Source organism: Rhinoraja longicauda, chromosome 16, assembly GCF_053455715.1.
Source record: "Rhinoraja longicauda isolate Sanriku21f chromosome 16, sRhiLon1.1, whole genome shotgun sequence".
Taxonomy (NCBI): domain Eukaryota; kingdom Metazoa; phylum Chordata; class Chondrichthyes; order Rajiformes; family Arhynchobatidae; genus Rhinoraja; species Rhinoraja longicauda.
The window spans coordinates 7,158,715-7,265,647 of NC_135968.1; the positions used below are offsets into that span (position 1 = coordinate 7,158,715).

Below are 106,933 nucleotides of genomic sequence, written 5' to 3' on the forward strand. Positions count from 1 at the left end.
GAATGATATTCATTCCCTTGCAAGGGGTGACATAGAATCAGGAGATGTTGAATCAGTATGGATAGAAATGAGAAATTGTAAGGGTAAAAAGACCCTAATGGGAGTTATCTATAGGCCCCCAAACAGTAGCCTCGACATAGGGTGCAAGTTGAATCAGGAGATAAAATTGGCGTGTCAAAAATGTAATGCTACGGTGGTTATGGGAGATTTCAACATGCAGGTAGACTGGGAAAATCAGGTTGGAAATGGACCCCAGGAAAGAGAGTTTGTAGAGTGCCTTCGAGATGGATTCTTAGAACAGCTTGTACTGGAGCCTACCAGGGAGAAGGCAATTCTGGATTTAGTGTTGTGTAATGATCCTGATCTGATAAGGGGACTAGAGGTAAAAGAGCCATTAGGAGGCAGTGATCACAACATGATAAGTTTTACTCTGCAAATGGAGAGGCAGAAGGGAAAATCGGAAGTGTCGGTATTACAGTATAGCAAAGGGGATTACAGAGGCATGAGGCGGGAGCTGGCCAAAATTGATTGGAAGGAGGCCCTAGCAGGGAAGACGGTAGAACAGCAATGGCAGGTATTCCTGGGAATAATGCAGAGGTTGCAGGTTCAATTTATTCCAAAGAGGGGGAAAGACTCTAAGGGGAGTAAGAAACACCTGTGGCTGACAAGGGAAGTCAGGGACAGCATAAAAATTAAGGAGAGGAAGTATAACATAGCAAAGAAGAGTGGGAAGACAGAGGATTGGGACTCTTTTAAAGAGCAACAAAAGTTAACTAAAAAGGCAATACGGGGAGAAAAGATGAGGTACGAGGGTAAACTAGCCAATAATATAAAGGAGGATAGCAAAAGTTTTTTTAGGTACGTGAAGAGGAAAAAAATAGTCAAGGCAAATGTGGGTCCCTTGAAGACAGAAGCAGGGGAATTTATTATGGGGAACAAAGAAATGGCAGACGAGTTAAACCGTTACTTTGGATCTGTCTTCACTGAGGAAGATACACACAATCTCCCAAATGTTCTAGGGGCCGGAGAAACTAGGGTGATGGAGGAACTGAAGGAAATCCACATTAGGCAGGAAATGGTTTTGGGTAGACTGATGGGACTGAAGGCTGATAAATCCCCAGGGCCTGATGGTCTGCATCCCAGAGTACTTAAGGAGGTGGCTCTAGAAATAGTGGAAGCATTGGAGATCATTTTTCAATGTTCTATAGATTCAGGATCAGTTCCTGTGGATTGGAGGATAGCAAATGTTATCCCACTTTTTAAGAAAGGATGGAGAGAGAAAACGGGTAATTATAGACCAGTTAGTCTGACATCAGTGGTGGGGAAGATGCTGGAGTCAATTATAAAAGACGAAATTGCTGAGCATTTGGATAGCAGTAACGGGATCATTCCGAGTCAGCATGGATTTACGAAGGGGAAATCATGCTTGACAAATCTACTGGAATTTTTTGAGGATGTAACTAGGAAAATTGACAAGGGAGAGTCAGTGGATGTGGTGTACCTCGACTTTCAGAAAGCCTTCGACAAGGTCCCACATAGGAGATTAGTGGGCAAAATTAGGGCACATGGTATTGGGGGTAGGGTACTGACATGGATAGAAAATTGGTTGACAGACAGAAAGCAAAGAGTGGGGATAAATGGGTCCCTTTCGGAATGGCAGGCAGTGACCAGTGGGGTACCGCAAGGTTCGGTGCTGGGACTCCAGCTATTTACGATATACATTAATGACTTAGACGAAGGGATTAAAAGTACCATTAGCAAATTTGCAGATGATACTAAGTTGGGGGGTAGTGTGAATTGTGAGGAAGATGCAATAAGGCTGCAGGGTGACTTGGACAGGTTGTGTGAGTGGGCGGATACATGGCAGATGCAGTTTAATGTAGATAAGTGTGAGGTTATTCACTTTGGAAGTAAGAATAGAAAGGCAGATTATTATCTGAATGGTGTCAAGTTAGGAGGAGGGGTAGTTCAACGAGATCTGGGTGTCCTAGTGCATCAGTCAATGAAAGGAAGCATGCAGGTACAGCAGGCAGTGAAGAAAGCCAATGGAATGTTGGCCTTCGTAACAAGAGGAGTTGAGTATAGGAGCAAAGAGGTCCTTCTACAGTTGTACCGGGCCCTGGTGAGACCGCACCTGGAGTACTGTGTGCAGTTTTGGTCTCCAAATTTGAGGAAGGATATTCTTGCCATGGAGGGCGTGCAGCGTAGGTTCACTAGGTTAATTCCCGGAATGGCGGGACTGTCGTATGTTGAAAGGCTGGAGCGATTGGGCTTGTATACACTGGAATTTAGAAGGATGAGGGGGGATCTTATTGAAACATATAAGATAATTAGGGGATTGGACACATTAGAGGCAGATAACATGTTCCCAATGTTGGGGGAGTCCAGAACAAGGGGCCACAGTTTAAGAATAAGGGGTAGGCCATTTAGAACGGAGATGAGGAAGAACTTTTTCAGTCAGAGGGTGGTGAAGGTGTGGAATTCTCTGCCTCAGAAGGCAGTGGAGGCCAGTTCGTTGGATGCTTTCAAGAGAGAGCTGGATAGAGCTCTTAAGGATAGCGGAGTGAGGGGGTGTGGGGAGAAGGCAGGAACGGGGTACTGATTGAGAGTGATCAGCCATGATCGCATTGAATGGCGGTGCTGGCTCGAAGGGCTGAATGGCCTACTCCTGCACCTATTGTCTATTGTCTATCATTAACGAGTCACAGTCACATTAATATATCTAGTCATATCTAGCGATGCTGTCATGTTTCGGGGCAGCAATGGCAAGTTCTAGGAAGCAGAATTTGGCCCATCAGGTCTACTCCGCCATTCAATCATGGCTAATCATTAGCCATGGTCCGCATTAACAAAACTGATCTCCCGGTGGCCGAGCACTTCAACTCCCCCTCCCATTCCCAGTCTGACCTTTCTGTCATGGGCCTCCTCCAGTGCCATAGTGAGGCCCACCGGAAGTTGGAGGAACAGCACCTCATATTTCGCCTGGGCAGTTTGCAGCCCAGTGGTATGAACGTCGACTTCTCCAACTTTAGATAGTTCCTCTGTCCCTCTCTTCCCCTTCTCCTTCCCAGATCTCCCTCTATCTTCCTGTCTCCACCTAGATCCTTCCTTTGTCCTGCCCCCCTGACATCAGTCTGAAGAAGGGTCTCGACCCGAAACGTCACCCATTCCTTCTCTCCCGAGGTGCTGCCTGACCCGCTGAGTTACTCCAGCATTTTGTGAATAAATCGATTTGTACCAGCATCTGCAGTTATTTCCTTATGGCTAATCATTCTTTCCCTCTCAATCCCATTCTCCTGCCTTCTCCCCATAACCCTTGACATCCGTACTAATTAAAAATCTGTCAATCTCCGCCTTAAAAATATCCATTGATATGACCTCCCCAGCGTTCTGGCAATGAATTCCACAGATTCATCACCCTCTAACTTTAAAAAAAAATCCCTCCTCGTCTCCTTTCTAAAGTTACGTATGTCCTTTTAGTCTGAGGTTATGGCCTCTGGTCCTAGACTCCCACAAGTGGAAACATTGTCTCCACATCCACTCTATCCAGGCCATCGTTGAGTTGGTCATAGAACATAGAAGGGTGCAGCTCAGGAATGGGCCCTTTGGGGCATGTTGGTGCTGAACATGATCCCAAGTTAGACTGGTCGCATCTGCTTGTATTGGATCCCTATCCCTCGATTCCCTGCACTTGTATGCGTCTGTCTAAAAGCCACTTAAATAACACCATCATATCTGCACCACTGCCACCCCCTTCTCTGTGTGGGGGAAAAACAACTTGCCCCCCACATCTCCTTTAAACTTTCCCCCTCCCACCTTATGCCCTGAAGATTCTGACTACCCTATTTATGCCCCATAATTTTATGTATTTCTAGCAACTTCCTCTCAACTCCTGATGTTCCAGACCAAACAATCCATGTCTATCCAACCACTCCCTGTAACTGAAACACTCTAACCCAGGCAGTGTTCTAGTAATGTTAACGATGAAAAGATTCAGTCTGAAGAAGGGTCTCGACCCGAAACGTCACCGATTCCGTCACCCTCCCGAGATGCTGCCTGACCCGCTGAGTTACTCCAGCATTTTGTGTCCACCAGTGTTCTGGTAAACTTCCTCTCCGCCCTCTCCAAAGCCACCACACTCTTATATTGTGACCAGAACTGCACACAATGCTCCCAATGCAGCCCAACCAAACCAAACCAAAGTCCTATAGAGCTTTCGGGCAGCACAGTGGGACATCGTTAGTCGCTGCCAAACAGCAGCGGAGACCCAGGTTCAATCCTGACTCCGGGTGCTGTCTATACGGAGTTTGTAAGTTCTCCCTGTGACCGCGTGGGTTTTCTCTGGGTGCTCCGGTTTCCTCCCACACTCCTAAGACGTGCAGGTTTGTAGGTTAATTGGCTTTGGTTAAAAATAGTAAATTGTCCCCAGTGTGGATAGTGCTTGTGTACTGGGTGATTGCTGGTCGGTGTGGACTCGATGGGCCGAAGGGCCTGTTCCCATGCTGTATCTCTAAAGTCTATAAAACTACATAGAAAATAGGTGCAGGAGGAGGCCATTCGGCACTTCGAGCCAGCACCGCCATTCATTGTGATCATGGCTGATCGACCACAATCAATAACCCGTGCCTGCCTTCTCCTCATATCCCTTGATTCCACAAGCCCCTAGAGCTCTATCTAACTCTTTCTTAAATCCATCCAGTGATTTGGCTTCCACTGCCCTCTGTGGCAGAGAATTCCACAAATTCACAACTCTGGGTGAAAATGTTCCTTCTCACTGGCTCCCCTTCATCCATTTTACTTGTCACATCCTTAAAAAATTCCAGAAGATTAGTCAAGATGATTTCCCTTTCATAAATCCATGCTGGCTTAGACTTATCCTTTTACTGCTATCCAAATGCACCGTTATTAGCTCTTTAATAATTGACTCCAGCATCTTTCCCACCGAAGTCAGGCTAACTGGTCTGTAATTCCCGGTTTTCTCTCTCGCTCCTTTCTTGAAAAGTGGGATAACATTAGCTATCCTCCAATCCATAGGAACTGATCCTGAATCAATTGAACATTGGAAAATGATACTCTTGTACTCAATGCCCCTAGCAATGAAGGCAAGAATACCAGGCACGGCCTTTACTATCATATCGACATGCTGCCATCTTAATGTGCCACGTTGCTGAATTGCTGCAATCCTTGGTGCTCGTACTTTCTCAGTGTGATTATATTGGGAATTGTGGGGTTTCAAGCCACTTTTGGCTTCCATGTACCCACTGCTCATCCTTGTTGGTAAGAATACCAGGTTTGGGAGAGCACGATGGAGTAGTCTGATTGAGTAACCTCAGTGCAGTCTGCAGATGGTAAACACCATGGCCATTGTGCGTTGGAGGGCCTGAATGTTTTGGGTGGTTGATTAAATAGATGCCTGATCCACATTGTGGCACATTCTTTGTGGATAGGCAAGGAATGGAGGGATTATGGATCATATGCAGGCAGAGATTAGTGTAGCATTAAGTTCGGCACAGAGACATTGTGGGCCTGTTACTGTGCAGTTTAGAGATGCAGCACGGAAACAGCCCACTGAGTCCGCACCGACCAGCGATCCCCGCGCATTAACACTATCCACCACACACACGAGGGACAAATTACAATTCTTACCAAAGCCAATTGACCTACAAACCTGTATGTCTTTGGAGTGTGGGAGGAAACCGAAGATGTCGGAGAAAACCCACGCAGGTCACGGGGAGAACGTACAGACAAGTACCTGTAGTCAGGATTGAACCTAGGTCTCTGGCGTTGCAAGACAGTAACATTACGGCTGCGCCTGACTCATTATCCATTCGCAGGGTGTGGCTGACTGTTGAAAGTCCAATCCGCATGACCTTGAGAAGGCATTAAGGTGAAGTAACCAGGAAGTTGGTGCAATATCAATATTTGTGTCTTGGTGGGTGGTTGATGGGGAAGTGATAATGATTGACTGGAATTTGCAGATGCTGGTATTTCCATACACTGGGCGTACAAAGAACATACTTATCTCTAAGTATTTGAGGTGTTTTAAATGTACCTTTATAGGTTACAAAATGAGACAGAGTGCTGGAGTAGCTCAGCAGGTCAGGCAGCATCTCTGGCGAAGAGAGAGAGGGGCGGCATTTTGCATCAGGACCCTTTTTCATGTCAGTTCCACATTGGAAAGAGCTTCTTAACCGTGACGTTTATAGTTTTAGAGGCACAGCGTGTAAACAGGCCCTTTGGCCCACCAAGTCTGCACCAACCAGAAAATGTTGCCCCTTACACTGGCACTACCCTACACACGAGGGACAATTTACAATTCTTACCCACGCCAATTTACCTACAAACCCGTACGTCTTTGGGACATGGGTGAAAACCAGGCCTCACGGGGAGAACGTACAAACTCCGTACAGACAGCACCCATAGTCAGGATCGAACCCGGGTCTCTGGCGCTCTAAGGCAGCAACTCTACCGTTGAGCCACCATAGTCAATGTTAAACCATAGACTAGCTCATTCTTGGCAGTACAACTCTCCTAGTTTTGAGTGTATCGGAGTGACTTTGACAGCAGCACACACAAACCAACACAAATGTACTGACACACTGGTGATTTCAAGTAGTGACGGCTTTGCCTCTTCGCCACATCCAGCACCCAGCTCAATCTTTCCTGCCCTTAATTCCCAGCCTCCTCTAGATTGTCAGCACTCCCAAGCCAGTGTAATTACATCTGACATCTGCGATGGACAGGCCCCACTTCAGCAACAGAAGGTTCCCAAAATAGACATCTTACTGAGCTCCGCCAAGAGATTAGCAGGCTCATATTTAGCAGCCCCACCATAATCCACCATGGAGCTTGACTAATATCAAATTGAACAAACCGAGCAAGAGTGAATATTTATTTATTCGGCGCCACGCTTTATAATTATCTAAAGTGTATTCTATCCTTCACAGATGTACATTTAGTAGTAGTCTTCGCTTATCCCCTTCTTCGAACCTGCTGGCGAATGAACCGCAGAGTAGCAGCAGGGATTTGGACGACAACAGCCACGACCAAGTACCTCGCTCAGTTCTCCTTCCCGTACCACCACTTGTCCACTGCAGGGAGAAACACAAAGGGAAAATAAACGCCATCACGTGCAAATGTAGCTTCTCGTGTCAAAAAGGCATTATGAAACCACGCTCTGGAGCACGTGGCACGGTCTGTCAAGGTAGTGCAGGGGATTGGGCTTCAGGCTGGGTCTGCCTTGGAGAAAGTCCAGAGTCGATTCCCTCATAACTTAGTGGTCGGCACCTAGTCAGTTTGACCACTTGTCCAGGTTTGTGGGGTTAATTGGCTCGGTATCAATGTAAAATTGTCCCTAGTGTGCGCAGGATAGTGTTGATGTGCGGGGATCGCTGGTCGGTGCGGACACGGGCCGAATGGCCTATTTCTGTGCCGTATCTCCAAACTAAACAAAACATTATCTAGGCGACAAGCTGAAGGCTGCATTTTGCAACTGGCTTCTGGCCAAGCTGTTCCAGTACAACAGTAGAGCTGAGGTTCAAAAAGGCGCTGGTCAAGCCGCATTTGGAGTATTGTGGGCAATTTTGGGCACCATATCTGAGGAAGGATGTGCTGGCTCTGTAGAGGGTCCAGAGGAGATTGACAAGAATGATCCCAGGAATGAGTGGGTTAACGTATGATGAGTACTTGACAGCACTGGGCCTGTACTCGCTGGAGTTTAGAAGGATGAGGGGGGACCTCATTGAAATGTACCGAATAGTGAGAGGTTCGGATAGAGTGGATGTGGAGAGGATGTTTCCACTGGTGGGAGAGTCTAAGACTGGAGGTCATATCCTCAGAATTAAAGGACGTTCCTTTAGGAAGATGAGGAGGAATTTCTTTAGTCAGAGGGTGGTGAATCTGTGGAATTCATTGCCACAAAAGGCTGTGGAGGCCAAATCAGTGGATATTTTTACGGCAGAGATAGATAGATTCTTGATTAGTGCAGGTGTCAGGGGCTGTGGGGAGAATGGGGCTAGGAGGGAGAGATAGATCAGCCATGATTCAATGGCGGAGTAGATGGGCCATGACTCTGCTCCTATCACTTATGACAACTACAATACTGGGACCAATCTACCAAAACCTTGTTTAATGTGTTGTGGGCGTTTTGCTTCACGAGGGACATGTATTGGGCCTGAGCTATAGGGAGAGGTTGAGTAAGCTGGGACTCTTCCTTGGAACGCATGAGGATGAGGAGTAATCTTATAGAGTTGGACAAATCATGGGAGAAGCAGACCGGGTATACGCAGACTCTTGCCCAGAGTAGGGTCATTTTCGTAACGTTTCCTGTCTGACGAGGTCTTAACAACAATTAACGGGTGCTGTACCAACATGATGAAAAGGCATCGTGCAGACATGGGGAATATTACAAAAGATACAAGAGCAAAATACTGGAAATTAAACCAAAAAACGAAGTTCTGAACAGACTTTAACAGTAATTTATCATCTGTGCATACGGCAGCACGTTTCAATTGCGCTAGAACTGAATTTTTAAGTGCTTCGCTTGCCACAGATGATACCGTGTCTTTTGAAGTGATGTGAATCCATGTTTGATTGTTTAGAGACACAGCACGGAAACAGGCCCTTCGGCTAACCGAGTCCGCGCCGACCAGCGATCCCCGCACACTAACATTATCCTGCACACACGAGGGACTATCAATTTTACCAAAGCCAATTAATCTACAAACCTGTGCGTCTTTGGAGTGTGGGAGGAAACCGGAGCACCCGGAGAAAGCCCACGCAGGTCACGGGTACAGACTCCGTACAGGATCAAACCTGGGTCTCTGGCCCTGTAAGGCAGCAACTGTACCTCTGCGCCACCCTGCCCACACAGTGACCATACCCCAGCTTATTCTTCACCTGCCAAATGTGCAATACCTGGGATTGACATTGACATTTGGTCTTTACGATCCAATGCAATTAGATTGCACAATGAATTCACCCACGGGTGAACTGTGGAAAGGGTAGGATACGCAGATGATCGCATCTCTTAGTTATAATCGAGTATTGTAAAAGAGTTCAGTAACAGTGCTGGGGAGCTGCCACTGACTAATGGAACAACGAGAGAGTGCAGAAACCACTCACCATTTGCTACCGTTGAGTCGCCCATTCCAAATTCTGGCAACTGCACAAAAAAAGATAAAGGTTTAGAAATAGGTTTAACCATAACATTTAATGGAACAAAAGCAACAAGAGGGGAACTATCCATCAGAACTACTCCCACAGTCAGGCCCAAACTAACTGCTGGAGTAACTCAGTGGGTCAGGCAGCATCTCTGGAGGAAAAGGATGGGTGATGTTTCGGGTCGGGACCCTTTTTTTTCTCCAGACTCTCACATTCTTCCACCCGAATCAAAGATTCTTTTTTATACGGCACGATAGAACTTTATTTATCCCAGGAGGGAAATTGATCTGCCAACAGATCCATAAAAAACACAAAATACATGAAACGGACGATGGACTGTTGGCGGGCTGCCGCGTGCACAGCGCTGGAACCGGAAACTTTTAAAAATTGTGCCCCCCGGCCTAAATTGCCCACCTGGCCCCCCTCCACTAGTCTCACCTGCCTGCGTTTGGCCCATATCCCTCGAAACCTGTCCTATCCATTATTCATGTGTAGGAAAGAACTGCAGATGCTGGTTTAAATCGAAGGTAGGCACAAAATGCTGGCGTAACTCAGTGGGACAGGCAGCATCTCTGGAGAGAAGGAATGGGTGACGTTTCTTCCGACTTCAGTCTGAAGAAGGGTCCCCCCCCCTCCCCCGAAACGTCACCCATTCCGTTTCTCCAGAGATGCTGCTCCAACTTTTTGGGTCCATCTTCGGTTTAAATCAGCATCTGCAGTTCCTTCCTACACATTTAGACAGGTAGATGGATAGGACAGGTTTCAAGGGATATGGGCCAGATGCAGGCAGGTGAGGCAGGTGTTGGTCAGCATGGGCAATTTGGGTCGAAGGGCCTGTTTCCACACTGTTTGAGATATCCAAGGATGCTGGGAAACTAGAGAAGAAATTGCAGGAATGCTGGCTGAGATATATGAATCACAGTTGGACATGGGAGAGATGCGGGAAGACTGGAAGACATCTCTAGTTAAGAAGGGATACAAAGTAAAACCTGGGATTATGAACTCTGTCTCCGCCCACGGACTCTTCCAATACTTAGCCTTATTTCCCAGAATTCAAAATTCATGAAATTTTTTAATGAGAAATTTTAAGTTGCAGGGTTAGTAACCCTGTGTGCGATAAGTATTTGGCAAGACAGCAAGTGGGAAGGGAGGTAGGGTGCGAGTATGGTTATATTTGCAGCTGCAACAATCTGCAATCTACCCAATGAAAGGTTAATGGGACCAAATTTAATAATGTTCACAGGAGAACTGAATAATGGATAGAAGGTAGAGTAGACCCAAAAAGCTGGAGTAACTCAGCGGGACAGGGCAGCATCTCTGGAGAGAAGGGATGGGTGACGTTTCGGGACGAGACCCTTCTTCAGACTGAAGTCGGAAGAAACGTCACCCATTCCTTCTCTCCAGAGATGCTGCCCGTTCCGCTGAGTTGCTCCAGCTTTTTGTCTCTACCTATCTAAATGTTTCTTAAACGTTGCGATAGTCCCAGCCTCAGCTACCTCCTCCAGCTGCTTGTTCCATACACCCACCTCCCTTTGTGTGGAAAAAGTTACCCCCCCAGATTCCTATTAAATCATTCCCCCCTCACCATAAACCTATGTCCTCTGGTTCTTGATTCCCCTACTCTGGGCCAGAGACTCGACCTACTCTGTATAATAGTCCAGCCGATCTATTCCTCTCGTGATTTTGTACATAAATCTGATACACGATATCTGATCTGCTTGGGAGATTTACCTCCCTTCATACATCGTAGGACATCCTGCACCTGCTCGCAATAAAACAGACTGTCATCAAGACATTTCCAGTACATTTCCCTCTAAACCTTTCAGATCCATGTCCCCGCGGACATTTCACCGTCCGGCGCGGCCTGAAATAGGCCGCGGGATTTTTCTCTGCTCGGCGGGGGTTTCAATGTCGGGAGCCACGACCGCCCCGACGTGCAGCGGCAGCGTGTTCGCCCGCCCCGGATCGTGGGGCTGGGGTCGGCCCGCTGCGGACCTTTCACCGTCCGGCGCGGCCTGGAACGTGGCAACGACACCAGCCTGACCGCGGGAGAAGACGGCAGGGGAAGAGAAAATATATTCTGGCCTTCCATCACAGTGAGGAGGGGACTGGAGGAGACTCACTGTGATGGATGTTTCTTTTTTTGTGTTGGTTGGGGTTGTGTAATTTGCTTATTTTACTGTTTTTATTGTTGGACTGTGGGTGACTAAATGTCGTCCAAAAAAAATTGTTTTTTGGATGACAAATAAAGATATCCTGAATCCTGTCTCTCAAATATTGTTTTCGTACCAGCCTCAACTACCTCCTCCGGCAGCTCGTTCCATACACAGACATCAGCCAAGTCAGTGGATATTTTTACGGCAGAGATAGACAAATTCTCGACTGCAACGGGTGCCAAGGGTCATGGGGAGAAGGCAGGAAAATGGGATTAGGAAGGAGAGATCAGCCGTGATTGAATGGCGGAGTTGACCCGATGGGCCGAATGGCCTAATTTACTCCCATAATTTGTGAAGTTGTGTCCAAATATCAGACAATTGTCTCCTGTGTTGCTCTAGGTAGATGAAGGTATTTCAAATGTATGACACAACTAACATAAAGTAGAAACCACAAAGAGACACAAAGTGCTGGAGTAACTCAGTGGGCCGGACAAGGTTTCCGGAGAAATAGGATGGGCGATGATTCAGACCAGGACCCTTAAGTCTGAAGAAGGGTCCCGACTGAACCGTCACCAGCTCTGAAAAAGGACCCCGACTCAAAATGTCACCAAGTGTGAATCAGGGACCCGACTCAAAACGTCACCCATCCTTTTTCTCCAGAGACGCTGCCTGACCCGCTGCGTTACTCCGCCGCCTTGCGTCTATCGTTGGCATAAACCAGCACCAACACAAAGTAGCATTTACAAGGGACCCGTCGCCAGCTCGCATACGAGACCAAACAGCAAACTATTGCTGTTGAAATGGGTGTCCTTTTGATCAGCGTACTCACTTTATTCAAAAGGGTAGCAGCATAAGGTTCAGAGCAAAAGGACGGGCTGTCACACACGGTGGTGTTTGTACTGAGAAAATAAATGAACATTTGGTAAACAGGCCAAAGTCGAGAGCAGTTAGATATGTCAGAGTGGGATCAAAAACAACAAGGCCACCAGCATAACCAAGGACAAGTCTCACCCCGGTCACTCCCTCTTCTCCCCTCTCCCCTCAGGCAAAAGGTACAGAATTGAGAAAACACACACTTCCAGATTCAGGGACAGTTTCTTCCCAGTTGTTATCAGGCAACTGAACCATCCTCTCACCAACTAGAGAGCGGTCCTGAGCTACTATCTACCTCATTGAAGACCCTCGGTCTATCTTTTATCGGACTTTACTGGACTTTATGCACTAAACGTTATTCCCTTTATCCAGTATCTGTACACTGTGGATGGCTTGATTATAATCGTGTATAATTTTAGTTTAGTTTCGAGATAGAGCACGGAAACAGGCCCTTCAGTACACCGAGACCGTCCCACACTGCGATCCCTGTACACTCACACTATCCCACACACAAGGCCCTTCAGTACACCGAGACCGTGCCACACTGCGATCCCTGTACACTCACACTATCCCACACACAAGGCCCTTCAGTGCACCGAGACCGTGCCACACTGCGATCCCTGTACACTCACACTATCCCACACACATGGGACAATTTACAATTCTTACAGAAGCCAATTAACCTGCAAACCTGCACGTTTTTGGAACATGGGAGGAAACCGGAGCATCCGGAGAAAACCCACGCGGTGACAGGGAGAATGTATACACTCCGTACAGACAGTAACCATAGTCAGGATGGAACCCGGGTCTCTGGCGCTGTGAGGCAGCAACTCTACCTCTGTGCCACTGTGCCAGATGTTGATGGCAGATACAGAATACCCAAGATTCAACCCTTTCACTGCCAGTGCACAGACTCTTCAATATGTCCCCACATAACTATGCCCAAACAGCAATTAACAACAGGTTACGCTAAGGTCATTCATGACAACACAGTGTACTATTCCCTTTAGATTAGCCAGTGTTATCTTCATTTCATCAGTCATTGCAACACTCACCAGTTGATTCCTTCAGGTGGGGATTTTTTCATTATTAGAGCTTTCCAAAAAGCATGTGTGCTTTTGATCACGTTAATAGCAAAGTCCTGAAAGCAAATACGTTGCATGTGAGAGTCATAGAGTGACACAGTGTGGAAACAGGCCCTTCGGCCCAACTTGCCCACGCCGGCCAACAACGTTCCAGCTACACTAGTCCCACCTGCCTGCGTTTGGTCCATATCCCTCTGAACCTGTCCTATCCATGTACCTGTCGAACTGTTTCTTAAACTGCTTATCTGTGTTAATAAACTTCAACACACCTGCTCAACGAGCAATTCCAACGGCAATCGATCCACAGGCCGGTGGTCGAGCAGACAGCTCAAGGTGGTACGTGCAGAGTGGGAGATTGTTGCGGGAAGCACGAGCAAAGAATGCAAGCTACATGGCCATTCAGATCATCGTGGAACAGTGCAGCACAGGAGTGTCACACACTGAGTTACTCCAGCAGTGCAGCACAGGAGTATCACCCACCCCACTCCTCTCCAGAGAAGCCGCCTGTCCCGCTGGGTTGCTCCAGCATTTTGAGTCTATCTTCAGTTTAAACCGGCATCTGCAGTTCCTTCCTGCAGCACAGGAAGAGGCCCTTCGGCCCACAATGTCTGTGCTAAACACAATGACAAGACCAACTCTATTACTCTAATTTACTCCCATAATTTGTGAAGTTGTGTCCAAATATCAGACAATTGTCTCCTGTTATGCTCTAGGTACATGAAGGTATTTCAAATGTCTGACACAACTAACATAAAGTAGAAACCACAAAGAGACACAAAGTGCTGGAGTAACTCAGTGGGCCGGACAAGGTTTCCGGAGAAATAGGATGGGCGATGTTTCGGACCAGGACCGTTAAGTCTGAAGAAGGGTCCCGACTGAAACGTCACCAGCTCTGAAAAAGGACCCCGACTCAAAACATCACCCATATGCCTGCGTATAATCCATATTCCTCTGCTTCCTGCATGTGCAGAAGCTTATCTAATAGTATCATTGGCTTCTGTACAAATGTAAATAATCCCGAGTGTATAGGACAGTGCGAGTGAACAGGGTGATCGACGGTCGGTACGGACTCAGTGGGCCGAAGGGCCCGTTTCCGTGCTGCATCTCCAAAGTCGGCGTCTCTCTGAAGAGTCCGCACCGACCAACGATCACCCACTCGTTCTAACCTACACACACCAGTGACAATGTACAGAAGCCAAGTAACCTATAAATCTACACGTCTGTGCGGTGTGGGAGGGAACCGGAGCACCAGGGGAAAACCGCAGGCGGTCACAGGCAGAACATGCACACTCAGTAAACAGGCCAAAGTCTACAGCAGTTAGATATGTCAGAGTGGGATCAAAAACAACACTTCACTGCCTTGGCACGGCCACCAGCATAACCAAGGACAAGTCTCACCCCGGTCACTCCCTCTTCTCCCCTCTCCCCTCAGGCAAAAGGTACCGAAGTGTGAAAACGCACACTTCCAGATTCAGGGACAGTTTCTTCCCAGTTGTTATCAGGCAACTGAACCATCCTCTCACCAACTAGAGAGCGGTCCTCAGCTACTATCTACCTCATTGAAGACCCTCGGTCTATCTTTTATCGGACTTTATGCAGTAAACGTTATTCCCTTCATCTAGTATCTGTACACTAGTATCATCTAGTATCTGTATAGTATTGTAATCATGTATAATTTTAGTTTAGTTTAGGGATAAAGCACGGATACAGTCCCTTCAGTGCACCGAGCCCGTGCCACACAGCAATCCCTGTACACTCACACTATCCCACACACAAGGCCCTTCAGTGCACCGAGCCCGTGCCACACAGCAATCCCTGTACACTCACACTATCCCACACACAAGGCCCTTCAGTGCACCGAGCCCGTGCCACACAGCAATCCCTGTACACTCACACTATCCCACACACAAGGCCCTTCAGTGCACCGAGCCCGTGCCACACAGCAATCCCTGTACACTCACACTATCCCACACACAAGGCCCTTCAGTGCACCGAGCCCGTGCCACACAGCAATCCCTGTACACTCACACTATCCCACACACAAGGCCCTTCAGTGCACCGAGCCCGTGCCACACAGCAATCCCTGTACACTCACACTATCCCACACACAAGGCCCTTCAGTGCACCGAGCCCGTGCCACACAGCAATCCCTGTACACTCACACTATCCCACACACAAGGCCCTTCAGTGCACCGAGCCCGTGCCACACAGCAATCCCTGTACACTCACACTATCCCACACACAAGGCCCTTCAGTGCACCGAGCCCGTGCCACACAGCAATCCCTGTACACTCACACTATCCCACACACAAGGCCCTTCAGTGCACCGAGCCCGTGCCACACAGCAATCCCTGTACACTCACACTATCCCACACACAAGGCCCTTCAGTGCACCGAGCCCGTGCCACACAGCAATCCCTGTACACTCACACTATCCCACACACAAGGCCCTTCAGTGCACCGAGCCCGTGCCACACAGCAATCCCTGTACACTCACACTATCCCACACACTAGGGACAATTTACAATTCTTACAGAAGCCAATTAACCTGCAAACCTGCACGTTTTTGGAATGTGGGAGGAAACCGGAGCACCACGCGGTCACAGGGAGAATGTATACACTCCGTACAGACAGCACCCGTAGTCAGGATCGAACCCGGGTCTCTGGTGCTGTGAGGCAGCAACTCTACTGCTGTGCCACCGTGTCATGATGAGACAGAGGTAAAATGGATCAGGATATATTTAGTTTAGAGATACGGCGTGGAAACAGGCCCTTCGGCCCACCGAGTCGTCGCCGATCAGCGATCATGGAAACATAGAAAATAGGTGCAGGAGTAGGCCATTCGGCCCTTCGAGCCTGCACTGCCATTCAATATGATCATGGCTGATCATCCAACTCAGTAACCTGTACCTGCCTTCTCTCCATACCCCTTGATCCCTTTAGCCACAAGGGCCACATCTAACTCCCTCTTAAATATAGCCAATGAACTGGCCTCAACTACCCTCTGTGGCAGAGAATTCCACAGATTCACCACTCTCTGTGTGAAAAAAAACGTTTTCATCTCGGTCCTAAAAGACTTCTCCCTTATCCTTAAACTGATCCCCGCACATTAACACCATCCTACACACACTGGGGACAATTTTTACACATACACCAAACCAATTAACCTACAAACCTGTACGTCTTTGGAGTGTGGGAGGAAACCGACGATCTCGGTGAAAACCCACGCAGGTCACGGGGAGAAGGTACAAACTCCGTACAGACAGCACCCGTAGTCGGGATGGAACCCGGGTCTCCGGCGCTGCAAGACAGCGACTCTACCGCTGCGCCACCGTGCCGCCCCTCATACATTTGCGAGGGGAGTATTTGGAAACTGAGTCCAAGGGCAATAGGAATCTGCACGACCTTAAAACAGCGTAGAGAACAAGAAGCCACAATACCTTGTCCTTGAATTCGCTGTTGAACGCAAATAGGTTTTCCGGTTTACCATCAGGCACCTTGTACCGCTTGAACCAGTCCACGGAGGCGGCGAGATATCCTGGCTTTAGCCTTTCCACATCATCGATATCTGGTTACGGAAAATCAAAAAGTGCCGTCATTCGGATCTTTCTCTGGGTGCCACCATCATCAGAGTTTACAATAAAAGATCTAACGTCTCCTGTAAAGATAACCAATGACCCCCATCACTGTAACCACCACGACGAAGACCATTTTCTAAACGGGGAGAGAATCCAGAAATCGGAGGTGCAAAGGGACTTGTGAGTGCTGGTGCAGGATTCCCAAAAAGTCAACTTGCAAGTGGAATCGGTAGTAAAGAAGGCAAACTCAATGCTCGCAATTATTTCAAGAGGACCAGAATACAAAAACAGGGAAGTAATGCTGAGGCTCTATAAGGCACTGCTAAGGGCACATATGGAGTATTGAGAGCAATTTTGGGCACCATATCTGAGGAAGGATGTGCTGACTCTGGGACTTCAGGACTTTGGAGATACAGCGTGGAAACACCGGGTCTGTGGTGACCGGCAATCACCCCGTACACTAACACTATCTTACACATATTAGGGATCATTTACCATTTTACCGAAGCCAATTAACTTGCAAAGCCGCACGTCTTTGGAGTGTGGGAGGAAACCAGAGCACCCGGAGAAAACCCACGCAGTCACGGGGAGAACGTACATACAGACAGCAGCCAGGGTCAGGATCGAACATAGAAAAAACAGGTGCAGGAGTAGGCCATTTGGCCCTTTGAGCTAGCACCGCCATTCAATATGACCATGGCTGATCTTCCAGAATCAGTACCAGAATCAGTATCCCTTGATTTCCTTAGCCCCACGAGCTAAATCAAACTTCTTGAATACATCCAGTGAATTGGCCTCCACTATCTTCTGAGGCAGAGATGGTAAAGAACCCAGTTCTCTGGCGCTGTGAGGCAGCAACTCTACCACAGCGCCAATGTGCCGCCCACCAAGTGCGCATGAGTTCGGCCTGCGTGCACTTACTATTAAATTGATCTGCCTCAGGATCTTTGATATCAATGGCAATAATTTTCCAGTCGGTTTCACCTTCGTCAATCAAAGCCAGAGTCCCCAGAACTTTAACCTGGATCACCTCACCTCTTGCACACACCTGAAAACAGGCAAATGAAACAAAACTAAAATCATTACATCGTCCCAGGCTGTGTCCAGGAGCCTACCTTTCCACTGTCAAGGAAAGCAGATCTCAAATGAAAGGCCTGGGTAGAGTGGAAGTGGAGAGGATGTTTCCAGTAGTGGGAGAGCCTAGGACCAGAGGGCACAGCCTCAGAATAAATAGACAATAGACAATAGGTGCAGGAGGCCATTCGGCCCTTCGAGCCAGCACCGCCATTCAATGTGATCATGGCTGATCAGTCTCAATCAGTACCCCGTTCCTGCCTTCTCCCCATACCCCCTGACTCCGCTATCCTTAAGAGCTCTATCTAGCTCTCTCTTGAATGCATTCAGAGAATTGGCCTCCACTGCCTTCTGAGGCAGAGAATTCTACAGAATAAAAGGACATACCTTTAGAAAGGGGAAGTTGAGGATTTCTTTTTAAGTCAAGAGGGTGGTGAATCTGTGGAATTCATTTCCACAGACGGCTGTGGAGGCCAAATCATTGGGCATTTTTTAAAGCAGATTGACAAATTCTTTATTAGTAAGGGTGTCAAAGATTATGGGCAATCTCCTCCCCCCCCCCTCTCACCTTAAACGTATGTCCTCTGGCTCTCGATTCCCCTACTCTGAGCAAAAGACTCTGTGCGTTTACCTGATCTATTCCTCTCATTCCTCTAAAGGGCAAGACTTTGCTGGAGGAAAACATCTTGTGGAATGTCTGATTTGCCAATCTTTCGCACTCATTTTAAGGAGATGACAGTAATAATTTACAGGAGAATTAAAAAAAAAACAATGATCAATGGACAAAGAGGATGGAGATCATGAAATATATAGGAGAGAACAGCAGGTGCTGGTTGACACCAAAGATAGACACAAAATGCTGGCGTGACTCAGCGGGACAGGTAGCATCTCTGGAGAGAAGGAATAGGTGATGTTTCGATGAAACTTCACCCATTCCTTCCCTCCAGAGGTGCTGCCTGTTTCCGCTGAGTTACGCCAGCATTTTGTGTCTGTGTTCGAGGACGGAGATCAAATCGAATCATGTCCGATGCGCAAAGTAAAACCGAGAGGTGAGGAAGAACTTTTTCTTAGAACGGAGATGAGGAAGAACTTTTTCAGTCAGAGAGTGGTGAAGGTGTGGAATTCTCTGCCTCAGAAGGCAGTGGAGGCCAGTTCGTTGGATGCTTTCAAGAGAGAGCTGGATAGAGCTCTTAAGGATAGCGGAGTGAGGGGGTATGGGGAGAGGGCAGGAACGGGGTACTGATTGAGAATGATCAGCCATGATCGCATTGAATGGCGGTGCTGGCTCGAAGGGCTGAATGGCCTACTCCTGCACCTATTGTCTATTGTCTATTGAGAGAAGGCAAGAAAGTGCTGGAGGAACTCAGAGGATCAGGCAGCATCTACGGAGGGAGAGGATGGGCGACATTTTGTGCCGGGACCCTTCTTCCCACCGTTTGTAATCACGGAAGGGGAGCGGTGAGAGAGAGAGAAAGCAAGATCTGACTGAAAGACGAAAGAAGAATATAAACAGTTAAAACCTTTTAATAAACATTTAACATTGTCTAGCTTCAGGACTGCAACTTCACATTTTCAATTATTCCTTTCCTGAGCTGATCAGGGGAAGTGTCATTTTATTATCAAGGAGATCAGGAAAAGATCTGCTCTGACCCTAATCCCATGTAGTTATTGGAGGTTAAATCAAAGATTCTAGAGGAGCAAGATAGACCACTCGACCCTAAAAACCGTAGTGTGCCATGGCGCCATTTTAGGAGGCAAAAACTTGCAGAAACATTTTTAAAGAAAATAACAAAAATCTGTGAATTGATAGATGAGATGTATTATCCTAAGTCGAAAATGCATTTAATACACCTAACCTACCAAACATCAGAGCCACCTAACCTACGGTTTCTACTGCATGTTTAGTTCAGTTTAGTTTAGTTTAGAGATACAGCGTGGAAACAGGCCCTTTCGGCCCACCGGGTCCGCTCCGACCAGCGATCCCCGCACATTAACACTATCCTACACTCACTAGGGACAATTGTTACATTTACCAAGCCAATTAACCTACAAACCTGCACATCTTTGGAGTGTGGGAGGAAACCGAAGATCTCGGAGAAAACCCAGGCAGGTCACGGGGAGAACGTGCAAACTCCGCACAGACAGCACCCGTAGTCGGGATCAAACCCGGGTCTCTGGCGCTGCATTCGAATGTGCTTCGCTCTTGCACCATCGTAAACTCGAAATATCGTGACTCGAAACATCGTAAGTCAAGGAGCATCCGTATCTCTAAACTAAGCTATAATGCCCTAGGATAGTCAGGGATACAGTTGGAATAGTAAGTTGCAAGTGATTACCTTTAAGTGGCTGAAACGGATAAGAGGAAAACGTCTACACAGGTCACAGTTCCTTCACACATATTTTCACAGAAGGTCGACACGAAATGTTGGAGTAACTCAGCGGGACAGGCAGCATTTCAGGAGAGAAGAAATGTTTCAGACGTTTCAGGTCGAGACCATTCTTCTCTCCAGAAATGCTGCCTGTCCCGCTGAGTTCCTCCGCCATCTTGTGCCTGTCTTCCTTCACGCACATTTTAACACAAGGCATTTTCTAAACACCAGCTGAAAGCTGCCGTACTTTGGTTCCGATTTCACAGACGTCAATAGGATCATTGTCTCCAACACATCTCGTCAATTCATCGGTGTGAGAGGGGTCTTCCCAAGTCTGGAGAGAGAAAAGCAAAGCAGGAGTTACAGGGAAAGGACTGGTTTAACTATTCGCAGTCTACAGTAATCACCGCAACTAAAGAGCAGTCCTGAACGACCATCCACCTCATTGGTAGACCCTCGGACTATCTTCGATCGGACTTTACTGGCTTTGTCTTGCACTAAAACGTTATTCATGTTATTATCATGTATCCCTGTACACTGTGGATGGGTCGAATGTCATCATGTGTTGGTTGTCCTTCCACAGACTGGATAACACACAACAAAAGCTTTTCACTGTACCTTGGTGCACGTGACGATAAGCTAAACTCAAACTGAAACCAAGACCCAAAGATCAGTTTTTTTTAAAGGTAGGTGTGAAAACATGCCCTTCGGCCCACCGAGTCCACACTGACTACGATCACCGTACACTAGTTCTATCCGACACACAGAAGACATTTTATAGAAGCCAATTAAACTGCAAGCCTGCACGTCTTTGGAATGGGACCCAGATTCAATCCTGACTACGGGTGCTGTTTGTACGGGATTTGCACGCTTTCCCCGTGACCACGTGGGTTTTCTCCGGGAGCTCCGGTTTTCCTCCCACACTCCAAAGACGTATATGTTTGTAGGCTAATTGGCTTGGTAAAATTGTAAATTGTTCCCGGTGTGTGTAGGATAGTGCTAGTGTAGGGGGATCTCTGGTCAAGTCAAGTCAATTTTATTTGTATAGCACATTTAAAAACAACCCACGTTGACCAAAGTGCTGTACATCTGATTAGGTACTAAGGAAAAAAATGAAACATACAGTAGCACGCAAACATAACAGCACATACAAAACAGTTCACAGCGCCTCCTCAATGAGCCTCAAACGCTAGGGAGTAGAAATAGGTTTTGAGCCTGGACTTAAAGGAGTCGATGGAGGGGGCAGTTCTGATGGGGAGAGGGATGCTGTTCCACAGTCTAGGAGCTGCAACCGCAAAAGCGCGGTCACCCCTGAGCTTAAGCCTAGACCGCGGGATAGTGAGTAGCCCCATGTCGGCCGACCTGAGGGACCTGGAGTTAGAGAGGTGGGTTAGAAGATTTTTGATGTGGGGGGGAGGGGGGGGAAATGTCCATTTAGGTCGACACGGACTTGGTGGGCCGAAGGGCCTGTTTCCGCGCCGCGTCACTACATTAGAACCAGAGGACTTAGGCTCCTATCACTTATGACCTTATGAGGTTTAAGGCGAAGGGGGGGGGGGGAGGAAAGATTTAATAGGAACCTGAGGGGCGCCATTTTTCACACAAAGGGTGGTTGGTGTATGGAACGAGCTGCCAGAGAAGGTCATAAGTAATAGGAGCAGAATTAGGCCATTCGGTCCATCAAATCTACTCCGCCATTCAATCCTGGCTGATCTATCTCTCCCTCCCAACCCCATTCTTCCTGCCTTCTCCCCATAACCCCTGACAATGAAGTTATGGTAGGTACTATCACAATGTTTAGAAAAGTTAGATTTAGCTCTTGGGGCTAAAGGAATCAAGGGATATGGGGGGAAAAAAGCAGGAAAGGGGTACTGATTTTAGATGATCAGCCATGATCATATTGAATGGAGGTGCTTGCTCTTAGTGCCGAATGGCCTACTCCTGCACCTATGTTTCTAAAACATTTGAATCGATATAAGGATAGGACAAGTTTAGTGGGATATGGGCCAAATGCAGGCAGGTAGGACATAGTGTGGGCAAGTTGGGCCGAAGGGCCTGTTTCCACACTGTATCACTCTGAACCATTGCAGTACCCACGTTAAAGGGGACTGATCTGCATGAAGTGAAACGTGGCTCTTAGCGCGAGGGAGAACATTGTTTCATCTCACTCACCTGTGGCAGAGCGCCGTAGTTCCAAATATATCCCTTATAAGGGAAGATGTTCGCCACAAATCGCAAGTTCCCCTTTTTGATGTCTTGCTTAATGGGATTCAAGGGTTCCTTCGTTGCAATCTGCAAACAGAAGTTTGGTGAAGTTTCATTGTCCTGTGTCCAACGGCAACAGCAGCTGACGCGCTGGTTAACATCCCACGTCAGCAGGCACCGGAGTCGAGGGGAACCCGGCACGTCCCCAATGGGCGCAGATGCACCATGGAGATAGAGCATCCTGTCGCAGCTTGCCATGGCAACAAACAGCAAACGCCTCGCAAACCTGCTTTAAACCTCTCCATTCCATCTCAATGCCATGCCCTCTTACACGGAGAAACAACGGAGTGCAGCTGCTGACTAATACACAAGAGGACACAAAGTGCTGATGTAACTCAGCGGGTCAGACAGCATCTCTGGAAAACACGGAGAGATGAAAAAAACAGGCATTATTTTTGTCTTTGGTGCGTATGTGTGTGTGTGTGTTGGAAGGAACTGCAGATGCTGGTTTAAACCGAAGATAGACACAAAAAGCTGGAGTAACTCAGCGGGACAGGCAGCATCTCTGGAGAGAAGGAATGGGTGACGTTTCAAGTCGAGTCAGGTCTGAAGAAGGGTCTCTAACCGAAACGTCACCCATTCCTTCTCTCCAGAGATGCTGCCTGTCCCACTGAGTTACTCCAGCTTTGTGTGTCTACACACACACATAAATACTCACACACGCACACGTATTTCCACATACACACATATATATATATACACAAACACGCATACACAAACACACACATATATGCACCAACACACATATGCACACACACACATTTATAAACGCACACACATATCTAAATAAACAAACATATATTTATATACCTACACACACAAATAATTCGAAAACTCTTGTTGTTTATTATGGTATTTATAGAATACTATGTTTATGTGTCAGTAGTGCTGTTGCAAGTAAGAATTTCATTGCTCCATTTCGGGACGTTTGACAGTGCAGCGTTCTTTGACTGAAATGAATCGGGGCGCCAGTTGCCACACACAGATTCCACTGGAAGGAGGGTCGGCCTCACAGGCTGCAAAGCTCAGGAGGCCCAAGTTCCCAGCTGTTCAGAAGTTTATAGCAGCAGAATTAGGCCATTCTCACGCCTTCTCCCCATAAGGTCATGTGATAGGAGCAGAATTAGGCCATTCGGCCCATCAAGTCTACTCCGCCATTCAATCATGGCTGATCTATCTCTCCCTCCTAACCCCATTCTCCTGCCTTCTCCCCATAACCTCCAACACCCGCACTAATCAAGAATCTATCTATCTTTAGTTTAGTTTGGAGATACAGTGCGGAAACAGGCCCTTCGGCCCACCGAGTCTGCACTGACCAGCGATCCCCGTATATTGACACTATCCTACGCACACCAGGGACAATTTACATTTATGCAAAGCAAATCAACCTACAAACCTGTAGGTCTTTGGCGTGTGGGAGTAAACCGAAGATCTCGGATAACCGTTGACACCCATACTAATCCCAAATCCGTCCATCTCCGCCTTGAAACTAACCATTGGCCTCCACAGCCGTCTGTGATAATGAATTCCACAGATTCACCACCCTCTGACTAAATAAATTATTTGAAGATAGACAGAAAAAGCTGGAATAACTCAGCGGGACAGGCAGCATCTCTGGAGAGAAGGAACGAGTGACGTTTCGGGCCGAGACCTTTCTTCAGTCTACAGAGATGCTGTCTGGCCGGCTGAGTTACTCCAGTTTTTTGTGTCCATCTTCAGTTTGGACCAGCATCTGCAGTTCCTTCCTACACATAAATAAATTCTTCCTCTCCTCCCTTCTAAAGGTGCACCCTTTTATTCTGTGGCTATGTCCTCTAGTCCTGCACGTTCCCACTAGACTCTCCTGCCCCAGGCAGGACTCTCTTGTCTGGCAAGGGTCCTGTTTCACTGGCATTGGAGCCATCCACCAATGCAAAGGGCAGGATATTTGAGTACAGGAGCAAAGAGGTCCTTCTGCAGTTGTACAGGGCCCTGGTGAGACCACACCTGGAGTATTGCCCTATCTTGGATCAAATCTTACCTCTCCGACAGGCACCAGTTCATCTCCATTAACAACTGTAAATCCCCCACCGCTCCCCTCCCCCAAGGTGTCCCCCAAGGCTCAGTCCTTGGCCCCCTCCTCTTCATCCTCTACCTGTTCCCCCTTGGTCAATTAATCCGCCGTCATGGTCTCAACTTCCACTGCTTCGCTGATGATATCCAGCTCCTCATCTCCATCAAGTCAATCTCCCCCACCACACACTCTACACTGACAAACTGCATCACTGAAATAAAATCTTGGCTTCAATCAAATTTCCTCAAACTCAACTGCAACAAATCCGAAATCATCATCATTGGTCCAAAAACGCTCACCAAATCCACCCAAAACTTCATCCTCAATATTGATGGTCTCCCAGTATCCACCTCCCCTCACATCCGGAATCTTGGAATCATCTTTGATCAAACCCTCTCCTTCGACAAACACATCAAACACATCACCAAGACAGCCTTCTTCCGCCTCAAAAACATCGCCCGTCTCCGTCCATCCCTCTCCTCCACAGCTGCAGAAACCCTCATCCACGCCTTCATCACCTCCCGTCTGGACTACTGCAACAGCCTCCTCAATGCTCACCCTCAAAAATCATCAGTAAACGTCAATACATTCAAAACTCCGCTGCCCGTCTACTCACCCACTCCCCGATCCGTGACCATATCACCCCCATCCTTTACAAGCTCCACTGGCTCCCCATCCCCCAGAGAATCCAGTACAAAATCCTCCTCATGACCTACAAAGCCCTCCATAACCTGACCCCATCCTACCTGACTGACCTCCTCCACAGACACACTCCCACCCGTACCCTCCGCTCGGCTGCTGCCAACCTCCTGTCCCCCCCCCCCATCCGGACCAAACTCAGATCCTGGGGGGACAGGGCTTTCTCCATCGCTGCTCCCACCCTCTGGAACTCACTACCCCAAACCGTCAGAGACTCCTCCTCACTCACCACATTCAAAAGATCACTGAAGTCTCACCTGTTCAGCACTGCCTTCAACCACTGACCGTCACCTCACCTTCTGTCTCCTTTTTCTGTTCGTTTACTTATTTATCTATTTATTTTCTTCTCTATGTTCTAGTAATCCCTGTAAAGCGTCTTTGAGTGTTTGAAAAGCGCTATATAAATGTAATGCATTATTATTATTATTATTGTGTGCAGTTTTGGTCTCCTAATTTGAGGAAGGACGTCCTTGCTATTGAGGCAGTGCAGTGTAGGTTCACGAGGTTAATCCCTGGGATGGAGGGACTGTCATATGAGGAAAGATTGGAAAGACTAGTCTTGTATTGACTGGAGCTTAGAAGGATGAGAGGGGATCTTATAGAGACGTATAAAATCATAAAAGGACTAGACAAGCTAGATGCGGGAAAAATGTTCCCAATGTTGGGGCAGTCCAGAACCAGGGGACACCGTCTAAGAATAAAGGGGAGGCCATTTAAAACTGAGGTGAGAAGAAACGTTTTCACCCAGAGAGTTGTGAATTTGTGGAATTCTCTGCCACAGAAGGCAGTGGAGGCAAATTCACTGGATGAATTTAAAAGAGAGTTAGATAGAGCTCTAGGGGCTAGTGGAATCAAGGGATATGGGGAGAAGACAGGCACAGGTTACTGATTGTGGATGATCAGCCATGATCACAATGAATGGCGGTGCTGGCTCAAAGGGCCAAATGGCCTCCTCCAGTACCTATTTTCTATGTTTCTATCATAGTTTAGTTTATTTAGTTTAGAGGTACAGCGCGGAAACAGGCCCTTTGGCCCGCCGATCTGCTATCCCCCTACACGAGGGATAATTTACAATCCTTAGCAAAGCCAATTAACTTACAAACCTGTACGTCTTTGGAGTGCGGGAGGGAACCGGAGCACCCCGGGAAAAGCCATGCGGGTCACAGAGAGACTGTACAAACTCCATACAGACAGCACCCGTAGTCAGGATTGAACCCGGGTCTCTGGTGCTGCTAGCGCTGTAAGGCAGCGACTCTACCGCTGCGCCACCGTGCCAACTGTTTGGCAAGGGTTCAGCTTCGTTGGCAAGCAGACAGGTGGGGATTGGCTGGCATGGCAAGTGACTCCACAATCAGAAACAATAGCAAACACCAGCAATCACGGTTGTTCGCTGTTGGCTGACTGCCTAGACATTCCAGCCCAAGGCAAAAGTTCACTTGCACCTCCTCCAACCTCATCTACTGTATCCGTTGCTCAAGATGTGGACTCTTATACATCGGCGACACCAAATGTAGACTTGGCAACCGTCTCGCTGAACACCATCGCTCAGTCCGCCTGGACCTACCTGATCTTCTGGTTGCTAAACACTTTAATTCCCCTTCCCACACCTTTCTGTTCTACGTCTCCTCCATTGTCAGAGTGAGGCTAAACGCAAATTGGAGAGAACAGCATCTCATATTTCGCTTGGGTAGCTTAGAGGTATGAATATTGATTTCTCTAACTTCAAGTAAGCATTCCCTCTCTCCTTCCCTCCCCCACCCAAGTCACACCAACTTCTCGTTTACACCCAACAGCTAACAATCGCCTGTTTCCTTTATCGTCGTAACTTTTTTGCACATCTTTCATTCATTGTTCTTTATCTCTCCAGATCATTGTCTATATCTCTCGTTTCCCCTCCCTGTAACTTTCAGTCTGAAGAAAGGTCTCGACCCGAAACGTCACCCATGCCTTCTCTCCAGAGATGCTCCCTGCCCAGCTGAGTTATTCCAGCATCTGCAGTTCCTTCCTGCGAGCTCTCATTAGTTTTCTCCAAAACTACTCATAGACCTACAAATCCTCCCCTCTCCTAAACCACAACCACCCTGCTGTAATGTGTGAAGAGCATCTCTGAGTAATCCATTAGTCCCAAATGTCAAGTCACGAAATTAGCTTAGATTATGAAGCCATGTGGGAGAAAAAGACATTGAGGAAAAGCTAAACTTCATCGACATCAGAGATTCTTGATCAGTACGGGTATCACAGGCTATGGGGAGAAGGCAGGAGAGTGGGGTTGAGAGGGAAAGATAGATCAGCCAGGATTGAATGGCGGAGCAGATTTGATGGGCCGAATGGCCTAATTCGGCTTTTATCGCGTATGAACTTATCAAACAGAAGGCGGTGAAAGCCAACCTGAACCATCAGCACTCAGACACCATTTTAAGTGCAAGTTTCCAGCACTTTGTCGTTCCTTTTCCCCTTCCTTCCAGCTCCCTCCACTGTCCCCACCCCCCAACTACAATCAGTCTGAAGAAGGGTCCCGTCCCGAAACGTCACCTGTCTGTTTTTCTCTGGAGATGCTGCCTGACCCGCTGAGTTACTCCAGCATTTTGAGTCTGTCTTCAGTATATGACAGCATCTGCAGTTCCTTTCTACATATACCCCTCAACAGACCTTTATGGCCAGCTGCACTTGTAGCAATTTGGACTTTGAAAATGCCGCCAATGCCCAGTGACTCTTGTATATTGTCTCAGTGGACTACTTCGGAACACTTTGTACTCAGTCTGAAGGAGAGTCCCGTCCTGAATCTTCACCCATTCCTTCTCTCCAGCGATGCTGCCTGTCCCGCCGAGTTACTCCAGCATTTTGTGTCTATCTTCGGTTTAAACCAGCATCTGCAGTTCCCTCCTATAATCTTGGTACTTCATTAAAGGCTTGGGCCTATACTTTGCTAAATTACTCCAGCATTATGTGTGTATCGTTTGTATTAAATCACGAGGCTCAAATATAACGATGCCCACCATCTTTTGCCCAGGGAAGGAGAATCAAAAACCGAAAGAGGACGTGCTTATGGTGAGCAGAGAACAAATGATTGGCAACCTGCGGGCCAACTTCTTCACAAAGAGGGTGGTGACTGTGTGGAACGAGCTGCCAGAAAAAGTGGTTGAGACATGTACAATTGCAACGTTCAAGATATTTGGATAGGGTACATGGAGAGGAAAGGTTTAAAGGGATAAGGTCCAAATGCAGGCAAATGGGACCGGCGTAGATGTGCATCTTAGTCGGCATGGAAGAGTTGGGCCAAAGGGTCTATTTATGTGCTGCGTTAATCTTCAGCTCCTTTGTCAATACAGGTCCACCACCTATTTTCCGGCCTACTGGTGGTTCGGTACCTCTGATCTGGACAGCCCCCCCCCCCCCCCACCCACCCCCCCGGAAGTTCCCCAGAAAATGTGGCGCCCAGGCCAGGTGAGGCTGGCCGATCTTGACCTCATCGGAACTTCAGTGCTGTTCGGCGGGTCGAATTTGCCAGCTGTGGCCGGGGCTCTGGAACTCTGGCACGGCCACAGCCGTCAGATCCGTTCCCATAGCCGACTTCCACGGCCGGTATCTCAGCCACCCCCCCCCCCCTCCCCCTCTCAAGACTGTGACCTCTGTTGGTCTGGCAAAACGGATAATGAATGGCAAAGCTCTGGAGCCAAGGGTGCCGGAAAATCAGTGGCGGACCTGTGATATACTCAATACAACTTCAGCGTGTTGAAGACTGATTTGAAATGAGAACAAATTACAAGTTATTTAGAAACGGAATGACGTATTAAGAGACAAAAATATAGAATTACCTCCATCTTTGCATTGGTCCAACGAGGAACTTCAACAACCACGTTAAACACATTCTGCAGGGGAATTCACAGTTAGGTTTTTAGTGAACACAATTTATTAGAGACCCAACATTTTGCCTGCTGGCACATGCACACACTTAAACAGGTACCAAAGGTCCGAGTAATCACAGCAATAAACGAATGGTGCTATTTGTTTAAGATTAGCTATGAAGGGATAAGGTCCAAATGCAATGAACTATTAAATACTAAAGCAACGTCTTTAGCTGGGAAGCAACACGATTCCCCATCTATACTACTCACATACGCACTTTTGGCCCGAATCCCTCCAAATCTTTCCTATCCGAAGCAGTCCTGACCGATTATCAACCTTATTGGAGACCCTCAAACTATCTTTAATAGGACGTTACGTTGCACTAAATGTGATTCCCTTTATCATGGATCTGTACACTGTGGACGGCACGATTGTAATCATGTACTGTCTTCGTAACAAGAGGAGTTGAGTATAGGAGCAAAGAGGTCCTTCTACAGTTGTACCGGGCCCTGGTGAGACCGCACCTGGAGTACTGTGTGCAGTTTTTGGTCTCCAAATTTGAGGAAGGATATTCTTGCTATGGAGGGCGTGCAGCGTAGGTTCACTAGGTTAATTCCCGGAATGGCGAGACTGTCGTATGTTGAAAGGCTGGAGCGATTGGGCTTGTATACACTGGAATTTAGAAGGATGAGGGGGGATCTTATTGAAACATATAAGATAATTAGGGGATTGGACACATTAGAGGCAGGAAACATGTTCCCAATGTTGGGGGAGTCCAGAACAAGGGGCCACAGTTTAAGAATAAGGGGTAGGCGATTTAGAACGGAGATGAGGAAGAACTTTTTCAGTCAGAGTGGTGAAGGTGTGGAATTCTCTGCCTCAGAAGGCAGTGGAGGCCAGTTCGTTGGATGCTTTCAAGAGAGAGCTGGATAGAGCTCTTAAGGATAGTGGAGTGAGGGGGTATGGGGAGAAGGCAGGAACGGGGTACTGATTGAGAGTGATCAGCCATGATCGCATTGAATGGCGGTGCTGGCTCGAAGGGCTGAATGGCCTACTCCTGCACCTATTGTCTATTGTCTTTCCGCTGACTGGTTAGCACACAACAAAAAAGCTTTTCACTGTACCTCAGTACAGGCGACTATAAACTAAACTAAAGATGCTGCCTGACCGCTGAGCTACTCAATCCTCAGCAATCAAGCATTTGCAGTCCTGTTTACTGATCTGTATACAGGTTGGATGTAACAAATCGGGGACGGGAACAAAGTAGTGGGGCCGTAGGTTCGATTCCAGCCTCCAGCCACATCTGTGGAGCCTGCCCACCTTTCCAGTCACTGCACGGTTTACCCGCGTGCTCAGGTTTCTTCTCACATGCCAAAGGCACGATGGCAGCTTCGTTAAAGGGCTAGATTATGCTGCTGTAAGTGGCTGGCGGGGAAAGGAAAAAGATCAGACGGTGCTAATGTGCACACGAGGGAGAGAAGGATACGGTGAATGAAGCACGCAATGGGATAGTTCAGGGACCCAGCACAGGCTGAATGACCTTCTGCCTTTCTTAGAGAAACAGATCAAATTCTTAAAGGATTGGACAGGTTAGATGCAGGAAAAAATGTTCCCGATGTTGGGCGAGTCCAGAACCAGGGGGGGTCACAGTTTAAGAATAAGGGGTCGGCCATTTAGGACTGAGAAGAGGAACAACCTCTTCAGCCAGAGTTGTGAATCTGTGGAATTCTCTGCCACAGAAGGCAGTGGAGGCCAATTCACTGGATGTTTTCAAGAGAGAGCTAGATTTAGCTCTGAGGGCTAAAGGAATCAAGGGATATGGGGGGGGGGGGGGGGGGGGGGGGGGGGGGAGGGGAAAGCAGGAACGGGGTACTGATTTTAGATGATCAGCCATGATCATATTGAATGGCGGTGCTGGCTCGAAGGGCCGAATGGCCGACTCCTGCACCCTTGTGTATCCTTGTGACATTTTTCTATGCATCGTAAAACTGCATCTCATCCCGGGATGTTTGGGTTAGTTTACAGATACGAGGCTGAAACCAATTAGCCTGCAATCCTCTACGCCTTTGGAGTGCGGGAGGAAACCGGAGCAAACCCACGTGGTCAGAGAGAGCGTACAAAAACACTTTGTAACTTTCTCGGCGCCCTCTACGTGGCGACTCTTTGCATACTTTGCGTGCGGCATTGCAAAACAAAGAATCTCACTGCAACATGTCACGTGCGATTACACAGTTTCATCCGTTCAACTCCGAAGAGATAGCGCCTGCAGTCAGGATCGAGCCCTGATCTCTACTGCGACGCCACTGCACCGGCCTATTATTACGTGTACCCAGGTACAGTATAAAGCTTTGTTTTACGCAATCAAGGGTTCTGGGGAGAAAGCAGGAACAGGGAACTGATTCTGGATGATCAGCCATGATCACACGAGTGCTGTCTGTACGGAGTTTGTATTTTCTCCCCCGTGACTATGGGGGTGTTCTCCAAGATATTCGGCTTCCTCCCACACTTCAAAGACGTACATGTATGTAGGTAAATTGGCTTGGTGTATTATCCCAAATAGTAGGATAGTGTTAATGTGCGGGGATCGATGGTCGGTGCGGACTCGGTGGGCCGAAAGGCCTGTTTCTGCCCTGTATCTCTAAAATAAACAAGAACCCATCAATCTCTGCTTTAAAATTATCCATTGACTTGGCCTCCACAGCCGTCTGTGGCAAAGAATTCCACAGATTCGCCCCCCTCTGACCGAAGAAATTCCTCCCCATCTCCTTTCTAAAGGTACGTCCGTTTACTCTGAGGCTGTGCCCTGCGGTCGTGGACTCTCCCACTGGATGCTGGGCAAAGGATGTGGATGGATGAAGGAAGAGGTGTCCTTTTATTACCTGTGACTCTGAAGCCCAAAGTGGGATGTCATGGAAAGGAGACACGATCTGACCCTGGGAATTCTCTGCAACAGACAACAATCAGACACAATTACAATGGAATCTCCAAAACCAAGCACGTACCACCCTCAAAACAACTTCCAACTCCTCCCCTTAATGTCAGTCTCCAACAAAACCTGTCCCTCTGCCATGCAGAGCACCCAACTCGTTTGCCTACACACCTCCCCACCCTCTCTACCTCCAACCAGCGCTTTCCTTTTCCTCTCTCCAAGTCAGCCTCACCCCTCTCTCCATCTACCGCTTATTTCCTTCCCACCCCCCCCCCCCCCCCCCCCACCCAGGCTCCTTCCACGTCCCTCAACTTCACACTGGTTTCCTCATCTCCCCCACCCATCCACCTCCCATTCCTTCTCATCCCTCTCCTCTCCCTTCCCCGCATGCCCCTGCCTCCTCTAAAACCCGTTACCCCTCTTCTCCATGTCCTCCTTCTACCTCCCCTCCCCATTTCTATCCCCCTCGCCTCCACCACCATCCTCTCAAACCCAGCACAGCCCCCTCCTGTCTCCCACTCCTCTCAAACTCACCAATCCACTAACCTTCCCTCCACCCCCTCCCCTCTACCCACACCCTTCTGCTGCAACCTTCCCCAACTCGTCCTCCACACCATCCCCTCTCCTCTTCCTCTCCCCTCCTCTAATCATTCCTCCACTTCTGTCCTCCACGCTGTCCCCTTTACCTCCCCCACCATCTACCCCCTCCACTCTACCCCATCCATCCTCCCATCTACCCCCTACATCCTCCTCTACCCTGTCCCCTCTACCTCCCCCACCCTCTACCCCCACCCTCTACCCCCTCCCCTACCTCCCCCACCCTCCCCTCGACCTCCTCCATCCTCCCTTCGACCTCCCCCACCCTCTACCTCCACCATCTTCCCCTCTACCCGCTACAACCAACCCTCCCGCCACCCTATCCCCCTCCAATCTCACCTCTACCCCCCTCCCTACACCCCTCTCCTCCACGTCGTCCATTTCATCCTCCTCCCTCCCCTCTCCTCCACCCTCCCCTTTCTACCACCTTCCTCCTCTCCATCCACCCTCTCCTCCATCCATCCACCCCGCTGCTGCTCTCTTCCCCCTCCCCGTGCTCCCTCCTGCCAGGCGGCCGCTCACTGAGGTAGAGGCGGTAAGAGGCGGTGTTGCTCTGCCCGCGTTCCTCCACCCGGTACATGGCGCCGACCCACGTCCCCACTCCGCTCCGCCGGCTCGCCCCGCACCGCGCCTGCGCCAGCCAGCCCGGCCCCCGCTGCGCCAGCCCAGCCCCCGTCTCTCCCTCGCACTTCCGCCCCGCACTGCGCCAGCCCAGCCCCCGCTGCGCCAGCCCGCCCCGCACTGCGCCAGCCCAGCCCCCGTCTCTCCCTCGCACTTCCGCCCCGCACCGGACCGCGCATCACATCACTTCCGCCCCGCACCGTTGCCGCGCCGCACCTGCGCTCTCCGGCCCGCCTCGTAGCGGGAAGGTTCTCGACCCGAAACGTCGCCCATTCCTCGCCTCCAGTGATGCTGCCTGACTGACCCGCTGAGTTACTCCAACATCTTGTGTCATTCTTTGGTCAAGAGGAAGGGGCAGGAGTCGCCATCCACCACCTCCTCCCTCATCTCCTCCATTTTCCCACCCCTGCTCCCCTCCAAATCCCCTTCCATCCCCATCCCATCTCCCCCCTCCCCATCTCCCCCCTCCCCATCCCATCTCCCCCCCATCTACCCCCCCTCCCCATCTCCCCCCTCCCCATCCCATCTCCCCCCTCCCCATCTCCCCCCTCCCCATCCCATCTCCCCCCTCCCCATCTCCCCCCTCCCCATCTCCCCCCTCCCCATCTCTCCCCCTCCCCATCTCCCCCCTCCCCATCTCCCCCCTCCCCATCTACCCCTCCTCCCCATCTCCCCCCTCCCCATCTCCCCCCTCCCCATCTCTCACCCTCCCCATCTACCATCTCCCCCCTCCCCATCTACCATCTCCCCCCTCCCCATCTACCATCTCCCCCCTCCCCATCTCCCCCCTCCCCATCTCCCCCCTCCCCATCTCCCCCCTCCCCATCTCACCCTCCCCATCTCACCCTCCCCATCTCACCCTCCCCATCTAACATCTCCCCCCTCCCCATCCCATCTCCCCCCTCCCCATCTCCCCCCTCCCCATCTCCCCCCTCCCCATCCCATCTCCCCCCTCTCCATCTCACCCTCCCCATCTCTCCCATCTCCATCTCACCCTTCCCATCTCACCCTCCCCATCTCCCCCCTCCCCATCTCCCCCCTCCCCATCTACCCCTCCTCCCCATCTCTCCTCTCCATCTCACCCTCCCCATCTACCTCCTCCCCATCTCCCCCTCCCCATCTACCCCTCCTCCCCATCTCTCCCCTCTTCCCCATCTCTCCCCTCTCCATCTCACCCTCCCCATCTCTCCCCTCCCCATCTCACCCTCCCCATCTCACCCTCCCCATCTCCCCCCTCCCCATCTCTCCTCTCCCCTCGCCATCTACCCCCCTCCCCATCTACCCCCTCCCCATCTACCCCCCCATCTACCCCCCCATCTACCCCCCCTCTCCATCTCCTCCCTCCCCATCTCCCCCCTCCCCATCTCCCCCTCCCCATCTCCCCCTCCCCATCTCCCCCCCTCCACATCTCCCCATCTCCCCCCACACATCTCTCCTCACACTTCACTCTCTCCATCTTCCCATCTCTTCCATCCCGACCCATCTCCCCCCCTCCCCTCACACATCTCTCCCCACACTTCTCCACCCTCACCATCTCTCCTCCCCAATTCTTCCATCTCCCCTTCCATTCACCCATCTCACCCCACACCTCCATTCTCACCATCTCTCCCCCTTCCATCTCTCCTCTCCCCATCTTTTCCTTGCATCTCCCCTCTTCCCATATCTCCCCTTCCCTTCACCCCTCCCTCCCCATACCATTTCTCCCCCTTTCATCTCTCCCCTCTCCACTCCCCATCTCCCTCTCCTCTCTGCACCCTTCCATCTCTCCCCCTCCACATCTCTCCCCCCTCCACATCTCCCCCCTCCACATCTCTCCCCATCCTTCCATCTCTCCCCTCCCCACATTTCCTTCCATCTCTCCCCTCCCCACATTTCCTTCCATCTCTCCCCTCTCCAAATCTCTCCCCGGTAATCTGGATGATTACAAAATAATCTGAGGGGAAGAAATAACTAAAATATGGGAAAAGATAGAGGTGTACTAAATTCTAGTGTTCTGTGTTCACAGAGGTCTTATAGAGGTGTAGAAAATCATGGGACAATAGATTGGGTAAATGCATAGAGTAAGGGGATCGTAAACCAGAGGAGATAGGTTTAAGGGGGGGGGGGGGGGGGGCGGGGAAGAGTTTATAAGAATCTGAGGGGTAACTTTGTTACACAAAGGGTGGGTGTATGGAACGGGCTGCCAGAGGAGGTTGCTGAGACAGGTACTATCGCAACGTTTAAGAGACATTTGGACAGGCACATGGATCGGACGGGTTTAGAGCGTTATGGGCCAAACATGGGAAGGTGGGACTAGTCATAGAGTGATACAGTGTGGAAACACTGGCCCTTCTGCCCAACTTGCCCACACCAGCCAACATGTCCCAGCTACACTAGTCCCACCTGCCTGCGCTTGGTCCATATCCCTCCAAACTTGTCCTATCCATGTACCAGAAGGAAGGACACCAATCTCAGTGGGTAAACCCTTTAGGATAGAGAAAATAGGTGCTGGAGGAGGCCATTTCATTGTGATCATGGCTGATCATCCACAATCTATACTTCCCAAAAGTAACTGGGCTTTTCCTTCCATAAATGCAGCTTCAGATTGTGGCTTTCTGTTGACATACATAACACTAGCCTTTATGTCAATACTTGCAAGAAGTTATTCCACCTCAGCTAATCGGGCACGTTTTCACCGAGATTTGTGAATCTGTGGAATTTTCTGCCACAGAAGGCAGCGGAGGCCAATTCACTGGATGTTTTCAACACAGAGTTAGATTTAGCTCTTAGGGCAAAGGGAATCAAGGGATATGGGGAAAAAGCAGGAAAGGGTTACTATTTTTGGATGATCAGCCACGATCATGTTGAATGGCGGTGCTGGATTGAAGGGCCGAATGGCCTACTCCACCTATTTTCTATGTTTCTATGAGGTGCTGTTCATCTATTTCCCTACAAGGGCCAGGTTTTGTTATCTGTTGCCAAATTTACTATTATTTCCATTTATGAGAAGAAGATTTGGATTAGGTATAAGCAGAAACTTTCATTTGGGGGGGCGTAGATACGGCACTCATGAACAGGTCAACACATGTTGCTTGAAGTTAGGACATTTCTTCAAAAGATGTATGTGCATGTGTATATATATATATATATATATACATATATGTGTACTTGTGAGTAAGTGTATATATACACCAAACTTTTTTTTCCTTGATTATTATATTGTTTACAGTGTACTATATTTACATATTCTGTTGTGCTGCAGTGAGTAAGAATTTCATTGTTCTATCTGGGACATATGACAATAAAACACTTGACTCTTACCCAACTCAGCAAATATCTTAATGTATTAAATTATATAATATATTAGTTCAATTATTGGAATAAAGCAGCCGAGTTTTAACAACAAGTACTAAATTCAGATTCAATCAACCTTATTCAGTTAATTACCTGAAACGTCACCTATCCATGTTCTCCAGAGTTGCTACCCTGATCTGCTGAGTTACTCCAGCACTTTTGTGTCCTTTTGTGTACACCACCATCTGCAGTGATACTGTGTGAAACAGGCCCTTCGGCCCAACTTGCCCACATCGGCCAAAATGTCCCAGCTACCCTAGTCCCACTTGCCTGCGCTTGGTCCATATCCCTTCAAACCTGTCCTATCCATGTACCTGTCTAACTGTTTCTTAAACGTCAGGATAGTCCCAGCCTCAACTACCTGATCTTCTACACACCCACCACCCTTTGTGTGAAAAAGTTACCCCTCGGATTCCTATGAAATCCTTTCCCCGTCAGCTGAACCTATGTCCTCTGGTCCTCGATTTCCCTACTCTGGGCAAGAGACTCTGTCACAGTAAGCAGACACAAAATGCTGGAGTAACTCAGCGGGTCGGGCAGCATCTCAGGAGAGAAGCAATGGGTGACATTTCGGGTCGAGACCCTTCTTCAAACTGATGCAGGGAGGGAGCGGGGCAAAGATGGGATGTAGAAGGAGACAGGAAGGCAGTGGGAGAACGGAAGGGGGAGGGGAAAGAGGGACAGAAGAACTATCTGAAGTTGGAGGTCAATGTTCATACCGCTGGGGTGTAAACTGCCCCAGCGAAATATGAGATGCTGTTCCTCCAAATTGCGCTGGGCCTCACTATGACAATGGAGGAGGCCCACGACAGAAAGGTCAGACTGGGAGTGGGAGGGGGAATTGAAGTGCTGAGCCACCGGGAGATCGGGTTGGTTAAGGCGGACTGAGGGAAGGTGTTGAGCGAAAACGATCGTCAAGCATGCTTTTGGTCTACTCCTGGACCTATTTTCTATGTTTCTAATAGAGCTGCTGCTTTGGGCTTCAGGGGAGGCGTGAGCAGGGAAGACCGTGAACTAAATTGGGAAGAGCTACAAGAAAATGTCAGCTTTGCAACAGGAGACGGAGCGCAAGGACTGGACGCGGCCCACAGCGGTGCAGCGGCGGTGGAGGACTCCTACAACTTCTCTTGGCCTGGCCCACCCTGCAACGTCCCCAGGACAACGGGCCTTAATGGCCAGCTGCACCTAAAGCAACTAGGACTCTCAAAATGGCATCAAAACCTCATGTTTATGGTCTCGGTGGACCTTTTCTATACACTTTGCACTTAATCCAGGATTGCAACTCTTCAACTTGATTAGTAAACGCGTCAAAGGACACGAGGGGAAGAGCAGGAGAATCGGTTTGAGAGGGAAAAATAGATCAGCCATGATCGAATAGCGAAGCAGACTCGATGGGCCGAATGGCCTAAGATGCTTCTATGATTTATGAACCTTGACAGGAAGACTGGAAATCTCTAGTCCTTCTACAATTTTCATAAGTCATAAGAGCAGCATTAGGCCATTTGGCCAATCTAGTCTACTCAACCATTCAATCATGGATGATCTCTCTTTCCCTCTCAACCCCATTCTCCTGCCATCTCCCCATAACCCGTGACATCTGTACGCATCAAGAATCGGTCCATCTATTGCCTTAAACATATCCATTGGCTTGGCCTCCACAGCCATCTGTGGCAAACAATTCCCCAGATTCAACACCCTCTGGCTGAAGAAATTCCTCCTCATCTCATTTCTAAAGGTACGTCCTTTTACTCTGAGTCTGTCCCCTCCATTCCTTGACATCATCATTATTATTATTATTTTATTATTAATCCTGATCTTAACGCTTGAGACTTAGTTGTAATTTGCACGTGTAAGGATTAAAAATTGCAGTGAATGTTTGCCCTCACTTGTCTGTAAATTGAACATCACTGGTTTTGGATTTGACCCAAGGTTTTTCAGTTTCACCACCAATTTGTACAGGGGAAAGGTAAGACTTGATTGTTTCAGTTTCTAGTTTCAGTTTCATTTCCACTTTCAGGGAATGAACTATCCGCCCATTCCAGAATCAGCCCATTCAGTAGACTATAAAAACACCGCACGCGACCTCTAGTCCACACAATTCCTGGAAGGACGACGGAATCCTGAACGGCAGCATGAGGTAAGGGATATCTTCACTTTACACAGTGATATCGGAGATCAGGACCTTCTCAGGCACTGATTCCGACATTAGTTGAATGAGTATAGAAGCTTCGTTTTTAGTCTTTCGAGATACAGCACGAAGACTGCTCACCGAGTCCGCACTGCCCTGCGATCCCCGCACATTAACACCATCCTACACACACTAGGGACAAATGACAATTATACCAAACCAATTAACCTACAAACCTGTTCGTCATTGGAGTGTGGGGGGAGGAAACCGAAGATCTCGGAGGAAACCCACGCAGGTCTCGGCGAGAATGTACAGACAAGCATCGGTAGCCAGGATCTAACCAGGGTCTCTGGTGCTGTAAGGCAATAGCTCTATTGCTGCACCACCGCACCACCCGTTAGGAGTTGAGTGGTCATGTTGCAATGAGATAAGACATTGGTTCAGCCACATTTAGAGTATCGTGTTCAATTTGGGGCACCATGTCATAAGAAAGATGTTGTCAAGCTGGAAAGGGTGCAGAGAAGATCTATGAGGATGTTGCCAGGACTCGAGGGTCTGAGCTGTAGGGAGAGGGTGAGCAGGCTGGGACTTTATCCCTTGGAGTGCAGGAGGATGAGGGGTGATTTTAGAGAGGTGTATGAAATCATGAGAGGAATATATAGGATTAATAGGATCTTTTGCCCAGAGTAGGTGAATCAAGAACCAGAGGGCATAGGTTTAAGGTGAGGGGGGAATTTAATAGGGACCTGAGGGACAACTTTTTTTACAGAAAGGCTGGTGGGTGCATGGGCGAGTGGCCGGAGGAGGTAGATGAAGCAGGTACTATCGTGACGTTTAAAAATCACGTGGACAGGTTTAGAGGGTTTACTAGACCAAGAGGACCCGTTGGGCTCAAACCACTCCCGTATTCGTGCAGCACCCTCTCCTCCCCCCCTCCCCTCGCCCCCTCCCCTCACTCACCCCCCCTTCCTTCCCCCCCTCCCCCTTAGGGTTGCCACTCCTGCATTGGTGCAGAACCCTCTCCCCCCAGTCTCCCCTCCTCCCTTTCCCCCCATTCCCTCTCCCCCCCATAGGATTGCCTCTCCTGCATTGGTGCAGCAACCTCTCCCCTCCACCCCCACCCCCACCCTTTCCCCCCGCTCCTCTCCCCCACACCCTCCCCCCGCTCCTCTCCCCCCCTCCCTTACCCCCGCTCCTCTCCCCCCTCCCTCCCCACTAGGGTTGCCTCTCCTGCATTGGTGCAGCACCCACTCCGCCCCTTTCCCTCTCCTCCTCCCTCCCCTCTCCCTCCCCCCTAATGTTGCCTCTGCATTGGTGCAGCACCCTCTCCTCCCCCACCCCCTCCCCCCTTTACCGTTTTGCCCTGGCGGCCATCTTATGTAAGTATAGGCGCGGATCCAGTGGCTATCTTACGTAAGTATCGGATCAACTGGCCCTGACTGCGCATGCGCAGTTTTTCTTAAACTTAACAATGTGAATATCTTGAAAAATATAACACCGATTTCAATGAAATTTCTTCCATTAGCACCAAACGGGACGACGGTGAGTAAGGTGGGCCTACAATTGTTGTGCTATTGTGTACCGTTTTGGCTGTAGTTCAAGAACAAACAAACAAATGTTTTGGTATGTAGATAGATATGGAAAAGACAGGAGAATGGCACTGAGGGGGAAAGGTAGATCAGACATGAGTGAATGGCGGAGTAGATTTGATGGGCCAAATTGCCTAATTCTGCACTATGATTTATGAACATACGATTAATTCTAGATTAGTTTAGTTTAGAGATACAGCGGGGAAACAGGCCCTTCAGCCCACCAAGTCCACGGCGACCAGTGATCACGCCGTACACTCGCACTGTCCTAAACAACCCAGGGACAATTTACAATTTTTACCGATGCGAAATCAAACTACAAACCTGTATGTCTTTGGAGAGTGGGAGGGGAAACCGGAGCACCCAGGGAAAAATCACGGGGAGAACGTACAGACTCCGTACAGACAAGCACCAAATTTCCTGAAGGATGATCTAAGTGACGGACGAACGTAAACTGAACCGTAATGACAAGGTGGGGTAGTGATCACGGGTGCATATGTGTTAATCTCTGGTTAAAGCACATCGGGAGCTCTGGTGTGAGTTCTGGTCACCGTGCCTCAGACAGGACGTGGGTCAGAGGGTGCGGTCACAGTAAACAGGAAAGTGTGATGAAAGATTATGTAACTGGACTGATATGGGTTGAGTGCAGGAGTTGAAGGAAGACCCTCCTCACCTCTCCCCTGACTCTCCTGTCTGAAGAAGGGTCTCGCCCCGAAACATAGAAAATAGGTGCAGGGGTAGGCCATTCGGCCCTTCGAGCCAGCACCACCATTCAATATGATCACAGCTGATCATCCAAAATCATTACCCCGTTCCTGCTTTTTCCCCATATCCCTTGATTCCGTTAGCCCTAAGAGCTAAATCTAACTCTCTCTTGAAAACATCCACTGAATTGGCCTCCGCTGCCTTCTGTGGCAGAGAATTCCACAGATTCACAACTCTCTGCGTGGAAACGTTTTTCCTCATCTCAGTCCTAAATGGCCTACCCCTTATTCTTCAACTGTGACCCCTGGTTCTGGACTCCCCCAATATGGGGAACATTTTTCCTGCGTCTAGCCTGTCCAATCCTTTAAGAATTTTATGTTTCTATAAGATCCCCTCTTATCCTTCTATATTCCAGCCAATACATGCCCAGTTGACTCATTCTTTCATCATATGTCAGTCCTGCCATCCCGAGAATTAACCTGGTGAACCTACGCTGCACTCCCTCAATAGCAAGAATGTCCTTCCTCAAATCAGGAGACCAAAATTGCACACAACACTCCATGTGGGGCCTCCATTTGCTTTCTTCACTGCCTGCTGTGCCTGATGTACAAGGACACCCAGGTCTCGTTGCACCTGACTTCTCCTAATCTGACATTCAGATAATAGACACAAAATGCTGGAGTAACTCAGCTGGACAGGCAGCATCTCTTGAGAGAAGGAATAGGTGACGTTTTGGGTCGAGACCCTTCTTAGTCAATAGTCAATTTATTTGTCACATACACATAAATGTGCAGTGAAATGAAAAATTACCCGCAGTTCAACAATAAGACCAATAAAAATAAGCAATAAAAATATGCAATAACACATACAATCATAAACCAACACCAAACAAAAGAAACATCCATCACAGTGAGTCTCCTCCAGTCACCTCCTCACTGTGACGAATTGTTAACTGCCACTGTTAGCACTTGTTAACAGCCAGTAGTTAACAGGTAGTAGTTATACAATGTGTCATCAATACATCAATCCACATTCCTCTGTAAATGTAATTGTGTTTTGACCATGTATTAATGACACCGCGTTCCTTTGAATAAAATTTAAGGGAGAATTTCTTAAACTCACTGTCAGGGCTACCGGACCGCGAGCATGGGCTCAGATAAAGTCACGTTATTTTATTATTCCAAGTTATTTTATTTCCCGCTCTGCTTCTGTGCCTCTCTGCCGCTGTGCCTCAGTTGTTTCAGTTAAATTAGAATGGATGGGGAGAAAATTAAATAAGTAGTACCAATAGTTTTTTCCAGCCTAAATCGTGAATGGTGAATATTTTATTGTAGGTGGTTTTATTTAGCAAAACAATAGTGCAAGCGGAAATATTTTATTATATATCACTATCAAATTTTATTATATATCGCTATCAAATCACTATCAAATATCTATAAATTTCAGATTTGTGTACCCCTGTGAAAATGAGCATACTGAGGTACTTTAAAAGACAGCGTCTTCAGATAGATGAAGAAATAAATGATAATGAAAACACTCAGCCAGAAAAGAAGGCAAAATTACTTGAAACTGTTGCAGCTGTTTCGCCTGATGCTGCATGTGAAGACATTTCAAAAGATATTGAAAAATGTGATCTTCCAGACTGTTGAACACAAGAAATGTACTTAAACAAAAAGAAAGAATATCCCTGGCTAATTATTAAAAACAGAAAACTAGGATGTTTCCCTAATGCAACTGTTTGGCACTGTGCCAGTCACAGGCTTGAACTCCATGTAGGTGATGCTATAAATGAAGTTGCAGGTTTGAATCATTTTCAGATATTTTGTGATAAATTGTATTCCTTATATCATAGGTCTCCTAAGAATCAGGATGAGTTAACTGCATGTGCTGAGGCTCTTCACTGTCAACTGTTGAAAATTGGTCGTGTTTTCAGTGTAAGATGGGTTGCTTCGTCTTACCGAACTGTAAAGGCAACGTGACAGTCTTATAAAGCTAACTGGGAGCATTTTGGAAAAGCACACTGTGATGCTTCAAGATCTAGTGCAGAGAGAGCAAAGTACGAGGGGCTGAAAAAAGTATTAGAGTCATCAGCTTTTGTAAATAATTTGGACTTGTTGATGGACAGTTTGCTAGAGTTGTCTGAACTGTCACTTGAACTGCAGAACCGAAATTGTACACTTAGTAAAGCACATGAGGAAATTAAACGAACTATCAAGGTTGTTGAATGTCAAATAGAGAAGCCAGGAAAATTTTATACTCAAGTGGAGAAAGCAACAAGCCAGATGATATTTAATGGAATAGATTTGAGAGCTGATAAAGTACCTACTATACATAGACAACAGTTTTTGAGGAGTTTGGTCAATAATATGAAATCCAGGCTGCTTGAATCTACAACAGCGTCCAATGATAAATGTAAAAAGTTAATTAACAAGTCGAAATATTTAGATATTAATAATATTCCAGAATACTCACTTTTTACCTTTGGGGATAATGATGTAGAAGAAATGGCAGAACAATTTGGCTTAAATGGTCGGCATTGTGTCAGAGCCTTCAGAAAATTCAAGGAATCTAAAGGGAAGATAGTTTCTGCAGATTTTAAGCAGCTGGTAACGGCTGTAAATACAATTCCGGTATCAACAACAGAATGTGAAAGAAGCTTCAGTGGCATGAATTTCCGCATGTCACCACAACGTGCAAGACTTCAAACTGATCATCTCTCAACTCTTCTATTTATTAAGTTGGTGGGACCTCCTCTGTCAAAATTCAACCCCGAAGAATATGTGAGGACATGGCTTCTTAGTGGCAGGCGTGCTGTAGAAACGGCATGCAAAAAGAAAGAGGATGTGACAGAAAAGAAATGGAGATTATATACCATTATGGAACATTTTGTGATGTAAACAGAGAGAGAGAGAGAGAGCTGCCAGAAAGCAGCTATGACATATAATACACAAACAATATTATAAATACACAATATACAAGTTATGAATTCTTGACCGCTCATAAACAAACCCCCCCCCCCTTTTCTTCCCAACCTCAGCCTCACGGACCTTAGAGTACCCCTAGTTCCTAAAACCTATTTCCATCACTGGTTGGTGGCCATCTTGAACAGTGGCCATCTTGGTCAGGCCCAGGGGCAAACTGACAGGGAGGTCTCCCTTCCTCCCACCACTGAACCAACGACGGAACCTCCGTCATCCGTACCGGGCAACCTAAGGTCAGCAGCATGGGGCTGAAATGCAGCTAAAACTTGAGGAGCAGCCCCTTCAAGCTGATTTTGCTCTGTGCTATTCAGTCAGCGGAATGACTATACATGATTACAATCAAGCTGTCCACAGGATAAAGGGAGTAACGTTTAGTGCCAGGTAAAGTCTGATAAATGATAGACTGATGAGGTAGCTGGGAGTCATTACCGCTCCCTAGATGGTGATAGGATGGTTCACTTGCTTGTTAACAGCTTGGAAGAAACTCCATGAATTTGGAGGTGTGCGTTTTCACACTTCTGTAGCTCGTGCCTGATGGGTGAGGGGAGAAGAGGCAGTGGCCAGAGTGCAACTCGTCCTTGATTATGCCTGACCCACTGAGTTATCCAGCTTTTTGTGTCTAGTCCCTCTGATTGCCTTGTGGTCTCTTGCAGCGACGCACTGAAGGAGTCCTTGTTGGTGAAGCTCGGCCAGCTTCAGTGCCACTTCACGTGGGGCCCACAGATCGTCGACGTCGACCTGGACGACATGAAGCAGAAGTTGCAGGATTCGATTATCACCGGCGGGAATCGCCAAGGCGTGCCGCACAACCAGCTGGCTTACATCAACTACCTGCAGGGCAACCACGAAGAAGCCCTCCGTGACTTAAAGGAGGCGGAGAGGCGTCTGAGGGAGATCCATGGGGATGGACTTGAGAGGAGGAGCATCGTCACCCATGGCAACCGGGCCTGGTTGCATTACCACATGGGGCAACTCAGCGAGGCCCAGTCCTACCTCGACAAGCTGGAGGTGACGTGTGGCCCCCTCACCCAGGGCCCGCACGTCACAGCAATGCTGCCCGAGGTGTGGGGGGAGAAGGGGTGGTCTTTGCTGAGCTCCCTCTCTCAGTGCTGTGAGGAGGCGAAGGAATGTTTCACCAGGGCTCTGGAGGAAGATCCCGACAACGTGGAGTGGGCCATGGGCTACGCCACCGCTCTGTACCGTCTGGAATCGATTTCCGGGATCCCCAAAATCCCGGAAGAGAGTCAGTCGGTGAGACAGCTGAGACGGGTGCTGGAGCTGGATCCGGGTGAATCTGTGGCCAGGGTGATGCTGGCCCTCAGGCTCCAAGAGTTCCAGCAAAAGGCGAAAGCGAATGAACTGGTTGAAGAAGCGTTGCGGACAACCCCAGATTCTCCATTTATGCTCCGCTATGCAGCAAAGTTTTACAGAATAGAGCATGATGTTGATAAAGCGATAGGGCTGTTGAAGAAAGCCTTAGAATTCACACCGCACTCTGTCTTTTTGCACCATCAAATAGGTATCTGTTACAGGGAAAAGCTATTACCTCTGCTTAAATATCCAGGCTTTGGAGACCCTGACGTGAAGGCTGAGTTGATCCGTCATTGCAAGCTCCATTTTGAAACGGCATTTCAACTGAGGCCTTCGTTTATATTTGCACAGCTGGATTTTGCCGGTATCTGCTCAATGAATGGTGAACTAGACAGGGCAGCAGAGATGTACCACAACCTCCAGAGATTAGAGAATGTTACTCCAGATAAAAAGCAGACAATAGAGTTACAGGTTGGATTATATGAACTGCATCACACCAAATCTGAATCCAACGCCATCCACCATTTTATGGAAGGCCTTAAAATCCAGCGCCACACAAAATATTGGAAAAGTTGTTACACTAACTTGGAGAGGATTGCAAAAAGGCAAATTAACAGGAACCCGCACAACAGCAGAGCGCTCGGTATCCTGGGGTTTCTGCACCAGCAAGCCGGGGAGAATTCTAAAGCTGTTGAATAATTTGAAAAGGCCTTGCTGATTGATCCTGGCAACGAAGAATATCGCAGCGCTCTTTGTGAATTGCGCCCTTCTACTTAGGCTGGAGATACCAGGACCAGCAGGTAAGGGCGAGAAAGGTCCTTCCACAACCATTCCTCACTGGAACATAGAACATAACACAGTACCGCGCAGGAACAGGCCCTTCGGCCCACGGTGTCTGTGCAGAACACGATGCCAAGACCAAATCCTATCTGCCTCCATTTGCTGCATGTTCATCGGCCCATCCAAAAGTCTCTCAAATGCCACAATCGTTCCTCAACCTCCACCCATGGCAGCAAGTTCCGGGCACCCACCGCCCTCTGTGCAAAAAAACATGCCCCACATCTCCTGCAGCTAATACCCCCTGGTCCAGGCACCTCCTCTGCACCCTTTCCAAAGCCTCTGCATCCTTTCTGCAATGGGGTGACCTGAACTGCATGTGATACTCCAAATTAACTCCAAATAACCAAAGTCCTATAAAGCTGCATCATGACTCCCTGACTCTTATACTCAATGCTTGGACCATGAAGGCAAGCATTGTACACGGTGACAGACACAAACAGCTGGAATGACTCAGCGGGTCAGGCAGCATCGCTGGAGAAAAGGAATAGATGCTCTGACTGATCTATAGTGATCCCATCCCCCAACAAACCTTCACATTCACCCAGAGGTGGATTAGAGCTGCGTTGTGGAGGACGTGACGCCATTTCACGTGCGTCTGACGCGATGGTCAGAATAAAGGCACCAGCAGTGATTTCCCAGCCCGTTACCCAATGGACACAAAATTCACCTGGACGTTAATTGTTTGTCCACTAAATTTTGAGGTAAAAGGATTAGGATTCAGTTTATTATTGTCACGTGTACCAAGGTACACTGAAACGCTTTGCTTTGCTTGCTATCCAAACAGATCAGAAAATATTATACGTAAGTACAGCCGTTAAACTCAAGCACAATAGATAGAGCAAAGGGGAGAACAGTTCAGTTTAGTTCATGGTCACATGTACCGAGGTACTGTGAAATGCTTTTGTCGCGTGCTAACCAGTCAGCGGAAAGACAATACATGATTACAATCGAGCTGCCCACAGTGTAAGAAATGCTGCTGCAGGAGTCGAGATTGTAATATGTGATTGTAGATCTGTTTCTGTGACTAGCATGCAAATAATCGACTGGGTTGGACGCCATCTTTCTACACAAAGTGTAAAGTACAGAGTGCAGAACTATAAAAGAGGGGGTGAGAACTAATTGTTGTACAGGAAGCACCACAGATGAGGTGCCATTTGATTTAGTTTGCTGGATACAATGCCTGCATTTAAGAGTTCCAACATATGCAATTTAAAAAAAATTGTTTAATGCTTTATGATCATCGGGGCACCTTTTCTGATCAATATTTTTAGTTTAGTTTAGAGATACAGTGCAGAAACTGGTCCTTCGGCCCACCAAGTCTGAGCTGACCAGCAGTCCCCGCACACTAACGGTATCTACACACACTGGGGACTATGTACAATTATACCAAGACAATTGACCTACAAACCTGTACGTCTTTGGGGTGCGGGAGGAGACCAGAGCACCCGGAGAAAACTTGAGTGGTTGCGTGGAGAACATACAAACTCTGTACAGCCGGGATCTAACCCGGGTCTCTGGCACTGTAAGGCAGCAACTCTACTGCTGCACCACTTTTTTTGATCAATATTGTTTAACATGCTGTAATATCAGAGCTGGAGCATTAAAATAATAAATAAAGCACTAATAAAATGCAACGATTTTGGTGCATCATTCCGCGTCAATGCTGAAGACTAAGTCGTTTTCTTGGTCCACACTACGGTGAACAGTATCAAAAACGTTCAATTCTAAAGTCTAAAACCTGCACACCAGCCTTTAACGCCGATAATAATGTTTGCCCCACTTCAATGGTTCTTTATTGTCACGTGTACCGAGGTACAGTGAAATTCTATTTCTGCATGCACTTCAGCAAAGTATTACTATATATAAGCCCATTCCTGGATTAAGTAAAAAGTGTACAGAAATAGTCCACTGAGACCACATACAAGAGTCACCAAGCTTTGGCTCCATTTTCAAAGTCCAAGTTGCTTTCAGTGCAGCAGAGATTGGGAGGGAGAAACAGGGAGATTGGTGGGAGTCTGTGTGGCACAGGAGAGGGGGGAAGGGTGAAAAAAGTGGTGGAGGTTACGGCGGCGGTTCATAGAGTTGCCTAAAGTTGGACAAGTCATTATCCGTACCAGTGGTAAGTTTCGTTTGGTTCGGTTTAGAGATACAGCACAGAAATAAGCCCTTCGGCCCACCGAGTCCACGCGGAGAAGCGATCTCAGCGCTCCAACACTATCCTGCACACACTAGGGACAATTTACATTTTTACTGAAGCCAATTAACCTACAAACCTGTACGTCTTTGGAGTGTGGGGGGAAACTGGAGGAAACCCACGGGGAGAATGTACAAACTCCGCACAGGCAGCACCCGTGGTCAGGATCAAACCCGGGTCTTGCGCTGTGAGGCAGCAACTCTACCGCTGCGCCACTGTGCCGCCCCACATGATTAAATGGCGTAGTAGACTTGATGGGCCAAATGGCCTAATTCTGCTCCTAGAACTCATGTAGATGGTCGCCGAGTCTTCGCTTGGTCTCGCCAATATACAGGAGCCTACATTGGGAACTCCTGATGCAGTAGGTTTCCCACACTGCAGACGTACAAGTTTGTAGGTTAATTGGCTTCTGTAAAGTTGTAAATGGTCCCCTAGTGTGTTTTGGACAGTGCCGGTGTACGGGGATCGCTGGTTGTCGTAGACTCGATGGGCCGAAGGGCCTGTTTCCGCACTGCATCTCTATAGTCTAAAGTCATGGGCAACAGCGGTCAGGTGAGCAGCTTGAGGAAGAGAGAGGGTAGAGAAGATTATTTAGGGTGAATAATGGAGCCATGAAATCTCTCCTTGGCAGGTAAAATTAGTTCGAAGCCAATGATGTTCCATAAGGGTACTAGGAGTTGGAGGGTGACCGGGGAAGTCATCTCTGGTTGGAAGCAGGGGGTGAGGATGGGGCCTTATGTTTAGAGGCGGAGTGTGGAAACAGGCCCATCAGCCCACGGAGACCACCGATCACCCCGTACACTCGTTCTATGTCATCCCACTTTCACATCCTACACACTTGGGGAAATTTACAGAAGCCAATGAACCTGCAAAACCCTCTCGTTGTTGGAATGTGCGATTGAACGGGGAGCCCGGAGGAAACCCACGCAGGTCACGGGGAGAATGTGCAAACTCCACGCTGACAGCACCCATAGTCAGGGTCGAACCCGGGTCTCTGAAGCTGCAAGGCATCAGCTCTACCCGCTGCGCCACCGTGCCACCCTAGAATACCTCCCGTTAACCTCGTGATCGTGGAGAAGGCTGTCAAAGTAAACAGCAGGATAGAGGCCAGCTCCAGATATGGTCAGAGGAATGGCAGACGGAGGATAATCTGAGCAAGTGTGAGATGCTGCACTTTGGGGAGGTCGAATGTAAAGGGGGGAAAATAATAGCGGCATTTAATGGCAAGACCCTGAACAGCATTGACAGACAGAGGGATCTTGTGATCCAAGCCCACAACTCCCTGAAGGTGGCGACACAAGTAGATAGAGTGGGAAACAAGGTATCTGGTATGCTTGCCTTCGTTGGTCTGGGCATTGAGTATGACTCAGGAAGTCACAATGCAGCTTAATAGGATTTTGGTTTGGCCGCATTTGGAGTATTGCATGCAGTTCTGATCGCCCCGTTACAAAGGAGGATCTGGAGACTTTGCAAAAGGATGCAGTTGAGGTTTACCTGGATGATGCCTGGATTAGGGGTTATTAGCTACAGGCAATGGAAGGACAAGGATTGTGTGGATTAAGGTGGATCATTTTCCAATGTTTTATAGATTCTGGATCAGTTCCTGTGGATTGGAGGGTAGCTAATGTTATCCCACTTTTTAAGAAAGGAGGGAGGGAGAATAGCATAGAATGCCTTTATTGTCATTGTACGAACAGTACAACAAAATTAAAAGTGCTACATCTGAAACAGTACGACAGTGCAAATCTTTCAAAAACAATCGCACAAACATAGGAACCAATACAATAGGCACCAATATCAATAAATACCAAAAAAGCTAATAAATAATAAATGATTTTGCACCTAAGATGCTGTATATTAAAAAAGTGCAAAGAAAGTGAAAGTTACATCAAGTCAAGCATTTCCATTCACAGTTCTTATGGCCCAGGGAAAGAAATTGTTTTTAAGTCGATTTGTTCTGGTCCTTAGGCTTCTGTAGCGCCACCTAGAGGGCACAAGAGCAAACAGTTTAGCAGGGAAAGCAGGGAATTATAGACCAGTTATCCTGACATCGGTGGTGGGGAAGATGTTGGAGTCAATTATTAAAGATTTAATAGTGGTGCATTTGGATAGCAGTAAAAGGATCAGTCTGAGGCAGCATGGATTTACGAAGGGAAATCTTGCTTGACTAATCTTATGGAATCTTTTGAGGATGTAACAAGTAAAATGGACAAGGGCGAGCCAGTGGATGCAGTGTATCTGGACTTTCAGAAAGCCTTTGATAAGGTCCCACACAGGAGATTAGTGGACAAAATTAGAGCACATGGTATTGGGGTAGGGTGTTGACATGGATAGAAATTGGTTGGCAGACAGGAAACAAAGAGTAGGAATAAACGAGTCCTTTTCAGAATGGCAGGCAGTGGCGAGTGGAGTGCCGCAAGGCTCGGTGCTGGGACTGCAGCTATTTACAATATATATTAATGATTTAGATGAAGGAATTAAAAGTAACATTAGCAAATTTGCAGAAGACACAAAGCTGGGTGGCAGTGTGAACTGTGAAGAGGATGCTATGAGGATGCAGGTGGACTTGGACAGGTTGAATGAGTGGGCAGATGCATGGCAGATGCAGTATATTATGGATAACTGAGGTTATCGACTTTGGTGGCAAGAACAAGGCAGATTATTATCTGAATGGCGTCAGATTAGGAAAAGGGGAAGTGCAACGAGACCTGGGTGTCCTTGTACATCAGTCACTGAAAGTAAGCATGCAGGTAAGGCAGGCAGTGAAGAAAGCTAATGGCATGTTGGCCTTCATAACGAGAGGATTTCAGTAGAGGAGCAAAGAAGTCCTTCTGTAGTTGGTGAGACCACACCTGGAGGTACTAATTAGTGGGAGGTGCTAATGTGGAAACTATTAAATCAGCGGAACAATTGATTTGGGAACGGGAAGCAAGTAAATAGTGGAAAAAGAGGATTAAAGGATGGAAAGAGGAGGAGCAGTAGCGCCATCAGGGGTCGAGGGAGCGAAGCTGGAGGGAAAACGCAAGTAGTAGAGGGATATTAGTATGTGATGTCGGGAATACCAAAGCCATGGGATATTTTGCAAGCAGAATGCAAAGCTTATGATCATAGAGTGGACCGAGCCATGACCACCTGAGCTCGAGGTGCATTTAAAACTGGTACCAAAGGGATATATCTCGCACAACAACAACAAAAGTCAGAATCCGAACCACTGGAGTCCATAGCGGATTTATTAGGTAATCAGGAGTCCGAGGGTGACGAGGAACCCTGGACGCGTCCGAAGGCAGAGCCACCGGTTGTGGTGGTGCCAGTCCCTGTCCTAACCCCCCCCCCCCCCCCCGCCAGTATATCCGGGACCAAGTGTGTCGGAACTCTGCCAGCTTCAGGGGGCCGCCCCCGAGGCTGAGAGACACCAGTGGAGCCAGGATGGGTGTTCCCCTCGCGAATCTGATTCGTTTTTGGATCACCGCATCTGGCAAAGTTTTTGTCCCTAACGCGCTTTTACCTGTTTTGTTGCATTATGTGCACTTTCTTACCCATGCTGGTAAGAAGGGAATATTGGATGTAATAAATGCTGCATGGTATCACCCCAAAATGAATAAAGGGGTGACAAAAATTACTGCTGAATATGCGATCCTTACAAAGAAAAACCCTGGTCGTACTGTACCGACAGAGCAACGAACTACGCCGCTATCCCGGCGACCGTTTGAATGTTTACAGATTGATTTTATTGAATTGCTACGTGTACATAGTTATAAGTATTGTTTAGTTATTATTGACATGTTCAGCCAATGGATTGAAGCCGTGCCAACAACCAATAATACGGCCACCACCACGGCGGCGGTTCTATTAAGGGAGATAGTGCCGAGGTTTGGACTACTGTGTACATTGAGCTCGGACAATGGACCCCATTTTACAGCCAAAATTAATGAGAAAATGTGCAAACAGTTAAATATCCGACAGCAGTTCCACTGCGTACACCATCTGCAAGCCGCAGATATAGTGGAACGTGCAAATGGCACACTAAAAAAATAAATTGGATCCAGGTATTACCTATGGCTCTGTTTTCAATGCGAGTAACTCCGCATGCTGCCACAGGGTTGACTCCAGCAAAAGTACTGTATGGAAAACCACTTCGGACCCCCTGGGCCGCAGCAGCAGGTGGAACCATCAACTTCCATGAATTGCCCGCATTGGACCAACGATTAATTGATTATATGGTTACTAACGCAGTCTTTATCAGCCTTGCATTCTCAGGTCCGAGATGCCCAGAAACCAGGAGATGATTTAGCACCGCATGATTTACAGCCGGGAGACTATGCTTGGATTCGCAACTGGAGTCGTGAGAAACTAGGCAATAGGTAGAAAGGACCAGTCCTGGTGTTACGAACTACCTCAACAGCTGTGAAGGTGGAAGGAAATCCTCGCTGGATGCACTGCTCTGACTACAAGAAAGAGTTGTCCCGGAAGGAAACCACGGGCCAACATGCGGCTAAGATGGGGATTGTGGATTATATTGACCCTCGGTAGTCAGATAGAAGGACGAACCTCGGGTCTCCGGCGAACCAATCAATTTCTCTCTTTATGTCAGGCATACGATTCCCAGGTGGGGCGGTCTGCCTGTTGGGTGTGCGCCCAGGTTCCAACGCAAGGTTAAAGCATGATTCCTCTTTACCCTGTCCCTTTCACTCCGAGTGAAGTCAGGTCCACCGCCTTCTTCTCGAATCAATCACAGAGCCCAGGCCCCAATAATTGGTGTACGGATTATGATAACCAATCAGATAACTGTGGATGTCAGTGTTTTAATGGGTGGTCCTTGAGACCCTGTCTTAATCAAACACAGGAGAAGTGGCCCCGGATACAAGTCGATTCTCCATCATGGCAATATCTTTGTGCTAATTTTTGTAATTCTGTTAATCTTTTATTGCTTCGGTCCCTGTATACGTCGACTATATGACAATCAGCCAATTTAAATAAACTATGATTATGAAATAATCAAAGAGGGGAATGTAAGGGTTAACATTAGGCAAGCAGCTATGTAAGGGTTAACATTAGGCAAGCAGCTATGTGAGTACTATTGTAGGAGTAATCTGTAAGACCTCTTGTGTTTTTTTTAAATGTGCAGCACAATTTATGGCTGGCTGCATCTGTCTGGTATCAGCAACTAGCGTTCAAGGTTCAGATCTGTTAAGAAAACCCCCTGCCCTATGTGACTAAGTTTCCTTTCAGAGGAAACCAAGCGCAGGCTCGGCGATCGATTCGCTCAACACCTGCGCTCGGTCCGCATTGGCCAAAGTGATCTCCCGGTGGCCGAGCACTTCAACTCCCCCTCCCATTCCCAGTCTGACCTTTCTGTCATGGGCCTCCTCCAGTGCCATAGTGAGGCCCACCGGAAATTGGAGGAACAGCACCTCATATTTCGCCTGGGCAGCTTGCAGCCCAGTGGTATGAACATCGACTTCTCCAACTTTAGATAGTTCCTCTGTCTCTCTCTTCCCCTCCTCCTTCCCAGATCTCCCTCTATCTTCCTGTCTCCACCTATATCCTTCCTTTGTCCCGGCCCCCGGAAAAAAGTCTGAAGAAGGGTCTCGACCCGAAACGTCACCCATTCCTTCTCTCCTGAGATGCTGCCTGACCTGCTGAGTTACTCCAGCATTTTGTGAATAAAATCCATTCAGAGATATGACTAGGTTTCGTTTCAGAGATATGACAAGGTTTCGTTTCAGAGAATAGAAAAGTCACATAGGACATAGAAACATCGAAAATAGGTGCGGGAGTAGGCCATTTGGCCCTTCGAGCCTGCACCACCATTCAATATGATCATGGCTGATCATCCAACTCAGTATCCTGCACCTGACTTCTCTCCATACCCCCTGATCCCTTTGGCCACATCTAACTCCGTCGTCGTCGTCGTCGTCGTCGTCGTCGTCGTCGTCGTCGTCGTCTTATTATTCGTATTATTATTCGTATTATTATTCGTATTATTATTCGTATTATTATTATTATTATTATTATTATTATTATTATTATTATTATTATTATTCCTGAACTTAACTCTTGAGATGTGGTTGTAATTTGCACGTGTGAGGATTAAGAAATGAAGTGAATATTTGCCCTCACTCGTCTGCAATCGAACATCACTGGTTTCGGATTTGACCCAAGGTTTTTCAGTTTCACAACCAATTTGCACAGGTGAAAGGTAAGACTTGATTGTTTCAGTTTATAGTTTCAGTTTCATTTCCACTTTCCGGGAATGAACTATCCGGAATCCGCCCATTCAGTAGACTATAAAAGCACCGCAAACTGCCTCGTCCACACAGTTCCTGAAAGGACGACGGAATCCTGAACAGCAGCATGAGGTAAGGGACATCTTCACTTTGCACAGTGATATCGGAGATCAGGACCTTCTCAGGCACTGACGCCAACATTAGGTGGATGAGTATAGAAGCTTCGTTTTTAGCCTTTCGAGATACAGCACGGAGACTGCTCACCGAGTCCGCACTGACCTGCGATCCCCGCACATTAACACCATCCTACACACACTAGGGACAAATGACAATTATACCAAACCAATTAACCTACAAACCTGTTCGTCATTGGGGTGTGGGGGCAGGAAACCGAAGGTCTCGGAGGAAACTCACACAGGTCACCGCGAGAATGTACAGACAAGCACCCGTAGTCAGGATCGAACCAGGGTCTCTGGTGCTGTAAGGCAATAGCTCTATTGCTGCATCACTGCACCACCCGTTAGGAGTTGAGAGGTCATGTTGGAATGAGATAAGACATCGGTTCGGCCACATTTAGAGTATTATGTTCAATTTGGGACACCATGTTATAAGAAAGATGTTGTCAAGCCGGAAAGGGTGCAGAGAAGATCTATGAGGATGTTGCCAGGACTCGAGGGTCTGAGCTGTAGGGAGAGGGTGAGCAGGCTGGGACTTTATCCCTTGGAGTGCAGGAGGATGAGGGGTGATTTTAGAGAGGTGTATGAAATCATGAGAGGAATATATAGGATTAATAGGATCTTTTACCCAGAGTAGGTGAATCAAGAACCAGAGGGCATAGGTGTAAGGTGAGGGGGGAATTTAATAGGGACCTGAGGGACAACTTTTTGTACAGAAAGGGTGGTGGGTGCATGGGAGCGGCCGGAGGAGGTAGATGAAGCAGGTACTATCGTGACGTTTAAAAAACACGTGGACAGGTTTAGAGGGTTTACTAGACCAAGAGGACCCGTTGGGCTCAAACCACTCCCACATTGGTGCAGCACCCTCTCCTCCCTCACTCCCCTCCCCTCACTCACCCTCTTCCCTTCCCCCCCTCGCCCTTAGGGTTGCCACTCCTGCATTGGTGCAGCACCCTCTCCCCCCATTCTCCCCTCCTCCCTCACCCTCGTCCTCCGCTTCTCCCTTTCCCACCTCCCCTCCTCTCCCCCCCCAGGATTGCCTCTCCTGCATTGCTGCAGCAACCTCTCCCCTCCACCTCCACCCCTACCCCGCTCCTCCCCCCCCTCCCTCCCCCCTAGGGTTGCCTCTCCTGCATTGGTGCAGCACCCACTCCCCCCTTTCCGTCTCCTCCTCCCTCCCCTCTAAGTGACGGACGAACAGAAACAGAACCTTAATGACAAGGTGGGGTAGTGATCACGGGTCACCGTTCTGATCACCATGCCTCAGACAGGATGTGAGTCAGAGGGTGCGGTCACAGTAAACAGTAAAGTGTGATGAAAGATTATGTAACTGGACTGATATGGGTTGAGTGCAGGAGTTGAAGGAAGACCCTCCTCACATCTCCCCTGACTCCTGTCTGAAGAAGGGTCTCGCCCCGAAACATAGAAACATGGAAAATAGGTGCAGGAGTAGGCCATTCGGCCCATCGAGCCAGCACCACCATTCAATATGATCACAGCTGATCATCCACAATCATTACCCCGTTCCCGCTGTTTCCTCATATCCCGTGATTCCGTTAGCCCTAAAAGCTAAATCTAACTCTCTCTTGAAAACATCCACTGAATTGGCCTCCACTGCCTTCTGTGGCAGAGAATTCCACAGATTTACAACTCTGTGTGGAAAGGTTTTTCCTCATCTCAGTCCTAAATGGCCTACCCCTTATTCTTCAACTGTGACCCCTGGTTCTGGACACCCCCAATATGGGGAACATTTTTCCTGCGTCTAGCCTGTCCAATCCTTTAAGAATTTTACGTTTCTATAAGATCCCCTCTCATCCTTCTAAATTCCAGCGAATACAAGCCCAGTTGACTCATTCTTTCATCATATGTCAGTCCCGCCATCCCGAGAATTAACCTGGTGAACCTACGCTGCACTCCCTCAATAGCAAGAATGTCCTTCCTCAAATCCGGAGACCAAATTGAACACAATACTCCACGTGGGGCCTCCAACAGGCCAACATACCATTTGCTTTCTTCACTGCCTGCTGTGCCTGATGTACAAGGACACCCAGGTCTTGTTGCACCTCACCTCCGAATCTGACATTCAGATAAAAGACACAAAATGCTGGTGTAACTCAGCTGGACAGGCAGCATCTCTGGAGAGAAGGAATGGGTGACATTTCAGGTCGAGCCCCTTCTTCAGACTGATGTCAGGGGAGTGGGCAGGGCAGAGATAGAATGTAGTCAGAGACAGTAAGACTGATGAGCGAACTGGGAAGGGGGAGGGGATGGAGATAGAGGGAAAGCAAAGGCTATTTGAAGATCATACCGCTGGGGTGTAAGCTACCCAAGTGAAATATGAGGTGCTGTTCCTCCAATTTGCGCTGGGCCTCACTCTGACAATGAAGGACGCCCAGGACAGAAAGGTCAGATTGGGAAGGGGAGGAGGAGTTAAAGTGCTGAGCAATCGGGAAATCAGGTAGGTTAAGGCGGACTGAGCGGAGGTGTTCAGCGAAACGATCGGCAAGCCTGCGCATGGTCTCACCGATGTACAGGAGTCAACATCTGGAACAGTGGATACAGTCGATGAGGTTGGAGGAGGTGCAGGTGAACCTCTGCCTCACCTGAAAAGACTTGTTGGGGTCCTTGGATGGAGTCGAGGGGGGACGTAAAGGGACGTGTTGCATCTCCTGCGGATGCTGGGGAAAGTACCTGGGGAGGGGGTGGTTTGGGTGGGAAGGGACAAGTGGACCAGGGAGTTGGGATGGGAGATGGGAAGATGTAGTGGGATCCCGGTCTCGCCGATCTACAGAAGTTGATAGGTCTCGCCGATGTCTGCCTTCTTGTTCTTGCCACCAAAGTGGATAACCTCACATTTATCCACATTATACTGCATCTGCCCACTCACCCAATCTATCCAAGTCACCCTGCAGCCTCATAGCATCCTCATTGCAGCTCACACTACCACCCAGCTTTGTGCCATCCGCAAACTTGGAGATGTTACATTTAGTTCCCTCGTCTAAATCTTTAATATATGTAAATAACTGGGGTCCCAGCACCGAGCCTTGCGGCACCCCACTGGTCACTGCCTGCCATTCGGAAAAGGACCCGTTAATTCCTGCACTTTGCTTCCTGTCCGCCAACCAGTTCTCTATCCATGTCAATGTCAATCAAGGGGTTGACAAACTGGGAATATGGAGATGGAGTTAAAGGGGAAGCAAATACAGGAGGAATTGCAAAGGTCTCTCGAATGAATGGGGAGGGAAGTTCTAGAAGGGATAAGAGAGTAAGGTCAGGGCCAATTGTGAGTGGTGTGAGAGGGGAGGTGAATACGGAAATTAAAGTGTTGTATTTAAATGCGCGAAGTATAAGAAATAAAGTGGATGAGCTTGAGGCTCAGTTAGACATTGGCAAGTATGATGTTGTGGGAATCACTGAGACATGGCTACAAGAGGACCAGGGCTGGGAACTGAATATTCAGGGGTACACAACATATAGAAAAAACAGACAGGTGGGCAGAGGGGGTGGGGTCGTTCTGTTGGTGAGGAGTGATATTCACTCCCTTGCAAGGGGTGACATAGAATCACGAGATGTAGAATCAGTATGGGTAGAAATGAGGAACTGTAAGGGTAAAAAGACCCTAATGGGAGTTATCTACAGGCCCCCAAACAGTAGCCTCGACATAGGGTGCAAGTTGAATGAGGAGCTAAAATTGGCATGTCGCAAATGTAATGCTACGGTGGTTATGGGAGATTTCAACATGCAGGTAGACTGGGAAAATCAGGTTGGTAATGGACCCCAGGAAAGAGAGTTTGTGGAGTGTCTCTGAGATGGATTCTTAGAACAGCTTGTACTGGAGCCTACTAGGGAGAAGGCAATTCTGGATTTAGTGTTGTGTAATGAACCTGATCTGATAAGGGGACTCGAGGTAAAAGAGCCATTCGGATGCAGTGATCACAATATGATAAGTTTTACTCTACAAATTGAGAGGGAGAAGGGAAAATCGGAAGTGTCAGTATTACAGTATAGCAAAGGGGATGACAGAGGCATGAGGCAGGAGCTGGCCAGAATTGACTGGAAGGAGGCCCTAGCAGGGAAGACGGTGGAACAGCAATGGCAGGTATTCCTGGGAATAAAGCAGAAGTTGCAGGATCAATTTATCCCAAAGAGGAGGAAAGATTCCAAGGGGAGTAAGAGGCACCCGTGGCTGACAAGGGAAGTCAGGGACAGCATAAAAATAAAAGAGAAGATGTACAACAAAGCAAAGAAGAGTGGGAAGTCAGAGGATTGGGACTCTTTTAAAGAGCAACAGAAGATGACTAAGAAGGCAATACGGGGAGAAAAGATGAGGTACGAGGGTAAACTAGCCAATAATATAAAGGAGGATAGTAAAAGCTTTTTTAGGGATGTAAAGAGGAATAAAATAGTCAAGGCAAATGTGGGTCCCTTGAAGACAGAAGCGGGGGAATTTATTATGGGGAACAAGGAAATGGCAGACGAGTTGAACCGATACTTTGGATCTGTCTTCACTAAGGAAGATACAAGCAATCTCCCAGATGTTCTAGTGGCCAGAGATCCTAGGGTGACGGAGGAACTGAAGGAAATCCACATTAGGCAGGAAATGGTGTTGGGTAGACTGATGGGACTGAAGGCTGATAAATCACAAGGGCCTGATGGTCTGCATCCCAGAGTACTTAAGGAGGTGGCGTTAGAAATTGTGGACGCATTGGTGAGCAATTTCCAATGTTCTATAGATTCAGGATCAGTTCCTGTGGATTGGAGGGTAGCTAATGTTGTCCCACTTTTTAAGAAAGGAGGGAGAGAGAAAATGGGAAATTAGTTAGTCTGACATCAGTGGTGGGGAAGATGCTGGAGTCAATTATAAAAGATGAATTTGCGGAGCATTAGGATAGTAGTAACAGGATTGTTCCGAGTCAGCATGGATTTACGAAGGGGAAATTATGCTTGACTAATCTTCTGGAATTCTTTGAGGATGTAACTAGGAAAATTGACAGAAGAGAGCCGGTGGATGTGGTGTACCTTGACTTTCAGAAAGCCTTTGACAAGGTTCCACATAGGAGATTAGTGGGCAAAATTAGAGCACATGGTATTGGAGGTAGGGTACTGACATGGATAGAAAATTGGTTGACAGACAGAAAGCAAAGAGTGGGGATAAATGGGTCCCTTTCAGAATGGCAGGCAGTAACTAGTGGGGTACCGCAAGGCTCGGTGCTGGGACCGCAGCTATTTACAATATACATTAATGACTTGGATGAAGGGATTAAAAGTACCATTAGCAAATTTGCAGATGATACAAAGCTGGGTGGTAGTGTGAACTGTGAGGAAGATGCTATGAGGTTGCAGGGTGACTTGGACAGGTTGTGTGAGTGGGCGGATGCATGGCAGATGCAGTTTAATGTGGATAAGTGTGAGGTTATCCACTTTGGTGGTAAGAATAGGAAGGCAGAGTACTAACTGAATGGTGTCAAGTTAGGAACAGGGGACGTACAACGAGATCTGGGTGTCCTAGTGCATCAGTCACTGAAAGGAAGCATGCAGGTACAGCAGGCAGTGAAGAAAGCCAATGGAATGATGGCCTTCATAACAAGAGGAGTTGAGTATAGGAGCAAAGAGGTCCTTCTGCAGTTGTACAAGGCCCAAGTGAGACCACACCTGGAGTACTGTGTGCAGTTTTGTTCTCCAAATTTGAAGAAGGATATTCTTGCGATTGAGGGCGTGCAGCTTAGGTTTACTAGGTTAATTCCCGGAATGGCGGGACTATCATATATTGAAAGACTGGAGCGACTAGGCTCGTATACACTGGAATTTAGAAGGATGAGAGGAGATCTTATCGAAACGTATAAGATTATTAAGGGGTTGGACACGTTAGAGGCAGGAAAAATGTTCCCAATGTTGGGGGAGTCCAGAACAAGGGGCCACAGTTTAAGAATAAGGGGTGGGCCATTTAGAACTGAGATGAGGAAAAACTTTTTCAGTCAGAGAGTTGTGAATCTGGAATTCTCTGCCTCAGAAGGCAGTGGAGGCCAATTCTCTGAATGCATTCAAGAGAGAGCTAGATAGAGCTCTTAAGGATAGCGGAGTCAGTGGGTATGGGGAGAAGGCAGGAACGTGGTACTGATTGAGAATGATCAGCCATGATCACATTGAATGGCGGTGCTGGCTCGAAGGGCCGAATGGCTTCCTCCTGCACCTATTGTCTATTGTCTAATACGATACTCCCAATGCCATGTGCTCTAATTTTGCCCACTAATCTCTTGTGTGGGACCTTGTCAAAGGCTTTTATGAAAGTCCAGATATACCACATCCACTGCCCCTCCCATTATCCATTCTACCTGTTACATCCTCAAGATTAGTCGAGCATGATTTCAGCTTCATCAATCCATGCTGACTTTGACCGATCCTGTTACTGCTAACCAAATGTGCTGCTATAACATATTTAATAATCGACTTCAGCATCTTCTCCACTCCCGATGTAAGGTTAACTGGTCTATAATTCCCCGTTTTCTTTCTCCCTCCTTTCTTAAAAAGTGGGGTTACATTGGTTAACCTCCAGTCCACAAGAACTGATCCAGTTGAGAGAACATTGGAAAATGATCACCAATGCATCCACGATTTCTAGGGCCCCTCCTTGAGTACTCTGGGATGTAGACCATTAGACCCTGAGGATTTATCTACTTTTAGTTTACTTTTATTCAGGTTCAGGACCCTAGACTCTGAATCACTCTCCATCCTAATGCAGAATTCCACCATATTATGGTCACTGTTGCCCAAGGGGCTTTGCACAACAAGATCGCTACTAATCCTTCCTCATTACACAGTACCCAGTCTAGGATGGCCTGCCCTCTAGTCGGTTCCTCTACAGATTGGTTCAGAAAACCATCCCGTGTACACTCCAGGAAATCCTCCTCCTCAGTGCTGCTACCAATTCGGTTGGCCCAATCTATATGTAAATTAAAGTCACCCATGATAACTACTGTACCATTGTTACCGTATCCCTAATTTCCTACTTGATGCTATCCCCAACCTCTCTACTGCTGTTTGGTGGTCTGTATACAACTCCAACGTGTTTTCTGCCCTTGGCTATTTCGCAGTTCTACCCATACAGATTCTGCAGCATCCAAGCTAATGTCTCTCCTTGCTATTGCATTAATCTCTGCTTTAACCAACATTACCACCCCACCTCCTCTTCCTTTACTGTCTATATTGAATACCCCTGCATGTTTAGCTCCCAGCCTTGGTCACCCTGTCTCCGTAATTCCAACTCCATCATATTCCTTAACTACTAACTGCGCAGTCAATACATCCACCTTATTTCGAATGCTCCTCGCATTAAGGCACAAAGCTTTCAGGTTTGTTTTTCTTTTCTCCCTTCTACCTTTTTGTTCTGCCCTCATTTTACGGCCCTCCGTCTCCCTGCATTGGGTCCCATCCCCCTGCCCTGTTAGTCTAAACGTGACCTTTCCTACACTCTCTTTCTCGTTAGCAGCATGCATGAACGAACACGTTGTTGACCACACCCCCCGACGATTTAGTTTAAACCCACCCGTGTAGCACTAGCAAACCTGCCTGTTCCCGTGTGGCAGAAGGTACAGAAGCTTGAAAGCGCACACTGCCAGACTCAGGAACAGCTTTTCCCCCCCTCTGTTATCAGGCTTCTGAGCGGCCCTTCCGTAAGCTTAACGTCCATCAGACTTTGGAGATACAGTGCGGAAACAGACCATTCAGCCCATCAAGTTCCCTCCAACAAACTCACCGGTTCCTTAGTTTAGTTTATTGTCACGTGTACCGAGGTACAGTGAGAAGCTTTTGTCTCGTGCTAACCAATCAGCAGAAAGACCACACACGATTACATTCGAGCCGTTTACAGTGTATAAAGGGAATGACGTTTAGTGCGAGGTAAAGCCAGCAAAGTCCGATCAAGGGACAGTCCGAGGGTCACCACATGAGGTAGGTGGTCGTCCTCAACTGCTCTCTGGTTGTGCTAGGATGATTCAGTTGCCTGATGACAGCTGGGAAGAAGCTGCCCCTGAATCTGGAGGTGTGCGTTATCCCGGTCTTCGGGGTCGAGCAGGAGACGAGCCTCGGACGGCTCCGGAAGGGTTCCCTGTTTCACGGCGGCAGAGCCAGGCATGATGGCGGGGCAAGGCCGCAGATCACTGGGAGCTTACAATGTTAATGTATAGATTAGTTTAGAGATACAGCGTGGAAACAGGCCCTTCGGCCCACCGGCTCCGCGCCAACCAGCGATCCCCGCACATTTACACCATTCTACACACACTTGGGACAACATACAATTATACCAAGCCTGGTGCGCAGTGGTAGAGTTGCTGCCTTACAGTGCTTGCAGCGCCGGAGACCCGGGTTCGATCCTGACTACGGGTGCTGTCTGCACAGAGTGCGTACGTTCTGCTCGTGATCCTTGTGGGTTTTCTATGAGTTCTTCGGTTTCCTCCCACATTCCAAAGACGTACAGGTATGTAGGTTAATTGGCTTGGTGCATATGTAAATTGTCCCTAGTGTGAGTAGGATAGTGTTAGTGTGCGGGGATCGCTGATTGTTGCAGACTCGGTGGGCTGTAGGGCCTGTTTCCACGCCGTATCTCCAAACTAAACTAAACTATCAGTCTACAATTACAAGTCTGCAAGTCTATGGAGTGTGAGAGGAAACCGGAGATCTCGCAGGAAACCTACGCAGGTCGTAGGGAGAATGTACAAACTCTGTACAGACAAGCATTGTTATCATTACAGTGTTGTCATTCTTATCCACGATGCACCTTAACCCCATCGCGTCGATCAGCCTTCACGGAGGCCTCACGAGTCCCCGTGATCACAGACGTAGGCCTGAAAGAGGGGCAGGCGGTCAACTCAGGCAGAACCCTCGACTGTCCGCTGCCGGGACCTGTCAGTGGCCATCTGGGTTGGCGGCCATCTTGGACAGTGGCCATCTTGACCAGGCCCAGGGGCAAACCGACAGGGAGGACTCCCTTCCTCCCACCACTGAACAACCGACGGAACATAGAAACAGAAACATAGAAAATAGGTGCAGGAGTAGGCCATTTGGCCCTTCGAGCCTGCACCGCCATTCAATATGATCATGGCTGATCATCCAACTCAGTATCCTGTACCTGCCATCTCTCCATACCCCCTGACCCCTTTAGCCACAAGGGCCACATCTAACTCCCTCTTAAATATAGTCAATGCAGAGAATTCCACAGATTCACCACTCTTTGTGTGAAAAAACCCTTTCTCATCGGTCCTAAAAGACTTCCCCCCTCATCCTTCAACTGTGACCCCTTGTTCTGGACTCCCCGAACATCGGGAACAACCTCCTGCATCTAGCCTGTCCAACCCCTTAAGAATTTTGTAAGTTTCTATAAGATCCCCCCTCAATCTTCTAAATTTCAGCGAGTACAAGCCGAGTCTATCCAGTCTTTCTTCATATGAAAGTCCTGCCATCCCAGAAATCAATCTGGTGAACCTTCTCTGTACTCCCTCTATGGCAAGAATGTCTTTCCTCAGATTAGGAGACCAAAACTGTACGCAATACTCCAGGTGTGGTCTCACCAATGTCCTGTACAACTGCAGAAGAACCTCCCTGCTCCTATACTCAAATCCCCTCGCTATGAATGCCAACATACCATTCGCTTTCTTCACTGCCTGCTGCACCTGCATGCCTACTTTCAATGACTGGTGTACCACGACACCCAGGTCTCGTTGCATCTCCCCTTCTCCTAATCGGCCACCATTCAGGTAATAGTCTGCTTTCCTGTTCTTGCCACCAAAGTGGATAACCTCACATTTATCCACATTATACTGCATCTGCCATCCATTTGCCCACTCACCTAACCTATCCAAGTCACGTTGCAGCCTCCGAGCATCCTCCTCACAGGTAACACTGCCCCCCAGCTTCGTGTCATCCGCAAACTTGGAGAACCTCCGTCTTCCGTACCGGGCAACGTGATTAGGAGCGTGGGGCTGAAATGCAACTAAAAATTGAGGAGCAGCCCCTTCAAGCTGATTTTGCTCTGTGCTATTCAGTCAGCGGAATGACTATACATGATTACAATCAAGCTGTCCACAGTGCACAGATCCAGGATAAAGGGAGTAACGTTTAGTGCAAGGTAAAGTCTGATAAATGATAGACTGATGAGGTAGCTGGGAGTCATTACCACTCTCTAGTTGGTGATAGGATGGTTCACTTGCTTGTTAACAGCTGGGAAGAAACTCCGTGAATCTGGAGGTGTGCGTTTTGACACTTCTGTAGCTCGTGCCTAATGAGTGAGGGGAAAAGAGGGAGTGGCCAGAGTGTGACTCGTCCTTGATTATGCCTGACCCACTGAGTTATCCAGCTTTTTGTGTCTAGTCCCTCTGATTGCCTTGTGATCTCTTGCAGCGACGCACTGAAGGAGTCTTTATTGGTGAATCTCGGCCAGCTTCAGTGCCACTTCACGTGGGGCCCACAGATGGTCGACGTCGACCTGGACGACATGAAGCAGAAGTTGCAGGATTCAATTATCATCGGCGGGAATCGCCAAGGCGTGCCGCACAACCAGCTGGCTTACGTCAACTACCTGCAGGGCAACCACGAAGAAGCCCTCCGTGACTTAGAGGAGGCGGAGAGGCATCTGAGGGAGATCCACGGGGATGGACTTGAGAGGAGGAGCATCGTCACCCATGGCAACCGGGCCTGGTTGCATTACCACATGGGGGAACTCAGCGAGGCCCAGTCCTACCTCGACAAGCTGGAGGTGACATGTGGCCCCCTCACCCAGGGTCCACACGTCACGGCAATGCTGCCCGAGGTGTGGGGGGAGAAGGGGTGGTCTTTGCTGAGCTCCGGCTCTCAGTGCTGCGAGGAGGCGAAGAAATGTTTTGCCAGGGCTCTGGAGGAAGATCCCGACAACGTGGAGTGGGCCATGGGCTACGCCACCGCTCTGTACCGTCTGGAATCGATTTCCGGGATCAACGAAAACCTGGAAGAGAGTCAGTCGGTGAGACAGCTGAGACGGGTGCTGGAGCTGGATCCAGGTGAATCTGTGGCCAGGGTGATGCTGGCCCTCAGGTTCCAAGATTTCCAGCAAAAGGTGGAAGCGAATAAACTGGTTGAAGAAGCGTTGCGGTCAACCCCAGATTCTCCATTTATGCTCCGCTATGCAGCCAAGTTTTACAGAATAGAGCATGATGTTGATAAAGCGATAGGGCTGTTGAAGAAAGCCTTAGAATTCACTCCGCACTCTGTCTTTTTGCACCATCAAATGGGTATCTGTTACAGGGAAAAGCTATTACCTCTGCTTAAATATCCAGGCAGTGGAGACCCTGACGTGAAGGCTGAGTTGATCCGTCATTGCAAGCTCCATTTTGGAACGGCATTTCAACTGAGGCCTTCATTTATAATTGCACAGCTGGATTTTGCCGGGATCTGCTTAATGAATGGTGAACTAGACAAGGCAGCGGAGATGTACCACAACCTCCAGAGATTAGAGAATGTTACTCCAGATAAAAAGCAGGCAATAGAGTTACAGCTTGGATTATATGAACTGCGTCACACCAAATCTGAATCCAACGCCATCCACCATTTTATGGAAGGCCTTAAAATCCAGCACCGCACAAAACATTGGAAAATTTGTTACACTAACTTGGAGAGGATTGCAAGAAGGCAAATTAACAAGAACCCGCACAACAGCAGAGCCTTCGGTATCCTGGGGTTTCTTCACCAGCAAGCCGGGGAGAATTCTGAAGCTGTTGAATGCTTTGAAAAGGCCTTGCAGATTAATCCTGGCAACGAAGAATATCGCAGCGCTCTTTGTGAATTGCGCCCTTCTACTTAGGCTGGAGATACCAGGACCAGCAGGTAAGGGCGAGAAAGGTCCTTCCACAACCATTCCTCACTGGAACATAGAACATAACACAGTACCGCGCAGGAACAGGCCCTTCGGCCCACGGTGTCTGTGCAGAACACGATGCCAAGACCAAATCCTATCTGCCTCCATTTGCTGCATGTCCATCGGCCCATCCAAAAGTCTCTCAAATGCCACAATCGTGCCTCAACCCCCACCCATGGCCTCAAGTTCCGGGCACCCACCGCCCTCTGTGCAAAAAAACATGCCCCGCACATCTCCTGCAGCTAATACCCCCTGGTCCAGGCACCTCCTCTGCACCCTTTCCAAAGCCTCTGCATCCTTTCTGCAATGGGGCGACCGACCTGAACTGCATGTGATACTCCAAATTAACTCCAAATAACCAAAGTCCTATAAAGCTGCATCATGACTCCCTGACTCTTATACTCAATGCTTGGACCATGAAGGCAAGCATAGTACACGGTGACAGACACAAACAGCTGGAGTGACTCAGCGGGTCAGGCAGCATCGCCGGAGAAATGGAATAGTTGACATTTCGGGTAAAGACCCTTCTTCAGACTGGAAACGTCACCTATTCCTTCTCTCCAGAGATGCTGCCTGACCCGCTGAGTCACCCCAGCTTTTTGTGTCTATCCGCGGTGTCAACCAGCATCTGCAGTTTCCTCCCCAAGCTTACCGTACGCCTTCTTTACCACTCGATCTGCTTGTGCGGCCCCTGTCAGGGAGTTGTGGAGTTGGATGCCATGATTATTACAGGGTCTGACCAAGCTTGTGTGTGGTGCATTAATGGTCGTGTCTCCACTTGAATTCAAGTGACATTGAAATGTCAATTCAAATGTCAACAACCAAAAGTCTGTGGCCTCCTTTTGCTCTGGTATTTTATTTTATTCTTCACATGTTTAAACTATAGCCATTTATTCTTAATGTTGTAATGTTTTATGTTTTGTTCTTAATAGTTTACTGTATGTCGTGTTGTCACTCGCGAGCAAAGCACCAATCAAATTCCTTGTGTGTGCGCTTACTTGGCCAATAACATGTATTCAAATTTCAAATTCAAATTTTTCAAATTCAAATTTGGTTGATGATCTTCTGCAGGTTTGCTGCCCGCTGCTCTGACTGATCTATAATTGATCCCATGCCAACAAACCTTCACATTCAACCAGAGGTGGATCAGAGCTGCGTTGTGGAGGACGTGACGCCATTTCACGTGCGTCTGACGCGATGGTCAGAATAAAGGCACCAGCAGTGATTTCCCAGCCCGTTACTCAATGGACACAAAATTCACCTGGACGTTAATTGTTTGTCCACTAAATTTTGAGGTAAAAGGATTAGGATTTGGTTTATTATTGTCACGTGTACCAAGGTACACTGAAAAGCTTTGCTTTGCTTGCTATCCAAACAGATCAGAATATGTGATTGTAGATCTGCTTCTGTGGCTAGCATGCAAATAATCGCCTGGGTTGGACGCCATCTTTCTACACAAAGTGTAAAGTACAGAGTGCAGAACTATAAAAGAGGGGGTGAGAACTAATTGTTGTACAGGAAGCACCACAGATGAGGTGCCATTTGATTTAGTGTGCTGGATACAATGCCTACATTTAAGAGTTCCAACATATGCAATTAAAAAAAATTTGTTTAATGCTTTATGATCATCAGGGCACCTTTTCTGATCAATATTTTTAGTTTAGTTTAGAGATACAGTGCAGAAACTGGTCCTTCGGCCCACCAAGTGTGAGCTGACCAGCAGTCCCCGCACACTAACGGTATCTACACACACTGGGGACTATTTACAATTATACCAAGACAATTGACCTACAAACCTGTACGTCTTTGGGGTGCGGGAGGAGACCAGAGCACCCGGAGAAAACTTGAGCGGTCGCGGGGAGAACATACAAACTCTGTACAGCCGGGATCTAACCCGGGTCTCTGGCGCTGTAAGGCAGCAACTCTACTGCTGCACCACTTTTTTTGATCAATATTGTTTAACATCCTGTAATATCAGAGCTGGAGCATTCAAATAATAAATAAAGCACTAATAAAATGCAACAATTTTGGTGCATCATTCCGCGTCAATGCTGAAGACTAAGTCGTTTTCTTGGTCCACACTACGGTGAACAGTATCAGCTCAAAAACGTTCAATTCTAAAGTCTAAACCCTGCACACCAGCCTTTAGCGCCGATAATAATGTTTGCCCCACTTCAATGGTTCTTTATTGTCACGTGTAGCGAGGTACAGTGAAATTCTATTTCTGCATGCACTTCAGCAAAGTATTACTATATATAAGCCCAATCCTGGATTAAGTACAAAGTGTACAGAAATAGTCCACTGAGACCACATACAAGAGTCACCAGGCTTTGGCTCCATTTTCAAAGTCCAAGTTGCTTTCAGTGGCAACGGAGATTGGGAGGGAGAAACAGGGAGATTGGTGGGAGTCTGTGTGGCCCAGGAGAGGGGGGAAGGGTGAAAAAAGTGGTGGAGGTTACGGCGGCGGTTCATAGAGTTGCCTAAAGTTGCACAAGTCATTATTCGTACCAGTGGTAAGTTTCGTTTGGTTCGGATTAAAGATATAGCACAGAAACAGGCCCTTCGGCCCACCGACTCCACACGGAGAAGCGATCTCAGCGCTCCAACACTATCCTGCACACACTAGGGACAATTTACATTTTTACTGAAACCAATTAACCTACAAACCTGTACGTCTTTGGAGTGTGGGGGGAAACTGGAGGAAACCCACGTGGAGAATGTACAAACTCCGTACAGGCAGCACCCGTGGTCAGGATCAAACAGGGTCTTGCGCAGTGAGGCAGCAACTCTACCGCTGCGCCACTGTGCCGCCCCCCCATGATTAAATGGCGTAGTAGACTTGATGGGCCGAATGGCCTAATTCTGCTCCTAGAACTCATGTAGATGGTCGCCGAATCTTCGCTTGGTCTCGCCAATATACAGGAGCCTACATTGGGAACTCCAGATGCAGTAGGTTTCCCACACTGCAGACTTACAAGTTTGTAGGTTAATTGGCTTCTGTAAAGTTGTAAATTGTCCCCTAGTGTGTTTTGGACAGTGCCGGTGTACGGGGATCGCTGGTCGTCGCAGACTCGATGGGCCGAAGGGCCTGTTTCCGCACTGCATCTCTACAGTCTAAAGTCATGGGCAACAGCGGTCAGGTGAGCAGCTTGAGGAAGAGAGAGGGTGGAGAAGATTATTTAGGGTGAATAATGGAGCCATGAAATCTCTCCTTGGAAGGTAAAATTAGTTCGAAGCCAATGATGTTCCATAAGGGTACTAGGAGTTGGAGGGTGACCGGGGAGTCATCTCTGATTGGAAGCAGGGGGTGAGGATGGGGCCTTATGTTTAGAGGCGGAGTGTGGAAACAGGCCCATCAGCCCACGGAGACCACCGATCACCCCGTACACTCGTTCTATGTCATCCCACTTTCACATCCTACACACTTGGGGAAATTTACAGAAGCCAATGAACCTGCAAAGCCCTCTCGTTGTTGGAATGTGCGATTGAACGGGGAGCCCGGAGGAAACCCACGCAGGTCACGGGGAGAATGTGCAAACTCCACGCTGACAGCACCCATAGTCAGGGTCGAACCCGGGTCTCTGAAGCTGCAAGGCATCAGCTCTACCCGCTGCGCCACCGTGCCACCCTAGAATACCTCCCGTTAACCTCGTGATCGTGGAGAAGGCTGTCAAAGTAAACAGCAGGATAGAGGCCAGCTCCAGAAATGGTCAGAGGAATGGCAGACGGAGTATAATCTGGGCAAGTGTGAGATGTTGCACTTTGGGGAGGTCGAATGTAAAGGGGGGAAAATATTAGTGGCATTTAATGGCAAGACCCTGAACAGCATTGACAGACAGAGGGATCTTGTGATCCAAGCCCACAACTCCCTGAAGGTGGCGACACAAGTAGATAGAGTTGGAAACAAGGTACCTGGTATGCTTGCCTTCGTTGGTCTGTGCATTGAGTATGAGTCAGGAAGTCACAATGCAGCTTAATAGGATTTTGGTTTGGCCACATTTGGAGTATTGCATGCAGTTCTGATCGCCCCGTTACAAAGGAGGATCTGGAGACTTTGTAAAAGGATGCAGTTGAGGTTTACCTGGATGATGCCTGGATTAGGGGTTATTAGCTACAGGCAATGGAAAGACAAGGATTGTGTGGATTAAGGTGATCATTTTCCAATGTTTTATAGATTCTGGATCAGTTCCTGTGGTTTGGAGGGTAGCTAATGTTATCCCACTTTTTAAGAAAGGAGGGAGAGAGAATAGCATAGAATGCCTTTATTGTCATTGTACGAACAGTACAACAAAATTAAAAGTGCTACATCTGAAACAGTGCGACAGTGCAAATCTTTCAAAAACAATCGCACAAACATAGGAACCAATACAATAGTTACCAATATCAATAAATACCAAAAAAGCTAATAAATAATAAATGAGTTTTGCACCTAAGATGCTGTATATACAAAAAGTGCAAAGAAAGTGAAAGTTAGAGGGTGGTGAATGTGTGGGATTCATTGCCACAGACGGCTGTGGAGGCTGTCATTTTGTGTTTTTAAGGCGGAGATTGGCAGATTCTTGATTAGTACAGGTGTCAGGGATTCACAAGGTCACAGGTTACAGGAGTAGAATTAGGCCATTCGGCCCATCCAGTCCACTCCGCCATTCAATCATGGCTGATCTCTGCCTCCTAATCCCATTTTCCTGCCTTGTCCGCATAACCCTTGATGCCCGTTCTAATCGAGAATCTGACTTGAAAATATCCACTGACTTGGCCTCCACAGCCCTCAATGTGGCGATGCGTTCCACAGATTCACCGCCTTCTGACTAAAGAAGTTCCTCCTCACCTCCGTTATAAAGGAGGGTGATGGGGAGAAGGCAGAACCCAGCGACCTTCACAGCCAGGCTGGGCTGCCGTCACCACCCCCGGCCCACACCTGAACTCCAGCCGCCCACGGGCCGCAACCATCGACTCCGCCGATCCTCACCTCTCCCACGGCCACCGGCAGGCTGGGGCCGCCAACTCACCCGCATTCCAGGCCCAGTTTCAGACTGACAGTCCAAAGAAAGGTCTCGACCTGAAACATCGCCCGTCCCTGTTCCCCAGAGATGCTGCCTGACCCGCAGTTACTACAGCACTTTGTGCCTTTTTTGCCGTATTAACCAGCATTTGCAGTTGTTTGTTTTCACGACCTGTACAATGATAATCCTTTACTTGGTTAGTTTGGTCCAGTGATAGGATGTGGAAACGGGCCCTTCGGCCCACCAGCTCCGCGCTGGCCAGCGATTGCCCGCACACTCATTCTATCCCATAGACTTCAATCAGGGACAATTTACAGAGGGCCAATTAACCTACAAACCTGCACGTCTGTGGGATGTGGGTGGAAACCGGTGCACCGGGAGAAAACTCATGCAGTCACTGGGGGAACTTGCAAACTCCGCACAGACAGCACTCGAACCCAGGTCTCCAGTGCTGTGAGGCAGCAGCCCATTCCATCAAATGCATCTTTCATCAGTCAGTGCCCACCGTCAGGATCATGAGGCAGCAGCTCTACCCGCTGCGCCACCGTGCCGCCCGAGAGAGGAACCTGCACACTGAGTATTTCCCTTTTCCTTCTCCTCCCACCTTCGAAACACTCCTCATTTAGCAATATTGCTAAATTGGGGGAGTGCAGCGTAGGTCAAAACCTCATGTTTATGGTCTCGGTGGACTTTTTCTATACACTTTGCACTTAATCCAGGATTGCAACTCTTCAACTTGATTAGTAAAGGCGTCAAAGGTCACGAGGGGAAGAGCAGGAGAATGGGTTTGAGAGGGAAAAATAGATCAGCCATGATCGAATGGCGGAGCAGTCTCGATGGGCCGAATGGCCTAAGATGTTCCTATGATTTATGAACCTTGACAGGAAGACTGGAAATCTCTAGTCCGTCTACAATTTTCATAAGTCATAAGAGCAGCATTAGGCCATTCGGCCAATCTAGTCTACTCAACCATTCAATCATGGATGATCTCTCTTTCCCTCTCAACCCCATTCTCCTGCCATCTCCCCATAACCCCTGACACCTGTACGAATCAAGAATCGGTCAATCTATTGCCTTAAACATATCCATTGACTTGGCCTCCACAGCCATCTGTGGCAAACAATTCCCCAGATTCAACACCCTCTGGCTAAAGAAATTCCTCCTCATCTCCTTTCTAAAGGTACGTCCCTTTATATTGAGTCTGTCCCCTTACCTTAAACCTATGCCCTCTGGTTCTTGATTCACCTACTCTGGCTAAAAGATCCTATTAATCCTATATATTCCTCTCATGATTTCATACACCTCTCTAACCTTGACATCATTATCATAATAATTATTATTATTATTATTATTATTATTAACCCTGATCTTAACTCTTGAGACGTGGTTGTAATTTGCACGTGTGAGGATTAAGAAATGAAGTGAATGTTTGCCCTCACTCGTCTGTCAATCAAACATCACTGGTTTCTAATTTGACCCAAGGTTTTTCAGTTTCACAACCAATTTGCACAGGGGAAAGGTAAGACTTGATTGTTTCAGTTTCTAGTTTCAGTGTCATTTCCTCTTTCAGTGAATTAACTATCCACAATCCGCCCATTCAGTAGACTATAAAAACACCGCAAGCTGCCTCTAGTCCACACAGTTCCTGGAAGGACGACGGAATCCTGAACAGCAGCATGAGGTAAGGGACATCTTCACTTTGCACAGTGATACTGGAGATCAGGACCTTCTCAGGCACTGACACCGACATTAGGTGGATGAGTATAGAAGCTTCGTTTTTAGTCTTTCGAGATACAGCACGGAGGCTGCTCACCGAGTCCGCACTGACCTGCGATCCCCACACATTAACACCATCCTACACACACTAGGGACAAATGACAATTATACCAAACCAATTAACCTACAAACCTGTTCGTCATTGGGGTGTGGGGGGAGGAAACCGAAGATCTCGGAGGAAACCCACGCAGGTCACGGCGAGAATGTACAGACAAGCACCCGTAGTCAGGATCGAACCAGGGTCTCTGGTGCTCTATTGCAATAAGGCAATAGCTCTATTGCTGCACCACTGCACCACCCGTTAGGAGTTGAGAGGTCATGTTGGAATGAGATAAGACATCGGTTCGGCCACAATTAGAGTATCGTGTTCAATTTGGGGTACTATGTTATAAGAAAGATGTTGTCAAGCTGGAAAGGGTGCAGAGAAGATCTATGAGGATGTTGCCAGGACTCGAGGGTCTGAGCTGTAGGGAGAGGGTGAGCAGGCTGGGACTTTATCCCTTGGAGTGCAGGAGGATGAGGGGTGATTTTAGAGAGGTGTATGAAATCATGAGAGGAATATATAGGATTAATAGGATCTTTTACCCAGAGTAGGTGAATCAAGAACCAGAGGGCATAGGTGTAAGGTGAGGGGGGAATTTAATAGGGACCTGAGGGACAACTTTTTGTACAGAAAGGGTGGTGGGTGCATGGGCGAGCGGCCGGAGGAGGTAGATGAAGCAGGTACTATCGTGACGTTTAAAAAACAGGTGGACAGGTTTAGAGGGTTTACTAGACCAAGAGGACCCGTTGGGCTCAAACCACTCCCGCAATGGTGCAGCACCCTCTCCTCCCTCACTCCCCTCCCCTCACTCACCCTCTTCCCTTCCCCCCCTCGCCCTTAGGGTTGCCATTCCTGCATTGCTGCAGCAACCTCTCCTCTCCACCTCCACCCCTACCCCGCTCCTCCCCCCCCCCTCCCCCTAGAGTTGCCTCTCCTGCATTGGTGCAGCACCCACTCCCCCCTTTCCGTCTCCTCCTCCCTCCCCTCTAAGTGACGGACGAACGGAAACTGAACCTTAATGACAAGGTGGGGTAGTGATCACGGGTGCATATGTGTTAATCTCTGGTTAAAGCACATCGGGAGCTCCGGTGTGAGTTCTGGTCACCGTGCCTCAGACAGGACGTGAGTCAGAGGTTGCGGTCACAGTAAACAGTAAAGTGTGATGAAAGATTATGTAACTGGACTGATATTGGGTTGAGTGCAGGAGTTGAAGGAAGACCCTCCTCACCTCTCCCCTGACTCCTGTCTGAAGAAGGGTCTCGCCCCGAAACATAGAAACATGGAAAATAGGTGCAGGAGTAGACCATTCGGCCCATCGAGCCAGCACCACCATTCAATATGATCACAGCTGATCATCCAAAATCATTACGCCGTTCCCGCTTTTTCCCCATATCCCTTGATTCTGTTGGCCCTAAGAGCTAAATCTAACTCTCTCTTGAAAACATCCACTGAATTGGCCTCCACTGCCTTCTGTGGCAGAGAATTCCACAGATTCACAACTCTGTGTGGAAAAGTATTTCCTCATCTCAGTCCTAAATGGCCTACCCCTTATTCTTCAACTGTGACCCCTGGTTCTGGACACCCCCAATATGGGGAACATTTTTCCTGCGTCTAGCCTGTCCAATCCTTTAAGAATTTTACGTTTCTATAAGATCCCCTCTTATCCTTCTAAATTCCAGCGAATACAAGCCCAGTTGACTCATTCTTTCATCATATGTCAGTCCCGCCATCCCGAGAATTAACCTGGTGAACCTACGCTGCACTCCCTCAATAGCAAGAATGTCCTTCCTCAAATCCGGAGACCAAAATTGAACACAATACTCCACGTGGGACCTCCAACAGGCCAACATACCATTTGCTTTCTTCACTGCCTGCTGTGCCTGATGTACAAGGACACCCAGGTCTTGTTGCACCTCACCTCCGAATCTGACATTCAGATAAAAGACACAAAATGCTGGTGTAACTCAGCTGGACAGGCAGCATCTCTGGAGAGAAGGAATGGGTGACGTTTCAGGTCAAGACCCTTCTTCAGACTGATGTCAGGGGAGTGGGCAGGGCAAAGATAGAATGTAGTTGGAGACAGTAAGACTGATGGGCGAACTGGGAAGGGGGAGGGGATGGAGAGAGAGGGAAAGCAAAGGCTATTTGAAGATCATACCACTGGGGTGTAAGCTACCCAAGTGAAATATGAGGTGCTGTTCCTCCAATTTGCGCTGGGCCTCACTCTGACAATGAAGGACGCCCAGGACAGAAAGGTCAGATTGGGAAGGGGAGGAGGAGTTAAAGTGCTGAGCAATCGGGAAATCAGGTAGGTTAAGGCGGACTGAGCGGAGGTGTTCAGCGAAACGATCGGCAAGCCTGCGCTTTGTCTCGCCGATGTACAGGAGTCAACATCTGGAACAGTGGATACAGTAGATGATGTTGGAGGAGGTGCAGGTGAACCTCTGCCTCACCTGAAAAGACTTGTTGGGGTCCTTGGATGGTGTCGAGGGGGGAGGTAAAGGGACGTGTTGCATCTCCTGCGGATGCTGGGGAAAGTACCTGGGAAGGGGGTGGTTTGGGTGAGAAGGGGCAAGTGGACCAGGGAGTTGGGATGGGAGATGGGAAGATGTAGTGGGATCCCGGTCTCGCCGATCTACAGAAGTTGATAGGTCTCGCCGATGTCTGACTTCTTGTTCTTGCCACCAAAGTGGATAGCCTCACATTTATCCACATTATACTGCATCTGCCCACTCACCCAATCTATCCAAGTCACCCTGCAGCCTCATAGCATCCTCATCGCAGCTCACATTACCACCCAGCTTTGTGCCATCCGCAAACTTGGAGATGTTACATTTAGTTCCCTCGTCTAAGTCGTTAATATATGTAAATAGCTGGGGTCCCAGCACCGAGCCTTGCGGCACCCCACTGGTCACTGCCTGCCATTCGGAAAAGGACCCGTTAATTCCTGCACTTTTCTTCCTGTCTGTCAACCAGTTCTCTATCCATGTCAATACCATACTCCCAATGCCATGTGCTCTAATTTTGCCCACTAATCTCTTGTGTGGGACCTTGTCAAAGGCTTTTTGAAAGTCCAGATATACCACATCCACTTCCCCCCCATTATCCATTCTACTTGTTACATCCTCAAAAAATTCCAGAAGATTAGTCAAGCATGATTTCAGCTTCATAAATCCATGCTGACTTTGACCGATCCTGTTACTGCTATCCAAATGCGCTGCTATAACATATTTAATAATCGCCTTCAGCATCTTCCCCACTGTAAGGCTAACTGGTCTATAATTCCCCGTTTTCTCTCTCCCTCCTTTCTTAAAAAGTGGGGTTACATTGGCTAACCTCCAGTCCACAGGAACTGATCCAGAGTCGAGAGAACATTGGAAAATGATCACCAATGCATCCATGATTTCTAGGGCCCCTCCTTGAGTACTCTGGGATGTAGACCATCAGGCCCTGAGGATTTATCTGCTTTTAGTTTACCTAACACCATTTCCTGACTAATGTGGATTCCCTTCAGGTCCTCCTTCCACTAGATTCTCGGTCCTCTAGTATTTCCGGGAGATTGTTAGCTTCTTCCTTAGTGAAGACAGAACCAAAGTACTTGTTTAACTGTTCTGCCATTTCCTTGTTTCCCATTATGTTCACCTATTTCTGATAGTAAGGGACCTACATTTGTGTTCACTAATCTTTTCCTCTTCACATATTGAAAGAAGCTTTAACAGTCGTTTTTTATTCCTCGCAAGCTTTCTTTCATGCTCTATTTTCCTCCCATTTTAATCAGCCCCTTTGTCCTCCTCTGTTGAATTCTAAATTTCTCCCTGTCCTCCGGTTTGCTTCTTTCCCTGGCAAATCTATACGCCTTTTCCTTGGATTTAACGCTATCCCTAATTTCTCTCGTCAGCCATGGTTGAGCCGCCATCCCCATTTTATTTTTACACCAGATAGGGATGAAGAATTGTAATTCAATCTTCAAATGCGATCTTCAAATCTTTGCCATTGCATCACCACCATCAACCCTTTAAGTATAATTTACCTGACTATCCTAGCCATTTCCCATCTCATACCATCAAAGTCTCCTTTATTCAAGTTCAGGACCCTAGTCTCTGAATCACTCTCCATCCTAATGCAGAATTCCACCATATTATGGTCACTGTTGCCCAAGGGGCTTTGCACAACAAGATCGCTACTAATCCTTCCTCATTACACAATACCCAGCCTAGGATGGCCTGCCCTCTAGTCGGTTCCTCCAGAGATTGGTTCAGAAAACCATCCCGTGTACACTCCAGGAAATCCTCCTCCTCAGTGCTGCTACCAATTCGGTTGGCCCAATCTATATGTAGATTAAAGTCATCCATGATAACTACTGTACCATTGTTACCGCATCCCTAATTTCCTGGTTGATGCTATCCCCAACCTCCTTACTGCTGTTTGGTGGTCTGTATACAACTCCAACAAGTGTTTTCTGCCCTTGGCTATTTCGCAGTTCTACCCATACAGATTCTGCAGCATCCAAGCTAATGTCTCCTTGCTATTGCATTAATCTCTGCTTTAACCAACACTGCCACCCCACCTCCTCTTCCTTTACTGTCTATATTGAATACCCCTGCATGTTTAGCTCCCAGCCTTGGTCACCCTGTCTCCGTAATTCCAACTCCATCATATTCCTTAACTACTAACTGCGCAGTCAATACATCCACCTTATATCGAATGCTCCTCGCATTAAGGCACAAAGCTTTCAGGTTTGTTTTTCTTTTCTCCCTTCTACATTTTTGTTCTGCCCCCATTTTACGGCCCTCCGTCTCCCTGCATTGGGTCCCATCCCCCTGCCCTGTTAGTCTAAACGTGACCTTTCCTACACTCTCTTTCTCGTTAGCAGCACGCATGAACGTCCACATTGTTGACCACACCCCCCGACTATTTAGTTTAAACCCACCCGTGTAGCACTAGCAAACCTGCCTGTCAGAATGTCGGTCCCCCTCCAATTAAGGTGTAACCCGTCCCTTTTGTCCAGGTCACCCCTGCCCCAGAAGGGATCCCAGTGGACTAGAAATCTAAATCCTTGCCCCCTGCACCAACTCCTCAGCCACACATTCAGCTCCCCAATCTCCCTGTTCCTACCCTCACTAACACGAGGTACTGGAAGCAAAGCAGAGAAATGTCACCTATTGATTCCTTTTCTCCAGAGATGCTGCCTGAGCCGCTGAGTTACTCCAGCTGTTGGTGTCTGTCTTCGGTTTTAAGTCAGCATCTGCCGTTCCTTCCTACACATTAAGGAAGTCCTTCTTGAGCATTAAGCTGCTGTATAACTTGATGTGATTGCGGCCAACATGGTCAAAGACTTGTTCCGCTCTTGTCATTCCTTCTTCTCCCTGTTCCCGTGTGACAGAAGGTACAGAAGTTCCCTCCAACAAACTCACCGGTTCCTTGGTTTAGTTTATTGTCACGTGTACCGAGGTACAGTGAGAAGCTTTTGTCTCGTGCTAACCAATCAGCAGAAAGACCACACACGATTACATTCGAGCCGTTTACAGTGTATAAAGGGAATGACGTTTAGTGCGAGGTAAAGCCAGCAAAGTCCGATCAAGGGACAGTCCGAGGGTCACCACACGAGGTAGGTGGTCGTTCTCAACTGCTCTCTGGTTGTACTAGGATGATTCAGTTGCCTGATGACAGCTGGGAAGAAGCTGCCCCTGAATCTGGAGGTGTGCGTTATCCCGGTCTTCGGGGTCGAGCAGGAGACGAGCCTCAGACGGCTCCGGAAGAGTTCCCTGTTTCACGGCGGGAGAGCCGGGCATGATGGCGGGGCAAGGCCGCAGATCACTGGGAGCTTACAATGTTAATGTATAGATTAGTTTAGAGATACAGCGTGGAAACAGGCCCTTCGGCCCACCGAGTCCGTGCCAACCAGCGATCCCCACGCATTTACACCATCCTACACACACTTGGGACAACATACAATTATACCAAGCCTGGGCGGCCATGGTGGCGCAGCGGTAGAGTTGCTGCCTTACAGTGCTTGCAGCGCCGGAGACCCGGGTTCGATCCTGACTACGGGTGCTGTCTGCACAGAGTGTGTACGTTCTCCTCTTGACCCGTGTGGGTTTTCTACGAGTTCTTCGGTTTCCTCCCACACTACAAAGACGTACAGATATGTAGGTTAATTGGCTTGGTGCATATGTAAATTGTCCCTAGTGTGAGTAGGATAGTGTTAGTGTGCGGGGATCGCTGATTGTTGCAGACTCGGTGGGCCGTGGGGCCTGTTTCCACGCCGTATCTCCAAACTAAACTAAACTATCAGCCTACAATTACAAGTCTGCAAGTCTATGGAGTGTGAGAGGAAACCGGAGATCTCGCAGGAAACCTACGCAGGTCGTAGGGAGAACGTACAAACTCTGTACAGACAAGCATTGTTATCATTACAGTGTTGTCATTCTTATCCACGATGCACCTTACACCCCCCATCGCGTCGATCAGCCTTCACGGAGGCCTCACGAGTCCCCGTGATCACAGACGTAGGCCTGGAAGAGGGACAGGCGGTCAACTCAGGCAGAACCCTCGACTGTCCGCTGCCGGGACCTGTGAGTGGCCATCTTGGACAGTGGCCATCTTGGCCAGGCCCTGGGGAAAACCGACAGGGAGGTCTCCCTTCCTCCCACCACTGAACAACCGATGGAACATAGAAACAGAAACATAGAAAATAGGTGCAGGAGTAGGCCATTCGGCCCTTCGAGCCTGTACCGCCATTCAATATGATCATGGTTGATCATCCAACTCAGTATCCCGTACCTGCCTTCTCTCCATACCCCCAGATCCCTTTAGCCACAAGGGCCACATCTAACTCCCTCTTAAATATAATAATAATAATAATAATAATGCATTACATTTATATAGCGCTTTTCATATACTCAAAGACGCTTTACAGGGATTTAGAGAACATAGGGAAGTGAATAAATAGATAAATAAGTAAACGAACAGAGAAAGGAGACAGAAGGTGAGGTGACCTTCAGTGGTTGAAGGCAGTACTGAACAGGTGAGACTTCAGTGATGTTTTGAATGTGGTGAGTGTGGAGGAGTCTCTGACGGTTTGAGGTAGTGAGTTCCATAGGGTGGGAGCAGCGATGGAGAAAGCCCTGTCCCCCCAGGATCTGAGTTTGGTCCGGATGTGGGGGGATAGGAGATTGGCAGCAGCAGAGCAGAGGGTGCAGGTGGGAGTGTGCCTGTGGAGGAGGTCGGTCAGGTAGGATGGGGCCAGGTTATGGAGGGCTTTGTAGGTCATGAGGAGGATTTTGTACTGGATTCTCTGGGGGATGGGGAGCCAGTGGAGTTTGTAAAGGACGGGGGTGATATGGTCACGGATCGGGGTGTGGGTGAGTAGACGGGCAGCGGAGTTTTTAATGTATTGAAGTTTACTGATGATTTTTGAGGGTGCGCCATAGAGGAGGCTGTTGCAGTAGTCCAGACGGGAGGTGATGAAGGCGTGGATGAGGGTTTCTGCAGCTGTGGAGGAGAGGGATGGACGGAGACGGGCAATGTTTTTGAGGTGGAAGAAGGCTGTCTTTGTGATGTGTTTGATGTGTTTGTCGAAGGAGAGGGTTTGATCAAAGATGATTCCAAGATTCCGGATGTGAGGGGAGGTGGATACTGGGAGACCATCAATATTGAGGATGAAGTTTTGGGTGGATTTGGTGAGCGTTTTTGGACCAATGATGATGATTTCAGATTTGTTGCAGTTGAGTTTGAGGAAATTTGATTGAAGCCAAGATTTTATTTCAGTGATGCAGTTTGTCAGTGTAGAGTGTGTGGTGGGGGAGATTGACTTGGTGGAGATGAGGAGCTGGATATCATCGGCGAAGCAGTGGAAGTTGAGACCATGACGGCGGATTAATTGACCAAGGGGGAACAGGTAGAGGATGAAGAGGAGGGGGCCAAGGACTGAGCCTTGGGGGACACCTTGGGGGAGGGGAGCGGTGGGGGATTTACAGTTGTTAATGGAGATGAACTGGTGCCTGTCAGAGAGGTAAGATTTGAACCAGGATAGGGCTGTGCTGGTGATGTTAAAGGAGGTTTCAAGTCGGGTGAGGAGAATGGAGTGATTTATGGTGTCAAAGGCGGCGCTGAGGTCAAGTAGGATGAGGATGTTGAGGTTGCCAGCGTCGGAGGAGAGGAAAAGGTTGTTTGTGATTTTGAGGAGCGCAGTTTCAGTACAGTGGTTGGAGCGGAATCCGGATTGGAAAGTTTCATACAGGTTATTGGTAGAGAGGTGGTATTTGAGTTGGGAAGCTATAGCACGTTCCAAAACTTTGGACAGAAAGGGTAGGTTGGAGATTGGTCTGAAGTTGTTTGGGGTGTCAGGGTTGAGACCAGGTTTTTTCAGAATGGGGGTGACAGCAGCGATTTTGAGGGATGGTGGGACGATGCCAGTGGACAGGGAGGAGTTTATTGTTGCAGTGATAAGTGGAGAGAGAGCAGGAAGGCAGGCCTTGACAAAGCTGGAGGGGATGGGGTCCAGAGAGCAGGTGGCAGTTTTTATTCCTGTGAAGAGGTCAGAGAGGTCGGTGGTGGAGACTGGGGAGAACTGAGGCAGGGGTTGACAGGATAAGGGGGGGCAGGTGGTTTGAGGGGGAGCAGGTGCATTGGTGGTTAAAGTGCTGTAGATGTTGTCTATTTTGCTTTGGAAGAATGAAAGCCAATAATATAGCCAATGAACTGGCCTCAACTACCTTCTGTGGCAGAGAATTCCACAGATTCACCACTCTCTGTGTGAAAAATAACTTTCTCATCTCGGTCCTAAAGAATGACAAGAATTTTGTAAGTTTCTATAAGATCCCCCCTCAATCTTCTAAATTCCAGCAAGTACAAGCCGAGTCTATCCAGTCTTTCTTCATATGGAAGTCCTGCCATCCCAGGAATCAATCTGGTGAACCTTCTCTGTACTCCCTCTATGTCTTTCCTCAGATTAGGAGACCAAAACTGTACGCAATAAACCAGGTGTGGTCTCACCAATGCCCTGTACAACTGCAGCAGAACCTCCCTGCTCTTATACTCAAATCCCCTCGCTATGAATACCAACATACCATTCGCTTTCTTCACTGCCTGCTGCACCTGCATGCCTACTTTCAATGACTGTTGTACCACGACACCCAGGTCTCGTTGCAACTCCCCTTTTCCTAATCGGCCACCATTCAGATAATAGTCTGCTTTCCTGTTCTTGCCACCAAAGTGGAAACTCCATGAATCTGGAGGTGTGCGTTTTGACACTTCTGTTGCTCTTAATAATAATAATAATAATGCATTATATTTATATAGTGCTTTTCATATACTCAAAGACGCTTTACAGAGATTTAGAGAACATAGGGAAATGAATAAATAGATAAATAAGTAAATAAGTAAACAAACAGAGGAAGGAGACAGAAGGTGAGGTGACCTTCAGTGGTTGAAGGCAGTACTGAACAGGTGAGACTTCAGCGATGTTTTGAATGTGGTGAGTGTGGAGAAGTCTCTAACGGTTTGGGGTAGTGAGTTCCATAGGGTGGGAGCAGCGATGGAGAAAGCCCTGTCCCCCCAGGATCTGAGTTTGGTCCGGATGTGGGGGGACAGGAGATTGGCAGCAGCAGAGCGGAGGGTGCAGGTGGGAGTGTGCCTGTGGAGGAGGTCAGTCAGGTAGGATGGGGCCAGGTTATGGAGGGCTTTGTAGGTTATGAGGAGGATTTTGTACTGGATTCTCTGGGGGATGGGGAGCCAGTGGAGTTTGTAAAGGACGGGGGTGATATGGTCACGGATCGGGGTGTGGGTGAGTAGACGGGCAGCGGAGTTTTGAATGTATTGAAGTTTACTGATGATTTTTGAGCGTGAACCATAGAGGAGGCTGTTGCAGTAGTCCAGACGGGAGGTGATGAAGGCGTGGATGAGGGTTTCTGCAGCTGTGGAGCAGAGAGATGGACGGAGACGGGCAATGTTTTTGAGGTGGAAGAAGGCTGTCTTTGTGATGTGTTTGATGTGTTTGTCGAAGGAGAGGGTTTGATCAAAGATGATTCCAAGATTCCGGATGTGACGGGAGGTGGATACTGGGAGACCATCAATGTTCAGGATGAAGTTTTGGGTGGATTTGGTGAGCGTTTTTGGACCAATGATGATGATTTCAGATTTGATGCAATTGAGTTGCAATTGCCTGATGGGTGAGGGTAGAAGAGGGAGTGGCCAGAGTGTGACTCGTCCTTGATTATGCCTGACCCACTGAGTTATCCAGCTTTTTGTGTCTAGTCCCTCTGATTGCCTTGTGATCTCTTGCAGCGACGCACTGAAGGAGTCTTTATTGGTGAAGCTCGGCCAGCTTCAGTGCCACTTCATGTGGGGCCCACAGATGGACGACGCCGACCTAGATGACGTGAAGCAGAAGTTGCAGGATTCGATTATCATCGGCGGGAATCGCCAAGGCGTGCCGCACAACCAGCTGGCTTACGTCAACTACCTGCAGGGCAACCACGAAGAAGCCCTCCGTGACTTAGAGGAGGCGGAGAGGCATCTGAGTGAGATCCACGGGGATGGACTTGAGAGGCGGAGCATCGTCACCCATGGCAATAGGGCCTGGTTGCATTACCACATGGGGCAACTCAGCGAGGTCCAGTCCTATCTCGACAAGCTGGAGGTGACGTGTGGCCCCCTCACCCAGGGCCCGCACGTCACGGCAATGCTGCCCGAGGTCTGGGGGGAGAAGGGGTGGTCTTTGCTGAGCTCCAGCTCTCAGTGCTGCGAGGAGGCGAAGGAATGTTTTGCCAGGGCTCTGGAGGAAGATCCCGACAACGTGGAGTGGGCCATGGGCTACGCCACCGCTCTGTACCGTCTGGAATCGATTTCCGGGATCCACGAAAACCCTGAAGAGAGTCAGTCGGTGAGACAGCTGAGACGGGTCCTGGAGCTGGATCCGGGTGAATCTGTGGCCAGGGTGATGCTGGCCCTCAGGCTCCAAGAGTTCAAGCAAAAGGCGGAAGCGAATAAACTGGTTGAAGAAGCGTTGCGGACAACCCCAGATTCTCCATTTGTACTCCGCTATGCAGCAAAGTTTTACAGAACAGAGCATGATGTTGATAAAGCGATAGGGCTGTTGAAGAAAGCCTTAGAATTCACTCCCGACGCTACCTTCTTGCACCATCAAATAGGTATCTGTTACAGGGAAAAGCTAACGGCTCTGTTTAGAAATCAGGGCAGTGGAGACCCTGACGTGAAGGCTGAGTTGATCCGTCATTGCAAGCTCCATTTTGGAACGGCATTTCAACTGAAGCCTTCGTTTATATTTGCACAGCTGGATTTTGCCGGGATCTGCTTAATGAATGGTGAACTAGACAGGGCAGCGGAGATGTACCACAACCTCCAGAGATTAGAGAATGTTACTCCAGAACAAAAGCAGGCAATAGAGGTACAGCTTGGATTATATGAACTGTGTCACACCAATTCTGAATCCAACGCCATCCACCATTTTATGGAAGGCCTTAAAATCCAGCGCCGCACAAAACATTGGAAAATTTGTTACACTAACTTGGAGAGGATTGCAAGAAGGCAAATTAACATGAACCCGCACAACAGCAGAGCGCTCGGTATCCTGGGGTTTCTTCACCAGCAAGCCGGGGAGAATTCTGAAGCTGTTGAATGCTTTGAAAAGGCCTTGCAGATTAATCCTGGCAACGAAGAATATCGCAGCGCTCTTTGTGAATTGCGCTCTTCTACTTAGGCTGGAGATACCAGGACCAGCAGGTAAGGGCGAGAAAGGTCCTTCCACAACCATTCCTCACTGGAACATAGAACATAACACAGTACCGCGCAGGAACAGGCCCTACGGCCCACGGTGTCTGTGCAGAACACGATGCCAAGACCAAATCCTATCTGCCTCCATTTGCTGCATGTTCATCGGCCCATCCAAAAGTCTCTCAAATGCCACAATCGTGTCTCAACCCCCACCCACGGCCTCACGTTCCGGGCACCCACCACCCTCTGTGCAAAAAAACATGCCCCGCACATCTCCTGCAGCTAATACCCCCTGGTCCAGGCACCTCCTCTGCACCCTTTCCAAAGCCTCTGCATCCTTTCTGCAATGGGGCGACCTGAACTGCATGTGATACTCCAAATTCACTCCAAATAACCAAAGTCCTATAAAGCTGCATCATGACTCCCTGACTCTTATACTCAATGCTTGGACCATGAAGGCAAGCATTGTACACGGTGACAGACACAAACAGCTGGAGTGACTCAGCGGGTCAGGCAGCATCGCCGGAGGAAAGGAATAGTTGACATTTCGGGTCAAGACCCTTCTTCAGACTGGAAACGTCACCTATTCCTTCTCTCCAGAGATGCTGCCTGACCCGCTGAGTCACCCCAGCTTTTTGTGTCTATCCGCGGTGTCAACCAGCATCTGCAGTTTCCTTCCCAAGCTTACCGTATGCCTTCTTTAACACTCGACTACTTGTGCGGCCCCTGTCAGGGAGTTGTGGAGTTGGATGCCATGATTATTACAGGGTCTGACCAAGCTTGTGTGCGGTGCGTTAATGTTCATGTCTCCACTTGAATTCAAGTGACATTGAAATGTTAATTCAAATGTCAACAACCAAATGTCTGTGGCCTCCTTTTGCTCTGGTCTGGTATTTTATTTCATTCTTCACATGTTTAAACTATAGCCATTTATTCTTAATGTTGTAATGTTTTATGTTTTATTCTTAATAGTTTACTGTATGTCGTGTTGTCACTTGCGAGCAAAGCACCAAGGCAAATTCCTTGTGTGTGCGCTTACTTGGCCAATAACATTTATTCAAATTTCAAATTCTAATTTTTCAAATTCAAATTTGGTTGATGATCTTCTGCAGGTTTGGTGCCCGCTGCTCTGACTGATCTACAGTGATCCCATCACAACAAACCTTCACATTCAACCAGAGGTGGATCAGAGCTGCGTTGTGGAGGATGTGACGCCATTTCACGTGCGTCTGACGCGATGGTCAGAATAAAGGCAACAGCAGTGATTTCCCAGCCCGTTACTCAATGGACACAAAATTCACCTGGACGTTAATTGTATGTCCACTAAATTTTGAGGTAAAAGGATTAGGATTCAGTTTATTATTGTCACGTGTACCAAGGTACACTGAAAAGCTTTGCTTTGCTTGCTATCCAAACAGATCAGAAAATATTATATGTAAGTACAGCCGTTAAACTCAAGCACAATAGATAGAGCAAAGGGGAGAACAGTTCAGTTTAGTTCATGGTCACATGTACCGAGGTACCGTGAAATGCTTTTGTCGCGTGCTAACCAGTCAGTGGAAAGACAATACATGATTACAATCGAGCTGCCCACAGTGTAAGAAATGCTGCTGCAGGAGTAGAGATTGTAATATGTGATTGTAGATCTGCTTCTGTGGCTAGCATGCAAATAATCGCCTGGGTTGGACGCCATCTTTCTGCACAAAGTGTAAAGTACAGAGTGCAGAACTATATATAGAGTCTGTCATCAGCGGCCTTAACGACTACCGTCCAGTAGCACTCACACCGGTCATCACAAAGTGCTTCGAGAGACTGGTCCTACAGCACATCAAAGCCAGCCTCCCACCCACCTTCGACCCACACCAGTTTGCCAACAGAGCAAATAGGTCTACAGGGGATGCCATCGACACTGCTCTTCACACTGCACTGACCCACCTTGAACACCAGGGGAGCTATGTGAGGATGCTCTTCCTCGACTTCAGCTCTGCCTTTAACACGGTCATCCCGAGCAGACTGGTCACCAAACCTTCTGACCTTGGATTTTCCCAAACCATCTGCCAATGGATCAAGGACTTCCTGACCAACCGCCCCCAGACCGTCAAAATAGGCCCTCACCTCTCCTCCACCATCACACTGAGCACCGGCTCACCACAGGGCCCCATCCTTTACTCCCTCTACACTCACGACTGCGCCCCCACCCATCCCACCAACACCATCATCAAGTTCGCGGATGACACGACTGTGGTTGGACTCATCTCAGGAGGAGATGAGACAGCCTATAGGGATGAAATCCAAAGGCTGGCAGCATGGTGTTCAGTGAACAATCTTGTCCTGAACTCCTCCAAAACAAAGGAACTTATAATTGACTTCAGATAAACCAGTGTAGAATACGACCCACTCGACATCAATGGGGTCTGTGTGGAAAGGGTACCCGCTTTCAGGTTCCTGGGTACGCACATCGCAGAGGATCTTACCTGGTCTACCAACACCATCACCACAGTAAAGAAGGCACAGCAGAGACTCCACTTCCTGAGGATCCTCAGGAAAACCAACCTGCAGGAGAAGCTCATGATGTCCTTCTATCGCTGCTCCATCGAGAGTGTGCTGGCATACTGTATAACCACATGGTATGCCAGCTGCTCAGAAAAGGACAGGAAGGCCCTTCAGAGGGTCATCACGACGGCCCAGAAGATCATCGGCTGCTCACTGCCCTCCCTGGAGCACCTGTTCAGCCTACGCTGCCTCAGTAGAGCAGGCAAAATAATAAAAGATCCATCCCACCCCGGCCACCGTCTGTTTGTTCATCTGCCCTCTGGTCGACGTTTTAGGTCGATCAAATCCCGCACAAACAGACTTAAGAACAGTTTTTACCCCAGGGCCATACGAGAACTGAACACTACCTTCTGCAATAGGCAACACTGTTAAAAAATCTTTTGTACTTAATATAATTGTATTTATTTGTTTTTGCATTTATTGCATATATGTTTGTACGCACCATCAGGATTGGCTATTTTTTAATTTTGTTGTACTCGTTGCAATGACAATAAATGAATATTATTATTATTATTATTATTATTATAAAAGAGGGGGTGAGAACTAATTGAGCACACAGATGAGGTGCCATTTGATTTAGTGTGCTGGATACAATGCCTGCATTGTATCCAGAGTTCCACAATATGCAATTTAAAAAAAGTTTGTTTAATGCTTTATGATCATCGGGGCACCTTTTCTGATCAATATTTTTAGTTTAGTTTAGAGATACAGTGCGGAAACTGGTCCTTCGGCCCACCAAGTCTGAGCTGACCAGTGTGAGCAAGTCTACACACACTGGGGACTATTTACAATTATACCAAGACAATGGACCTACAAACCTGTACGTCTTTGGGGTGCGGGAGGTGACCAGAGCACCCGGAGAAAACTTGAGCGGTCGCGGGGAGAACATACAAACTCTGTACAGCCGGGATCTAACCCGGGTCTCTGGCACTGTAAGGCAGCAACTCCACTGCTGCACCACTTTTTTTGATCAATATTGTTTAACATGCTGTAATATCAGAGCTGGAGCATTAGAATAATAAATAAAGCACTAATAAAATGCAACAATTTTGGTGCATCATTCCACGTCAATGCTGAAGACTAAGTCGTTTTCTTGGTCCACACTACGGTGAACAGTATCAGCTCAAAAACGTTCAATTCTAAAGTCTAAAACCTGCACTCCAGCCTTTAGCGCCGATAATAATGTTTGCCCCACTTCAATGGTTCTTTATTGTCACGTGTACCGAGGTACAGTGAAATTCTATTTTTGCATGCACTTCAGCAAAGTATTACTATAAGCCCAATCCTGGATTAAGTACAAAGTGTACAGAAATAGTCCACTGAGACCACATACAAGAGTCACCAGGCTTTGGCTCCATTTTCAAAGTCAATAGACAATAGACAATAGGTGCAGGAGTAGGCCATTCAGCCCTTCGAGCCAGCACCGCCATTCAATGCGATCATGGCTGATCACACTCAATCAGTACCCCGTTCCTGCCTTCTCTCCATACCCCCTCACTCCGCTATCCTTAAGAGCTCTATCCAGCTCTCTCTTGAAAGCATCCAACGAACTGGCCTCCACTGCCTTCTGAGGCAGAGAATTCCACACCTTCACCACTCTCTGACTGAAAAAGTTCTTCCTCATCTCCGTTCTAAATGGCCTACCCCTTATTCTTATACTGTGGCCCCTTGTTCTGGACTCCCCCAACATTGGGAACATGTTTCCTGCCTCTAATGTGTCCAATCCCCTAATTATCTTATATGTTTCAATAAGATCCCCCCTCATCCTTCTAAATTCCAGTGTATACAAGCCTAATTGCTCCAGCCTTTCAACATACGACAGTCCCGCCATTCCGGGAATCAACCTAGTGAACCTACGCTGCACGCCCTCAATAGCAAGAATTCCAAGTTGCTTTCAGTGCAGCAGAGATTGGGAGGGAGAAACAGGGAGATTGGTGGGAGTCTGTGTGGCCCAGGAGAGGGGGGAAGGGTGAAAAAAGTGGTGGAGGTTACGGCGGCGGTTCATAGAGTTGCCTAAAGTTGGACAAGTCACTATTCGTACCAGTGGTAAGTTTCGTTTGGTTCGGTTTAGAGATACAGCACAGAAACAGGCCCTTCGGCCCATCGAGTGCACACGGAGAAGCGATCTCGGCGCTCCAACACTATCCTGCACACACTAGTCAATTCAAGTCAAGTCAATTTTATTTGTATAGCACATTTAAAAACAACCCACGTTGACCAAAGTGCTGTACATCTGATTAGGTACTAAATGTAATGAAACATACAGTAGGATCTCTAATTTACATTTTTACTGAGCCAATTAACCTACAAACCTGTACGTCTTTGGAGTGTGGGGGGAAACTGGAGGAAACCCACGGGGAGAATGTACAAATTCCGCACAGGCAGCACCCGTGGTCAGGATCGAACCCGGGTCTTGCGCTGTGAGGCAGCAACTCTACCGCTGCGCCACTGTGCCGCCCCACATGATTGAATGACGTAGTAGACTTGAAGGGCCGAATGGCCTAATTCTGCTCCTAGAACTCATGTAGATGGTCGCCGAGTCTTCGCGTGGTCTCGCCAATATACAGGAGCCTACATTGGGAACACCAGATGCAGTAGGTTTCCCACACTGCAGCCATACACGTTTGTAGGTTAATTGGCTTCTGTAAAGTTGTAAATTGTCCCCTAGTGTGTTTTGGACAGTGCCGGTGTACGGGAATCGCTGGTCGTCGCAGACTCGATGGGCCGAAGGGCCTGTTTCCGCACTGCATCTCTGTAGTCTAAAGTCATGGGAAACAGTGGTCAGGTGAGCAGCTTGAGGAAGAGAGAGGGTAGAGAAGAGTATTTAGGGTAAAAAAAGGAGCCATGAAATCTCCTTGGCAGGTAAAATTAGTTCGAAGCCAATGATGTTCCATAAGGGTACTAGGAGTTGGAGGGTGACCGGGGGAGTCATCTCTGGTTGGAAGCAGGGGGTGAGGATGGGGCCTTATGTTTGGAGGCGGAGTGTGGAAACAGGCCCATCGGCCCACGGAGACCACCGATCACCCCGTACACTCGTTCTATCATATCATATCATATATATACAGCCGGAAACAGGCCTTTTCGGCCCTCCAAGTCCGTGCCGCCCAGTGATCCCCGTACATTAACACTGTCCTACACCCACTAGGGACAATTTTTACATTTACCCAGCCAATTAACCTACATACCTGTACGTCTTTGGAGTGTGGGAGGAAACCGAAGATCTCGGAGAAAACCCACGCAGGTCAAGGGGAGAACGTACAAACTCCTTACAGTGCAGCACCCGTAGTCAGGATCGAACCTGAGTCTCCGGCGCTGCATTCGCTGTAAAGCAGCAACTCTACCGCTGCGCTACCGTGCCGCCCTAATATGTCATCCCACTTTCACATCCTACACACTTGGGGAAATTTACAGAAGCCAATTAACCTGCAAAACCCTCTCATTGTTGCAATGTGCGATTGAACGGGGAGCCCGGAGGAAACCCACGCAGGTCACGGGGAGAATGTGCAAACTCCACGCTGACAGCACCCATAGTCAGGGTCGAACCCGGGTCTCTGAAGCTGCAAGGCATCAGCTCTACCCGCTGCGCCACCGTGCCACCCTAGAATACCTCCCGTTAACCTCGTGACTCGTGGGGAAGGCTGTCAAAGTAAACAGCAGGATAGAGGCCAGCTCCAGAAATGGTCAGAGGAATGGCAGACGGAGGTTAATCTGAGCAAGTGTGAGATGTTGCACTTTGGGGAGGTCGAATGTAAAGGGGGGAAAATATTAGTGGCATTTAATGGCAAGACCCTGAACAGCATTGACAGACAGAGGGATCTTGTGATCCAAGCCCACAACTCCCTGAAGGTGGCGACACAAGTAGATAGAGTGGGAAACAAGGTATCTGGTATGCTTGCCTTCGTTGGTCTGGGCATTGAGTATGACTCAGGAAGTCACAATGCAGCTTAATAGGATTTTGGTTTGGCCGCATTTGGAGTATTGAATGCAGTTCTGATCGCCCCGTTACAAAGGAGGATCTGGAGACTTGGGAAAAGGATGCAGTTGAAGTTTACCTGGATGATGCCTGGATTAGGGGTTATTAGCTACAGGCAATGGAAGGACAAGGATTATGTGGATTAAGGTGATAATTTTCCAATGTTTTATAGATTCTGGATCAGTTCCTGTGGATTGCAGGGTAGCTAATGTTATCCCACTTTTTAAGAAAGGAGGGAGAGAGAATAGCATAGAATGCCTTTATTGTCATTGTACGAACAGTACAACAAAATTAAAAGTGCTACATCTGAAACAGTACGACAGTGCAAATCTTTCAAAAACAATCGCACAAACATAGAAACATAGAAAATAGGTGCAGGAGTAGGCCATTCGGCCCTTCGAGCCTGCACCGCCATTCAATATGATCATGGCTGATCAACCAACTCAGTATCCCGTACCTGCCTTCTCTCCATACTCCCTGATCCCTTTAGCCACAAGGGCCACATCTAACTCCATCTTACATATAGCCAATGAACTGGCCTCAACTACCTTCTGTGGCAGAGAAATCCACAGATTCACCACTCTGTGTGAAAAAAAACGTTCTCATCTCGGTCCTGAAAGACTTCCCCCTTATCCTTAAACTGTGACCCCTTGTTCTGGACTTCCCCAACACCGGGAACAATCTTCCTGCATCTAGCCAGTCCAACCCCTTAAGAATTTTGTACGTTTCTATAAGATCCCCCCTCAATCTTCTAAATTCCAGCGAGTACAAGCCGAGTCTATCCAGTCTTTCTTCATATGAAAGTCCTGCCATCCCAGGAATCAATCTGGTGAACCTGCTCTGTACTCCCTCTATGGCAAGAATGTCTTTCCTCAGATTAGGAGACCAAAACTGTACGCAATACTCCAGGTGTGGTCTTACCAATGCCCTGTACAACTGCAGCAGAACCTTCCTGCTCCTATACTCAAATCCCCTCGCTATGAATGCCAACATACCATTCGCTTTCTTCACTGCCTGCTGCACCTGCATGCCTACTTTCAATGACTGGTGTACCACGACACCCAGGTCCCGTTGCATCTCCCCTTCTCCTAATCGGCCACCATTCAGGTAAGTCTGCTTTCCTGTTCTTGCCACCAAAGTGGATAACCTCACATTTATCCACATTATACTGCATCTGCCATGCATTTGCCCACTCACCTAACCTATCCAAGTCATGTTGCAGCCTCCTAGCATCCTCCTCACAGCTAACACTGCCCCCCAGCTGTCATCCGCAAACTTGGAGATGTTGCATTCAATTCCCTCGTCCAAATCATTAATATATATTGTAAATAGCTTGGGTCCCAGCACTGAGCCTTGCGGTACCCCACTAGTCACTGCCTGCCATTCTGAAAAGGACCCGTTTATTCCTACTCTTTGCTTCCTGTCTGCCAGCCTGTTCTCTATCCACATCAATACTGAACCGACAATCCCATGTGCTTTAAGTTTGCATACTAATCTCTTATGTGGGACCTTGTCGAAAGCCTTCTGGAAGTCCAGATATAACACATATATATGGTTCTCCCTTATCCACTCTACTAGTTACATCCTCGAAAAATTATATAAGACTCGTCAGACATGATTTACCTTTCATAAATCTATGCTGACTTTGTCCAATGATTTCACCACTTTCCAAATGTGCTGCTATCCCATCTTTAATAACTGACTCCAGCATTTTCCCCACTACCGATGTTAGACTAACTGGTCTGTAATTCTCCGTTTTCTCTCTCCCTCCCTTTTTGAAAAGTGGGGTTACATTAGCTACCCTCCAATCCTCAGGAACCACTCCAGAATCTAAAGAGTTTTGAAAAATTATCACTAATGCATCTCTCGGGGCTGCTGTACTTGGCGCAAGTGTGGCCTGTCCCTCCCTCCCACGCCAAGGGGATCACCCGGGCCGTCTTCCGCTTCATCTGGGGGTCGGCGATGGACCGGGTGCGACGAGCCACAATGCACAAGTCGGCAGACAACGGGGGTAAAAGCGTGCCCAACGTCGCCCTCATTCTGATGGCCACCTTCGTGTGTGGCTGCATCAGGCGGAGCATAGAGCCAAGGCACGTGGGCACCAAATGCCACTACCTGCTGAGGTTCTACCTGTCCCCGGTGTTGCGAAGGATGGGCCTGGCGCAGATGCCACGCAATGTGCCAGTCAGCTGGACATTGCCGAACCATCTGTCGTTTGTGGAAAGGTTCTTCCGGACCAACACCTTTGACCACAAGTCCATCGGGCAGTGGTCAGCACGGAACGTCCTGCAGGCACTGCAGGGGAATGACTCCATGGATCCTGTGGCGTGGTTCCCAGAGCAGACTGCCCAGCTTGTCTGGCAAAATGCCTCATCGCCTGAACTCACCAACAAGCACCAAGACCTGGCTTGGCTGGCGGTGAGGGGAGCCCTCTCAGTCAGATCCTTCCTGCACCGCCGGAACCTCACTACCAGCGCACGCTGCCTCCGGGACGGCTGCGACGGAGAGGAGACGGTGGCCCACCTCTTCACAGAGTGTGGATTTGCCAAGAGAGTCTGGAGAGGTCTGCAGGGGTCCCTGTCACGATTTATTCCGAGCAGCTCCGTCACAGAGAACTCTGTGATCTACGGACTGTTCCCAGGGACGCATTCGGAGACTGACATCGAGTGCTGCTGGAAGGTCATCAACTCGGTGAAAGACGCTCTTTGGTCTGCCCGAGCTTTGTTGGCCTCCCAGTGGAGCGAGTTGTCCGTCAAGGAATGTTGCCGACTGGCCCGCTGCAGACTGCAGGAGTACGTGCTGAGGGATGCACTGAAGCTTGGTGCAGCCAACGCCAAGGCCCTGTGGGGGAGGAGCACAGTCTAGGGTCCTTCCGCTGCTGGACATGGGGGGGGCAGGGTGTGGTGGAGAGAGACGCCCCTCCAAATAAGGGATACTGGGTAAATGTATGTAAATGTCTAAATGAATGCCTGTATCGAATGTAACATCCGGAAATGTCGGATGGGCTTGTTTAAAAATATGTTTTGTGAATGATATTTATTATTTGAATAAAGTATTTTTTGATATTTAAAAATCCACTATTTCTGGGGCTACCTCCTTACGCACTCTGGGATGCAGCCTATCTGGCCCTGGGGATTTATCGGCCTTTAATCCATTCAATTTACCTAACACCACTTCCCGACTAACTTGGATTTCACTCAGTTCCTCCATCTCATTTGACCCCCGGTCCCCTGCTATTTCCGGCAGATTATTTATGTCTTCCTTAGTGAAGACAGAACCAAAGTAGTTATTCAATTGGTCTGACATGTCCTTGTTCCCCATGATCAATTCCCCTGTTTCTGACTGCAAGGGACCTACATTTGTTTTAACTAATCTTTTTCTCTTCACATATCTATAAAAGCTTTTGCAGTCAGTTTTTATGTTCCCTGCCAGTTTTCTTTCATAATCTATTTTCCCTTTCCTAATTAAGCCCTTTGTCCTCCTCTGCTGGACTCTGAATTTCTCCCAGTCCTCTGGTAGGCTGCTTTTTCTTGCTAATTTGTACGCTTCATCTTTTGTTTTGATACTATCCCTAATCTCCCTTGTTAGCCACGGATGCACTACCTTCCCTAATTTATTCTTTTGCCAAACTGGGATGAACAATTGTTGTAGTTCATCCATGTGGTCTTTAAATGCCTTCCATTGCATATCCACCGTCAACCCTTTAAGAATCAATTGCCAGTCTATCTTGGCCAATTCACGTCTCATGCCCTCAAAGTTACCTTTCTTTAAGTTCAGAACCGTTGTTTCTGAATTAACTAAGTCACTCTCCATCCTAGTGAAGAACTCAACCATATTATGGTCACTCTTGCCCAAGGGGCCACGCACATCAAGACTGCTAACTAACCCTTCCTCATTACTCAATACCCAGTCTAGAATAGCCTGCTCTCTCATTGGTTCCTCTACATGTTGGTTTAGAAAACTATCCCATATACATTCCAAGAAATCCTCTTCCTCAGCACCTCTGCCAATTTGATTCACCCAATCTATATGTAGATTGAAGTCACCCATTATAACTGTTTTACCTTTGTTGCACGCATTTCTAATTTCTTGTTTGATGCCATCCCCAACTCTACTACTACTGTTAGGTGGCCTGTACACAACTCCCACTAGCGTTTTCTGCCCCTTAGTGTTTCGCAGCTCTACCCATATCGATTCCACATCCTCCAAGCTAATGTCCTTCCTTTCTATTGCGTTAATCTCCTCTCTAACCAGCAACGCTACCCCAGCTCCTTTTCCTTTCTGTCTATCCCTCCTGAATATTGAATATCCCTGGATGTTCAGCTCCCAGCCTTGGTCACCCTGGAGCCATGTCTCCGTAATCCCAACTATATCATATTCATTAATAACTATCTGCACATTCAACTCATCCACCTTATTACAAATGTTCCTTGCATTGAGACACAAAGCCTTCAGGCTTGTTTTTACAACACTCTTACCCCTTATACAATTATGTTGAAAAGTGGCCCTTTTTGATTTTTGCCCTGGATTTGTCTGCCTGCCACTTTTACTTTTCACCTTACTACCTATTGCTTCTACCCTCATTTTACACCCCTCTGTCTCTCTGCTCATGCTCCCATCCCCCTGCCACATTAGTTTAAATCCTCCCCAACAGCACTAGCAAACACTCCCCCAAGGACATTGGTTCCATTCCAGCTTAGGTGCAGACCGCCCTGTTTGTACTGGTCCCACCTCCCCCAGAACTGGTTCCAATGTCCTAGAAATTTGAATCCCTCCCCCTTGCACCATTTTTCAAGCCACGTATTCATCTGAAATATCCTCCTATTTCTACTCTAACTAGCACGTGGCACTGGTAGTAATCCAGAGATTATTACCTTTGAGGTCCTACTTTTAAGTTTATCTCCTAGCTCCCTAAATTCACCTTGTAGGACCTCATCCCGCTTTTTACCTATATCGTTGGTCCCAATGTGCACCACGACAACTGGCTGCTCACCCTCCCCCTCCAGAATGTTCTGCAGCCGCTCAGAGACATCCCTGACCCTTGCACCAGGGAGGCAACATACCATCCTGGAGTCTCGTTTGCAGCCGCAGAAACGCCTATCTATTCCCCTTACAATTGAATCCCCTATTACTATAGCCCTTCCACTCTTTTTCCTCCCCTCCTTTGCCGCAGAGCCACCCACGGTGCCATGAACTTGGCTGCTGCTGCCTTCCCCTGATGAGCCATCTCCCCCAACAGTATCCAACATGGTATATCTGTTTAGGAGGGAGATGACCGCAGGGGACTCCTGCACTACCTGCCTACTGCTACGCTGGCTAGTGGCCACCCGTTTCCTTTCTGTCCGCTTATCTTATACCTGCGGTGTGGCCAACTCACTGTACGTGCTATTCACGACCTTCTCAGCATCGTGAATGCTCCAGTATGAATCCAACCGCAGCACCAACCGTTCAATGCGGTCTGCCAGGAGCTGCAGCTGGACACACTTCCTGCACACGTAGTCATCAGGGACACCGACAATATCCCTGATCTCCCACATATTGCAGGATGAGCAATCCACGGGGCCGATCTCAACTGACATGTCTTACCCCCAAATTAAATCAACTCACTCCCACTTTAAAAATCTTAATCCTTTAAACTGTACCTTTACTAAAAAGCACTGTACCCTTAACTCACTGAACCCTTAACTCACTGAACCCAACTCACTGAACCCTTAACTCACTGAACCCTTAACTAAAAGTACGAACAGAAAGCAGAAATGCAAACCTGGGGTTACTCCCAATCAGCTGCTTCCTCTAGTCCGCTTCCACTAATCAGCGGCTTCCTCCAGACCACTTCTTTTGAAGTGTGATGGAACGTTATTAAACCAACGCTGCACCACCCGCTCCAACCACTCCTGGGCCTCTGCAGGAACCAATACAATAAGTACCAATATCAATAAAAACCATAAAAGCTAATAAATAATAAATGAGTTTTGCACCTAAGATGCTGTATATTAAAAAAGTGCAAAGAAAGGAGAGCAAACAGTTTAGCAGGGATGTAAGGGCTAACATTATGAATGCATTACGAATGCAGCTATGTGGGTTTTATTGCAGGAGTGTAAAAGCTCCAGCTCGGATTATATTGCTGGGACATCCTGGGGCATCGTTGTCAGCATGGAAGTGCGGTTTATGGCTGATCCATCTTCTGATATCAGCAACCAGCGTTCAAAGCTTTGAAGTGTTCAGAACAACATCTTGCCATATGGACTGCCCTTTGTTCCCAAGAAAGATGAGGTCACGACGGACACGGAGGTCCCGAAAGACACATAAAGATTTATAGGGCATTGTAAACTTGCCATATAAGACAGCGATGGAAAAATACTGGCACATGTATTTAGGGTATAAAAGGTGTGTAAATGTAAGCTTTCGGAGAGAGAGGCTACACTGGCTGCCTGAACGTTTCTGAACGCTCCAGTATCTAGGTTCTCTCCCACCTGGGTGAGTAGAATAAAGAGGTTAAACGATTTTGGTTGTCTGACTATTCTGTTAATAGGTCACGAACTACAACATTTGGCGTAGTCGGCAGGATCTCTTTGGCACCATCAACCACGAATGACTAAGAGGCAGCGGTGACTGAAACACATCCGCAGGGGACAGAGTGCACTTCTCGACCGTTGTTCGAGACCCCGGACGTTGACGTCTTTCAGACACTGAAGTCCCTCGTTTGGGGTTGATTTTGTGTTACAGAATACAGAATACAGAACTTTATTGTCATTCGGTACAGATACCGAACGAAATTACATTTCCAGCAGTCACAGAACACAACAAAAAAGAAAAGAACACAGGACACACGACCCCAACACAAACATCCATCACAGTGACTCCAAACACCCCCTCACTTTGATGGAAGGCAACAAAACTTCCACTCTCTTCCCCCCACGCTCACGGACAGGCAGCTCGAGCCCTACCGAGGTGACCGGCACGCACTGCCCCCGCAAGGGGATGGAAGGCCCCGCGGCCGAGCCGCACCGGGCATTGAAACGTCCCGCGGCCGAGCTGCACCGGGCGATGTTAAGTCCAGCGGCCGAGCCGCGCCGGGCGATGGAAGGCCCCGCGGCTTAGCCGCACCGGGCGCTGTTAAGTCCCGCGGCCAAGCCGCGCCGGCGATGTTAAGTCCAGCGGCCGAACCGCGCCAGGTGATGGAAGGCCCCGCGGCCACGCCGGGCGCTGAACCGTTCCGCGACCGAGCCGCGCCGAGCGATGGAACGCACCGCGGCCGAGCCGCACTGAGCGCTGAAACGTCCCGTGGCCGTACCGGACGATGGAAGGCCCCGCGGCCGAGCCGCGCCGGGCACTGTTAGGTCCCGCGGCCGAGCCGCGCCGGCGATGTTAAGTCCAGCGGCCGAGTCGCGCCGGGCGATGGAAGGCCCCGCCAACCCCCGCCCCACCCCCACACATACACAGCCAAAAACAGAAACAAATACCATCCCAACCGACACACAGACAAAAAAAAAAGAAAAAAGACAAACAGACTGCCAGCGAGCCGCAGGCGTTAGGCGCAGCCACACGTGACTGAGATTCACAGATGAATCGATAAGGAAAAGGATAAGGAGAAGGACAAGGATACGTATTAGGAAGGTAAGGGTCGGTCACTCTTGTTGACATTGTTTTGGTCTGGGTAAATTGATCGTTCGGCGCTAGAGATTGAGGATACTGCCTACCCTCGCCTTTTTCAGTACACCTCATTCTGCCCAGCAGGCTGAATTATTTGCCCTCATGCGGGCCTGCCACCTTTGCGCTGACCAACGTGCTAATATTTATACCGATTCACGATATGCCTTTTGGGTTGCACATGATTTTGGTACCTTGTGGCAGCACAGGGGCTTTTTGACTGCAGCAGGCACTCCTATTAAAAATGCCCTGTTTGTCCGAAATCTACTAGCGGCCTTAACACTCCCGAAAACCTTGGCTGTCATTAAATGTAATTCGCATACATCTGCCAAGGATCCCATTTCTTTCGGGAATGCATTGACTGACACATTGGCACGCACAGAGGCCCTGACCCCTACCATTTTAGTTTCTTCAGGTGAACAACAGCAGCTTTTCTGCAACTACCGCTATGCCTAGTGTTTCGGAACTCTGCCAGCTTCAGGGGGACGCCCCCGAGACTGAGAGACACCAGTGGAGCCAGGATGGGTGTTCCCCTCGCGAATCTGACTAGCTTTGGGTTACAGCCTCTGGCAAAGTTTGTGTCCCTAACGCGCTTTTACCTGTTTTGTTGCATTATGTGCACTATCTTACCTATGCTGGTAAGAGGGGAATGTTGGATGTAATAAATGCTACATGGTATCACCCCAAAATACATTGGGGTTTACAAATTGATTTTATTGAGTTATAAGTATTGCTTAGTTATTGTTGATGTGTTTAGCTGATGAATTGCAGCCGAAGGTCTCGATAGGACTTTGACATCCAGTCTGACATTTCAAACTATATAATGCTAAGCATTGTAAAATAATGTTCATTTTGCTATTGTTACTCCCACTATTAGGGGAAGTGCACTCAAGATCTATATGGGATTGTGGTCAATCTGTATTTCCTTCATGACATTTATGTAAAGACGATCAGATGATATGCAGAGGAGGCAATGGCACAATATCCTGGAAGGCAGAAAGAATAGGACCCTACTCAGGATGGTTTAATAAGACCAGAGCTAAACAATTGAGCGACCAAGCCTATTGGGTTGTACCCTGTGGACACGCTTTGTGCCACTTTAATTTCCAATGCCTGACAGATGAATTTAGTTTTCCATGTAAGAAGCAGCAGCCATATCAGGGTTGGTCCAGACGAACTCGAGGGTTACATCAGTCGTCCCTACGAGAAGAGATGAGGAGTAGAATAGACTGGAGAAGGGACTCTTGCAGTAGAACGCAGGAGAGCTTTACATGTCCAGCCAACACAGCAGGCGCAGTAGAGAAGTATGAAGTACAATGCCCTGAGGGGTGCAGAGGGTATGCAGCAAAAGGACAGTTAATGGTTATTACACATAACCAAGGGAAGGTCAATTTGACCACTAAATGGAATGCAAGCATGACTTGTGAAAGAGGAAATGGAACCGCATGGTTGAGTAATCAAACTGCGTTAAGGGAATGGAGCAGAAAGGGCTGGAATGGCTGGGGGGCAAGTAGCAGCACTTACATTCTGAAGAAAGATGATTGGTTGGCATGTACCAATGCTACTCAGATAGAAGGAAGGCACCCCCTAGTAATAATTTGGTCAGTACGAGAGACTACCCAGGAAGAATCCAATGTAGGACATTTAAGGCAAATGTATACAACTTTTACCCCAATGGTTAGATTCCCGAATGTGTTAAATTTGGCCGTCAGGATAGAATATGAATCCAGGAAGCAGAGTGAATGTAACGTTTCTGACATTACAATGGAGGTGTTGGAACTGCAATAGGAACGTTAAATTCCTTCGATACAGACAGTAGGAGGATTGATGGGAGAAGGAAAAAAACTACAAAATGCTTGGGATAAAGGATTACAAGAAATGCTATTTTCAGGATGGTTATCTGATGTAATGACTTGGAGACAGAATGAAGAGGTAGAAAAAGAACTGGAAAGGGTAATGCAGAATCAAACGGAGTTAAATTCGAATTACACCCACTGTATGATGAAAGAAATAGTGCCGAGGTTTGGACTACCGTGTACATTGAGCACTTTGGACAATGGACCCTATTTTACAGCCAAAGTTAATGAGGAAATGTGCAGTTAAATATCCGCCAGCAGTTCCACTGCGTACACCATCCACAAGCTGCAGGTATAGTGGAACGAGCAAATGGCACACTAAAAAATAAATTGGCCTTGTACTTAGGAAAAATTGGAGGTTCACGGGAATTTTGTTTTTGTCTTTCAGTCCAGGTATTTTACAATTCATGTTACAATTTGACAAAGCTTTTATTCAGGCAGAGCAACTTCATGGTGAACTATTTTTTGGATAACACCTTTCCTTACTCCTATTCCGTGCACGCTTTACTATTGACTTATTTACTGCCTAGTATTGAGAGCGATAACCATTTGCTCGGAGGGTGAGCTGGTGCTTTAGAACACCAGGTCAGCATGTGACATAGCTGATGTTGTCACCCAAGGATTATGAATGCCAGTTTTTGCAGGAACAAAAACGGTTGATAGCAGCTGTTCTACACACATCCAGTATTCTGGCTGTTCTACGTGTTCAGGATGTGCATGCAATAATTCAGCATTTCTCATTGAGGTATCCCTTCATACAGGGATATAACAAAGAAGGAAACTTGAGCACAAGACTGCTGAACAATTGTAGATGGTCTAAAAGAACTGGGACTCTGTACCTTTGGCTTCACATTTCAACATTTGCTTTTTAACTGGATGAATTGAATATTTGAGAATGAATTGAAGATTACAATTGTGCTGGAATTGTGGACCCTTCCCATTTTGTGCTAGCTTAGTTGATAAATTAGCCTTTGAAACCTATTTACTTGGGTCAGTGGGTACATAAGATATTTAAAGGAGGTATTTTGCTTTCCATTTATTCAATGCCTGAGGACCACATTTAGAAAACCTTTATGCGTATAACCCCTCACTCTACCGCAGGTTTAACTCCAGCTGAGGTATTATACGGGAAACCACTCCGAACCTCTTGGGGGGGGCAGAGGGAAAGGGGTGCATCAACCTCCATGAACTGTACGACCTGGATGAGAGTTTAATTGAATATATGAAATTATTAACCCAATTTTTATCAGCCTAGCATTCTCAGGTCTGAGACGCCCAGAAACCACGGGACAACATGAGGCTAAGATGGGATTGTGGATTATATTGACCCTCGGTAGTCAGACAGAATGACAAACCTCGGGTCTCTAGCGAACCAATCGTTTCCTCTCTTTATGTCAGACATACGCTTCCCAGGTGGAACGGTCAGCCTATTGGGTGTGCGCCCCAGGTTCCAACACATGGTAAAAGCATGATGCCTCTTTACCCGGTCCCCTTCACTCTGAGTGAAGTCAGGACTGCCCGTTTTTTAAAAAATCGCTCCCAGAGCCCTGGCCCCAATAATTGGTGTACGGATTATGACAACCAATCAGATGACTGTGGATGTCAGCGTTTTAATGGGTGGTCCTTGAGACCTTATCTTAATCAAACACAGGAGAATTGGCCCCGGATACAAGTTAATTCTCCTCATGACTCTCCAGAAACACCAATAAATACAACCTGTTTCTGTAGAATGGGATCTAGACCAAATGAAGTTGGTGTCTGTGGGATTCAGCACATGCACCCATATCAGTACTGCAGTTCCCCCAAGACCTCTTAATGGGACTTACTTAATATGTGGGACCTGGGCATATGTCTGGTTACCAGGACTTTCGCCACAGTATGATCAGGGATCTTATGAAACCTGGACAGGGTGCTGTTATCTAGCTTTTGTAATCCCACATTTACGAATTATAAATCATCCTCTACAGCATCCAGAGTTGTGCTCTAAACGAACTGTCTCGGAGTTGAGAGGTTTTTGTGGATAATATTCCCGAGATGGGGAACCGCTCGGGCGGGAACTGAAATTTGAAACTTAGTTAGTGCCCTGGAACAATTAGCAAATTGTACTGCTGATGGACTGTACGAGACTCAGGAACAAATAGGCCAGTTAACAACTGAAATGATGGCCCTGCATCTTGTCGCTCTCCAGAATCGTATGGCCCTAGATTTCCTGCTAGCCGAGAAAGGGGGCACCCTGTGCTATGATAGGGCAAGAATGTTCTACATTTGTACCAGATGTATCCTCTAATATCACGAATATCGCGGGGCATGTGAAGGAGGTTATAGAAAGAGCATTTAGCGTTTGAGCCCTCTGAGGGGGCGCTGTGAACTGTTTATGTATGTGCTGTTATGTTTGTGTGCTATTGTATGTTCGTTCTTAGTACCTGAACTGATGTACAGCACTTTGGTCAACTTGGGTTGTTTTTAACTGTGTTATACAAATAAAATTGATTTGACTTGACTAGGAAAATAGGGGCAGATTTAGCCCAAGATCGAATTAATGCTTCAGGGTGGATTGGTTTGGTTTAGGATATTTGTGGGGGCCGATTCTCCATTATGGCAGTATCATTGTGTTAATTGTTGTGATTCTGTTAAATCTGTTATTGCTTCGGTCCATGTATACACCAAATATTTGTCAATCGGCCACTTTAAAAGACTGTGATTATAGCATAATCAAAGAGGGGAATGTAAGGGCTAACATAACGAATGCAGCTATGTGGGTTTTATTGCAGGAGTGTAAAAGCTCCAGCTCGGATTATATTGCTGGGACATCCTGGGGCATCGTTGTCAGCATGGAAGTGCGGTTTATGGCTGATCCATCTTCTGATATCAGCAACCAGCGTTCAAAGCTTTGAAGTGTTAAGAACAACATCTTGCCATATGGACTGCCCTTTGTTCCCAAGAAAGAAGAGGTCACGATGGACACGACGGACACGGAGGTCCCGAAAGACACATAAAGATTTATAGGGCATTGTAAACTTGCCATATAAGGCAGCGATGGAAAAATACTGGCACCTGTATTTAGGGTATAAAAGGTGTGTAAATGTAAGCTTTCGGAGAGAGGCTACACTGGCTGCCTGAGCGTTTCTGAACGCTCCAGTATCTAGGTTCTCTCCCACCTGGGTGAATACAATAAAGAGGTTAAACGATTTTGGTTGTCTGACTATTCTGTTAATCGGTCACGAACTACAACAGGGAAAGCAGGGAATTATACAGGAGAGGATGTTTCCACTAGTGGGAGAGTCTAGGAACAGAGGTCATGGGCTTAGAATAAATGGACGCACCTATAGAAAGACAAGGAGGAATTTCTTTAGCCAGAGGGTGGTGAATGTGTGGGATTCATTGCCACAGACGGCTGTGCAGGCTGTCATTTTGTATTTTTAAGGCGGAGATTGGCAGATTCTTGATTAGTACAGGTAACAAGTTCACAGGTTACAGGAGTAGAATTAGGCCATTCGGCCCATCCAGTCCACTCCACCATTCAATCATGGCTGATCTCTGCCTCCTAATCCCATTTTCCTGCCTTGTCCGCATAACCCTTGATGCCCGTTCTAATCGAGAATCTGACTTGAAAATATCCACTGACTTGGCCTCCACAGCCCTCAATGTGGCGATGCGTTCCACAGATTCACCGCCTTCTGACTAAAGAAGTTCCTCCTCACCTCCGTTATAAAGGAGGGTGATGGGGAGAAGGCAGGACCCAGCGACCTTCACAGCCAGGCTGGGCTGCCGTCACCACCCCTGGCCCACAAACCGGAGCACCGGGAGAAAACTCATGCAGTTACTGGGGGAACGTGCAAACTCCGCACAGACAGCACTTGAACCCAGGTCTCCAGTGCTGTGAGGCAGCAGCCCATTCCCAGGAGCCGTTGGGAGAGGCCCAGGAGCCGTTGGAGAGGTGGGAGCGACTGGAACAGCGTCTGTGCGGTGAGTTTAAAATCGAGCGCGAGGCTTTGTTCCACAGAGGCCCAGGAGCCGTTGGAGAGGTGGGAGCGACTGGAACAGCGTCTGTGCGGTGAGTTTAAAATCGAGCGTGTGGCTTTGTTCCACAGAGGCCCAGGAGCCGTTGGAGAGGTGGGAGCGTACCACTCTCTGCAACGTTCCATTAGCGCGTCACACTTGAAAAAGTAACTTGAAAAAGGGAGCAGCTGATTGGTGAGTAACCCCAGGTTTGTATTTCTGCTTTCTGATAGCACTTTGAGTTAAGGGTTCTGAGTTTTTTTAGTTTTTTAGTTAAAGGTACAGCCTAAAAGGATTTTTAAATAGGGAGTGTGCTGATTTGATTTGATTTAATTTAAGGGATTGATTTAATATAAAGGGTAAGCCATGTCAGCTGAGATCGGCCCCGTGGTTTGCTCATCCTGCAACATGGGGAAATCAGGGATACTGACGGTGTCCCTGATGACTACATGTGCAGGAAGTGTGTCCAGCTGCAGCTCCTGGTAAACCGCATTGAACGGTTGGAGCTGCAGTTGGATTCATTCTGGAGCATCCGCGATGCTGAGAAGGTCGTGAATAGCACGTTTAGTGAGTTGGCCACACCGCAGGTAAAGGTTAAGCAGACAAAAAGGGAAAGGGTGGCCACTAGCCAGCGTAGCATTAAGAAGGTAGTGCAGGAGTCCCCTGCGGTCATCTCCCTCCTAAACAGATATACCATGTTGGATACTGTTGGGGGAGATGGCTCATCAGGGTGAAGGCAGCAGCAGCCAAGTTCATGGCACTGTGGGTGGCTCTGCGGCACAGGAGGGGAGGAAAAAGAGTGGAAGGGCTATAGTGATAGGGGATTCGATTGTAAGGGGAATAGATAGGCGTTTCTGCGGACGCAAACGAGACTCCAGGATGGTATGTTGCCTCCCTGGTGCAAGGGTCAGGGATGTCTCAGAGCGGCTGCAGAACATTCTGGAGGGGGAGGGTGAACAGCCAGTTGTCGTGGTGCACATTGGCACCAACGATATAGGTAAAAAACGGGATGAGGTCCTACAAGGTGAATTTAGGGAGCTAGGAGATAAACTAAAAAGTAGGACCTCAAAGGTAATAATCTCTGGATTACTACCAGTGCCACGTGCGAGTCAGAGTAGAAATAGGAGGATATTTCAGATGAATACGTGGCTTGAAAAATGGTGCAAGGGGGAGGGATTCAAATTTCTGGGACATTGGAACCAGTTCTGGGGGAGGTGGGACCGTTACAAGCAGGCAGACAAATCGAGGGCAAAAATCAAAAAGGACCACTTTGCAACATAATTATATAAGGGGCAAGAGTGTTGTAAAAACAAGCCTGAAGGCTTTGTGTCTCAATGCAAGGAGTATACGTAATAAGGTGGATGAATTAAATGTGGAGATAGTTGTTAATGATTATGATGTAGTTGGGATTACGGAGACATGGCTCCAGGGTGACCAAGGCTGGGAGCTCAACATCCAGGGATATTCTATATTCTGGCAGGATAGACAGAAAGGAAAAGGAGGTGGGGTAGCGTTGCTGATTAGAGAGGAGATTAACGCAGTGGAAAGGAAGGACATTAGCTCGGAGGATGTGGAATCGATATGGGTAGAGCTGCGAAACACTAAGGGGCAGAAAACGCTAGTGGGAGTTGTGTACAGGCCACCTAACAGCAGTAGTGAGGTTGGGGATGGC

General features: G+C 48.0%; 2 protein-coding genes across 7 annotated transcripts; one reads left to right on the plus strand and one right to left on the minus strand.

The window, feature by feature from the left end:
* Positions 1-6,879: 6,879 nt before the first annotated feature.
* Positions 6,880-33,357, minus strand: LOC144601176 (inorganic pyrophosphatase-like). Its single transcript, XM_078413137.1, has 11 exons — positions 33,209-33,357; positions 32,040-32,104; positions 29,130-29,183; positions 22,470-22,589; positions 20,545-20,631; positions 17,776-17,902; positions 16,717-16,844; positions 13,247-13,332; positions 12,148-12,217; positions 9,124-9,163; positions 6,880-7,091 (listed from the first exon to the last, which is right to left on the minus strand). The coding sequence occupies exons 1-11, from the start codon at positions 33,264-33,266 to the stop codon at positions 7,060-7,062; spliced, it is 867 nt and encodes a 288-aa protein (XP_078269263.1). The 5' UTR covers positions 33,267-33,357; the 3' UTR covers positions 6,880-7,059.
* A 145-nt stretch (positions 33,358-33,502) lies between these two features.
* Positions 33,503-86,509, plus strand: LOC144601175 (interferon-induced protein with tetratricopeptide repeats 5-like). Of its 6 annotated transcripts, none has more exons than XM_078413134.1 (4): positions 33,503-33,618; positions 37,606-38,375; positions 38,658-38,777; positions 83,782-85,310. In XM_078413134.1, exons 3-4 carry the CDS (start codon positions 38,773-38,775, stop codon positions 85,214-85,216), a joined length of 1,440 nt encoding a protein of 479 aa, XP_078269260.1. In that variant the 5' UTR covers positions 33,503-33,618; positions 37,606-38,375; positions 38,658-38,772; the 3' UTR covers positions 85,217-85,310. The 6 variants fall into 6 exon arrangements, with proteins under 6 accessions (XP_078269260.1, XP_078269258.1, XP_078269257.1 ...); XM_078413132.1 differs by lacking the exon at positions 33,503-33,618 and adding an exon at positions 86,343-86,509 and having other exon boundaries at positions 35,459-38,375; positions 83,782-85,239; XM_078413136.1 differs by lacking the exons at positions 33,503-33,618; positions 83,782-85,310 and adding exons at positions 42,915-42,996; positions 44,697-47,818 and having other exon boundaries at positions 35,476-38,375.
* The last annotated feature ends 20,424 nt before the right edge of the window (positions 86,510-106,933 follow it).

Excerpts from the sequence above, each read along its gene's own strand:
- LOC144601176 (XM_078413137.1), bottom strand. The coding sequence starts at position 33,266 with ATGTACCGGGTGGAGGAACGCGGGCAGAGCAACACCGCCTCTTACCGC. Across the intron at positions 20,632-22,469 it reads ACTACGGCGCTCTGCCACAG|ACTTGGGAAGACCCCTCTCA; the intron begins GTGAGTGAGATG and ends TTCTCTCTCCAG. Across the intron at positions 13,333-16,716 it reads ACAGCGAATTCAAGGACAAG|GACTTTGCTATTAACGTGAT; the intron begins GTATTGTGGCTT and ends ATTTGCTTTCAG.